Source organism: Scardinius erythrophthalmus, assembly GCF_964197995.2.
Source record: "Scardinius erythrophthalmus genome assembly, chromosome: 22".
Taxonomy (NCBI): domain Eukaryota; kingdom Metazoa; phylum Chordata; class Actinopteri; order Cypriniformes; family Leuciscidae; genus Scardinius; species Scardinius erythrophthalmus.
Window position 1 is genome coordinate 22167872 of NC_138242.1, and position 144179 is coordinate 22312050.

Below are 144179 nucleotides of genomic sequence, written 5' to 3' on the forward strand. Positions count from 1 at the left end.
GGTGTATTTAACAGTGGCATTCAAGAAAGAAATGAAATGAACAAATATAAAAATAAAACACTATATAGACATCACTGTATACATTATACATTGATTCTTATTAAAGCTACTATTAAAGTTCTCAGTCAAGAGCAATGAGTGATTTTCTCTTTGTGTTTTGTTGTTTTATTAACATTAAAGGATTAGTTTCCCCCAAAATGAAAATTGTCATCATTTACTCTCTCAAACTGTTTTAAACCTGAATAAGTTTCTTTCTTCTGTTAAAAATAAAAGTTATTTTAAAGAATGTGGGTAACCATCCAGTTGCTGGTCCCCAGTTAGGAGTAGGATATTTTTTCCTATGGAAGTCAATGAGGACCAGCAACTGTTTGGATAGCCACATTCTTCAAAATATATTCTTCTTTTTTTTCAGCACAAGAAAGAAATGAATACAGGTTTGGAACAACATTAGAATGAGTAAATAATAACAGAATTAAAATTTTTGGGTAAAACTATCCCTTTAAGGACAAGCGGCAGCAATGTGTACTATTGGGCTACTGTCACTTTAAGACCGGCACATCTAATGGACATGCACCCTATTTTCTCTCAAATGTGTGCTTTCACTTTAGACAACCAACTGTGTTTATGTAAACCGTGTGTGTATTTGACAGTATTAGCGCAATAAGACTTGAAAGATAACTTAGTCCAGTAATCAGGCGCTGTTTGACATTTTAGTGTATGCTTTGGGTGTATGAAAGCTTTAATACACAGGAAAATAATTAACTTTTATGAACTGCAGTGTCCCGTGAGTGTAACTCTACCACTGCGTTAACGTGATGTGTGAATGTATGTCGTGTTGTACACTACAGTAGCCTATGTTGAGACGGAGGCACCAGAACTGAACTGATAGAATGCACTGCAGCACGATACTATATTTCTTAAAAAGTAGATCGTGGAGGCATTTTAATTGTCCGCGATTAAAAAACGTGATATTGCACACCCCTAATGTACGCTAGCCTATATTGTGCAGCAGCAGCATGTCTTACTTGCTCACAGCAGCGTGTCATGTATGTATTGGCAGTAGCAAGTCCTGTACTTACTCTGCAGCAGCAATAACAGCAGCAGTGTAGCAAATCTGTTCCGCCAAGACCAAATATAGGCCTATCAACATTGTCATACCCATTACCATGGGAAACACTCTGAGAAAAAAAAATGACACTCAGAGTTGTCATGAAAAAAAATGGATGCTGCCTTAATTGCATTAAATATTTTTTAATGCGTTATACTGAAAAAAAATATTTGCATGCATTAACGCGTTAATTTTGACAGCATATACAGTATAGTATATTAATTGTGATTAGTTATTTTTTATGTAAATATGCTATATTATATTATATTATATTATATATATATATATATATATATATATATATATATATATATATATATATATATATATATATATATATATATATTAGGGCTGTCAAAAGATTAATCGCGATTAATCGCATCCAAAATAAAAGTTTGTGTTTAAATAATATATGTGTGTGTACTGTGTATAATGAATTTTTTATATATAAATACACACACATGCTTGTATATATTTAAGAAAAATGTGTAATTTATATATAAAAAAATTATATTTATATATAATATAACTTAAATATAAATATATACAGTATATGTATGCAAATATTTCTTAAATATATACATGCATGTGTGTGTATTTATATATACAAAATAATGATACAGAGTACACACACATATATTATGTAAACACAAACTTTTATTTTGGATGCGATTAATCGCGATTAAATCTTTTGACAGCCCTAATATATATATATATATATATATATATATATATATATATATATATATATATATATATATATATATATATATATATATACACACACACACACACTTTCCAGGTAAAAAGGTATTTCAGTAAATAAAGAAAATAGACGTCCCCTCTTTGCTGTTCATACATTAGGCTACATTACGAAAATTAAAAACGTGCGGAGAGCATTTAACAAAACAGTTGCTACGATGTTTTATCAAGCAAAACAGAACGTAAAAACTAAAGGAAATGCTTTACATTCATGTAAACCCTTGTTATTATGGCGTATGAATGCTCATGTATCTTCGCTTCCTCCCTTATCCCTCTGTTCAGTTGCAAACAGTCTCTCCGTGCCAGAATGCCTGCTGCTCAACAGAGCCCGCCCCTGCTTGATAGCGATTGGTTAAAACCAACTGTAGACAAACGCTATCGATTTTGATTGGATGGGTTGTTGTCAGACGCAAACGCCTGAAGACTTGCGTGAAGCTACGCCTCTCCCACATGCATAGCACGATGCGATTCATGTTTGCCTCGCTCAATCAGATATTACGATTGGATGCATGTGATCAAGGGTGCAGAGAAAATGCAATTTGCAATTGGCTCATGTCCCTCAAGGAGGGGTTAATCGAGATAACCCGGAAAAGAAGGAAGAACAGCGCCTCTCAGTTCCGAGTCCGACAGTAGACTGTCAGTCTTATCATGGGTAATTATACTAAATTTATTTGCTCTAGTCAAATCTCACTTAACCAGACATTGTGACAACACATTCTATATCAAGTTGCATTTAGTTTTGTGAAGAACAGGGGCATTGTTTCCTCTCCTGTCAGTCTAATATTAGATTCGTGCGTGTTATCAATGCATAAAACATGCATTAAGTGTGCACGGTCGACAAAACAACCGATACTATACTATTTTAGTGTTATTATGTTGACGTACTTAACCAAGTTGCATCACGTTTATGTTTTAAGCATTTTAAATGGCTTCATAACAACAACAACAACAACTACTACTACTACTACTACCATAATAATAATAATACAGTAACAACATTGCTGTATTTAATTATTTATTATGACAAACAGTGATGTTATAATTAATAGTTACTTTTTTAGATCATTATTTATTAAATCCTCAAACACCACAACATCACAGATCATTTCGTGTTTCTAGTAATTTCCAGTTCATTTATATTTGGGACTGGACCAGATGTGTTGATGTCAGACTAGGGATCTCTACTTTGTAATTACTTTGTGCATTTTCACCAATTTGACAAATTCAGCTCTATTTGCGCACCTGGACATTATCTTGTTGATTTTATGTTTACTTCTTTCTTTTTCAAAAATTAAGGTTTCCGTTTTCAGTTTTCAAGGTAACCTAACAAACCAGTATTGGTTACTTGGCACCACTGTCATGGATAATAATAATAATAATTAATCAGCAACCTTTAAATGATTAAATGATTTAAATTATTTTTTTTTAATAACAATAACTTTAATTAGAGTGTATAATATGAAATTATGGTTCTCATACAAGTTTTGTATGAACAGAAATGCCGTCATGCACAGAATTAGGACAGCTGATTGCTGTGGATTTGATTGAGCTGTAAGTGGCCCATAGCACACTTAACATAATGAATGGAGTTAAAGTCAGACTACCGTATGATCTCAGCCCAGGTCAAAAGGTTGCCTATAGATTTGTGCCAGTGTTGCATTTAAATGGATTAAGTTTTAAAATGCAGACTATATTGTTGGGTTGTTTTGCAGATGTGTTTGCAACTGAGCTTAAGTCTTTCTTCCATTTGTGGGTAAAATGTTTTCCATATTGCTGCTTCCATGTAAACAGGGGAGGCTTTTAATATTACATTACATGACCATGCTAAGCCAAATCTGGATGAGGTGAGAGGAAAAACAATTCTGGTGCATAAACATGATTTTGAGGCAGGGTTTCATGACGTGGTGTCATGGAATAAGGATGGTGTGTTTGCTGTAGCTGCTTCTATGTTTTTTTTTGTTTTTTTTTAAATAGAAGACAAAATGTTTATGCAAATACATCATCTCATAAAGGTGTTGAAAAATTGCAGGACGAATGTATTGAAGCCAAGATCTTTTATGTGGACACAGCAAAGCCTGACTGCCCTCTGTACACCATAATATGCATCTTCACAATTTTCTCATTTATTAACTGTTCTCTTCAGTCGTTCCTGCTGCCTCAGCCTTTAAATGTTTCATGAGTTTTTAAGCGTTTTTTTCTGCCTAACTCTATACTTAAAGCTTTAAATCTTCCACCTTCATGCTCACAAAATCGATTAATTCTTTTAAATAATTTACATTCTGTGCAAACAAGATTTAGCAAAAGCACATCTTTGTGTCAGACGTATAGCTGCTTTAAAAGACATTTCTTAGACGTTAAGTTGTGTTAGATTGTGGCTCTTGCGATTCATTGGTAATTAGAGAAATGGGTCAGTCTGATGAGACATTAGGAACAGTCCTTGAACCCCAAGTGCTTTTGCAGACATTCATATTTTATGATACAGACGTAGAACAATTAGAACAGTCACAGGATGGGTATTTTAGCAGTCCTGTAATCCCATTTCAGGATGACATCACCTTTAAAATTCAGAAACTGACATACCCATCAGTGTTCATAATAAAACGGATACTTCTGGGACGGAGTTAAAAGTTGAATGCTAAACAAGGAGACTGGCTAATTCTTCTGCCAGCTGAAAATAGCACCAGAGCTCTGTAACCTTAATCGCGCAAATGATTATACAAAGGAAGTGTAGGTTTAAGACAGGGGTTTTAACTGAGTGACACCTCATCTGCCACTGGAAATACAAAGTGGCGGCTAGCTTTTTGTAAGTTAAAACGTTAAGTGAAGGATAATAAAACCCCTCTGACATGTGATTTAATTTTTAAAAAGGAACTGAAATATTATACATACAGGGTATGTATGTATATCATCAAATATATGTAAAAGTTTGTGGTCTGTAATATTTTTGTACTTTTACTAAGCGAAATGCATTAAATTGATCGAAAGTGGAAGTAAAAAGACATTTATAATGCTACAAAAGACCTTAGAGAAAAAGTAATGTATCATGGTTTCCACAAAAAATATTTAACAGCACAACGGTTTTCAACATTTTTTCAACATTGTGAGAATATCTGAAATTCGGCTTTGCCATCACATTTTAAAATACATTGAAATAAAAAAAGTTATTTTAAATTGTAGTAACATTTCACAATATTACAGTTTTTACTGAATTTTGATCAAATAAATGCCGACTTTGGTGAGCATAAGAGAGCAAAAAAAATCTTACAGACAGTAATATAATGTAATATAATATTATGTAAAGTAAAAGTGTGTTGCTTTTTGTTAATTCTCTGACTTGCCGCAAAGGCAGACAGAATGCCAAAGCAAGGTCAAGTAACCACAGGCCTCATAAAAATCTTCAGATTCCAAATTGTCCCGTCGCTGCAGGAATCTCATGGCCTACCGCGTTGTAATGCTAAGCCCAAGGTGACTCTGTGACCCAGCTTATCAGTTGCAGAACTGCAGGCCTGAGCCTCCAGTGGGCTGCCTCAGGAGAACATGTTTTATAGCCCGTGCCGGTGTCAGGCATTTGTCATTTAAGGATGCTTGTCAGGACCTTGACTTGGCTGATATAACCTTATATGCGTGTTCTCCATCCATTTTGCAGCTTGAAGATGGGCTCCATTTCCTAGACAATTCAACTTATTTGTTGGAGTATAGGGTTGATTGCGGGTCATAAATAACAAAGTGGTCCTATTGATTATAATATATAACTAATGAGAAAATCAGTTTACTTATTGTGTCCTATTGTTCATTCAGACTGATATTGTTTTAGTTAGGCCACGTTCTCATTGGCTATTTGTCACGGATGTGTTTTTTTCTATCGCACTGAAACGTGTATGAATCACTGCGCTCCATGTAGGCCAGGTCTTCTGATTACAACAGAGGTAAACACAGACATTGATTACGAATTTGGCCGATTACATAAGAAGCATAGATTTTCAGCTCTCCGGTTAAAGCCCTGTACATTCAAATGCTTAATTTTTATAGGCAGTGCACATTGACAAAAGTGTCTAGTTGTTATATATTTGGCAAGTACTGTGAGTCTGAGAGAACATGTCAATAGTAATCCTGATATTGATAGCAGTCCTATAAGAGATGTTACTTGCCCGAGCTAACATCTATGTGATCCTCTAAATCATAATTACATTACTATTGACAGGCCCTTGACAATAGTCACATTACTATTGATAGGTTGCTGTCAATATTATGTTCTCAAATAAAACATATTCATTCATAACTTGTAAACTGTTCAATAAAAGCCTATGACGAGAACATGGAAAAGCAGTATCCCCAGAGTGGCCTGCCGCAATGATTTGTCTCACCTGGGCGAGTGCCGTCGTGCTGTGAAGGTTTTTTTTTTTTCCTTAGCTGAGAAACTGTTGAGCTGGTCTGTAAACCTACAGTAGACACATTTGAAACATAATCAGTGGCCCAAAAGTGGAAGTTTCTTTATTATACAATAAACGTAACTACAGTTTCCAACATCTGTTTAAAGCAGATAATTTTTCAACTGATTCATGAACATCTTGCATCTTTTTTTATTGTCCATTTCAGTTTGATTCCTAAATGGGTGAAGGTTTTAGGCACAGATGAACCTAAAGTATTGAAAAAAAGAGTTGGACATGTTTTCAACAATTTTTATAAGCCAATTTATTGCAGATATTGTCCAAATCCAGTCCTAAGCTAAGAGGTGGTCACCGCAGCCCCTGGCTCTCATTTTTTAACCATTGCGTTTAAAGAGATAAACTCAGCCCGATACAAACGCATTCCATGAAAAATTGCCAAACGTCACAGTTCTTAGATCCCTTATAAAAAGCCGTCAAAGTAAAGTAGTTCCACATAGCGGATGTTTACTGCCTTTCCAAGCCTGTGCTGTTGGGATAATCTCCTGTGATGTGATTTGTCCTCAGACTGAATCTCGAGAGGGAACGGCGTAAGACCTCCTGTGCCTCTGCCCTGCACAGCTAAAAGGGAATTTAGGATGGGTTTTACATGTGAAAAGTGATTTCAACTGAAATGCAAAAATGCATAACCATTTGCTTCTTCTGCTTGTAGCTGGAGCTGGAGGTGACAAGCCTTTCGCCAAGGCCAGCCCAAGCCCTTTATCTCGGGTTTTGAGAATCAGTCAGCTGGATGCTTTTGAACTGGATGGTGCACTGGAACAGCTTGTTTGGTCACAGTTCACCCAATGTTTCCAGCATTTCAAGCCTGGGCTTTTAACTCCTGTGGAACCAGAACTCAAGGCCCTTCTCCAGCTCCTCCTGTGGAGGTTCACAGTCTACTCCAACAGCGCCACCGTGGGCCAGTCACTGCTCAACATCCGGTATAAGAACACTCTGATCCCGGGAGAGAAGTACCGGCCCATGAGCCGACCGCAGAAGTTTTGGTTCGCTCTGCTGACGGTAGGTGAAAAGTGGTTGAGGGAACGCTCCAATAGCTTGTTCCTCAACCACCCTGCAGAGTCCAATGCACGCAAGGCCCGCAAGATACTCACCATCTTGACGGGCCTCACCAAAGTGGCCAGCCTGGTCAACTTCCTGCTTTTCCTCCAAAGAGGAACCTGTCCGACCCTTACCGAAAGGTTGCTGGGAGTGCAGCCCGTCTTCAGTCGACCCCAGGGCCCACGAGACATCAACTTCCAGTTCTTGAACCGGGAGCTATTGTGGCACGGCTTTGCAGAGTTCCTCATCTTCATGCTGCCCCTCGTAAATGTGTGGAAGCTGAAGGCCGGCGTCACCGCTCTGTTCTCCCCTCTGAATGACCTGAGGGGAACGAAGGGTTCGGATGACACTTACTGCACAGAGTGCGCCGTCTGCGGGGAGTGGCCCACAATGCCCCATTCCATCGGCTGCAACCACGTGTTCTGCTACTACTGCCTCAAGAGCCACACAATCGCTGATGTCTGCTTTACCTGCCCCAAATGTGCCACCAAGGCGGGAACTATAGAGCCAGTCAGGATTCACATAGGAACGGAGCTGCATCAGAGTTGAGACTGTTCCTCAAACAGCCTGCTGATTGACTTGAGATACACAGACTGCAGTTTGAGTTTATCACAGAGATTGGTTGATGAAAGCTTATGCTTTTTTTTCCTGAAACGAGAGCATTTGTTGCCATGAATCATGCAGAATTTTGTACAAAGAGACAAACTTAATGATGTAAAATTCTAAAACAACATCATTTCATTTGTGTCTAATTTATTCGGCCTCATTAAAGTTTGATAGAGATTGTGTATCAGAGGTCCACTTTTCTGCATTCTTGGATTGAGCGCCGAGCAAATGAATAAACATCAAAACAAGCCTTTGCTCAACTGCCTGCACGATCCAATTCCCCTCATCCCCTATGAAGAGAGAAATTTGCACAAGATCAAGGAGAGGCCATGATAGCACCAGGGGGTAGTTGACTTGGATGCAGATTGACAGACATCCCATCATAATCTCCATGGCCCTTCTTAATACGCCAGTAAACTGTAACAAACCAGAGTAGGACCGATGCAAGTTTTCGGGCATATTATGCTTTAAGCCTAATAATGACTGCAAAGATGGGTATTTATTCAGCTGTTAACTTTCTCCAGTGAGCCATGCCTCAGGCCAAAACACATCCAAATGGACTCAGACCTGCTGGAAACTCGCACTTTTTTCCCCCAGACCACATTGCCTTAATTGCCCATTGTGAAGGCAATCTGTCACTTCTCTGGGCACGAGGGGTCTTAGTGGTTTGCAAGATTTTGTCTTTTTTTTTTGTAAATCTCTGCTCTCAAGTTTGCTGTGACAAAGAATTGAAAATTGGGACATGGCACACCGGTCTGCCCTCATGTGGGTTCATTGACATTATTATGCGTATAGACGAATACACAGGACCACCAAGAAGTACAGCTCTCACTATAAGCAGAACTATCCAAGTTTACTTGTGCACTGGGTTAGCAATGTTAAAAAATATGTTTAATGTGCAACAGCGAATGTTTATACCCTTTGTTTTGTTTCAGAGGATTAAAGGAATTTGCCGCCACTGTTCTGGAAATGTTCAGTAATGGTTGCCAATTTACAATATACACAACATATGGTTCTGGTGTTTTTCACATAGATCGGGTCCAGAGAACATCTGTCCTTCAAAATACATTTGTATAATGACTTCAAAAGCATCCAAATATAATCTCGTAAAACACTTCATACCAGACATGATAGATTATTGTATTGTATATTGATGAAGTTGCAACAAATGAGATTAGATTGTTGTTAAACTTAATATATTTGCTGTATAGATATTTTTTCCAAGCAATATCATATATATATATATATATATATATATATATATGTTTATATATATATTATTATTTTTTTAGGGCTGTGCAACGATTAATTAAAGCAAATTTTTGCTTTTAACTCGCTGTGAAGATCTGTTTGAAAAACTTTGTAAAATACACTATATTTAAAAAATTTGGGCTGTGCAACGATTAATTGCATCCAAAATAAAAGTTTGTGTACATAATATATGTGTGTGTACTGTGTATAATATATATATATATATATATATTGTATACACGTACATAAAATATATATAATATAAATTATGTATAAATATATATACAGTATATACATGCAAATATTTTTTATACATATGTATTTATATATACAAAATAATTACACACAGTACACATATGTAAACAAACTTTTATTTTGGATGCGATTAATCGTTGCACAGCCCAAATTTTTATATATATAGTGTATTTTACAAAGTTTTGCAAAGAAATGCAAAAAACAACATTAAAAAGTCGGCCCTCATTTTGCCCTTTATCTTCTCCAAATCTCATTTACACTCAGGGTTACACTGTCTCCAATCAGCAATAAAATGCAGGCTTTGACACCATTTACTTTGGCAATTGCCCACTTTTTTTTTTTTTACACACATGTTGGGTGTTACAGTAGACAAGGCCAGTTTCACACTTTGATGAGTGATCCTGCTCATTACAATCAACACATTCTTGATCCTTTGATGTCGGGCATTGAGTTCTCTGATTAACAGGTTTGAATTTAAAGAGCTCCATTTTAGACCGTAATGCTTGTACTTACCCTTTGCTGCTATTCTTTGCCTAATTAAATAGTAGTATATAGCATACCAACAGACATATTCTATTTTATATATGGGTTTAAATACAGCGACTTTTTGGGAGTTTGTTTTTGTGTGTGCTAGTCTGTGAAAGGCAAAAGTCATTAAAACAAATAAAACATCTGAGATAAAATACTTCAAGCAGTTCATTGCCATGTGTTGCTATCCGCTCTAGACTCCTAACTAAATGTTATCACCTAAAGTTCATGGTTAAAAAGCAAATCTAGCACAGCTACCGGACAAACTTGTCAACGGTGGCCAATTATCTGTGTTTCTTCACTGTAGGAAGGGCATTTGCACTCTAAACCGGGAATATGGGGAATCAATGAGACTAAAAAAAAAAAAGATAGATTTCTTGACACCCACTGATTTCTCAACATAAACGGTTCGCTTCGGACCAGCGGAACAAACAGAGATCGGTAGCTCTTACTATAATTGACCCAGTTTCTCGCTACAGTCAAACTTCCAAACACATTGCTGGATACATTTATACATAATTGCTTAAAATGCATTGATTTATTACCATAAAGCCTGCATATGGACAGTGTTTTTGGCACTTTTGGCCTTATGGACCATGAGAAATGAAAATATATACTTTTTAAACTATGATAAAATGGTAACACTTTACAATATGGTACATTAGTTAAAGGAACACTCCGACTTTTTAGGACTTAAGCTTATTCACAGTATCCCCCAGAGTTAGATAAGTCCATACATACCTTTTTCATTTCTGTGCGTTCTGTAAGTGTTATTTGACGCACCCACCGCTAGCCTAGCTTAGCACAAAGACTGGATGTAAATGGATAAGGTAGCATACTAATCCCAATAAGTGACAAAATAATGCAAACATTTTCCTATTTACATGTTGTGATCTGTATAGTCACAGCGTGTACAAATAACAAGGCTATATGAGACAGAGACCATTTTTAATCGTATAAATACTGGGAACTATATTCTCACTAGGCGTAGGAGCACAGCTACTTGGGCGGAGTGATTAGCGCAGCACACGAGACGCCCTGTGGTGAGGAGCAGAGAGTTCGCTCAGAGTTGGAGTAATAGAGTCAGCAATTACTAGATAGTAAATTTATAGTTTACAATCATGGGTGTTCGCTGTATCTTGTCTTACAGCTTCCAAAGTTTGTAACTCCTCGTCTGTGTATTCTGGCTCAAAACTATATGGTTCTGGATCTTGGTTTGATACCCAGTAAAATTCCTCTGACAATTCCTCAAAGTCAGCCATGATCACGAGTCACGTTCGCTACTAGCTAGTTAGTCACGTTTGTTTTGTTTACGGAACCATCAACAGGGCGTCTCGTGTGCTGCGCTAATCACTCCGCCCAAGTAGCTGTGCTCCTACGCCTAGTGAGAATATAGTTCCCAGTATTTATACGATTAAAAATGGTCTCTGTCTCATATAGCCTTGTTATTTGTACACGCTGTGACTATACAGATCACAACATGTAAATGGGAAAATGTTTGCATTATTTTGTCACTTATTGGGATTAGTGTGCTACCTTATCCATTTACATCCAGTCTTTGTGCTAAGCTAGGCTAGCGGTGGGTGCGTCAAATAACACTTACAGAACGCACAGAAATGAAAAAGGTATGTATGGACTTATCTAACTCTGGGGGATACTGTGAATAAGCTAAAACCCCAAAAAGTCAGAGTGTTCCTTTAACATGAACTAATAATGAACTACAGCATTTATAAGTTAATTTCAACATTTACTAATACATTATTAAAATCAAAAGTTGTATTTGTTAACATTAGTTAATGCACTGTGAACTACTATGAACAAACAATGAACAGCTGGATTTTTATTAACTAACGTTGAGTAAGGGAGAATGTACAACCAGCCGGTTGTTATCTCAGAATAAACCCTGACAGGGTGATCAGGGCGCTCAGAGCATTTGCGAGCGCAGCAAGTTCAAACTAGCCGGACATTTAAGGGATACGGTACAGTCACTCCACTAATTACACACCATTTCGCTACATAAATAATTATAGGGGTAAGAGATATTGGTTTGAGATGAAACTGTTTTAAAATCATACCTGTTTGTTATCTTATAATCCAACAATAGTCACAAAATGGCAGCAGATGCGTTTGTATGAAACAAGAGAGAGTAAGTCCACGATACTGGATGACATCATTAAATAACTGTACACAAAAGAGTTTTAATATTGTATTAGCTCACCAAACACAAAACTTCCACACAGAAAAAACATTCCTAACAAGCATATGAGCCGGTGTTATCGGGGAATAACATACCGCTGGATGGCACGATCGACCAATCAGAATCAGAATAACAAAGATTAACAAATACAGTAACAAAAGTTTTGCTCATGGTTAGTTCATAGCTAATACATTTACTAATGTTAACAAATAAAACCTTATTGTAAAGTGTTACCGAACAAATAATACGTTCCCAATTTTCCCAAATGAAATAACAATTTTCCTATTGATCATTTTGACAAAAAATTTTAAATTAATCTTTTTTTAGATTAGATTTTTTTAGATTGTAAATATATTTTCTATGATTTTTTTTTTTTATGACCGAAAGCCTCGTACAGGGGTAGGAGGGCAACAAAGTTTATATATATAAGGTATGTAAAAACCAGCAGACCAGCAATTAAATAATAAAATAAAGTCATGGTTTCCAATATAAAAGAAAAAGTTGTGAGTTTTTATAAAACATGAAAGTGCGTATAGCCCTTTAACGGACAAGCTCAACGGCATGTCTTCTCCATCTTTCTCACAGGGCCACTCAATTCCAGGTTGATGCTAATGAATGCAAGTCTGCCACTGACATTATCTGCTGGTAACGTCTGAGGTGCAGGGAATGAGTTTGGCACGGTAAGTGATAGCCTCGCTGACTCCTGTGGAGAACTACAAAGACAGACTGCATGCCTGGAAGGAAAAGCCAATACCTGTGTGCCTCCACAGGCTCTCCGTTCATTGGCTGTGCCGGACTAGTGTGGCTTAAAGAGAGAATGAACGACAACGAGGAATTAAGGGGGATTATGGGCCAGTCTGCGCTGTAATGAGCCTGAGGTGAGGTGGGTTCTAGCCAAAGTCTGAGCAGGCCTCTCATTGATGTCTACTACACACAAAATTGCAAATAATCTGCAGACATCCTTCCAGATGTCCCCTTGAATTTCCTGCGGCTTAAGACAAATCGAAAGTGCTTTGAAAGTTTTGATAATCAAATAGCAAGTTTGATTGAAACCTTGCACATGGAAGAATGTAGCGTGCGGCCATCTAAAGATGTTTAACTTGTGCCCTAGTGACAGTCATCCCATCTCAAGGGAATTTTTCAGGGATTCAGGGTAGAATGATACCTTCTCTTTCCAGACAGTTATCTGGTAATATAGAAGACTGAATTTCAGCATATTGGAACATAGCAATATTATTATTATTATTTTTTCTTTTTTTTTATGTAGTGTATTTTCAAAACAGTAAAACTTTAATATTGTGAAATATTATTGCAATTTAAAATAACTTTTCTATTTTAATTTATTTTAAAATATAATTAATACCCGTGATGGCAAAGCTGAATTTTCAGCATCATTACTCCAGTCTTAAGGGTCACATGATCCTTCAGAAATCATTCTAATAAACTGATTTGATGCTCACGAAACATTTATAATTATTATCATTGTTGAAGAGTTTCTTAGTGGGAACCGTTATAGGTTTTTTTTTCTCCTCTCAGGTATCTTTGTGAATAGAAAGTTAAAAATAACAGCATTTATTTTGGGGATATATACATATAGTATATACATGCATACAGAATAAAGCATATTCAGATGCAATGTGACAGTGGCAGAGAAGAGGAGCGCAAATTATAGTTTTGATGCTTGCTGAAAATAGGCTGAAACCTCTAATGTGCAAATCAAAGGTGATGCAAACATACAGCATACAGATGTTCATTTCAATACAGCTGGCCAAGAAAATCATCGCCCCCCCCCCCCGTTCCCATGGAAACCATACTGCAAAAGGTGTCTGTCTGTGAACTCCAGCTGGAAATCACAGAACCAGACGTGTCTGTGAAGATTAACCTCAGCGACAGAATATGTTCTGTTTGCAAATTCCCCACGAAACAAGGAAATACTGATCAGCAGGAGTAGAAGGGAAATTGATTTTCATGCATGTTATCATTTCTTTTTACAGCAGTAGAGATAGGCAGTGTGAACTTTCTCCTGCTTTGCTGTCGCTGTATACAGTTTGCCTGCATTATTTACTGAACTTTTTTTTTTTTAAGCTTTTGTGAAACAAAACTCGTATACATGATTAGAAAATTCCACACATTTTCGTGTTGAAAAGACATACCTTTCCATGCTTTTCTCTTCACCAAAGAGGTCATTGTCAACCCACCCAAATGAAAGTCAACTCTAAGATATCTTTCAATCTGAAAGCAGGGACTTGTTCTTAAAAGACTGGTGACACTGTACTTGTATGAGGACGGACTGCCCTCTATATGCCCCGGCTGATTGCTTTGCATTCACAACAGCTGTGGCTCCGCAGCAATTTCCAATCGTGCATTATCTTTTCTACTCAAACATTTGAAAAGGCAAAAATATTCTTTTGTTAAAAACAGATGCTGGATCTTTTAGGAATCTGTGTGTTATTTGTTCAGTTTGAATAAACATCATACACTAATTTACAACAGAACCTCATCATCATGAACAAATTATAAATATGTAGATTTTAAATAATAGAATTTTTTTGAATAATCTTTCATCATGAAACTATTGGTATATATATATATATATATATATATATATATATATATATATATATATATATATATATATATATATATATATATATATATTAGGGCTGTCAAAAGATTAATCGCGATTAATCGCATCCAAAATAAAAGTTTGTGTTTAAATAATATATGTGTGTGTACTGTGTATAATGAAATTTGTATATATAAATACACACACATGCTTGTATATATTTAAGAAATGTGTGTGTATTTATATATACAAAATAATTATACACAGTACACACACATATATTATGTAAACACAAACTTTTATTTTGGATGCGATTAATCGCGATTAATATTTTGACAGCCCTAATATATATATATATATATATATATATATATATATATATATATATATATATATATATATATATATATATATATATATATATATATATATTAAGAATATTACATCCATCCATCCATCCATCCATCCATCCATCCATCCATCCATCCATCCATCCATCCATCCATCCATCTCTATCTATCTATCTATCTATCTATCTATCTATCTATCTATCTATCTATCTATCTATCTATCTATCTATCTATCTATCTATCTATCTATCTATCTATCTATCTAATCATGAACAAATTATAAATATGTAGATTTGAAATGAATGGACATTTTTGTAATAAGCTTTCATCATGAAACTACTGGTATATATATATATATATATATATGTAACTTTATGCAAGAATATTACAAACATCTATCTATCTATCATCTTTTTATCCATCTTATCAAGATGAATAAATTATAAATGTATTATATAATTAAATAAATTATATATATATATATATATATATATATATATATATATATATATATATATATACAATATAAATGATAATTTACAAATATATACATATAAAAATAATGCTTTCTATCTTCCAGCACAAAGCATCTGATGTTGATGGTTGCTCAAAAATCTTACTGAAACATATTTTTGTGCATGTATTTCTATCTCACAGCGGTGTTAGTGTTGCATCGCTGCATGTATTTATGTATTTATCCATTGAGAGGCACACAGCATGACCTACAGCCCCGCTCAGAGCATCTTGGGGGCTGGTATTCCCCCCGGGCCTCTCATCTTTTACTGTGCTGTGACAGAAAATGGAGGCAGCGAGCGCAGAGTGCTGCATTAAAAACCCTTTACCCATTGGTGATTTATAAGCGTCCACCCACCCAAGCCCACAACGCCACACCATCTTTCCTCCAAGAGGCCATTTGTGAATCTCAGCTCCGGGGGGGTCGGGTGCTTCATCACAAAGACCCAACTTCACCGTGAGACGGTTGGACGTCTAATTTAGCATTTTAATAGTTATTCTCACCTATTCAATGGTGATGCAGCGCTGGTGAAGTAGCTGAGCAAGACGAAGTAGTACAATTATATGATATCCTCTCGTTGACACCAGGTAGTCCTGACAATGAATATTTGAATATGGCAATAGCAGAGATGAGGAAAGAACCAGGTATGTTTTTTATGGAACAACTGCACCAGGTAGAGTCTCAGGTCACCAGAAAAAAAAGAGAAAAAAAGTAACTCTCCAGAGATGGACTGGGCTCTGTGTCCTTGAGATGGGCCAAAATAAAGGAAAAATGTATTCATACTAATTCTGAATCAATGGAGTTTGTTTCCCAAAAGCATTGTTGGCCAACTATGGTCGCAAGTTCTGTTGAACTCTGTTGGTAATGACGTATGCAGCAAATCAGCATATTAGAATGATTTCTGAAGGATCATGTGACACTGAAGTAATGATGCTGAAAATGACCATCTCAGTAATAAATTATATTTTTAAATAAATATGTAATCAATTCCTATAAAAAAAAAAAATAGGATCCAGACTTTTTTCAAAAACAAAGAATATTTGCCGAATTTGATTTATTTGTGTATTAATTTTATATATTTTAATACACACATACACAAAATCTATATATATCAAGTCTGACATTTGATTAAACAAACGAGGAATGTTGTTTGCTTATGTAAGATGTGCAGTTGTGTCATCTAAAGTGTGCATTGTGCTGGAGCTGTAACACACACACACACACACAGAGAGAGAGAGAAGAAAATAATGAAGATGATGCAAACTGGAAAAGATTTTAGGGTTTTGTGAAGGGTTGTTATGGCGATCAGTGGCGAATGTGCTGGCTTGATGTCTACATGATCAGGCCGGGCCACAGACAGGCTAACGAGTGTATGACGTTACACGTGATTCTCTGAATAGACACAGCAAACACAGCAAAAGTGTTACAAGCATCCGTTTCATCATGAATCGACTTCCATATAATGATTAAGGATGTGTTTCAAGGGTAAATGTCAACAAATGACCATGAACAAAATTGGACAAAATAATGACTCATAAACATACACACAGATCAAGAGTCCTATTACCTTACATTCATTCAGTGGACAGTCTGAGATCAATAATAAATGAACAGCAAACTTAAAGCCCCCCTGCAGTTAATAATTGTATCCCTTAAAACTAATCTTTTATCACCAAAATTACATTTTAAATTTAAAAGTTTTTTCCTTGAAATTCCTTCTTTTTTTTCATGCTTTAAAATAGCTTGAATGTAACTCTTCACCCTTGCTTCATTTAGTATACGCAGTTCTATGAATATGCAAATTAGCCCCGCCTCCACTCACCTCCACCAACTCAGGGATCCACTCGTTGACGATCACAGGTTGACCTGATTGGTTACAAGGTAGTTTGTGACGTCAGAAACACCAGCGACTTCAAACCGCGTTTTTGAGACTGTCTTTGGTTCACTGCAGGAGAAAATACTCAGCAATGGAGTTGACTGAATTTTCACATGGTTTGTCTTAAAGCATATTTAAAACACCACATGTGCATATAAACAACATAAAAACTTGATTTTCACCCTAGGGGGACTTCACCGATTGACCAATTCCAGGACAAACTATTTGTGGTTATAACAGATTTTTTTTTTATATTAAAGTAACACCAATTAATGAAAGTTTAATTGTTAATGTTTGACAAAAATTGTGACAATAACCAAATATACATATTATGGGGAAAATGCAAATACTGTCTGCATTAATGCTTGAATTAAGGTCCTTAATGTCATCATTTGAGCTCTGACCTGTGATTTCCCCTTCTCAGATCTGATAAACCTTTTGAGTGGTAAACAGGTTAGAGGGCAAAATGCATGTAATCCAAGTCCCATGTTTGGAAATGAGAGGGTCTCTTGTGTAGCACAGGCGTGCGATGCACTGCTTTTGTAATTTACATATGGCTGTGCTCTTTGTAAGTATGCAGGGAGGACTCAGACAGGCACTGCCAAAACACACAACCGCTCTCTGAGAATACAATGGCTGGCCTCTTGTTCAACATCTTTGCAATGAATAAATGAATAATGTTGCACCAGAAGAAATCTGCAACAGGCATGCAGGACTCTGATATTCAGAGTTCGAATATGCATAACACGGAAATGTTTTGTGTTGTACAATGAATGGCGGAGATAGAATGTTGGCTTCAGACTATCTACCGTAAACATCTTTTAGTAAGTCATTTAAATGATTCAAACAAACAAGCAATCATAAATATATAGTTGACCTGTGACATTGACAGACTAACAACATAATGTATACTTTAAATTATATGTGTATTTATTTTATTTATACATGTGTAATTATTTATTTTATATATTTATGCCAATTTACAACATAACCATCTGTCAGCTGCATCACCATAAACAAATATGTAGATTCTAAATGATGGACATTTTTGTAATAAGCTTTCATTTCATATTTAAAATAACTTTTTTCTATTTGAATATACTTTAAAATAATTTATTTCTGTGATGCAAAGCTGCATTTTCAGCATCATTACTCCAGTCTTCAGTGTCACATGATCCTTCAGGAATATTTTTTTCTAATATGCTGATTTGATACTTCGTTATTATCAATGTTGGAAACAGTTGTGCAGCTTAATATTTTTGTGGAACCTGTGATACTTTTTCAGGATTCATTGAGGTATAAAACATAACTGATTCAAAATACAAATCATTTCTAACAATATAAATCTTTACTATCACTTTTTTTTTAACACATCCTTGCTGAATAAAAGTATTCATTTCTTTCAAAAAAAAAAATAAAAATGACTGACCCCAAACTTTTGAACGGTATATTGTTATAAAAGATTTCTATTTATAAATATTGTTCTTTTTTTTTTTCTTTTTTTTAATCAAAGAATCCTGAAAACAGTATCACAGGTTATAAAATATATATATATTAAGTAGCACAACTGTTTCCAACATTGATAATAAATCAGCATATTAGAATGATTTCTGAAGGCTGGAGTAACATCTGATGAAAATTCAGCTTTGCATCACAGAAATAAATTATATTTTAAAGTATATTAATATAGACAACCATTATTTTAAATTAATATTTTACAATTTTACTGTTTTGTCTGTATTTTTTAATCAAATAAATACTGGTACTGTATATATTTATATACAGTATATATATAATCACCAAGATTCTGAAACAACTGAAATGTTTAATGAATAAATGATATATACTTTCTGTTTAATAGAACAAAGACAGACTGGCTGCGGTTAAAAAAGAACCCCTGATCACCTTTACATCATTCACTCATAATGTCAGCTCTATTTCTGAAAGCGTCCAAGCGCTCATAAAAGTCCAGGCCTCTGCTTAAATTCTTTTTAAATTGTATTTAACGAGTAATGAAACATGACATGTTTACTGCGGTTGCCATAGTGTTGTTTCCCGTGTAAGAAACAATTAAATATGAATATTGTATAATGCAGAGTCTCAACCTCAATTCATGGCGGTCCCAGCGGAACATGCGCTGGAAGTAAATTAAGAGAAGGATTTAGGTTTTGGCCTTGCTGCTTCCCTCGAGCAGACATTGTGAAGAAAAGCAAATCCAAACTGCTTTACATTAATATTTACAGTAATGCTCTTAGCAGACACTCTCTGACCAAAAGAGACTTTCAAGAAGTTTCTCCAATCCCCTAGAAGTAAAGACAGATTTCAAAAGTCAATAAATCAGTGACAAAAGTGACATTTGAATGAATTAACTCTCAAAAACTGTTCACTACTACTTGACACTTGCTTTTACTTCAAATAAGCTTCATGTTTATGCATTTGCTTAATTAGGCTACATGCGATTTTCTGAAATTTACACTCGCGACTGACACCTGTGGCCAAAAAACGGAACTGCTCGCTCTCGTACGTGCACACTTCATAAATCATCCGCTGCAAAGAAGTCAACATTATGTTTACAGAGGTAAGAACAGTCAAATACATATATTGTTTGAGAAACTAAGTTTGTTTGCTGACTAGCGGTGGTGGCAGAGTGATCTGAAACGTTTAACATGAACGCGCTTGACGTCACATCCGCAGACAGCGCGCGAAAAATCCGACCCGACAGAAAATAGGAAAAATAGGATACAGGCTTATAGAGCTGGTAAGTCCCGCCCATCCGTAAAACCCCAAGTGGACCTCTAGGTTGAAAAATCGTCAATGCAAGTGAATGGGAGAAAATAATTATTTTCTGGTCCCGTTTGAATTGTGCTATGAATGTGAACATATGTTGTCTGTGAATTTTTTATATAACTTTTCATGTTACGAGTTTGACAGTATATGGTATGATTCTCTGGCTAGCAGTTGTGGAAAAGACATAACCAGAAAGACTACATGTCGCCTATGTGACGTCACCCCATAAAGTTGACTTACCCGTGGTTTTCGCCAACCTCAACGATTTTGTCCTCTCCCTGAAAGAAGGCGGTGAAGTGCACCAAAGACACAGCCATGTTTAGCGGGATCCGTGAGCTAGTGTCCGTGTGCTAGTGGTGGTGACGTTTCAAACGCGTCGAAAGCAGCGAAGAGTTGTAGTCCACAAAGTGCTCTCACACAAAGTCTAACCGTATCAAACTTCTACCCGCTAAATTGTAGCATTCTTTACACAAAAAGTCATATAAAAAATTCACAGACAACATATGTTCACATTCATGGCAAAATTCAAACGGGACCAGAAAATAATTATTTTCTCCCATTCACTTGCATTGACGATTTTTCAACCTAGAGGTCCAGGGGGGTTAGCGGAAGGGGCGGGACTTACCAGCTCTATAGGTGCACCCACTGTGAGCTGACAAGGTGTCAGTATGCTCATCAGGAGATGTTTGAGTCATAAATGGTCAAATAAAAAGGCTATTGTTACGTTTATTTTGGGGAAAAAGTTGCATATAGCCTCTGTGTGCATACAAATGTGCATATATCAATTTTCAACTTTTATCTGTCCGTTTAAATCATAGTGAGCAGGACAAAGTTCATGTAATATTTCACTTTAGTCACCACCCAGAACTTTATGACATCACAAAAAAACAAAAAAAACAAAAAGATTAGCAAATATTCATCTCTAGTGGATGTTTACATTGTTGTCCTCGTGATTATATAAAAACGGACATTTGTTTTTGCATCTCGAACAGATTTTGCGTAATTCAAACAGACTTAAGGTTTGACGGGTTTGACAAAGCATCTGCTATTTCAGCCTGCCCTCCCTTACACAGCTGAAATATCCACGACAGTTTGTTGATTTAAGGAACATAAAAGCTGAAAGTCAGAAAAGCCGCTTTCCTATTCAGCAATCTGAAGAGTGAACTTTGAGGAAGAAAATACATGCAGTCTGAGGCATAACAGGCACTTTATATAACAAAACCTGGAACTTTATGCACAATTCAGAAAGCTAACAAAAAGAAAAGATGTGTCTTTTGTAATATCAAATCTAAAAAAACGCCTTGCTGTTCTTTAAACATCGTCAATGCCTCAGGTGTTCAACAATTCACGGTGTTTCTTTAGATGTATGGCCTCAACTAAAATGCATTGAACATCAGCAGAGAAGTATTGTTTTGTTTGGGAGAAGGAAATAAGACATTTCTCTGTGAGGGATGGTATCATACAACTAGTTTTATCTGTCTTAAGCAATAGTGTCTCCCAACCTTCATCTCAAGCCATCTGGGAGGTGTGGTTTTCTGAGCATATCAGAAAACATAACAGAACAATCTGCCTGGGAAGTCCCAGCGGGTTCCATACAGCATCTTTTTTGCGAGCATTTGTTTCAGAGGTGTAGCTCTCTGGCTTATTTAGGCATCTCCCAGGTCTCCTTACTCTCCCATTCCTTAGATACTCGTGTTTGTTGAGCACATCGCCTACATGGATGGATATTGGCAATGTTAGGAGCTTATTTCACTCTCAGGATGGAATAATTCTTTTATCTCTTCAGCTTTCCTCCATATTTGTCCGCTGTGTGCTGTTGGGGGGATATTATATATAGTTTGAAGTCTCAATGAGTTCTCTCTTATCAGCTTTAATCCTGTTTTTATCTGGCCTTTTTTGCATTAATACAAGAGGACAATATAAAGTGAAAACAACGTATTTGAAGAGGTTTGGATGTTTTCTGGAAACCGGGACTAACTAGAGAAAGTAAAATGAGATTTGGACTCAAACTTGCGAGAACACCATAACATGTTGCGAACACTAATTTCGCTATGTGATTCTTCTTCTAAAAAAGAAAAGGTTAAACTTATGGTTAACTTTTAGCTTCTTTGTGACTTAATAACTAAAAATTTATTAGAAATTTAACATCTTACAGCTGCTTAAGTCAGCCACAAATGCACTTCTGATGAATGCAAATTGGAATTAGAGAACTGATCCATCTCTGTGTCGCAAATGCAGAAATGTTCTATTAATACAAGGCCTCTAGTCAGGCCAGCATAAATTATTAGCAATTTTGTTCCTCGAATGTGAACACACACATCTGGTGAGACTGCTCAGGTGCACATGGTAAATGAAGCACAGGTGTAGGGAACTGAGCTAGTTTATGAATCAAAGAACAAACTAAAATAGCTCTTGTGATCACTGCTGAGAGCAGGAGATTAAAAAAGAGGAAAGATTAAAGGAGGACATAATGAAAAAACAAGCATGCAAGAAAACAAATAGAGGACAAAAAAGGATTGATGGACGGATGGATAGGGTGGACTTGATTTCACCAAGTACAACATGTTCCTGAATCAACTTCATTGACCCTGGAACAGCATTCCAATCAACCAATCAGATTTGAGGGACAAGTTATGGGTAGGGTTAGATTTTCGGACAGGAATGTTTTTCCAGAATCAATAAAATATGTTGATCAAGGAACATGTCTGTCTTGGAAAAATGACGATAGATAATGTAGATAGATAGATAGATAGACAGATAGATTCTTGATAAGTAGATAGATGATAGACAATGTAGATGATAGATAGATAGATAGATAGATAGATAGATAGATAGATAGATAGATAGATAGATAGATAGATAGATAGATAGATAGATAGATAGATAGATAGATAGATAGATAGATAGATAGATAGATAGATAGATAGATAGATAGATAGATAGATTGATCACCAATTCTGGGATGATGCATGTTCTTGGGATAATATAATATTTGCTACAGTAAATTAGGAATCGTGCAGGAATGATTCATTCCCATGTGCAGAATTTAATTATAATTGAATCAGTTTAATATGAAAGACCTGAGTTCAGGGACTAAATACAGGAATTAGTATTCTACACTTGGGATTTCATTGGCAAGAGAGACAAAGATCCAATCACTTTTTATTCAGTTTACTGTCCCCAGACCCAACAAATGGCTTGAGAAAATATCAACCATAAATGTGTCAATAAACATTAGCATGCGACACATCAGCTGCATATCATCTCTTCGACTGTATAAGAAATACCAGGCATCCCGTATGGAAAGATTTAATTGTCTGTTTAGCTGATGTGATAACTATTTGAAGAAACATCAATGATATAAACATTTGAATAAATTAAATACTATTCATTAGTCATCTTAAACACTTTCAGATGTCTAACAATACAGTATTTTAGTGTTTTCAATTATTTGCTCTGAATAGCTTTTACGAGGACAAGTGGACTCAAATATGTGGATTAACATCAGATGTCCTCTCTCACTCCAGAGCAAAACAATGGAACAATTCAAAAAGATCACAATGCTCAGGATACACACAGAGCTACTGGGATCGGTCCCTGAGTCTTAAATGTCAGCAAACAACTGTGGAAAGATAGAGAGAAGGTGTGGGGAGAGGGCAGAACCGAAATGCCTTCTGCTATTGTTCTTCCAAAGGTCAAACCCTATCCAATCACAGAATAGTGTGACCCTGGCTGTACGCAGCAGCAAGATACAGGAAAAAGAATAGGAATGACATCCAAGTGTCCTCAACACAGGTTAGTGGGAATTAACGATACATATGCAGGCAAAATATGCAAATAATGATTCGGATGTGCTGAGTAAGTTTTAAGCTATTCATAGGTTGATCAAAGATGCCCAAACTAGGATAAATGCCTTCACTAATGGGTTAACACTTTATTTTGATGGTCTCTTTTAAACATTCTGTTGACTACATATAACTTTTAGAGTATTAGTAGACTCTGCTTAATATCTGCTAACTCACTAGACATTCTACTGACTATAGACATAGACAGTAAAAGAAAGACTATAGACCTTATGCGCCAGAGAAACAAGGGCGCCGCCATCTTTAGAATATTGTCTTTTAACTTCCGTTATGGCGGGCGCTCTGTACATTTCTATGGCATTGCTGTTCAGGAGTAATTCGCTTTTGAAGTGGATTTACTTAATGTAAAGTTAACGAAAGTTATCATGAGGACTGTGATGTTTAAAGCAGATGTCTTAACAAATGTCAGTCGACCGGGAATATTTTAAAACGAGCCGTTCATTAATAAACATGCAGAATCGCTGTGAAAATACAGACCGGAAGTCAAAAGACAACGAGCGCAGCGCTGAAAAGGGGCGGGGCTACATAAGGTCTATAAGTAACTTTGCAAACATGTCAGCTTATTCTAACTAACCCTACCAGTCTACCAACACTCTAATGAGAGTTAGTAGACATGTAGGTGCAACATTACTTATAGTCAACAGAATGTGATAAAGGGATCATCAAAATAAAGTGAAACCACTAATGGGAATGGGAAAAGTTAGTTAGACTGTGTAGAGGAACTGCTTGATGAGAGATTGAGTGTGACTGCAGGAAAAACTGCAGTCCGGTTTGTTTTAAAAACAAGTTAATATGCAATTTACTACTATCATCCAAACCTTTTTGTGTGCGAGCTTTAAAAATGACTAGTGATTATAACAAAAGTATGCAAAGTCCTTTTTTTTCTCTGCTAGATGATCTGCTTGGTAGATTGATGAATAATCCATTATCTCTTCCAGGGGAGAAGCTTAGACAAATACCTGCAGAAAGGCTCTTGAGATTGACACTTCTAGAGATAATCCATTGCATCTGGATAAAGCCAGATTACAACCAAATAACATGTAAAGGCATACCATGTGAAATTAAAAATGTTCTCAGTGTGGATTTAGGGATAATGTGACCTCTTTCCTAGCTCATTGGCAGCATGAGCTCAGTGTAAGAATGGAGTGGCTTCTCGATTTTACGTCTTTTACTTGTGATGTTATGCAATAATACTGACGGCTAAAACGTAAAGTTTTAACAGATGTCAGTGAAAATGGAAAGGAAACAAGGACAGTGACGCCAGGCACAGAAGTGGTTTGCAGATACAGTTTTTAATGTATCACAACAATGAGCAACAAACATACTTGATGAACTATTTCCAGAAGAAGTTGTTCAAATACCATCTACAATAAACGTCATTTCAACTATGACAACAGGTCTGTGACAAAATAAAAAAAGTTTCAAAACCATGTTATTACCGTAATACGGTACAGCTGAGACCTCAAACATTACAGTAACAAAAACTAATGAGACTACTCTCTATATATAAAACATCAATAACATTTTTGGTTTAGTTTATTTAAAGTTTTCGCCATAGGGGCATCTTTTTTTATTAAAACCTTGGGGTGCATTTTCTATGTTACCCAGGCGTTGAAAGTACGTATTGTGTAGAATATGATTACGCCTTGATCATCCCTTTGATATCCAGAAGAACAATCCTAAAATCAACCTTTAAAAGGTTGTCCTCCTATGCTTGACACTATCCATCCGTAGAAAGGTTTTTTGGCTGCTGTGCAGTTGCAACATTTATGTACAATTACATTTTTGGACCATCCTTTGTTTTTTTTTGTGTTTTTTTTTTTGTGTGTTTTTTTTTATTTTTTTGTGTTTTTTTATTTTTATTTTTTTGTATTTTTTTATTTTTTTTTGCTTTACCAGTCCTTTGTGTGGGAAGCATTCTGGTCCAGGCTAACACCTTAGCGCACGGTGCTAGCTGACAGCTCAGTCTCTAAATGCTGTTCCACATTCAGGGAAAGGCAAAAGCAGAGTTCTAAAAGCCTTTGGAATCAGGACAGTCGCTCATATTTTGGACAGAGGCAGGATTGCACCTTAGGAGGCCAAGATGTCTCTTGTGAAACACAATCAAAAAGTGTCTTCAGGATTAAAATAAGCGTTAAAATATTAAAATTCCAAATAAGAACATTAAAAAGTCCACAAAAAAGAGAATTAAAAACTGTGACATTTTACCTTTAACAGAAAAAAACCACCTGTACAGCAATAAAAAGTAAAATGAAATGTTACTTAATTTCATCGTTTGAAACAATTTTTAAGCATGATTTGATTTAACCTGTCAAACAGTTGCATTACATGCTACTTGTTCATCTCAGAATAGGAATACCAAAAGCAATACATTTTTGCATTTCTTCATATTAATAAATTTGTACCATGCACAGCCAACTACGAATATGTACAACAGCTTAGCTTTCTTTGTTCACGAGCCTTTTACTTTCATACATTAAGCCTTCTGTTACTTTGGAATGAATCACATTGTCCAACTGTATCAAACCAGAAAGTGAATCGTAAAAATTAAACACCCTTGACAGCATTCACATTCTTTAAGTTACACAGCCAAAAACAAAAGAAAACAAAAGAAAAACAATGTAATTCATGATGAATCAGTATTCTGTCTAGTAGGAAGCTGAAATTTATGGCAAGCGATAAAAAACGTAAAACAAAAACATTACACAGTAGCAGCATAACGTCATAAGATAATACTTTGTAATCCAAGTATCACTAAATATGATGGGAAATGGTCTATGTTCATGACATTAACAGAAGTGCCCAGAGTAGAATGGAAGAAACAGCCTATCCACTATATGGCAGTGTATAGGGGTAACACTGTGTTCAGTCCTACAGAAGTACAAGAAGAAATATTTTCATTTTATAAAACAAATGCTTTGTCCCCCTTTTTAAAAGCAGCTTTCTTGTTTAAAAGAAGCAAATGTTCATACCATTTTTTCCAACACATTTTGTCCAACTTGCACTTTTTCAGTTTCAAGTATACAGTACTACTTTCATGGATGCACCAATTGTTAAATGTCTCTGGATTGTTAGGTGTGAAACGTCTAACAAATGTGGACCAATCTGCTGCTGAACTACACACAAATAATAATTAAAACAAACAAACAAACAAACAAACACTGAAAAATGATATCTATTAAATTAAGAAATGGCCTACCTCAAATAATAATAAAAAAAAAAAAAAAAAATGAAATCAAATCAAATAAGTGCACTATAGTCCAGACACAAGCAAGTACCGTAACAGTATAGCAATTCACAAATGAAAAAATTTCCTATTCACATAATCTTTGAAGAGTCTATCAAAACTAGAATTATTACCTCTTCAGAAAAGGGTGTGATGAGAGGTAAAAGAAAGAAGGTAAGAGTTGGCACAGATTATTAGTATATTCTACAAGAAAAAAGGGTGTTGTATATAAATACAGCTTGTGGCAATACAAACTGGCAAACACAGGGGCATACACATGACTTCATTCTAAATTCCCTCAGTGGTAAAAGCATACTCTCTCGTAGGGCAAACTAAAAGGATATGCGCGTTGTCCAGTAACAGTTATATTGTCTCTTGGTACACTACACACATCAAGGAAATGCCTCCAATAAAGCTTGACATGTTTTGGTAAAAGCCATTTATAAGCAGGCTTCGTTGCTGTTTCAACAAATGAGAAATGTTATGTTCTGACCTGAGAATTTAAAGCTACTGAATTACACCTAACTAAACTAAGAGAAATTCTCTTTGAAAGTTCTGGATCATTATCCCATACAGTACATGCTAGCATTTGGAAATCAATCCAGCTGAGGTGCAATTTGCTATCGTGAGAATTTTTGGCTTGAATCAAGCTCCAAAAGAACTTGTGAGAGTTTTCCTATTCCATGTTTTTGTATACAATATAAGCTCAGTCAAGCATCTGCAACAGTTCTGTCCATAACAAAAATCAATCATTTTCTTGCCAGCATATCAATATGGGAAAAACAATCCTGAGTCAATCTTTTGGTACTGTAATTTTTTGGGTTAGAGAAACTTTGGAACTGCAGTTAAAAGTCTTTTTTTTCGTTTAAGCAAGGGATCCGTTTTCACACCTACACACTGAACATATCCATTCTGATACTACTGAAATTGCCATCTAGGCCGGACGCTGCCTTAGCCTTGACTTCCAACGTGTTATCTAAGTCATCCAGCTTCTGGCTTAACTCACTGTCAGACTCGTCTGAACAGCTTTCGGTGGGTAGTGAGGTTTGAACCCCTGAGGTGCTGCACGAAGTTGAGGTAACCGTTGAAGGCAAGGAAAGGGGAGGAGGAGAAGCAGATGGGCAGGAAGCAGCTTTCCTGGCTGAGGCCTGGAAAAGAATATTTGGCCAGGACTTCATGGACAAGTGAGAGAGATGAGGCAAGGTGTTATTAGAAGAAGCTGCAGACTGCGAGGTAGATGTGGTGTTAGGACAAGGGGAGCAGACTGAGTGAGGTAATAATCTAGCATGCTCTTTGGCATTTCTCATTGCTTGTTTGATTGTTTTCTCTTTGTGCAAGCTCGACTGAAGGTGTTGGCCAAGTGCTTCGTTCCCACTGACGGACACATTGCAGGCTATGCAATTGTACTTGCTTACGGCCTTGCGAAGCACTGTCTCTTGTGGATCAATAAAAGGGTGTCCAAAGTAACAGAAGGACTTCTGGTGGCGAGCTGCTGAGTCTTCATCAGCAAAAATCATCTGGCACTTTCTGCATATAAACTCGTGTTTGATGGACGGAACGATAAACGCATCTGGAAAGCTTGAACTTTTGGTATTCGTTTGGGGTTCTTCATTTGTGCTTTCTGTTGAAGAGCCTTTATCATCCTTAGTTCCAATAGCCTCTTTTGGTTTGAGAGAGTTGCTCTGTGCACTTGTTGACTTAGTAGTGGGCGTTTTCTGCTGTGTTTCAATTTGCTTCTGCTGCTGCTTCTGTAAGGAATCCTGGAGGGACTGCTGGTACTGTTGGTACTGCTGCAACAGGGCAGTTGGTGAAAGCCCAGCGATAGCCTGCGGCATTGCAGGGCCGTAGGGGAATAAGTTCTCCATTCCACACAGAGGAGGGAAGTATCCCCCCTGTACTCCACCAGGGAGCTGGGGCGAGAAGCAAGATGCAAAGCCAGGGATGAAATAAGGCAAGAACTGTCCCCCTAAGAAGGAGCCTGGGTCACCAGCAATGGCATTCTGAAGTGCTTGCAGTTGTGCTGGGTCCATCTGAGCCTCACTTCCCAATTTTCCTAGCACTGAAAGTGTCGGCGAGGGCTTTTCTCTTCTCTTCACAATTGGGGTCTCGGGACGGGCAGTGTCGGCTTCTCTTTCTTTCACCTTGGTCTTCTCTAGCTTCTTGTCTTTCTCTGATTCTTTTATGTGCTGCTCAGTCTGATTTGCTGCCAAAGGAGTGGGAGGAAGAGGAAGTGCAGGGGGCTGAGGAGGAGGAGGGGGAGGTGTCTGAAGAAGAGTCTTGGTTGGGGTACTGCTGAGAGACATGGCAGGAGAAGGGGTGGCTGGAGTAGGGAACCCAAGCATGCCAGCACCAGGAGACGCTAAAGCTGAAATACAGTAGTATAGATAATATTGAAATATTTGACTGCAGAATCACTCCTTAACTTAGCAAGACATTATTTTGGGGCTCTCCCTCTGATATACTGTTATGGATCAAAACTGTTACAAGCACTGTATCAAAAAAATTATACAATAAAAAGAAGGAAATAAAAATAAGCATAAGCATTACAGCAACTGAACTTTAGGGGTCACAGCCAAACTCAAAGTATAGTGTTTCACATTGTTACAGTAAATACATGCATTAAATGTCTTTATGAATCAGTGACGTCAAAGTCCTTCAAAGGAGGCAAATGGGGCAGTAGCACTAAGTGCATTTAATGCATTAACTGTTCTTTAAGATACTGCACTGTGTTTTTGTCATACTGACTCACCAGGTGTATTTGGTGGAAAACCAGGAAGGGAGGATGGCCCATTGACACCAGGGAGAAGCACTGGTGGGAGACCAGATATTCCTGGGTAGGCAGTTGGCAGGCTAAGGCCATGAAGTGCATTACTGTCCACTGCAGGTTGCTGCTGGGCTGGCAAGTTGAGTACATCGGTTACCTTCTTCAAACGGTCAAGCTCTTGTTGAGCCATAAGCTGGCGGACAGTGGTAGGTGCAAGATAGTCTTTTTCTCGATCAACCTGGTTGCCCAGGGTTTCCTGCACTTTTGCAATGTGTTGTTTCGAGAAGATATGATCACGAATTGAAAGTCTAGCTGTATACTTCACACCGCATAACATACACTCAGGCCTCGGTCCATCTGGAGAGCCTTGGCTTATCATGAATGGCTTTCCAATGTTTATTTTAAACTTCTTTTCTTTTGCACGGGCATTTTGGAACCAGACTTGCACAACACGTTTCGGGAGTCCTATTTCATTGCCCAGCATTTCACACTCTTGCATAGTAGGTGTGCGGTAGTCACTGAAGCAAGCCTTTAGGACTTTAAGCTGTAGATTGCTCATTTGGGTTCTAAAACGTTTGTGGGCATGTCTATCTCCACCAGCTTTTGCAGACTTGAAAGGATTAGCACCTCCAAATGGACTCGGTGAACTTGGATCAGCCAAACTTGAAGTCTCGCTCCTGTCAGCACTGTCATCTAGGTCATCATCTCTGGAATTGAAGTAGTCACTGTCTCTGCCAGAGAAACTTGATGGGCTAACCATGCTGAAAGGAAATCTATCCTCACTTACATCAGAAGATTGTGCTATGTTTTTGTTCTCAATCATTTTCTCACTTCCATTTATTGTAAGATTCTCAACCTCATTATTGGTCTCATCTCCAGTTGTAGCATCACTCAAAGCTGTGTTAATTGAGGAGGTCTCATCACAGTCAATTTTGTTATCAAAAGAGGCTTCTGCAGAGCACATGTTAAACCCCTCAAGTTCATCACTATGTTCTGCTTTTACAGATGATAAGCTCAATAAGTTTTTTAGTGGCATCTCGGAAGGTTTAACTGGAGTGGAAGAAGCAGTTGGAGGCTCACTTTCATTCATCTCAATCTTTGTGGGTATTTGTAGGTAGTCAGCAAAAGTGTATTTATGGGGACTTTGACAGCCATCATCTTGAGGCATCATTGGACTTGGGGGCAAACTAAAGCCTGCCTGTTTTGCCTCATGCCAGTGTCTTGAGCGAATGTGACTATCAAGAGCTGACTTGGCCTTGAACAATGCCCTGCAGAATGGACACTTTTTATGACTTTGGGAGGGCCCAACTGCTCTAAATTGTCCTTTCCTTTCTCTGGCTCGGGTGTTCTGAAACCATACTTGGACAACTCTTTTCTTCAGGCCAACTTCCCGTGCAATGTGATCTAACATCTTTCTTGTTGGGTTTGAATCAAGTAAGTATTTATCGTAAAGGATCTCAAGTTGCTCTGGAGTAATGGTAGTCCTAAGACGTTTATCTCTGTGATGATCTTCTGCACTGTTATCTTTTTCATGAGATCCATCCTCTTTTTCATCTAATTTACGTTTCATAGAGTTAGAGTTCACAGCAAGGCCAGAGTTGCTTGGAGTTGGCATCTGGGATAGGGCTCCAGAAAGAAGTTGACCAGTCATAAGAGGGTTATTTGGATCAAAGATCATATAGGGCATATCCAGTGGCCTTTCTAAAAACTGTGAGTGTAGAAATTGGTTTTGGGCGGCCAGAAAATGCATGTGCTGGTGCTCCTGCCACAGCTCTACTGTTGGGAAAGCGATTTTGCACTGATCGCAGTGGTACTGTAACATGTGTTGCGGTAGGCTATTGTTCAGAGAAGACAGTGCAATTGAAAGAGGACTTGACGAGACAGCTGTAGACTGGGGCTGGGAATGGGGTCTTGACATTTGTGGTTGAGGTACTTTTTGTGGTGGAGGCTGTGGGGTTGAAGCCTTAGAAGTTTTTAACTCACTTAGGTTCTTGGGTGCTTGTAAAGGGGCAATCTCTCCCGATTTTGTTTTTTCAAGGAGGAGCTCAGGTTTGGGTGAGGTTTTCCCTACATCAGGTCGAGGTGAAGGCATTAAGGGAGAGCTGGAACCAGAGCTACTTGCTGTTACAAGAGAGGGTTTGGCAGTCTCTGCTGGCTTTGCTGAACTCTGCTCATTAAACTCTGCAAATTCTTCTAAGTGGTTTTCATCTCCAATTTCATCGTCCTCATCTTTGTAGCATTGCTTCTTCTGGTGAGTAATGAGGTCGAATATTCGGGGGAATATGACACTGCATTTCTTACATTGGTACTGCATGTTGTTGGTCCTGATGTATCGTTCATTTGTTAATTCTTTCTTTTCACTGTCTTTTGTATCTGTTTGGTTCTCATAACTCTTGCGGGCCTTCTGACGAGCATTTTGGAACCACACCACAATCACTCGTGTTGGCAGGTTGAGCACCGTGGAGAGCTGCTCAATTTCATCATCCTTGGGGTAAGCATTGGTATCAAAGAAATCTTGGAGTACTCGCAGTTGATAATCTGTGAAACGTGTTCTTGATGACCTTTTGTTTGCCGTAGCATCAGTTCTGTAGTACTCTAGCATGTTCACTTGGGATTCAAGTCTGATGTCTTCCAGTGTGGTCATGGGTGGAATGTTGAAATTGTAAGGGGAATCTTTGCTTCTTTGACGTTCTTTGAAGAGTGTATTGCGGAACCAGTGCTTTATGACTTTCTGTGGAAGGCCAGATTTGTCTGCCATTTCTTGAATCTGTTCTTCGTTGGGAGAATTATTGATGTCAAAATGAGCACGGAGGATTTTTAGCTGATCGTCTGTGATTCTGGTGCGAGGACGCTTGAACTGAGACTGCCGCAGGAAGTTTGGATCCAGTCCCAGTTGTTGTTGACACAACTGTGTGAGGTCAGAAGATAAAGAGTCCATTGTTGGAAGCTGCAGTGCAAGCTGTGGGGGTAGCCCAGGGTGCTGCACTGATTGCATCATCAGTGGTGGGAAAATTGGCAAGTCAAGAGAAACAGGGAGCTGCACTTGAGGAGGTGCAGTTGGTGGTGGAGGTGGTGGTGGTGGAGGAGGTGGTGCTTGCTGGGAAGTTTGTAGAGGTGATGGAGATGGTGTCTGCGATTTTCCTACAGATGTAGTGGTAGGGACAGCTGTCACTGGGGCAGGAGGGGGAGGAGGTGGTGGAGGGGGAGGTGGTGGGGGAGTTTCTGGAGATCCTGGGTTTATGGGGTACAGCTTGTCATAGGTCTCCCTGTACTGCTGTGCAAACTTCTCCAGCTCCACATATGGAAAGAACTGCCCATGCACATGTTCCTGATGGCTTTTGAGAATAAGCATGTTCGAGAAGAACTTTCCACAAAGACCACACTCTAGTTTGTCAGTCAACTCTTCCTCTCTGTTCTTTTTCTGGCTTTTCTGTCTATTTTCATTGTACTGAATTACCAATTCAAAGCCAAAGTTCTCTAGTAATGCTTTAGCAGCATTACCTCTAGCTCCTGAGATAATGCGTGGCGGAGGAATAAGAGGTTCTGAAAATTTAGGCTTTCTGGAATCTTTTGTATCTTTTGTACTGTCAATATCATTAGCTATATCATGCTTTGCTTTGCTCTCCTGCTTTTCTAGGTGCTCTTCAGCATCTCTGGACATTTGAATCTCAGACAGATTAAAGTGGTTGGACTCAGTTTTAGTCTTGTGACTCTGCTGCTGTGCTTTCTGCTGCTGCATTTGAGACTGAGAGGCCTGCTGTTGAGCTTGCTGCTGAGAGAGCTGAAGCTGTTGTTGTTGGCCCAGCTGATGTTGTTGCTGCATCTGCTGCTTCAGATCTTCTAGGAATGATCCCGTCATACCAGGCATCCCAAACGCAGCTGAATGCAATGCAAGCTCAGGGCTGATGTTAAATTCAGCACCAGGGATATAGAATGGGAAGAGGAACTGGGGCTGCTGGAATTGCAGTAGAGCTTCTGGTGTCATTGGGAAATGCGGGAAGAAAGCTGGGTTCAGAAACTGTGGCTGAAAGAATGCAGCTTGCTGCTGGAGCTCATGCTGCAGTTGCATCTGAAGCTGTGCTGGTGACTGGGTTAGTGGGTAGGTGGGCTGCACAGGGATGTGATCAGTAGTTTGTTTTATGGTAACTTCTTTGGTATCTACAGCGTTTTCTTTGTTAGAGGATACTGGTGCACTTGCAGAATCAGTGTTTCCCTGATTAAGAGGAACAGGGCTTTTAGATGAAGTACTTCCGCTGCTACCACCCCCAGTACTGGTACTAGTCTCCATTTTGGCGGTACGTGCTTTTGTCTGATGAAGTACAGACCTCATGTGAATCTCCAGGGTTGAGCTTTGGCTATAAGCAACGTTACAGATATTGCATTTGTATGGTTTGTTGTCAACATTGTTGCTGGTCTCCTGGGGAACTGGGCTTGAGGCCTCTTGGATAACTTTCTTAAGCTTATGCAAATGTGAGACAGAATTGTAGTGAACAAGGAGAATGTTCTTTTGGGTGAAAGACTCTTTGCATACTGTGCATTTGTATGGACGTGAGGGGTCTAGAAATTTTTCCATGGTGAAATTTGGACCTTTCCTAAAAGGCAAGGTCCGCTTTGGCTCGGAGCCCATATCATCAAGCAAGGAGCTGCTGTCACTTCCAGTCGGACTGGCCTTCCCTTCTTGGTCAAGTTCCTCATCTTTGTCTAGCTCATGCTCAAAGGCTTGTGCCTCTTCTAGAGCCCGCATTTCACTCTCAGCTATGTCACCATTTAGGGGCAGGTTCCCACAGAGTTGCTGCACTTCGGCTTCACTCAGCTCAGGGTGACCAGTCTCCAAATGCTTTCGAAGGGCAAGGAATGTCCTGAAGCTGCGCTGGCACAGACTGCACATGGTGGCTGCACGGATGGCGTGGTACTGGGAATGTATTTCAAGCTTCTGCATAGTCTTGAAAGCCAGACTGCAATGGTTGCAGCGGTATTTGTAGACGTGGCGATCAGAGACAGAGAGCTGCTGGCGCTTCTGAAGATCACCAAGATGCTCCTGCATGGAGTCTGGGCTCTTCCTGTCTTGCCCACTCGCTTTCTTCCAGTCAGGGGCCTCAGCAGCCTCCTTTGGTGGTTTGAGTTCCTCATTAGAAAGTTCAACCTCAGTTTTTTCTTGGCCTGTGCAGCTTTTCAAATCTTTAGAGCTGTTTCCTGTTGAAATTCAGAAAAAAAAAAAATATTTAAAAATTCTTCCAAAGAATTTTCATTATATTGGATTATTGTTATGACTTTTCTAAGGAATCCTCTGTAATGCTGTTCATACATTTCAGATGACACTGTGGCAGCATAAATGTGCTTACCCATGGGTTTTCCAGATCCCTCAGGGATAACAGCTGAAGAATCCATCAGAGATGGGACTTGGTCTTGTAATGATACAGACAGCAAGGAATTGGGCACTGTAACATCTGGACCTGCAACCTGAAGAAAGAAAATATATAAATAATGTTATATCACAGCCTTAACCACAATCAAACCAACATACGATAAGCAAAAAACATAAATAATAGATTTATAAATAATACATTTATTCAAAATGTTAAGCTTGAAAACACATAGAGATACAGGGACTTCTAAAAGATAGATTTCAAAACTGCTGTTTTGTGAATTAATAAGCGGAGAATTTTCCAGTTCAAAACATATTCTTTGGAGAATACGCTAGGCCTGGGAAATGCTTATTCAAGTTATTCCCTGCCAACACTGTCAGAGTATGATCTAGATAGTAAGGCTGACAGCTTCAGTATTTCTTTTTTTTCTTCTTTTTTTTTTAAAGAAATAAATGAATGCTGCACATACCGTCATAAGTAACTTCTCCACACAGTCTGGAGCCACGCTATGGAGGTGGGTGAGATGCAGCTGCAAGTGAATCTTGTTGCTGAGAACATCCTGACACAAGGGGCAACTGATAACTGGCTGCATGGAATGCTGGGACATGATGTGCAGCTGTAAACGGTTTGCATCTTTGTTACTGTAATTACAGTATGGGCACTGCTGCACCTGAAAAGACAAAGTTTATCATACCATTGCCATACATTATAGCACTGCTCCGAACAACTACAGTACTGCTGCAACATGATGCTTCAAGAAAATCAAATTCCAAACAAAACAAGTACAACTGCAAATGTCTATAAAATTAAATTTCCTCTAATTCACTGAAGTTTTCATTTCACGTAACTTAATTAAAAAACCTAATCAAGTAAGTAAGTAAATGAACTAGCATGAATGTCTGGAATTTCTAATCAGAAGATTACAAAGAATGTTGACATGAACCATTTCAGACTATGCCTGGTTCTCATTACATGAAGTACGTTTAAACTGCAACTTCTCACTACCTGTTTTAATGTAGCCCTTTCAGAAATGGTTCAGCAAGTCCTGTACCATTCAGACAGGGTAATGCTTTTTAATATAATTTTTTTTTTTTTTAAAGTGAATGAATACAATCTAACCCAGAAATTAAATTTATACACAAGGATGGCTCAGTCTTGTTATTAAGCCCTATTTTTGCAACCAGATCAGAGTAACTAACCTGCTCATTAGACAGCGTCTTCTCTTCAGCTGATTTAGCTCTCTTGGTTGGAGTGTCATTTTCTTTCTCCTGCTGAAGCGACCGCTTCCCTGCTGCAGCAGTCCCCAGGGTTTCTTTAGACAGTGTATTAATTCCTGTGAATAAACAGATAGGATATCTTCTGTCACAAGATTATTCTGGACTCCTGATGCTAAAAATCTCCTGACAGATGACAATGACCCTTACTTTTATAAGACGCCACATTTGGGTAACATTATCTTATTGTTAGGAATGTAGATCTGATAAAAGGTTATTGGGCGTCTCACATTATGTGAGACTCAGATTATTTTATTAATAATAATAAAAAAAAATCTTCAAAAAGCATTTAAATTAAATTATACCACAGACAAATTGTGTATTGATTTTGAGCATGAATACTAGAGAATCCAGGAAAAATCTATATTCACAAAAGCAACCGAATGAAGATATTCACAAATAAATAGAGGTTCGAATTCATTGTTATTGCATTGCAGGTCAGGGTACCATTATGCAGTTCATTTGGGGGATATAGACAGCCAAATCACCATTTCCAACATCCCCCTGAATATCCCATGCCTCACACTCTGTATTAGAGGGGGTTGCCATGTTATTTCCATTTTAGCTGAGCTCAATTCAGCAAATCAGCCCCCAGTTGTATTTAGAGTATGCTGCGCAGAGTGATAAATCTTTCATTACCCCTGTATCCTCAGATACAGACAGTGTCCCAGCCTCCTCAGTCAATGCAATTTATCCTCTCGCTGCATATGCAGTGAACAAAGAAAGCCCTGCTCGCTGTTCTTCACTCTAATCTGGTCACTCTAGGCTAAATGTGTGTATTACTCTTTTGAATCAAAGCTTAGCAAAGCAGTCATCGAAAATGGATGGCAAAAAGATGTTGGAAAAAAGAGAGTATTTTTTCTGCTCTATATTTATTTAAGTATATTTCAATATCTTCTGCGTGTTCATGCATTTTAATTCTTGGCATTACAAGGCATTCTGTTTATGTTATTGTGGTCTTATATATCAGGAGCCTGACATATTAGCCTGCCAGAAAAAGTGACACAAGAGGAGGGGAAAAACCACAAGGGCGCAATACAAATTTCCAAGAGTATCAAGAGTATGGTCTGCAGTCTCGAATAGCTAGGTAATCTTTTTTCTCTCTCCGGCTTGATATCCCTGCCCCGCTGCGTTTGGGGGGGGGGGGGGGATGTCACATGCATTTCATAACAAACAGAAAACCTCATTTGCTAGTCTCCCCAATCTCATTGCTGTACCGCGTCATCTGAGCTTTTTTCTCCCCCTTCTGTTTATAACAAGGATTTCTAATTTTAACTTTCAATTTTCACCATCTTCCAGTCAATCTGCAACTAAATTATTTCCCGGGTGAGGAGGTGACTCCTGGACAACTGGGTGCAAACACATTTCACAATGCAGTGAGGCCCCTTCCATTGATTGCCATCATATTGAATGTAAATGTATGGTCTGGGGGCTAATCTGCTCTACATGAGGATCCATCTATATGATTTATTTTCTTAATCAACACTCTGCTTTCATAAACATTTAAAGTGCATTGCAGATGGACACACTAGGCTGTCAGAAATGAAACCAGGAGAGACAATGAGGAAAGAAATAGTAAGAAAAGCCATTGCAGCATTTAATACAGCACATGCTCCATTTCTGTTGTGCATAAGGCTTTGTTAAACTGTAAGCTAAATAAATGATTAAAATATTCTAAAGATGATTTTATACACACACACGTATGTATTTATGTATGTATGTATGTAATAATTATTTAATAATAACTAGTAATAAAATGTGTCAGGACTCAATGGCTAGGCTCTTTGTGCAATCTGTACCTCACACTAAATGAGAATGCCCTTTTTCTTTGTCTACAGACACACACACAGTGCAATGAAGCAATAGAGAAAATAATTGTGACACCACAGCCCCCCTTCACATCCGAATGACAAATGTCTTTGAGAAGCAGGACCTAGCTTGATTAGATAAATCAAACTGTGATTTATGATAGTCAAGCTGTTTGCATTACAGGGACCAGTGCCGTAGACAGGACACCCATCTTTATTTACAACTGTCAATGGGATTTTTAAAATCATGCAACCTATGCATGGCTTCTTTAAAGATCTCTGTTTAAAGAAGAGAAACAAGAAGAGAAATTGGCCCTTCTAAGTGAAGGGCCATTTTAAGTCCTGTTAATTTTCTCCATTTAAATTCATATCTCATAGCACCATCTAACATGAAAAAAATGTTACATGAACAAAAACTAGAGTAGTACGCCCTCACTTTGAAATCTTTGCAAAATAGTACTGTGCTTTCGTAAGACAAGCTATTTTATTTCAAGATTTCTTTCCCCTGCAAACGCCAATTACACAGGTCTTGCTTGATAAAGGCATCATAAATTTACTATTCAATTTACTGGTCTTCAGTCCAGCCAGTCTGGCTGAGGTGACAGGGTAATAAATAAAGCAGGACCCTGGGACGCTCCGAGAACTTTAGTGATTTACAAGGACAAGAGGTTAAGGTTACGCATTAGTGTGACCTACAGTTCAGCAGATAACATTTGAATACCACACTCTAAATTCTCAGCTTGCACAGGGCAGCCCTGCTTTCTCATCGCTCTCGCAAAAAATAAATAAAAATAAAAATAAAAATATGCATCTGAGTCCATCAGCTTTACCATCGCACTTCAGACGAGGCGTAAACCGACGGATGTCATATTTGGCAAATCCTACAGGACTCTCTGAATTGTTTAAGTCAGCAACAGAAATCATAGCTGTAGGCTTCAATGAAATATGCAAATACTTTTAATTTATTTTAATCTAATATCTAGAAAGACAGAAATTAAATAAAATGCAAGACAGATCCAATTCTGCATATTTACAACAAGCATTTGCATGTTTCCAGCTCGAAAATGAGCACTTATTTAATTCAGCTGCATTATTTTAAATTTCATAAGCATCTGATTTGAAAACAATATTTAATTCCCCTGCTAATTTACAGCAGGTATGCAGAAAATGTTCTTAGCAATAATGACAGCTAATTTTCATCTTTGCTTGTGTTTGCTGAATTATATCTTTACCCTAAAGCCAACGCACTGACATCCTTCCATGCTACTATCTAAACAGAGCACAAAGTAATCTGGAGTTGATCCAGATTAAGACATTTGCATGGAAAATGCAATTTGGATTATAATTAATCCACAGTGACACTAGATTAAAATGAAAAAGTAAATGGGCTGTTTTGAGAGATGCTGCCTATGAAGATGAATATTGTGAATATCTCTACAATATATAATCTTTAATATGCAGGAGCCTGGTGTTTTATATTCCAACCAACATCAGGGATTTATTCATTTAGACCAAAAAAACATTTAACATATGGGTTCAACAGAGCAACCCCTAAAACCCATTTTGACTGCTCCTCAAAGTAATGGATTAAAAAAAAATCAAAACAACAGCCATTTGAGGACAGATATTTTCTAATTTCAATTTAAATACTCTAAAAAAAGGAAAAGAAATTGTCGCAATGCAAAAGTTTGCAAGCATATAGTCCCATTAAGGTTTGAGATCGCTAGTTTAAATGGGACCTGCATCTCAACCGCAGCGTTAAATGACGCTGCATGTAATAGGTCATGTAAATGCATTGAGTACGAAGTGCCTCAGACAAGCCTGTCATGGCTGTATGGATAAAAGATAAACGACTGGCTAAACTAATAGGCTCTGTCCTGTTTCAGCATTTCCTCTGCTCCATTGAACCCAACATTATGTAGCTAGGTATGGTGTGCATGAAAAGACGCCTAATGTAATATTCATTTCGACCATATATTTCCATCTCATACATAAAAAAGCACATATGAATTCTTATTTGGCAAATCAAATATAACAGAGCCTTAGGTAGTGATGCCAGATGCAAGCTCCAGGGGCTGTTTCCTGATCTCAACACAACACTGTTTTGTAAAGATTGTTGCCTTTGCTAATGTGCTACCAGTCAGACGTGTACGTAGATCTACAGTTCGAGGACAGTGAGCTCTAATAGGTGGTGCGTTGCTTGAATTCTTTTTAAAAAAAGGAAAAAGGGTTACAAAACTATACACTTGAGCACTGTCTAATCCTATGCTTATACAAAATTAATATGTCATCAGAGGAATCGCAAGAACAGCAAAGATTAATGAAAGGCGCTTAAAAATTACAAGCGTACAAACTGATTTGATTAAAAAAAATAATCTCGGTGGTCACTGTGGAATATTCTTTGCCTTTATCCACATCTCTGCCATCAGATGGCTATGATTAAAATGGGTCAGCGGGAGGCTACTGATAGCATTCACATGCAACACACACATGCAGCTGCTATTAGCAGGAAAAGCCCTATTGGAAGAGAACAGTAGATCAGAAAAGGTAGGAGTAGTGTATGTTAGTGACTAAGCGACATTGAAGAGAGGGTACTGGGGTGGGGGGGACCGGGGGTGTGGGGGGGGGGGAGAAGACCAAAACTAAAGGTCTTACTGGAGTCCTTCTCTGTTGTCTTGCCTTCTATGGCGTCCCTCTTGCTCGAGTCTTTGTCCTCGGCCGCGGCCAATGAGGAAGCTCGTGGGGATTCCTCGCTGTCTTCACCTGGTTCTTCTACAATTGAACACAGGAAGGGCATTTGGTTACCCACTAGCAGTTACAGTGACTGGTTTTGAATCGTCTCTGAACACACCAAACACTGCCGTGTGTGTGTGTGTGTGTGTGTGTGTGTGTGTGTGTGTGTGTGTGTGTGTGTGTGTGGGTGTGTGTGTACACAAAATATACCACAAGACACTGGTGCGGGGGATCCGTCTGGTTTCATTAACCCTGGGACACTGAAATATGAATGTTCTTCACACACCTCTCCAGATTGTTAGCACTGGGCAGATTACATGGACATTTTTCCGTAGGCTCAACCACCCTCGCCTCCCCCCTCGTGTTTAATAATTCTGTGTATCTTTGCAGCACTGCCAGTGGATTAATCTGTTTATGCTGTTAGGTGATAGGTCGAGGCCGTGCGCCTCTAATCCCTGAAAGGCCTACTGTTCCCTTTCATCCAGAGAGCATTTGTCTCTCACTGCGCTGATGTCACATTTTAATGAATTTTTAGCAGGCTGAGTAATGCCAGATAACCACTCCTGTCTTTCCCCCTCCACCCCATGCAGCTTCCATCACACGGCACACGACGGGGGAAGAAAGAAAGAGAGAGAGAGACAGAAAGCGAGAGTGGAGCGAGGGGGAGAAATAAACATATTTTGGAAGACCCAGCGAGAAATGAAATAAATTAGGACAACATGAGGCAGGAAAATGGCGTTCAAAGTGCTGCGCTCATCCATTTTATAAAACCTTAATAACCATATAAATTGACCACGGGGAGGCAAAAAGGTCATCGGTATATTTGCATACAATCACTCAAGTCATTGTTTGGTAAGCAGAGGGGCCCCGACTGCAGATACATGATATAATTAACCCTTTAAAACTCCCCACACGGTGCTGGCACCGACGTTTTAAGTGCAATACATTAAGTGGAAATTATATACAGCATGAAATTTTCATGGCAGATGCTGGGAGTGATTGAAAGGAAAAATTGTGCTGCACTCTAGTCCTGATGTTTTATTAATAATATTCTGACAACAGGATGAAATATCTCCTGTCACTGCTGGCAGCCGGCTGCAAAAATTGCTATTTCGGCGCACATGCGGTGACGGTGTGCTCTAACACATCCTGCAACAAAGACACTGTCTGTGTGTGTGTGTGTGTGTGTGTGTGTGTGTGTGTGTGTGTGTGTGTGTGTGTGTTTGTGTGCCGTGTGTGTGTATGTAAGACAGCTGGGGGTATCTTTAGACGTACATGCCGCATTTATACAAAAATAAATGGCATAAATTGCAGCGTTTGTGCTTAAGGAAACAAAAAGCTGTGGTGTCGTTTCCATTCATATTCAGAATTTTAAAATAAAAATATAAAATAAATGGAATATAAACTAAAATATTAATAATAAATGATAAATATAATTGTATACACATTTCTGCATAGTAATTAGGGGTGGGTGATATACCAGTAGACAAGATTACTGGTAGATATTTGTCAACCAGTAGAGATTTTGGCCTATCGTCTCCATCATGGGTACACTTATTTGATGTTGCAGTGCTGTGCCGTCTTGAAAGTTTATCATTTGAATGCATTTTTAAGCCTTGTGGTTTAAAAACAATTGATTTTAAACCGTTCAAGTGCAATAAGCAGTGAATGAGGACTGCTCATACAGTGCATGAGTACCAAATTTGGCACCTAGAGTTCTTTATAGTGCCTTACTGGGCTTGAACAGTCAAATACACACACTTATATGTCAAAATGCCCACCTTTGTAAGTATCCTCATAAAGAGTCGTTTATGTCTTAAGTGAATGTAAAAGGCTGATAAAAAAACGCATGTGTATCAGTATATTAGATTAGTGCATCCGCTCTTAAAGAGACAGCAGCCTAATAAACCTGCTTTGTTCTGTTTTGTATCTGATTAAAAAAAATTTAGGGTAGGTCTGTTTCATTTTTTTTTTTTTTCTATTGTAGTTTTTATCCTATTGTTTGTAATTATTTTATCACTGACTACTTGTCTTCAGTGGGCTTTTTTTTATGTGTTTTTTATTTTTTTTTATTTTTTTTACTTGTTTTAGGCTAATAAGGCCATACCTGTGTGGGCCAGTTAAACATCAAGACTTTCTGGGTTTAAAAATATAGTCACTAAAATACTATTAAAAAATATTTTAAAATGAAAGTACTGGTAGGCTACACTTCAAATGTACAAATGTCGTTGCATACAGTATGTACATAACATACAACGTGTATCTCGCTCTCTGTGCCTCATTTCCTTCCTGTCACAGAGGCAGTTGAAGCAGGACTGGGGATGACTGTTGTGGGGGAGGGCGGTATTAGGGGGCAAAGGGGCTCTGGACAGAGGTAGTGTTGAGCTTAAGCCAGTGTCAGGACAGAGGGCTAATCAGAGAGAAAGAGAGAGAGTGCATTGCCTCAATAGGCAGATGGGGGTTAGGACCAGCTGGATGTCTGTGATCATGACCAGATTCCAGGTCAGTTAATAAAAGAGACACACAATCACAATCACACACACACACACACACACGCTCTTACACAAACACCACAGCACAATGTCACACCCTAAGGGTACAGGGGCCAGGCTGTGGCACCTCCCCCTTCACTCACCCCCTCTCTTCCTCCACGTCCTAAGCGTGAGGCGCTCTCTTCAGTCGGCTAGATTTACTGACCCAGTCCCCCTAGCTGGGAAATGAAGTGTCAAAGTGCTAGTGAGCGTCTCTACCTCGAGGGGGCATCAAATTTTTAAGGCGATCGTGGAATGCATTAATAAAACATGGAGTGTCACGAAAAAGAAAAGGGCAAATTATGAAGGTAGTAACAGAAGGAATAAGGGAAGAAAAGGATGGGTTGCTATCATCTGGGTCTCATCAGACAGCATTTTTTCTCTCTTTCCTTCCCCTGTCCTCTCTCTCTCTCTCTCTCTCTCTCTCTCTCTCTCTCCTTTTAGCAGGGTGTTCTGCAGTTTTTCTGGTCTGCATTTCAAGAGCGAGAGAAACTCCCAGACATGCTTTCCTATACATCATAGCGGTGTCTGCCCTGCGCCTGACCCTGGCAACAGTTTGAGTAATCTGAATGCTTTACAGAGGCAGCATGTCAGCAGCATTGAAGGGGTGCAAGGGGGGTTCGGCAGACTCTCTGCCCATCAAACTTAATCGCAAACAGCAGAGCCATAGACAACTTTTACTGCCCCCGCCATCCCTTTCAAGCAAAACCCGCAAACACATCAACCACACATCACCGACGGTTCTCTGTTCGCCAGTCTCCCGTGAGACCTGCTCTGATGTGGGTTGATCGGCACGCTGGAGGGAGACTGGGGTCAAAAAGGCGTCACAATTAATGCAATCCTGTGTTTTTTCCTCATCAAAATACACCAGTCCCCCTTGCACAACCACAATACCTAAAAAAATAAAAATAAAAAAAAAATAAAAAAAAATAAAAGAAAAAAAGAAGAGGAGGCATCCATGGAAATTTACAAATATGATGACAGACACTTTCTTTTCATTAAAGCACCAGGCCTGTCCAGTATAGAGAAAGCATAATGACAGATGTGGAGGGCAGGAATCACACTCTCTCTCCTCTTGGGGGCTATAACACCTCAGTGCGGTCATTATCCGGCCAGTAAAAGAGACACCTACCATACACAGCCGTGGATACCCCCAAAAAATGACTCATTAAAATGTGTCCCCCACCTTCACCTTAGACTGATGGTTTATTTATGGTTCTTAAAAAAGAATAACAAAGAACTTATTGAAGTTAGGCTATCCTAAATGGTATAATTGTTAAAAATACAATATCTAAAACAAATTACAACCAGACCGCATTTTTGCAAACAATGAAATCAGTAAAAATATAAGTAGTAACAAACACATACTCTACATACTGTACTATATTGTTAATTTAACAATAATAAAATTAACTACTATTCATTTTAAACTATTAAGCTATTATTAATAATAATAATGGTCATTTCTAATATTTTTTATTTAATAAAAAAACTAACTATTGTTATTATCATCATCATCATCATCATCATCATCAATAATAACAATAATAATATAAAAATTTTGCATGATTGTCATTTCTTATAATTTTCCTGAACTCAGCATTTGTGAAAATGCAATGTGGTTGTAATTATGATTTCTGGACTGTCTCTTCTTGTTGAGGTGTAAGGAACACTAATTTCCCAGCACACCACAGGTTGGCTCTGAGCTGCCCAGGGTTTTCATGATGTCACATTCTTTCCCCCCATGGTTTTCATTTGAGCCGCTCCATTTTAAAGGAAACTTTGAAACTCGAAACCCTGTACTACTTTGTTAAGGGCCAGTTGTAATACTTTCAGGATAATAAGCTTTACTGACTTGTTGATCCCCCACCACCACCACCCCCCACCCTACCCAAATCTCTCTTCTTCTTCTTCTTTTGCTCCCTTCTTTTTCCAAATTTCAGTGTATTTAACAAGCATTTAGATCTTAACCAGATGCTGTTAATGTACCATGTCTAAAATACTAAACATCCACGTGGAGAGCGGGCCCGTTTCCCTTCACGGCTCTGCTGCTGCTGCTGCTAGGAGACACAAGAAAGCTGCTCTTTCTCTAAGGCAAGCACACTTCTACTGCAGTACACCTTGTGCATCAGCAATCAGAAAATGTCTTTTGTTGCTGTCAGTTACTTTCATCCAAGGAAGTTTTCCTATGCTTCTAGCTCTTCTGTGATGTATGATGCACTTCAAAACATTAATCACCTCCATCAAATGAATAAACATGATGAAGATTAAAGCTTCTTCTTTTGCTGCACCAACACAAATTTTCCTCTCATTTCTGCAGACTTCTGTTCCTGCGCTCACCCGCATAAGGGATATTAATGGTTCCAAATAACTAGCATTAAATCTAGCATCTTCAAAGGTTTCCGCAGACAAACCCCAAACACCTGCATCGTACACAAAAAGGCTTTTTGTGTCCGTGCCATTCAGATCACCTGAGGCATCCGGAGAAAGAAGGCACTGCAGCCAGGCTTACTTTAGTATTCGAAAATAATATAAAAAGATTCCTCCTCGTTTCGTTCTCCCCCCTCCCTCCTCGCTCCTTTCTCTCTCTCCTTTTTATTATACTCCATCCAATATTTATTCAAGACATGATTATAAACATCTGCCCGGGTAGCCGTTTCATCTACACAGGAGCCAAAGGGGCTGGAAATTTCACACACGGCCGCCAACATGACCTCGGCTCAGACGGAGCATGGAGTTTTTTTTTTTTCTCAGCGCACCGCACGGCTTCCTGTCTGTGACGTCTGAAAAGCACTGGGGGCCAGGGTTAATGGCCTTTCCAATCTCTGTGATAAGAATTCATTTTGTTCTATTACCAGCAGTTATCAGAGGAGGCTGCAGCATCACTTCAGCAGGAGGTTCAATCAATGAGAGAACCTAATGAAGTAACCAGCTCTAGATCTATTTTCTTGCTCAACTCTATCAGACAAATAAGACCTATCTGTCACCCTTGTGCAGGTCTGCTCTGGAAACCCAGAAAGCCTCAGCCAAACCCCGACCGCAAAGCGAGGAGAAACAGACAGCTGAAAAGGTGGTCTGGCGCGCATGCAGATTTGTCAAATATACACAGAGAGCTGCATCATCCTTCAAAAGAAAGGGGAAAACGTGGACTGGAAAGTACCAAAACTGACTACAATAACAAATTCCACAAGCACGTTATTATGATCGATCAAAACACTGACCCAATTTACGGGTTACAGTGGTCATGTTAACATTCTGCAAATTCTTGCAGGACAGAAAAGAAGACCTCAGTGGCTACATCTAATTAGACAGAATCACGGCCAAATTTCTGAATGGAAACGGGGCTGACAATAGCTGTGCAGCTCTATCTGTGGCGATGGCTAGGAAATGGCATCCAGCGAGGAAAATGAATGAGTCCGTGCGCTTCTTCCAACTCCATAAAAACATGCAAAAAATGTCCATTTCATTACTTGCTAAACAATGTCATATGGGCTGCACTGCCCCCTAATAGACCCTGACAAAGGAGTACCAGCAGACATATGCTTTAAATAAATAAGATTACCCTGATAGACAGAGGCCTCTGACAATGTTCCCTGTTCTCTCTCTCCCTATTTTTTTCCCCCTTCCAGCGCCTGCCGTTCTTGCCTTCATTTGTCTGATACAGAGAAAATCAGAAGTACAGCAGATGCCCTGCTTTCGAGGGCCCATAAGTCTCTTTAATGGTCTTGAACCTGTAATGGAAGGACAGGAGGGCATTCAAACATGAAGTTTGTCATGTGTTCTTGCATTAGAGAGATCTTTTGTTTGATTTTACTGTGACCTAATACAATTAAAACACCATAAACATACTTTGTAATTAAGGACATGCTGTATCTGTGCCAGAAAAGACAATGAAATCGCCTGTGGGCCTTTAGGAGGTGTCAATGGCAGTTTCACAACATACTAATTGTGGCTTATTGATTCAATTTGAACAAAGTTGTTTTTGGTTTCTTTTTAAAGGAGCAATGGGCAAATTATGTTGGGCTGGGACGGTCAGCGTACAATTTGAGTCAAAAGAGCGTGATCAATATTTAAATGACTCTCTGCATTGATTTAAAATTAACTTTCAATTAAGACATCTGTTGGATTTTTAACTACAACACTTAGCCATTGAGGAGGAAATAAGGGAACATTTATTGATACTCTTAAACAGCAGTGGCCATTCCGCCATCGATTCAGTCATTTGCGCTGGCATTGGTATGCAGGAGGTTCTAACTCTTTTCTCCCAGGCACCACGCTAACAGCCCCTGGCCCTGGCCTTAGCGGAGGATAAATAAATAAATATATAAAGCCCAAACCCATCTCGCCGGACAGACAGAGGGAGATTAACCTTTATCCGGAGCTAAGTCAAAGGCATGTTATCTGCGGAACTGTTTGGAGCTGTAATTACATGGGCTCCATGTTTGTAGCCGATCGAATAGAACTCCTTGTGCTGCGTCGGCAGTCCGGAGGGGGAGAGACTTTCTAGCCGGCCTAATCAGGTAACAGACACCTTTTGTTTTGGGAGCTCATTGATGGATGAAATCTTTATCTGTAATATTGATCAGCCGGGACTCTAAACTGTCTATCTTGGCTACTGGAAGCTTTAACAAGATTGCCAACTGGAGTATATCAGTTAACATTTAATCAATGACAGTTTAAGACACAGATGCTTTAAAAAGGCTGTGTGTTTTCCTCCTGCTCTGAACGATTAGGGGAGGGATTGCTCAGAATTTATCATCCACATTCAAAGACGAAGGCCTACGTCCTTGAATGTCGGAATGTCAAAAAGGTAAAGGATATATGAATAATGAAAAAGAAACAAAATGTTGAAAACGGTACCAGCATCCATTTCTATTACGCAAACACGCACTTACGCCAACCGTCCGATTTCGTTGCCATACATCAAACAATGGGGTGGCTAACCACAACCCGCACCCTGTCTGAGAGAAAAATACATGCATGCGTCATCTTAGTAAATGTATAATTTTTGCTACCCTTGCAAAATATAGCGATGTTAGGTGCAATGAGGTGTCAGCAAGCCGAGCATGCAATCCATTAGAATTCCTGTTTGGCTTGTCTGCTGTTTGCGCAGTTCACCCCCCAGTCCCTCCCTTCCAGATTCTTCCACTTTCCTTCTTCTGCAGACTCCGGCCCAATTAGGGTCTGAGTTCGTCACAATGGCTACGGCGGCTGTCACTCATGCTCGGACCTCACCGCCCCTGGCCTATGCGATCATTAACTATTCATTTGCTTTCCTTGGCTGTCCCTTAAACGTAAAATGTGAGTGGGCTAATTATGTAAAACATTGGTGTCGGTGTCAAACAAATGTTTGCTTGGAAAATTACAAACAAGCATGTAATGCTTATATAGAGCATAAAACACACATATTTTTAAATCTGACACCAACGTGTGCATGTTTACAGTTCTAATAATTCCTGTGATCAAAGCCCATAACCTTCTATGATATTAACGAAATGCAGCAATGCATCGTGGTTACTTCTGATTTGCATCTGACAAGGTGCTTTCGAGTGACGAATAGAGGGATGTCCTTCCTAGGCCTCAGATCAAAGGCACTTCAGTGTGAATGTGGCACCAGAGATCTTTGCTTCCCTCCATGTCGAGTCAGGAAACACAATCGTCAGGCACATATTATGACAGCTGCAATTACACAGAGGTGCATGACACTATTATTGCCATTTGCCGGAGAGTGATTATGCTAATGGAGAGATGTATAGCAGGTGGCACACATGCTGGCAGCTGCCAGCCAGAGACGCGCACACACACGTGGAGCCCTCCCTTTACACACGCTCTCGCCCATCTTTCTAACAGTATGAACAATGCTTTACAACCAGCCAGTCCCAAGATATGTAATTAGGCCTCACTTTGATTTAACACTTCCTTATCACATCAAAGGCACAGGAATTAGTAGTGAAGGAGAGGGAGAATGAGACAAAAAGAGAGAGAGAGAACAAGGGAGAATGAAGGAAATTATGGAAGCCTGTTTCCACCTCAGATTAAAAAAATAAAAAAGGTACAGGTAATTGTGAGATAAAGTTTAAAATGAGAAATAATAAAGTCAAAACAACTTTTTTTTAGATACAGGCTTAAGTGCAAAAGTGAGATATAAGGTTGCAATTTGAGAAAAAAAAGTCACAATTGTGAAATATTAGGGCATTGTGATAAATAATGAAATAATAAACCAGATTGTGAGATTTACATTTAAATTGTGAGATATAAAGTTAAATTGAGATATATAAATTCAAACTGTGATATATTAAGACAGATTAAGATATACAGTTTAACTGAGAAATGTCACAATTGTGATACACAAAGTCACAATTATGAGATTAAGACATATTGTGAGATAGAAAGTCATATTGTGAGACATTAAGCCCAGTTTTTACTCTGAGGTGGAAAAAGACAAATCTGCTTAGATGTTAACAGGAAGTGGAAACGTGGCCTTGCATGTCCAAATTCAGGTATACAGCACAGTTTTTTTTTTTTTTTCTTTTGCTCCTCAATCTTGCAACCTACTTGAGTAGTTGCACTCTATATAGTATATTTAGATATAAAAGTGCACGTAAGGGTGTTTAAGCGTGCGTGTTTTAGAGGCTTTAGCATAACAGTGAGCTGCGGCTCTAGCAGCCCTGTGTGTTTCTAATTCCTTCGGCCGGGTTATTGAAACGGAATCCCCCAGCTCTGCCGGCACACTCTGGCGAAGGGGGAAGCCCTCTCCTCATCCCTGCATGGATCCTGCCTCTACATGAAAGCCCCGGAGATCCCCGCCAACAAAAATCAATGTATGGATGTTCAGAGCAGTTTTCAAGGTTTTGTAAGACAAATCTTCGGAGCATGAGCTGGTTTAGTGCTATCGAGCCGAGCTTCGATCAGCCTGCCCCGGTGAATAATACGAGAGGGCCTTGCTCACTTTACCAGCCTGTGAAATGAAGACAGGGTGCCAGCCACTTCCCTTAAAGGAATGTAACCTGAGTAACTCCCCCTCCACAAATAACCTCCCTTAATCTAATGTCAGATACCGCCTCCCTAAAGACGATCCCAGATCAGGCTGCGGCGAGGCACGGTAGTTATCGCTTGCTCGGGGCTGCATCCTCACAGAGCCCTTTGTATCTAGTGCACATTCTTCTCCTAATTAGAAGAGATGGGTGATTATACCTTTAAAAGGAGGCTACTGTTTGCAATTGTCATTTGAGGCAGGAAGTCGGTCGTCACATGGCTTGCTTGACGAGAAAATAAATTAGATTAATAATGAGCACCCATACAACAAATTATAACCTGGGGTAAAAGAAGAAGAATAAAACCATGTTTAAGCAAAATTACACTGACATGCAGTAATTAAAATAATACAACATGACATACTTCATAAGGGCTTCTTTTAGCGGCTTTGTTGACATGGCTACAGGGAAGAAGGCACAGCATATGTTTGTCTTTTCTTCTCATTTTTTAAAGGTAATTAACTCTGCCATTGCCAATTAACCAAACATCAGTTTGTCTTTAAATTTTGCTCTCAAAAAGAGTATATAGTGTGCACTAACCTAGAATAGGTTGTATAATATTGTGAACTGAGAAGCTGGACAAACCCTTTACTACACTGGGGGAAAAAAACTGGTGTACAAACAATTTTCAATCAGAAATTGCTAATAGATTTCACAAATAATTTAAAAAAATGGCAAGTAACACATATAATTAATTTTGAAGTAGAAAGACTGAAAAAGTTGTGTGGATGTTATAAAGTGCTTTTTATTGACAGTCACATATAACTGAAAAGGCAGACGGGTTTGAGATGTGTGTGTGGTGTTGAAGTAAAGGACGGCTATTGCTAGTTGACAGGTTTCAATTTCACATCCTCGATTATCTCACCCCCAATTCCATGCATGCCTAAATCTAAAAAATCTTATCCAGTGACTCCAAACAAACTCCCTTCCTCTCCAAACGCCTCTGCACACACACACACACACACGATTCCCAAGGAGCACCATCTCTCCAAGCTTAAATAGCAGAAAATTGCTCTGCTTTTCCGTGGTCTACCTCCTCATTCCTATCAGCCCAAGTGGGAACAAAAGGCTCGGATTCACTGGCGTGTGAGACCTGCTGATGGGCCGGGAGATGGGTTGCAGTTTGGTGCCGTTGATGCCCTGCTGACGGACAAGCAGGCTGATGGAAGACGGGGATTTGCGAGCCTACCAGGTCGCCATTTTGTCCCCAACGAACGAATCAGAGACACCAGGCTCGCACCCGCTATGGCTATTAGGCTCAAAATAACATGCGAGGCAGGAAACAATGCTTGATTTCATTATGGAAAACAGAACAATATCTATAAATGTCTTGGTGGAATATTTCTGGGTTTAAGTCCAGGCTAAAGACAAGACCGCTAATATAAAAGGAACTGCTCCAGTGACAGCAAAAGGGCCTTGTGTAAATTTACAGTGATGGCAGAGAAAGAACAGACCTCTCTTAGCCTCTTATTCTTCCAATCTCCCTCACGTTTTTTGCAGGAGAGTTATTATAGGATGATAAAAGCAACAACAATGTTGTGACATGAAACCGTTAGCATTAGGGTGGAAGAATGGAAGATGAAAGAATGTTCTTGGGAATTGATGATTGCTCACAAGGCCCTGATTTCAGCCTTTAATCTCATAGCGCACTCAAATTTCCCTCTGTACGCTGCTGGTTTTGGCAGCGGGGAGGGGAATAAGTGAGGCTAGAGAGAAATTAGAGGTGTAGTATATACTATAGTAACGGTATATAGCACATTCGGCTGTAATACACACTAGGTGGTAGTATACACCCGGCAGTAAAATACATTCACGTGCAATGTACTTTCAGCTGTACCACAAGCTCTGCTGTAGTACATATACATAATGCAACATACATTAAAATTGTAATCATAGTTTATGTTAGGGATACACAATATATCAGTAATCATTTTTTTTCTATTTAGTAAAATTGTAAGCTATTGGATATTTATTTGTGTATGCTCATTTCCCATAATTATTTTAGATTGAGATTTCCTTAATTTTAAACTTTGTTATTAGCAAATTATGTTAAAAGCAAATCTCAAAATATTTTTCATACTTTTCATACAAAAGTGCTGCCTAAATTCACTTTCAAAAATGCATTTATCTAATTGCATTTATTTTTTTAACATGTTTAGACACAATAGCAATGGTTTTTAATATTGGCTATTTATCAGTTATCGACAATGACATTAAAACAATGACAGGCTTATTGTATTGGCCAGAATTTTAATATTGGTGATTCACTAGTATAGGAGTAATGTTATCTTGACAACTGACGATACCCAGTCCATTTTCATCTTTCTCTAATGGATAACCGTCAAGTGGAGAGTTCTTGTGTGTGCTTTGTAAACAATGCACTCCATTTTTATAAATTGGGTCCATTTTATTAAGCATGAAGTCCTCCGATGCCCAAGTTATTCATAACATGGCCTGGGCTGATGAAGATTGGCCTATTAAGAACCTCCAGAAGCAATTAAAGTGACAAGAAGGCAAGGCCCTGATGTGTACATTTACTATGACGAGCGCTCTCCAAAGTGAATGCCCTTATTAAGAGCCACTGTTCACCTCTACAGCCTGCCACGATGAGACAGAGAGGGGTGGGGGGTGGAGGGGGAGAAGAACAACATGTCAGAGGCAAACGCCTAGAGAAATACCTATTCCTGGAGTGAGGGTGATTTGGTAATGAACCTTTCAATTCACTCCTGAGGTAATACATTCTGACTAGTGCATTAATTACTCGATAACATCCCATCAAAATGCAAATGCAGCACTTGACCCACAAGAGTGTCTCATTGGCTCTGCACTTGCCGGAGTTTCAGCGCAAATCGTCTGTTTTCCTTTATCAAACAGAGTGGCGGTGTCGTATTGGGGAGTGTAGGGTTGCTCGCTTCTAGCCATGTGTGTGTTCGGTCACACGGACCTGACGACCCCCCCGTCCCCTCACAGTCAGACAGGACCATGGCCGCATGCTGACACTCTTAATTGCAGCAATTGAAGACAGTGTGCCGCTCAGATGGAATATTTCCCCTCTGCCTGGCCATGATCTGACAAGCTTGAGACAACGCCTTAATGGCTTTTCCAGAAGGGTGGGGCCAGAGGAGAGGAGGAAGAAAGAAACATGGAGGAAATGAGAAAGATGGTCAGAATCTTTTAAAGAGCTCATGAATTTTTTTTTTCTAGTTTTGTGTCTTTAAAGGGATAGTTCACCAAAAAATGAAAAATCTGTGATCATTTACTCACCCTCCATGCCATTCCTAATCTGCATGACTTTTTCTTCTGCAGAACTATGAAATTTTAATATTCTTTTTCTCTCCATACAATGAAAGTCAATGGAGTCCCATGTTGTTTGGACCAGAATTTCATAAAGGTTTGAACGACATGAGGTTAATGATCACAGAATTTTCATTTTTGAGTAAACTATCCCTTTAAGTCCATGTCTATTAAGATATCTGTATGTTAATATTCATAACCTTTTGCAGACATTGCTACAAATGCTGTTGAATGAGCTGAAGTCTAAGTTGTTAATCTTTTGCACAAATATAGTTATGCATGTTAAAAAAAAAAACAAAAAAAAAAAAACGTCCTATTTCAACAGGAAATACCTTAATACATTTCAAGCGATTTCATGAGACCTTTGGGCAGTTTGCTTCTCGAACATGGCCAGGGGGTCCGAGAGATGTCTTTCTATCAACAGGGTTGGATTACGAGCTTCAGCTGTTAGATGATCCTTTCACACAGGAATGTCAGACAGTCTCATGCCACATCAATCCATTCATTTTCTCATCTCTCCATCTCCTTTCTCAACCCTATCACCTGACCCCTTGTTCATTCAAAATTATGACTAATTAAGTCATAAGCGAATAATTCTGGGAAGAATGGTGAGATTCTGAGAGCGAAGTTGAGGCTGTAAGCAGTGGCAGTGGAGAGGAAGCCCTGATGAAGTGAGTGTATTGTGCCAATCTCTAGAGCAGGTCATGGGAAAGTGAGCTGACAGAGGCATGAGGTGTATTATAGCGGAGAGAATCACTGTGAACGGTATGTGGCATTATCAGAAATACAAGCATGTGACAATGAGAAAGAGATGAAAATGACCTTCTGTGGCAAGGATCCTTCATGCATACCAAAGGTTTGGAGGTGTCTGCTCTGTCCTACATCGCACACATACTGGGATCTGGATCTTATTATCAGTTTGTTCCTTTTTGGACCACAGTCGCCACTGAATGATGAATTATTCAGAACGAGTTAATTGGTTTGTGTGAGGGTATCCACAGATAAAGATATTCCTTAGCAGTGGCTAATGAAAGAAAAATACCCACATTTTTCTGCCATTTTAACCCCTACACTTACACACAAAGAAGGTGGTCGAGCCCTGTAGGGGATGCTTGTTTCAGTTATCCTTGGTTGTAATTGTGAGGGGTGAAGAGCTATAAATGAGCTTCAAATCATCAGGGTTTTGGATCCATGTATTATGCAAATGCCACAGAAGCACTCCAGCAAACCTAGACACAGTCAATGAACAATCAACAGGCCTTCGCCCAATGACAGTACTTAACGCTACCTATTGTTGAGTCTCCTAAGAGTATGTGCAGCATTAAATTCCCAGCAGTAATAAAAGCTGCTCCTATTTAAAAGTAAACTCCACCACTGATACGTTCGCTGACAGGTGCGTGCATAAAGTTTATGCGTCGTAAAACATAATGGGGAACGCACACGCTTATACACACCTGCCCTGGATGCCCCCCTTCACACAAACAAATTAAATGAAAATCTGGCATGACCGCGGAGTGGAGCACTCTACTTAAGCAAGCCCACTGTCTTCTGATTAAGGAAAAAAGCCTTTGCCCTAGAGAGCGAAATTTCATAAAATACTAGTGCCTGTGTTTGATGAATCATGTCTCTTTAATGCAGTGCAGTATGATGGAAGAGAGAGATACAGGCGAGGAATCATCAACCGCTGCTCCAGCTCCCTCTGATAACACCCCATCTACAGATTGCCTTGATCAGATTCTCGTTTTATTTAAAACAGGACCAATCCCGAGGCCCGACTTCTTTTAATTTGCATATATTAACAGGGTTCAAATGCAGCAATAGCTAGGAGCACTTCCCAGTCAACTTCCCAATCTGCCTGCATAATGGCAGCCTATTAAATAGAGTTACTCATCAGTGCAGGAAGCAGACATGGGGAAAAAAAGATGGAAAAAAGCAGGCTAATGTGAGCGTTTGCTTTTATGCAATTGGACTGAAACAGACATGAATATTCCTGTTGTGTTGCTGAGAACATATTAACAAATAACATTCAAGACAATGAGAAATATTGAGCCTATTTACGTTCTTAACGTCCCTGACATATTGCACATAATTCATTGTATTATTTTAAAGAAAAAATATTTCTCTAACTTTTCTTTTTCTGCCAATGCAACCAAAGCTATGCAGGGAAACAAGTATTAACCAATAACATCAACCAATAATCACTAGTCAATCAAGTAAATCAAGTCCTAACATTTCCCACATGTATGTTCAGGAAATGTGTCAGATTACAAAGAGTTAAATGCATTGCGAATGGCATTTCAAGTTGTCCTTAAGTCATTTCCTTGGTCCAGAGGGGACGCTGTCTAACACACGGTGGTCAGTCGCTGTAAGAGAACATGATGACAGCATTAAGTCTAAATTCCCATCTGCATTATCACTGGCCCTCGTCTGATGCCGGCTAAACCTGCAAAGCTTCCTACAGTTAGCCACGATTAGGCACTGCTATGGATAATCAATACTGGCTATCAATTCCATACTTTGTTGTGATGGATGAGGTGGATGGGGAAAAGGAAAGGGGGAAACAAGGAAAGCAGTCTCTATCACAGAAAGAGACAGAAAGCAGAGGAGAGTGAGAGATGATGATAAACAGACCCATGCACCATGTACGCTGAACCCAAGAGACTGAAAATTAATCTGTTAATAAGACAAGAGTGCAAGTATACATATGCACATTAGATAATGCATTAGGTACCATGACCTAAAAATGATCATTTATAAATAAAAACATTCAGAGTTAATGTTCGTTCATAATACATTAATTTTTTTTTTATTAAATACATTTAATATAATGAACTTGTTTTAAAAAATCAGTCCCTCCAGGATTTCACGATTTTTTTGTGTGATTTTTGCGATCAAAATGACAGAAATTTGTGAATTTTTTTTTAATTTTTATATTTTATAATTAGGACATCACATTTACCATAATAGTATTATGTCAGATGCACAATAGTCATACATGACACAAATCACAAACAAAATGCATAAAGCTTGTTTATTTTGGTCTAATCAAATTCTCATCAAATTAACTTTTAAAACAACCTATGGGCAATTTTTCTACCTGACCTAAGTAAATATTAACAGCAGGTGTAGTAATTTATACTGTAGAACTGTGTGTAAATCCTGAGTAGAGGGGTCCTGAGCTGCAGAAGGCAACCACTTACTTATAGTGCGCGTTTTGCATGGCGTCCCCACTGCGTATAGCTACGCAATACGAAGTGACTGTTCGAAAGGGAACTCAGTTACTATAGTCACCTCAGTTCCCTGAGAGGGAACGAGTATTGCGTAGCTGGCCACACTATAGTAACCTGGCAAGTTGTCACTTCAGTCATTAAACCTGCTAAAATGGCGTTTTTCAGGGACTAATATCATAAACAGTCAAATAATAATATAGGCTAAGGCCGCGCCCCCTTGGCGGGCTCTGACGTGTAATGGCGTGATGCTAGCTCATTGGCGCACACGAGAGGCGCCCGCGCCATTGGATGTGCAGTTGCCGCAGCACAGCCAATGAGTGAGCCAGACACTCACTGTGCCACTGTGCAGCTGCAAAATGCGTTTTACATAATAGGCCTCAGTAACTCGAGGAAAAGGAGTTTCCCCTTTTCGCGCAACATCTATATCCACGTAAAAAAGCATTGAAACTTTAATTAAACTAGAGATATTTCAATTGGGTGATTATAATTTAATGTTTTGTGAGGTCATTTTCATCTTTGTGATTATTTTGCAGTTAAATTAGGAATTATGCATGATCGCAAAAAAATGCGACATTTTGTTGATTTAGCATTTTATTCAGCGATCGCGGAATCGCGAAAAACTGGTGGGACTGGAAAATGTAAACAAATATATATATGAGTGTATTTAGAAAACAACTAACTAAAAATAAATACTTTATTATTTTTAGTTTAATATATTCATAATTATTTATACTACCGTTTAAAAGTTGGCAGTGAGTACGTTTTTAAAAGAAATTAATTACTTTCCATTCATTAAAGAATCCTGGAAAAATATATATACATGTATCAGTTTCCACAAAAAATTAAGGAGCACAACTGTTTTCAACATTGATAATGACGAGAAATATTTCTTGAGCACCACGTCAGCATATTAGAATGATTTCTGAAAGGTCATGTGACATTGAAGAGTAATGATGTAATGAGTAATGGCTGGATTCCATCACAGGAATAAATTACACTTGCAAATATATTATATTAAAATAAAAAAAAAACATTTATTTTAAATTATAATAATATTTCAGAATATTACTGGTTTTACTGTATTTTTAAATGCAGCCTTGGTGAGACTACTTTCACAAAAACATTTTAAAAACCTTATCGACCTAAGTGATATATGTATATGTTTCTCATTTTTTACAAAGATCCCACACACATGATCTTATCTTAGATGAATGAGAGAAAGGATGCAAGGTCAGAGAGACAGTGAGAGAGAGAGGGAGAGAGAGAGAGAGAGAGAGAGAGAGAGAGAGAGAGAGAGAGAGAGAGAGAGAGAGAGAGAGAGAGAGAGAGAGAGAGAGAGAGAGAGAGAGAGATGGGGGGGTTGGTGGTTGGAGGGGTGATGGTAGGAGTCAGGATTAATTACTTGCAGGCGAGATGCACTGGGGAGGATGGGGTCACTAACTTTACCCTGTCACCTGGACGCCCCAGTCATCAATGGACTGCCGTCTAATCAGAAGTGAAGGGATTCAGGGCCCAGCGCTTTCCCAGAGATGATAGCTAATGACAAGGGTGTTGGACACGAAGCCACACACGTCACACTATTGCAGTCTCATCACAAGTGTAACCCAGTGGAAGTATCTGTGTGTGAGAGATCCATCCATATTATCACACATTAATAATAACACTAGTCTGCTGTTGTACTGCTTGAGGCAATTAGTTAATTGCTGCTTTATCAGAGCTCTATGCTGCCTGTCTTTGTGACGTCCTCCAAGCTTTGACAATGCCTTGTTTCCCTTAATGCCCTGTGACAGAGAGCATTGTACTATCTCCTATGGTTAGTGTCAGAGGAGTCACCACACAATGAAGAGTCCGCGGAGCAATTTTCCTCTCCCTGTTCGAATTAAGACCAGATCAAGTCTCTGCAGGCTGTCAGCTCACACCTTTAGCAGTCATGTGTACTGTACATTCACTAAAGCACGGCCCCTTCAGTTGCCTGCTCACTATGCAGGTTTATTAGCATTGTTCGGCATGAACAAAAGAGGACCTACTTTTTCAAGCGTATGTAAATCGAAACTGTCACGCTTTACTAAAGGTATCTCATTCCTGGATGTTTACTACCTGTCACGGACAGTAAAGAAATAAATAAAATAGTCCTTATGGTGTAAAATAATTCACAGTAGTATGCAAGGAAAATGTCCCTCAGACTTTAAATAAGCATAATGGTTTAAAGTCAGGTATGTTAATGCAAATAATCATTGCAATTTCTGCTAATTTTAACTGTCAGTGGCCACAACAGCCTGTGAAAACATGAGGTAACAATTTAGCTTTTGTATCACTCCTCTCTGAAGGAGGATCTCGTTGAAAGAAAAACAACCAGGGACGCCGGTCCTAAAGCATGTCTTTTCGAAAGCACTAACTGACTATTTTCAAAAATAATTTTGGACATTCTGCACGCAGAAACCGCAGAATAATTATGATAGCATTGGACGGAATTATTTAGAAATGACTCAATCTTGAGTGCCTGCCATCTGAAAAATGGTTTTGAGCTTTTCTGGTAAAATCACTGCTCTTTGCAAAAATAATAACACGCATACGCATAAATGACTTATTATGAAATGAAAAAAAATATTCACGAATTGAGTATTGTCTCCATTTAATGATACAGCAATATAAACTCAGGGTCCGGCTGTGGATCTCCTGAGACAATTTCCATTAACAAAAAGCCTCTCATGGTGAAGATCGTGTTTCACAAGGGATGGCCTATTTTCTGTGAAAAAGTGAGCTTTGGTTACTTTACGATCATTGTAATGGCATTGCTTACACCAAAAACTTGGCGATTTTTACAAACATGACTGATAATCTTGGCGATTTACTATTGCTCAATCTTTTTGGAGATTTTAAGACAACTTTGCTCAGGTACGATAGCAGGAGAGTGAAAAAACACTGCAAGCCTGTGTTCCTGCAGCCTGGCCTGTCTCCGTCTAATCACAGTGGAATGTGGCCGCCTCTGCGCCTCCTGCTTTGTGTAAGGAATCAAAGGGAAAATGGATGGCCTTGCATTAGTACATCACCCATGGCTAACAAAATGATGAGACCGATTTGGCTGTATGTCATATCTTTCACTTCACTGCTTTCCCATTTCAGTTTATGTAATGGCTACAAATTATGGCCACAAACCCTGGAAACACTGTCTAGGGAGGCGATCTCAAAAAGTAACTGTTATAATTGCTTGTGTGCCCTCCAAGTAAAAAAAAAAAAAAAAAAAACCCGCTAAAATATCTTGTCAAGGCTCTGAAATGCTGGCGGATGAGAATACGACCACAGGGAAAACAAAGAGCAGCTTTGAGGATCGCATTCGGAGGGTAACTGAACAAAGCATGCAGTCCTCTTCATATACACGCTTGCATCAGGCTAAAACAAAACGCGTCTTTCTTTCTTTTTTTAATGGCAATCTATAACAGAAAAAAAGAGAACATGTCCATTAGTGTATGTTGTTGGCCTACAGCTGCCATGAAAATGGTTCTCGCTGCATTGGTGGTAATTTGGCCCTGGTTGCAAACCTCCTGAAGCATTATCACTCAGAAGAAACAAAAGAGCGGGACATGCGGGGCTCTCTCAGCTCCCATCCGGCCGCAGCATTTAAAGACGTGTTCATCTCTAAAGTCAGATAGACCTTTTGTTTAAGCCCTGCCAGACAAAGGTCTCCTCTTCTTGCCTAGTTTTAATACACATGGAGGGAGGGGGGTAAGTGTGGCGAGGGAGACTCTCAGAAATAATTACCTCCATAAGATCCCATCTCCTCTCTGAGAGCCACGACAAAATGGAGAAGCAACCCAAGGATGCAAAAAAGCCCTTTATGCATCAAGCAGCCCATCAGGCATTTTTCAGGCCAAGCTACAAGCCAGGGAAATGTGTCCCACTCCACACGAACACAATTATAGTGCTTTCTTCTTTGGTCTTTTATTAAAGAGGACTAAAATACAAGCAAATGCATACAAATGCATCGTCGCTGTTATTTAACCTTTTTATCACAAATATCAGTGTGTTAAATATTTATATAGAAATATGACACAATATAAGGCAATAGAGAGTCATGCAACAGATTAAAAATTAATACAAACATCTTATTTAAGCTATCGATTTGGCTTTATGAGAAAAGCGCCAGCTGTGTTATTTCAGAACGGAAATAATCAACATAAATATAATTTAGAAGTTAATGCACATTCTTATCGCACATCTGCATAAAATATGAGTTTGCAGGGGCAACATACACTCCGCGGATCAGATCACTGTGATTTACAAATGAGGGGCGCCACTTCAAAAACATGCTTAACCACACAACCCCACTGCCTTTCCAAATTCTCAGCTTCACGATGTTTACCTTGTGTAAATGATGAGCCTTCTGGGTCCCGAGCGCAGGGAATTACAGTCGCCCTGGGAGACTTGGCAGTCTGATTCTCAGGGAGGATGGGCTCATATAGTCTCTTTAGGAGGCTATATTGCTGTTAGTGCACTGCGAGAGCTCTGCCATACTTGGTCTCATTTGGCTAATTTAGCACGTTGGGCCCATAGAGGTCGGATTCATTATCACGCACCACAGCAATCGTGCTGCTAAGACCGGAATATACGACTTCTTGTCTTCCTGATGTACATAGTCTAAGTCTAAACTGTGGGAAGGGCCATGTCTTAAAGCTTTGCGTTTATCAACAAAAATAACGCTGGCAAATTTTTGCAGCGCAAACCCTTTTCGGCATGCTTTTGTAGTCTAATTAAACAATAAGCAGTCGGATATATGGCCCTCGTGCTACAGCATGGCTGTAGTTTGCTGAGTGTGGCTTTTGGCACTAATGCATTTCTCCTTTATTTAACCACTGTAAGCGCCACAAAATCTCCCCTTAATTATGTCTTAAAAATGGCATCAAAATTGTTTAACGAAATCCATTCACATGTACATGAAGTCAATGGCATTCTAACCTTTATTCCCAAATGGTTTTATAATTATTTGGTGCGTTTCCACAGAGTTGCTTTTAAAAGAAAGATACAGGTCAGCAGTTAAATAAATCTCTTTTTTTTCTTCTCTCCCTCTCTTCATGAAACTGACTAATGACCAGAAAATGCTAAACTAAGGAGTTATACCCACGAAAACCTACCGGCCCCCTTTAACATAGAGCTGTAATTCAGCGAGGGCTGAAATGTTGCTTACTCCAGGACCTTTTCTCTGGAGCAGAGACACAAATTATTACCATCACATACTCACAGGCACCCGGCCCGGTCCTGAGAACGCAGTGGGCAGTGTCACAGGGAGGGCAGACTCCCCCCCGACCCTGCCAATTCATCCTCCCCTCCCTCCTGCGCTGGCATTTGGATAACTTTTTATATATTTATTTACCGCTTATACTTTCCAGTTGGAACAATTAACAAAAACAAGCTGTGATTTATCTGGTGCCAGTGATCCATTTCCTTAAACTTGCCAGTGTTGGGCCTGTTTGAAAGCACTTCAAACATTAGGATTACGGGGTTAAACTACCTGAATAATCTTTTTCCTACTAAGATCTGGAGCTGTAAAAAAAGTTAAACGCCACCCTCTAAACCTCCCTATTCACTACACTCGAGGCTCTAACCTATTAAAGCTAGTTACTCTTCAAGTGAACCAAGCGTAGTTGTGTATAATCAAAACAATAGCGGTTCTAGAGTCCACCTAGAGCACAGAAAGACAACGACAACTGGTTTATCTTTTCCGTAATGTACTCTGTCTGCAGTCCGCCCACTCAGTCTGATGCTAGAACAAGTGAAAAACGTATGGTCATTACACGACAAGTATAAATTCAGAATGAGTCTGTTAGTTTATACACATTAGCACCATTCTGAAGGACTGGGGTAAATATAAAAGGCATGAGCTATAGCTGGAAACACTAGGGGAGAAAAGGTGACACTTGGGAATAACATTTGAATTTGAAAATTCTGTAAAGATATACACATGATATGGTGTTTACTAGTGGCTCATTGAAGAAAGCTGTTAAAAAATAATGCAGTCTGTGGGAAACAAAAGATTGTTTCTGGTACTTAAAGCACACATAATGCTAGTAAGACATAAGGTTAGAGAAGGGAGGTTATGTATGTGTGTGTGTGTGTGTGTGTGTGTGTGTGTGTCTTTGTGTGTGCAACAGAGGTAGGCTGTCTTTCTAAAAGCAAAATAATGATTTATCTAACTGGTCCTTTAGTGCACCCAGACTCCGAAGCACCTTTGATCCAGATATAATTAATGCCAAATGTAAAACACACTCGTTTATTTCCAATATGGGTAGTTTTGGAGCTGGAGTTTCACATATGGTTCTCCGTTTAATCCCATCTGGTTCTGGAGTTCATATATAAACAGGACACTTTGGGGAACAGAGATTAATTCAGCTTTGGAATGCCATTGAAAACGTGTAAGTCGTTTCCCTCGGCCAGGTCAGGCAAAGCAAAAACAAGTTAAGCGTTCATTTGGTCGTGCGGCATTAGCGTGGGCATTATTATATAATGGACCCTGACTCACTCTTATGTTTTAAATTACAGGTCCCTCTCAAATAAAACTATTAATCTTTTTTTCCTCCTCTTTTTTTTTTTTTTTTTTTTGTGTGCGTCTCTGAATGTTTTACAGTCCTGTTACACTTATTAGCTTCTGGCAGCTCCAAAACTTTTAAATGAAAGCCAAATTGCTTTGGTCATGAGAAAGGAAATTAAAGCTCACTCCAGGGGGAAGAATTTCACTGTGAGATCCTCCCAAGGTAGAGTTTCATAACCTTCTGCATGCCTGCTAAAGATGTCACTGCGCACAGGGCCGAGTGTGGTACTGATATAAAAAGACGGTCCGTAATGGGAACAACATGTTCATTTTAGGGAGATTAGGCACCTGGCATGTTTTACATCGGGAGAAGAGGTGCTCCAGGTTTGGGTTTGAGGGAGGAGGTATGCGGTATGGGAGTGGGCTAAATGGTGCACTCACCCGATTCGTTTGAAGGGCAGTCCTTGACGAAGAAAATATCGGCGAGGTTGTCTTCATCTGGAGAAAGGCCCTGCTGGTGCAGCTGCAGCTTGCGGAGACCTTCGGTCTGCTGGTGCTTGACCGAGCGGAGGTGCTGCAGCAGGTTCAGTTTGGCTCGGCTGGAGTAGTCACACAACGCGCAGTAGTAGTAGCAGGACTCTGAGTTACACGCACTCTCTTGTTTTTGCAAGTGCTGCAGGAGGGGAGGAGGTGCGAGCACAGAGAGAGAGAGAGAGAGAGAGAGAGAGAGAGAAAAGGGGAAAAAGTCATTAGGGGCTATACGCTTCACATTAAATTACAGCCGTCGTTTGTTTCACGGGCTGAGACAGCACCTACATGAAACAGATACTTCCTTTCCACCGTAATAATCTCCCGACATGAAATGCATTCCTTCCAGCTTTGTCCCAAACATAAATACTGATAACAAAGAGAGATTGTCAAAGCCAAGTGCTTTAGAGGGGCTGCCCGATGAGGAAAGACAGACGAGGGAGAGCGAGCGAGGTGAAGAGGGGGAGACGAGCCAACGTGTCTCCGCCTGGCATCGCGTAATCTGGGACATATGAGTAATTTACCGCGACAAAAAGTCCAGCTTAACTTAAGTCTGGACTGTGCAACTTTAGAAAGGGATAAGGGGGTGATAGAAGATGGGATCTGGTGGGAGTAATTTACTATCTGTGCAGTGATAAAGATAAGAAAACAAATCTACCAGGGCCTTGCTATAAAACTACCACAGGTCTGCAGGATCATTCGGTAGGAGAGGGGCACCTCGGCTTCCATTCCGCTAATAACGGCCTATGGAGGGTTGTGAAACAGTTTAAACTTAACTGACACACACACATTCAGGTTTTATGTAGTCTAAATATTCACATGCAGCTTTGTGTGTGTATAGAGAGGCGTATGAAGGCCTGTGGCGCATTAGCAGAGGAGAGTGGAAGCTAAACCCCCACGTGGCCTCTTTCTCTCTCTCTCTCTTCTCCGTTGACACAAAAACCCGTTACTCAGACCCCACTCTATGTATGTATGTGTGTGTGTGTGAATCTAACAGTGGTTTTAGTGCAACCATGTTGCTGATGTTTTGAAAGCTTTTTCTAACATTTTTAAACTTCAGCTGTAAAAAAATTATTTTTGAGTGAAGTTTAATTCATTCATGAATCAGTTCAAATGGTAAATCAATTCAAAACAACAATTTGTTTGCCTCATCACTCCTCACTCACTCACTGTATTCCTAACAGAATTTTACCATTTTACATGCTTTAAAATGTTTTAGAAAAATTATATTATATCTCTATATTTTTTCTATTTATTAAATATAAATATTACATATATATATACTGTATACACACAGACAATTATAAAAAATGAAAGTCAATTTAGAGTAATAATAGAATATTTTTTTAATCTATAATACTTGGCTCTAATGTGCATACAGACAAAAGTGTATTAAACTTTTCCTAAAGCTTAAGAGGAAATCCTGGCTACTTTCTCATGCTAATTCCAGCACTATTTACAGCTATTAAACTGCCCCTAAACGCTTTATTTCTCTTGCCATTCCGGCTTCCAGTGGGTCAACTGGTGCGAAAAAGGTGAACAGCCTCCTTCCTCCTCTGCCTCTAACAAAACCCAAACTGGATTGGTCTTTTTAGGGACAAGCACGCACACAAGCACTGAGCTGGTGGGGCTTCCTAAGCTTGTTAATTCTGACAAGAGACTCCAAGCGGAGGCTAGACACAGAAGGAGAGAGAAAGTATTTAAAACAGAGCTTTGTAGGCGAAATCCAAACTGTCCAGCTTTGCATATTGTTCTATTCAGCTCTAATGTGTTTCAAACAGCAGGGCTCCCACATTCAGCCCTGCCTGACAATTATGCACTTTAATTTGGGCTAAAGTTTTGCATTAAAATTGTGCAGTAGTGCACCATGCAAGGCCATAGCAGGCTTCCCCTCCACCTAACACACATACAAAGCCCTCAATCCAACAAACAGTCCCTACTCCCTCCCCATTCCCCAGGCAAGCCAAGCATATCAAGTGTGCCTACATTACTCCCAGACTAATGAACAATGTGTAAAAACAAAAAGCCGAGTGAGGCCTCCATTATCTGATCTTCCGCTAAAACACAAAACCGTCCCTCTCCGAGGCTGAAGGAAGTACCGGTGTGCCTGCAGGTGTGAGCCAGCTAAAAGAAAACCCTTTTGACAAAACAGATTCTTGGACTGTCAGGGATTAGAGTCATGGCACCAGTAGTAACACACATCTTTTCTTTCATAAACTCGGCAGAATTTTCTCACGAGTCTGCAGGGCCGCGCTCCGTAAGGGGCTCTCTGTGGCCATTGAAACGTCTTAAGCTTTAATTAAGTTGAAGTTGTCAGAGGAAAGCCTTTTTGGCACAGATTCAGGGTCATTAATTACAGCTATCTTTGTTTCTTTCCAAAGGGAAGCCCTTCGAAGACATGTGGGGCTACTTGTATGAACTGCCTCCCTGTAAACAGACTCAAACCTGGCTGAACTGGCATATAAACCTCTGGAAGGGTCCTGCCACTTCAGGATAACCGCTACACGTTATGGTTCAGGCCTCTTCTGTCTGTAAATTAAGAGGAGAATGTGCTTAATCTTTCTCGACTCTCCCAAAAACCAAAATGAGATCAATCTCATTCCTAATTGAGAACCAGATGTCTATGGAACCCTTGCATCATAAATTCATCTTAGGTAGTCGTACCGTTAGTGGAAAAAAACCAAACACGAAATTCCATTTAGACTCAAGATGGTTTCTGGGAAAAACAGCAATATAATTTGTTTTCTCTGCATGATGACTAAACCTCATTAGGATGAATAACTATCGCTAATAAACAAGCATTTGCTCAAGGGCTATTGGCTAGCTATTGTCGCATTCATATCCTCATATTGCATTTATGCGTATGTAGCCACTTTTAGAAGCCTCCATTACTATTTTCATACTAATATGAAATAGATTTGTGATGTGTTTGTGAACAAGTCTTAAATTAGTCTGAATCATAATCGCAGCTGTGCATCCATTTTTATGGTCCTAATAAAAAACAATGCAAGCAGACATGTCTAACGTTTAAAGGCCGAAAGAGTGCATAACTCTAGAAAATATTAATTTATTCACTATCAGCATTCCTGCTTTGTTTGCTCAAGACCTATATTGAAATCGAGTATTTTTCTTCCTTCTTTTATAGACCCCTGTGGCACTGGTGCAAGCTGTTCAGAGACTTGAGCCTGGGGTTTCTGATTTATGAGGTTTAAGCTTACCATTTTTAGTACTGCCAGACTCACAAAGCAGTTATATACTACCTGCAAAGTTCAAAATGTTTGTGGCATCCCGTAGCAGATTCTGCCCACCGAAAAGTCAGGATGCTGCTAGCAAAGAAAAGAAGCCCTATTTATTACTAAAATAAATAAATAAATAAGAAGAATAAGACTCCAGTTTCTCTCACCTGAACTTGGTTTTGCAGAAAGCTGGAGGATAAATTGCGCAGTGATTCTGTCAAGTGCTAAGAAAATCTCTGAAACTGCTCCAAGTGCTGTTGTTGTGGGTGGCAAAGAGGCTATCTATGACAATATAGCGGAGCGCTCTTGCCTTTGATGGGTAATTGTTCTAGATTAGCATTTGGCAAACAACCAAGAGTCTAAAACCCCATGGGGTCCAATCATTTTAGCTAACTTGTCGTCCCTGGGTGCCCCTTGGCATGCCAAAGAGCACATCCAGTCGACCGGGATCGTGGGCAAGGGGGTCTGAGGAGGAACACCCACCCCTCACTCTCTCTGGGCTCTCAGGACCTAATCAGGCATAAGTTGGGCGACTCTAAAGCAAAGACGCCATCGTACTGTGCTGCCAAAACAATGCAAATCAAAGCACCAGGGACTCCCCATCACCTGTCAACCTAGGCCCCAATTCCCAGGGAGCGTGTTTTTTCCCTAACCTGACGCGACTTATTTATTTATACTGACTTCAATGATTACAAAACACCTCTCGTTGCCTTCTCCTCTGCCCGTCTGCTGTTGGCAGTAGGAGGCTGGTTTCATTTGTACTGCCTGCAGTGACAAAACAGACTCATTAGTGGCATTCAGAATAAGGATAAGGGCTGTTTGAGACTGGATGTTTATTCACTCCGTTCTGCTAGGATGACAAGACTTCTTCAGACAAGAAAAGAAAAATACGAAGGGTTAAAAATTTTGTTTCTAAACGAAAACAAATTAGGGCATTCAAATGTTTGTTTTTTAGGTCATTAGTGGGGCAAAAATCTAACAAAAAGAAAACATGCAATAATAAGTTTCTTGAGCATTTTTAATAAATCCTATCAGCAAGAAAAAAAAAAAATCTGTTTCTTCCCACCTTTTTTTTTTTAAATACTTGTTTTTATGCTTTCGAAGAGGCACCGGTTTCCGGTCTGACTCTGGGGACCCCGAGAACGAAACAAAAGAAAATAAACAAAAGCTTGTTTTGTTCCTCAAAGCATTTTAAACACATTCCAGCCTTACTTGGAGGCCAGCCAGGTATACGATTCCATCAATGCTGACACCGTCCAAACACATGTTACCAGTAACCACTATTGAGCCTGGAGACATAAATGTAATGTTATATCATGGGTACCGCAGAAGTTGGCAACCTGAGCGAAATTCTTGTGCGAGAGGTATGCCCCCTACATTCCATTCAGAGATTGTGCACAAGGCCACCGTCTTTTCCGCTACAGGCACAAAACGAGCAAAAAAACATCTCTTTTTAACTTTCCCTCTCCCCTACCTCAACAAAACCAAAGGAATGCATCAAAGAGCCCCAAATTACCTCCCCTATTTATTTTTTTCCTCCGAATCCGTCTGGTTCATCATATGTAATTATGGCTTAGGACATTCTGCCAGTGCATGGCTGTATGGTTTGCTGCTTAGGTCATATAATAATAATAATCATCCTTGCAAATGGATGCCAAGTTAAATAAGTGAATTAGCACAATGTGTCTTTCAGCAGCACACTCTCGTCTGAGGTGGCTTGTGGAGACGCAGTAAAGAGAGCGGGACACACCCCCGGGGTCCCTCCAAAACGACTAGAACCCACAACTGCTGCAGCGTCCATCCACAGCCTCTCATTTACTGTAATCGCGCTCAGACCGGCAGGACCGGTCTGAGGTGACATACGCCCCATTTTCCCAAGGACACTGGTTCTGTGGAGCTACAACGCACTGTGGATATTGCCGTTCGCAATGAGGCCTTCAATATGTCAATGCAGTCTGCACTATGACTTTGGAACAGTTCATGTAAATGTTGGCCAGCCAAGCATGGTCTAAACAGAAATCCACCAAAAACACATAAATCTACGAATTGACAGCCGGTTTGCGGAAAGTCTTAAGAGAACTTCTGTGTGTTTCTTTGGAAATATTGCTTTTTCTCTCATGTATATTTACATTCACATTAATCATGTCGAAGTCTGAGTGTGTGTGTTTTACCAGCATTTTAATATGTGGATTGATCCGCAACGTAATATTTCATTGATCGCTGTAAGCGCCAATTCCTGTCGAATCACTATTAAAGCAAACAGTGCACAAGTCTTTGGGAACCAATCATTCCATGCCTTCATACGTTTCTCGCCGAACGGTAAACAGATGAAGAGGGAAACGTGGAGAAAAATATTTCCATGTGGCGCTAATGTTGTTGATCTGGCATATATCATTGGGCCTGCAATAATGTTCTTATGACAGAAGGAAATGAACGAAAACTTAAGACACTACAGGGTTCATGCAATGGTATTCCAAATTCACATGCTCTTCCCACTGGTCCACTGGACTCTCTGACTCTGTTGAAGGTCATATTTTAAAGGAGCCTACTGTAATGAAGATCTTTGCTTATCTAAATATCACATAAAAGATAGAAAAACACAGAGGTGCCTAGACAATATTTTTGGAAACCTTTTGAACTGTGATTGTTAACATTTTTTGGAGCACAATAGGCATGTTTAAATGTTAAACCAAACATTTTGAATGTTTTCACCAGTTTGTTGTCTATGTAGACAGGATTAAACATTTATAATGCCCTAAATGCTGTCTAGGTAGTTTTAGAAACAAAGCCAAAAAACTCTGGTGATGACATCCAGTTGTTGCTGATTGGTAACCAGATAAATTAACCTCGTCTATATAATAGAATCACTGGACTTAAACATGAAGCAGCAGTATTTGAAAATTCCATTTGCATATCACCTCTCACCTCTGTAGTTGATATGGAAGATTAAGAACTAGTCCTTAATCTTCACTCCTCTAATCCTTTCCACCACTAAGACAGACACGAGTGTTCGTCTACTCCTCAAATTGCCTTAAAAGAAAGCAAACTCCCTATGAAAATGGAGGTGTATTTATATTATGGTGATTTAAAATCTGTCGCCTGGACACTTCTCTCCCATTAAATCCACTGACCTTACCATTACCCTTAAAAGCTTTGCCTGTCTCCATCAGAAGGTGAAAAAGACCAGAGGCTCCACCACCATCTTCATGCCACACTATCACACTATCATAATTGTTCATCATCAAAAGTCTAAAATCAGGTTCTCAAGATGTTTGAGACAAAAATAATAATAACAACAACAACAATAATACTACCGGTAATAATAATTATTATAATTATATAACATTTAATAATGAATGGATAATCTTTAATCAAATAATTGATATGGTTTTATATATTTATACATTGCATTCATTTATAAAAAGTAAATGCTGGTCAAATGTCAAATGTATAAAACCATTTGAAAATAAAGAAAAATGTGTCATGTTTTATGTTAAACTGTGCCAGTGGCTCAGCTAATACTGATAGTAAGCTTTGCCTTCAAACACAGAAAATACTATTACAAAAAATGTTGAAACGTTCAAACTACATTAAAATATTCTGAGTATTAAACCGTTTCAAGGTTGTTTGAAAATTATGAATAATGTACAGCAGAATTCAAAAAAAAAATAATAATAATAATACTACTAATAATATATATATATATATATATATATATATATATATATATATATATATATATATATATATATATATATATATATATATATATATATATATATATATATATATATAGCAGATCTTGTATCATACCATCCCCTCACATCTCAGCACATGTTTTAATGCAAACAAAGAGTTATGAGCTCATAGTCTCAGGTGGGAAGCACAGGAAAGGATGATCCATGCGTGTGACCCTCAGCCAGTACAGTACGAGACAGTGGCATTCCGACTAATTATGATGCATGGTATACGGGCTGAAATCTTTCCTTTAAAAAGAGCCCATGCAACGATGAGACAATCTCCCACCTTGTGAATCTGATAAGAGTGGAATGAGCCCCGACTCACCGCTGTGTGCTTTCCCTATTCATACTTTTAAACATTAAACCCTTTCATGTTCCATCTGCCTTCTCCCCTTCCACAACAACATAGAGGAGGGTCCCTGATTTGCATCCTATTATAAGAGGGAGGGGAAGAGGGAGGGAGGAAGAGAGCAGAGGGATCATGGAGAGGAGCTTGTTTAAAGAGCCCTGCCTCTTGCTTTGCTGCTCTCACTCCTCAATGGGAGCACTTCTTAGCCGAACGCTTTGCATATTGCCTACGAAGATCTTCAAGAGTCGAGCCTGTAGGGGTGAACGCTTTTAACCTGTGCTGTATCAAAAGAGTCTAAGTAAATAACACCTTACCCACCCACTAACCCACACATCAAGAGCCGGCGGGGATATATTAAGAATGTTAAATACATACAGACAAATATAAATGTTCTAGTCCTTCTAATGCATATAAACACATCAATTCAAACTGCGGTATTGTAAGTCGATACAACTGATAGAGCTAATGTCTCAACCACAGTTTATGCAGTTACAACCCGTAAAAGGAAAGCCATTGTTTTTTCGCTGAAAAGCCCTAGCCATAGCTTGCATTCCACGGTCCACTCGACATACCACTGGCCACTTTGAAGATTACTGAAATGTTTGCCTTTGTTCTCTGGAGAATCACAAAAACTAGGCAGCCTTCTTTTCAAATACATTGCATCTTTGGGTGAACCATTAGGCTTGGTGACATGCAGACATGTGATCGTGCAGTAAAGCATGATATCAAGGGGAGACCTAAGGTGAGCATTTGAATGTTGGAAAAATTGTAATTAAAGTTCACTGCATTAAACAAAAAGGCCATCTGGATCTCACGGAAATGCTTTTAACAATTATAAAAATGATAATTCAACGGGTTAATTTAACTAAATGTGGAAAAAATCATGGGTGTAATCCCAAACAAGTGAGGGGGACTTCTATCAGATCTATTTCAAAGCATTAAGGATTACTAGTAGCAGTCTAATCCTGCTGAACCTAAGGGGAGGTAAATCGTATTGTGTTGGAAATCCTGGCCAGGAAAGAACAGGAGGTTAAATGAGTTCTTTGCTCTGTAATCGAATATCACACTCTACTTATCTATTCAGTGAGCACCTAATGTTTAAAATCAATTACTTGAGGAATGCTTTCTTGCATTCAGGTCTGTTAATGTGAGCAAAAACTGCCACCCATGACTGCTGCTCTGTCTTCACTAGGGCATCCGTTCTGGGCCTGGCTCTTATTAAACGACACACGTCAATATTGATCTTAATTCCAATCTTTTCTGCAAACTCTCTCTCTCTCTTTGCCATTAATTGTGGACCGACCTAATAATCTTTGGGATGACTCTTCTTTTTTTAAACATGCAGCCTTGAGTGTAGCTACTTAAAATAACTGGGAGAATAAAGGTTAACACTGAAAGAAAAATCTCAGCTGAGTTACAGGGGAGACCTCAGGGGAACGTGTGATGTTCAGGCATACATTTATTGTTCAATAATGCTTTCCAGACAAAGTCATATGTTTGCTCTCCGTCTGTGTCTGGAGAGTTAAAACAAAGCTAATTACCTTCAGCCAGCTATTTCACCAAGAATATCATATTATTGCAATTCAAGTCCTTCCACGGCTGGCCTTATCAGAGAACTGTGAGTCATCCTTTGTTAAGCTGGGCCCAAATCCCACGAGAAATGGAGGGGTGGAGAGGGGAGTGAAAAAGAGAGGAAAAAAAAAAAAAGAATGAGGAAAAGAAAGGAAAGGGGTAAAAATGACAAACTCCTGCCACTCTTTGTTCCTGGGAGTGCCACGCTCCCCTTCAGGGCTCGGTAAGTCTTATTTCCCCTGCTATGGTTCCCATACCTGTCAGACTCAATAGCCTTCACAGTGCCTGCACAGAGACAAATGGGCTGACCTGGCCGGCCTCTCTGACCCAGGGCCAACAGGAAGATCACATCTGGTTATTAATATCAGAGCATCCTCATATGGCGGCCCCCCACCCATCTCACAAGATAGAAAGAAAAGAAAACAGCAAAACAGGAAATAACCAAACAGAGAGGGGTGTCGGGGGCACCACACTTTATCACAATGCTTTAAGTTGTCCGTCAGCAAACGTTAGTCCTGTGGGGCCGGTGTGGAGATGACCATCTGCTTATGAGCGGGGAGGGCATGATGGGAGAAATACCTATTAATATCTATGAGGATTAATGACAGCAGGGCCTAGCTGAAGCCTGGGCTTTGTGTTTGCACCCACACTCGTCTGTCTGTATGCTTTAATTATACCCCCTCCCCCTCGCGCCCTCCCCTGAAAGATTCCCATTGTAATCCGCGTGCAGGTGAAAGACGAGAGCGTCTGAATAATCTGGCCTCGCTGTTGGGTCAGAGCGGGAGGCAGAGAGAGTGCTGACATACTTTTATGCCTGCAGAGAGTAAGTGGATAAACGGACGCGTTTGTGAGCCTGTGGTTTTGTTTGCATTCGGAAAGTAAAGCGCAGGCTTGCATAAGGTCGTTTGGACCTGTTCAAAAAGTCCTATGCCACTGTGGGGACCAGCTCTTATTGGCAAACAGCTGAGACTGGGCCACATCCGCTTTTCTTTTTGGGCCATTCTCTCTCATCTCCTCCCAGGTTTGGATGCTTTCTATGAGGTAGTGTCTAATTTTGCAGATAGCATGAGAATAAATGCAACAAACAGGGTTAAACCAACCAAATCTATCGAAAACAACATATTTTGATGCACTTCAGGGAGGTTATAAGCAATAAATCACCCAAACTTTTTACAGGACACAAAAGAAGATAATTTGCGGAGCACAAAAGAAGATATTTTGAAGGTATTTTTTTGAAGGATATTGGTTTCAAAAGTCATTGGGGTCCAATGCTATTTACTTTCATTATATGGACAAAAACAGTTAATACATTATTCAAAATATTTTCTATGTTCTGCAGAAGTCAGTCATACAGGTTTGAAATGATACGAGAATGAATAATTGTCAGAATTACATTTTTTGGTGCCCACGTTGGAGATGCTGGTTTGAGTCCGGCCTGTATTTATTAAAACATTTTTGGAAAAAAGCCCCAAAATAAAATACAATGTGTATTTTCAAGGGACAACAACAATGATGATGATGCTATATGAAGGGTCATGCAAAATAGATCCTCCTCGTTCTTCTATAGCACAATGGCTTTTTATGCAAATACCCTCAACTCAATCTCCTGTCCATTTTACCATCAGATCGGGGGAAATGACAGACAATAATTTGAGCTGCATATATATGGGGCATTTGATTTTCAAATGAGAAGGAGTGAGGCTGACCTTCAGTAATGAATGTGCTGTAATATAATATGCCCATCAACCAGCAGCCATCTTGGTATAGAAAGATAGAGGAAAAGAGTGAGAGAAAAAAAGGGGAAAATGAGAAGGAAATACTGACCTTCTGGATGAGAATAAAAGGAGAAAAACATAAAAAAGGGTTGGGAAAAGTCTTTTGATAAATCTGAAATTCCAGTCTCCTCACTCTCGCATTCTCTCCTCCTCCCTCTTTTCTCTGCTCCCCTCTTTTAATTTCCCCTCTCATTTCCCTGCCCCGACCAATGGTGTTGCCATCCGTATCATGGATAATGAGATGGGCTATCTGCCTCTCCCTGGGGACAAGGCCACGGAAAGCCAGTCGCTGCAGCTCCATCTCCCCGCCTGCCTCCGCCAGAAAGAGGCGCATTATGTGTGCTACGGCCCCTGTGGCTCAAAACGGGGAGAAAGGAGACAAGGAAGGAAAAAAAATAGAGGAGGAAAATACAAATATGGAAATGGTGCCTTGCACTCCAGACAGACAAAAAATTCTGCTTGACTGATGACGGATGCTCTGGGAGGGGGGTGGCTGCTGTAATTAAGTAGTCCATAGCCCCTGACGCGCAACTGGGGGATACACGCTGGACATCCTTATGTGCTGCACACAAGCCTCCAGAGAGGAGAAGTACAGAGAGAGAAGGGAATGCAAACAGAGGGGGAGGAAAAATGAGAGTCAGAGTGGGAGATAGAAGAGAAGAGCACAGCGAGGACCACCTGGTGAACAGGTGTGGGTCGTATATGCCTTCCCCCCCCCCGCTTCCAACATACTGACCATGAACATTCTTGGCTTCAAATGACCCAAGTGCCCAGCGCAAATCGGCTCTTTGGAGCAACACACATTTCTCACCGTTTCTTAATCAAGCGTTACACCGCCTTTGAATGGCCTTGACAGATTTACACTCGACTACATCTGCGTTTATTTGAGTGCTTATTAACGAAAATTGTATAACGATAATATATCATTACTGTAGGCTAAAGCAAAACACTAACAGGTCAAGAATATGTAGGCTATTGTATTTATTTTAATAGCTGAATTACGTCATAATAGTAAAAAAAAAAGTCCAAGGCTGTTTTAGGTGTGGGCTTGGGAGCTTTAAAACCACGTATGAGAAGCCGTAGTCTTTCACAAAAAGGAAACATTGCACTGCTAATGTAATTTAGGTCTTTTTTTAATGTCTGGAAAATCTGAACTCTACATAAAAAAAAAAAAAAAAAAAAATGTAGGTACAAAGCTGCAATAAAAATACTGAATATGCTTTTTGTTTGTATCCTCAATCATTTTGGGCCATAATGATACTTTATGTTCCGGGGCTCATATGGAAAGGTCATCAATACTTTGTTCTTTAGTGCGCTACCCTTTCACCTTTGAACATAAAAGACGAGGTGTTTTTCTAGTCAAATAAAGAAACCTCTTTTTCTTTTTTCCCAACATTTACTACCAAATATACAAGAGCGAAACGGTCCGGTTTCTGCCAAAAGCATTAGAATCCGCATCTGTAGAACAGATTTCCCTCTCTCTGGGTAAAGGTGGGGGCGCGAGGAGATGAGAGAGCCAGAGCGAACCCCCTCACCCCCTCTGTGTCAAATGGACACCCTTATCTCTCCATCAAAATTCAGCCCCCATCACCTGTTTTAATATTTCTTAAAATGTGAGCCAATAAAACTCAAACGAGTAGAAATCCATTTGAGTGTTAATATTTTTTTTCACCTCAGCAAGTATTTAAACTCTTAATAAAAACTATACGAACTACAGCTTACATTAGATTATATGTCTCTCTGTTAGACTACATCACTAATTTCAAAGCTTCAAAAGGAAAAACACAACTGTTGTGCCGGTTTAGGATTAAACCCAAAAGATAGGGACCATTTTAATTCTACATATTCTGCATAGCCATGTGCTGTTCTAAAAAAGAAAGTGTAAGTGTTAGTGCCTAAAAAAAAAAAAAAAAAAATCAGGTAAACTAATTAGATATTTCAGAATGAAAGCAAACAATCATGTCAATAATCAGGCAGTGACCCAACTACACATGCACGTGAAGAAACAAATCTACTGCGAGACTTACTAAGATCATAGCTAAGCTATGCCTTTCTCTTCTTCTAATCTCCAATCTATTTGTCTTTCGATGTGATCCCAAATGCTCTCTGTTGCCATGGAGCCTTTTTATTTGCTTAGAGAATTAGCCAAGCCCCCTGACCCCCCCACCCCTTTCTAAACTGCTGAGGATTTCAAAACATTCCCATGGACTGTGTCTTTAATGCCAGGCCTCCAAATACCACATGCGATTCTTTCAGCCCTTTATTTGCCTCATGCTGACTTCACCCATTGGAGGATTTGCCCTTTGTTGTTTAGTTACTTGCTCTGTATTTCTAACACTGTCTGAATACATTAATAACACGAAGCAGCTCAAAGTCTCATTTCTGTTATAAAAAATAAAAAAAGGAAAACCAGACCATTTGTTATTCTCGGAAGGCCTTTTGAGCATTTGGTTCTGAACTAAATCTTTTTCAGGAGGTTCTCGGTGTGAAAGTGACAGTAGTTATACCTTCCTCTTAAAAAGCCCTTTTTGGATGACCATATGCGTAATTTTGTCAAAGAAATTAATTGTTCGCATTATTGCTATCATCACAAGGCTGCCAATTTCTTATGTAGTCTAGCCATTGTCAGCTGCTAAATTCACTTTTCTAAATATACAGCCCAGTACGGCTTACGAGCACACAAGTCAAAAGTGACTAATGCTGGTCAATAGATCCTCATTAAGTTAATACAGTTTATCCAGAGGAGTCCACTAATGTGTCTGGGATGTGATGCTGGTCTATGATTTCAGGATGTTAGTATTATTGTTTCAGGCAATCACACAAGTCCAGTAAGTCAACACCCAAATGCACTTAAGAACAGGATGAGGCTGCAGTGGCCTCTGTTCAACCCCCACCACTGTGGATCAGTTATCTGCCTTAGGCCTGGCAGTAAATTATGACCCGCAAATCAAAAAAAGAAGGTACATTAAAACGTGATTTGTACATGTCAAATAACTGGTATAAAGCAGGAAGATCTAAAAAAATAATCATGACATTTTCCCTTTCTTATGAATGCATGTGGACAAACACACGGTCACACGTTCAAAATTCGTCAGCTGTTCACATGACGCTGTTATACGCTGGCTGATGAGGCAGCTTTTTACAGAGGTGAAAATTCAGTGAAGTGCTATAGTATTGGCCAACTGTTAAACATATTGATATTTCTGGCAGAAATTCAATTAGGTTTGATTTCTGAAATGCATCATGTAAACAGGCTGACTGGCATATTCCTGTCTTTACAGGAAAGAGAGCAGAGGAAACTGGGAAAAGGGTGAGCATGGAAGGCCAAATCAAATTTACAGCAGGACTAATGACATTTGACATCATAAAAAAACAAGGTGCTAGAAAATAACTGTGCACCTTTTGTGTTCTTTTGACCATGACCACTGAATTAACTGTCCGCCGTCAAGTGCAGTGACAAAATACGTATAATGCAATACAAGTTAAATAAAACAAAGTAAATATTAACCTATGTGACACAGAGAACATACAGAACTAGGACAGTGTGTCATGACACAGTTCAACACAAAGTAAACATAACTGACCTTGTAGACCTTCAGCGCCGCTTCGTGCCTCTGGTTGGTTGCATGCAGTCTCAGCTTCTCCACACTGTTGCTGTAGTAGTCACAGGCATTGCACTTCAGGTGCACAGGGTTGCCGATGGCAATGCACTTGAGACGCCACTGGTTGGCTTTGCCACCTTCCTTGATGTGGGCCACCAGCTGATACTTCTGCATGTGCTTGTCGGTCTTGCAGTGTAGCTGGAAATTGGCCTTGAGCTGCGTGTTGTAGTTGCACAGCTTGCACTGGTAGACGTCTCCCATCACGGCTCTCCACTCCTCTTCCGGAAGCGATCTCTCTGCCGCCACGTGCCCGCTGAGGGCCTCCAGGCTGTCAGAGCTGAATTTGTTGCACACCGCACACTGGAAGAGTTTCAGCAGCGGGTCGTTGATGCAAGGTGACAGCTCCCCAGCAGAGAGGACGGACAGGTCATCACCCATTAGCTGACCACTCACAAGACGCAACTCCGCAGGCAGCTCATTATTTACTGCAGGGAGAGGGAAGGGAGAGAGAGAGGGAGAGAGAGAGAGAGAGAGAGAGAGAGAGAGAGAGAGAGAGAGAGAGAGAGAGAGAGAGAGAGAGAGAGAGAAGAGAGAGAGAGAGAGAGAGAGAAGGAGAGAGGGAGAGAGAGAGCGAAGGAGAGAGGGAGAGAGAGAGCGAAGGGAAGAGGTGGGGCACAGTCACAGGGAGGAGAGAAAGAGAAAAGGTTTTTTTTTTATTAAACAAAATTTAAAAAAGAGCTGAGAGACTGGTGTAGGGCACCCATACAAAGGGATTTGATAAAATAAAGCCCCAGTAAGGAGTATGGCTTTTATAAAGCCTTAACTATAAAAAGCTATAATAGGATTGAATCAGGATCAATTACAATCATCCCTTTCAAGTTCTAAACTCCCTCATCAGATAGCTTTAATTACTCCTACCAGGCATTCCTGAGTTTGTACTCAGGCACGTTTCTCTCTCTCTCCCTCTCTCTCTTTAAAGACATGAAACTGATCAATATAAAATGAGCCAGCTTCAATGGTAGTCCTAAAAATTTAAATAATAAAAAACAGATCAGCTTACATCTAATTGTAATTTAGTCTTTGATCTCTGCACTTTTAGAAGCAAACTGGATCATTTTCCTTACCCTCAACCCCCTGGAAAAAAAGCTTTAAATTTAATAATTACACAAGATCAAGACAAGGTACAAATATAGCATTTTGTCCGACAGAGAGTTTCTGAGTTGCTAGATAAAAGTACTCAGTGGAAACAATATTTCTTGACAGGCTAGTGTATGTGTCAGTCTATACTAAGTTTGGAGGTAAAGATCCATGAGATGAATACACAGGCTTACAGAAACAGATTCAGAAATGCTGTGTTTGGTCTTCATCGACAAAGTGAAAGAACAAAAACTGCTACTGCTAGTGTTGTGTGCAATCTGTTCCCTACAATCCGTGTTAAGATGAGGTTTTTCTGGGTGGAGCAAAGGACTAAGTTTAAAAAAATGAAGAAGCAGATTCTCACATGGCAGCTCAAAACACAGAACAGACTGAGAGCAGGATACAATAATGACAGGAGTAATAAGACCAGAGTCAGTGAAGGAAAGAGAGAACAAAAGAAAGTGAGTGACAAGCATATCCAAGGGAAAACTACTTACCGTGACCAGGAGCCAGAGCTGCGGCAGTGTTAGGGTCAAGCTGGAAGGGGTTGATCATCATCTGTGGGTCTGAAGGGTTATCCAGTTTCATCCCGGTGAGGCCGATGTTCTGGGCCAGGTAGTACTGGTAGAGCTCCGCCTCAGCTGGCGCCAAGCCTAGATGCAGGTTGTGCTGGATCTGCTTCATGTTCTGCTGAAGAAGCATCATGTTGTGCATGTGTTTCTCACTTGTCATATGAATGCGCAAGTTGCGAGCCACGTTGGTCTCATAGTCGCAGACCTCACATCGCCACGTGGGCTTCTGTTTGGGCTTGGAGGGCGAGGGTGTGCCACATCCGCTCAAGCCGGCGTTTGACACAGGAGCAGGGTGGTTGTAGATGGCTTCCGTTCCTCCGTTCTGCAGCGTCTGCACATTGTTGAGGTGCTTGTCTGACTGCATGTGTATGCTAAGGTTGCCTTTGGTGGTTGTGGAGTAGTTGCACACCTCGCAGCGGAAAGGTTTGTAGCCACAGGTATAGCTCTCGCCCCGGGCTAGTCGAGGATGAGGCTGGCCCGTGCGGCAATAGGCACAAGAGCCTCCAGACTCTGGGTGTTTCTCCTTCATGTGAGCATCCAGGGTCTGCTGGTATTTGTAGTGCCAATTGCATTTGGGGCATTTCAGCGTCTTGCAGGAGTTCCGTGAGTGCATCATAGTCATGTGACCACCAAGTGAACGGGACGAACCTAAGACAGTGTCGCATTTGGGGCATTCAATTCCACTTCCAGGAGAGCCCTCTCCTGGGCCAGGGGTGCCAGGGGTGCTGGGCGTGGCAGCATGCTGGTGCAGTGGGCCTGGGCTCTCGTCGTCTCGTCGCATCAGGTCAAGAGGAAGAGATGGTGGACTGCCATCCCTGCCGCTGTTGGAGTCGCAGCCTCCACTCGTAGAGTCATTGCTGTAGTCCAAGCTGGCAGCAGCTTGCTTTGTCTTCTCTAGGTCATTGGCAAAAGTCACAGAGGAAGTAGTACCCCTTTCACTAAATTTTAGCACACTGGACGAAAAAGGAGAAATGCTTTGGTTTAAGAGAGAGAAATCTTTGCTACTGGTACTATCTCCAAGTTCACAAACACCATCATCGTCGAGCTCGTTCGAATACATGTCTTCATCCTCCTCAGCATCAGCCACATCTCTGGGCTCGCATTTGATGAGGAGCTCACCATTCGCATGCAAAGTGCTAACGTCCTTCTGCCGTTCACAGTTGCTCTCCTGATCCCTGCACCCAGCCCCTGGTGACGAGCGCTGGAGAAACGCAGAGCAGACGGGGGACTTGAGCGCCGAGGTGGCCGCAACCCCGAGGTTCAGTTCAGCCTTTGGCATCTGGGCACTCCTGGGCGACTGGTCTGCAGAAGATGCCAAACTGGCACTTCCTTTCAGGAAGGCGAAACCAGCCTGCAGGGAATCACCGTTATCCATGTGAATGGTGTTCCACAGGCTGTGAATGCCTGGATCAGGGCCCATGAAGTTTGCAGTAGAAAAATGTGGTAACACAGAATTGTTTTTTTTTGGTTCCAGAAAGCTTATAAGAGGTTCTTTGTCTTTACCAATGCCCTGTATGATGGCAGAGACATATTTATTACTAAGGAGCTTCTGCTCCTGCTCATTGAGGGTCATCCGATGATCATGCACAGCATGGGTTACAAATGACCTACTATAACCAAAAGACAACTTGCACAAGAAACACATCAGAATAGGTTTCCTTTTCCCATCACTAATGCAACCATCAAATTTAGACAAGTCCACATTGTTTGGAACATCTTTGGACACACAGGAGTTTTTGGCTGCACCATCAATGGTAAGATAGTCTTTATCACTCTTGTGTCGGAGATCGTAGACACGGAAACTGTGCAACACAGGACCATCTCCTGCTAATGCTGAGGTATTTGGGAAAGCCTGATCGGCCATAAATGGTTTCCCGAGGGATGAAGCGATGTGAAAGGTATTGATCACTTGTGGATAAAAGGACATGGGGGCTGTGGCCGACTGCTCAGTCTTGTCCCCAGCAGCAGTTTGGGAGTTTGAAAACAGTGCTGGGGAGAAGAGGCTTTTGGCCCCTGACTGGGCATCCTGGCCACCTTCTTTGGAGTCCTCAAGAATAAAAGCTGAGCCATCTGGCTGGTAAACTATCTCTCCTGTCAGGTTCTCTACATCGCTGTCCTCAAGGTCACTGACCTCGCTCTCGTTCTCGTCCTTCAGAAGGGGAAGGCGAGCGTTCGGGCAGTGGTGCTCCATGTATTTTTGTAAACTAGAGAAGGAAGTGGCACATTCGTTGCAGGGGATCTCTTTAGTGGCCACGCCTATCGCATTCTCCACGTTCAATCCTGATGCAGTCTCTCGACGGCTCTCCTCCTTCCTCAGGTTGTCATCCGCAGGGCTGTTTTCCTTGTCAGGCTCCATCCCAGGGACTTTCTCTGGCACCTCATTATCAAGATGTGTCGTCTCACGTAGCTTTGATATCTGCTGCCCATTTTCCTGCCTTGAGAGAGAAGGGGAGTCACAAGTTTCCATGGTAATCGCTACATGGGGATCTCATTTCATCCAGCCTGTCAGGGACCTGTATAAATAAAAAAACAAAAGAGAGCAAAGGCATATTAGAATGTGTATAATGATGGCGTACCTGATCTTCAGAAAGTGCTGTCCTTGATAATACAGAGAACATTCCTGCTCTGCAATTACTCGTGAATTAGCTCAAAAATGAGCAGCAGAGATCTATCTAGAAAAAAAGCTGTATAATTTTAAAAATGCACAGACACACACTTAGCAGATTTTAGCAAAAGTTATCAAGAGATTTCAAGTTATAAAAAAGGTTTAAGTATGAGACTTTTTCAATAACCAGTGCAGCACTCCCCTTAAAATCAATCCACTCCCACACAAAAGTTTCAGTGAGCCCCCTTTATCACTGCAACATAATTACAATAAGCAAAGAAAAGGGGGATGAACCACCACATTCAAATCATGACCACTTTGGCAGAGAGAGGCGGTATCTCTTTGGTTCCTATGTTATTCAGTAAATCAGCTTACTCCAAATCTTCCCTCAGAGAGATCCCCCAGCAGGTATCTAACAAGCCCTGAGTAAGCAGCCATCCAAATTCTAACCCACGCTTTTGCCTCTCTGACAATCACCCCAAACTCAAATTAATATTTACCACACCCAGTCCAGTCACCCCGGGAGGGCCGTCTCGCAATTTCTTTTCACTTTTTTGTTTTTCATTTTTCATCCTTGGCAGCTCAAAAATCCAAGCACATAAAGCACACCATTTGAAATACCATTGTGATGTTATCTATCCTGGATAGCTGCCCATCTCCCAACTGTCACTGCCTCAATCAGGGTCTCTCCTGGCTTTCACAAATCATACGTGCACCTTGCTGATGAAAACCCTTCAATCATTTTTTTTTTTTCTTGGACCACAGACAATTTATTCTCAAGGCTCGCAATGCAGATTCAAAGACTTGGACTCGGCACACAAGTTTGGACGCTGAATGGAGTTGGATCCAAAGAGTATGTGCCTACCATGCCCAGGCTCTGCGAATGAGGCCCGGAGAGCGAAGAGAAACCCAGCTGCTCCAAATTTTCAGGGTGATATCAGTGTGTGCAGAAGAGGTAGAGATTTGTGGTGAAAGCCAACAATGACGGGCTTGCAACTGCTGTGCTTTCAATTAAAATGAAATACACTCAAGACAGTCTAAGTATTTTAAAACGGCAGCACTGTCTCCTGTGCCAGGCTTTATTTTCTAATCATTCTCAAGAATATAGGAAATCTGATAATAGCTTAATGAACACGAGGCAATTTGGAAAAGCACTTTTTTTTCAAATGGGAATGAAGTTGAAAGATGATGCAAAATAAAACAACAACTACAGCCACGCCCTCTCCACCTAGCTGTGTGAAAATGTTTTCTTTCTTTTTTTCTTTTCTTTTTTTTTTGTAGATAGCCTACCTATTTTGATACAAAGCAATTTGGGGATTAATTTATAATATGCCTTGGCTAAATATGTTGAGGATATAATATGAATATTGCACCCAGAATTTAAATATTTTTAGTATAATCTCATCAGCTACCACAAGGAAACACAGACATAAAAAATAATGGAGATAAGCTATTACATTAATGAAATGAACATTAAATTGTATAATAAATAAGATGGTGAGGGTGATCTGCACAATGCACTGCTGTGAAAATAAAGACCTGAGATTGCTCCCAAATGCCCTGAGAGCAAAACTGTGCAGCAATTAGTGCAAAATTAGCACCTATTAAAATTAGCTTCACACAAGAAAAGAAAAAGGTGTGCCTATGTATGTGTGCAGTGGGGGTCATTTATGTAAGCCGAGAGGAATACGTCTCCAAAAACACACGTTTGGCAGGGAAGAGAGGGCTAGATTACAGTGTTCTCCTGTGATAATTTCTGCATCTCCCGGTGTAAGATCACAGAGCCAGCAGCTGTGCCTCCAGGGCCTGTGGGCGCTGGGTGAGTGTGTGAGCCGCACACAACATTCCAGCGACGTTAACAAAACCCACTGCACATCATAAAACAAGCAACCTTCACAAAACACACACTCTCCCTCATGTGTCTACCTTGTCAGAGGCTGCCTGTGATTTGTTTCTGTTGAATTCAGACTTTAAAAGGTATCAAATACAATATGGAAGCTGTAATTACACACCTGGTTTCCTCTTTCTCTTTTTTCTTTCTTTCAGCTGGCAGAAAGACTGAATTTATGCAGAGATTTTGTGTGCAACTATGTATGTTTGTTGCTTTCCTTCCAATCCGAAGCACACAACATCGCTTAATGCGGGTCCGGACATAAAACGCGCAGTTTGAGATGAATTATGCATATCTTGACACTTGAAGTGCTGAGAGAGATGCATCCTCTGGATTTGCCTGTGTCTCTACATTTTTGGCTATGCATGTGAATCATTACATGGCTATGAATTATAAAGCAAGGCACAAAAGAGCTAAACAGCTCAGAGCTGCACTTGTTTTGATACAAAGCAAGTATCCGGGGATGCTGAGAGCACCTCTAGCTTTCATATTGATATTTTGCATCAGAAGACGTTTCATTGACAATCCGCCTGGTAACTTAACTGTGCCCATCAATTTGTTCTCACAATAAATAAATAAATAAATAAATAAATCACTGTTTGCTACAGCAAGTTACTGAATATTATCCAGACGTTCTCAAGTGCTCAATATGCCTAACAAGAACGACTTTAAAAGAATCACATGCAGGCATCTTTCTTCAAACCAGCTACAGAAAAGAAAATCTCAATAGTTAACACGCTCTCTTTTCCATCCAAAAGACAGAAAGTAGTCTTAAGTACGTACTTTGCTATTAAAAGGGGCTCTATGTTCTTTTTGACTGCTTTTCCACGTTAACACCTTTTTCTATACACCGTTCTACAATTCCTCCAACGTGTTGTAACTTAACTGTGAAACTATTTTTCTCTCGTCTTGCTTTCCCTCCCTTCTATTCGGTCTAAAAAGCAAAGGCTACAAAAAGAAAAAAGAAAAAAAAAAACAAATACTAAGCTCTTTTTCTTGGAACCAAAAGAGCGCTCTCTCAAAACAATAAGGACAGATCTCGTTGCATGGAAATGGCTCCCGTTCCCATTAGAAGAAAAAGATGGCAAACAGTGTTTCTACCTCTGTTTTTTTAATTAAGACTGTCTCAGCTTCTTTCTCGGTGCTCTGTGGAGACGCTGCCTGTGAAGTGATTAAAAAGAATGTGATCTGATCAAGAGACAGGAATAATGGAGTAGGAATGCTAGGTTTACCCGAGTGCTAAGACTCCCCTGATCCAACCCACCCGCCTCCCAAAGAAAAAGGATTTCACTCACCCTTTCTTCCCTAAATAGTTTTTCAGGTCGTCCTTTTTCTCTCTTTTTTTGGAGTCGTAGACAAACGTTAAACGTTAGCGTGCACATGTGTGTCGTGCGTTACTCAAGTGGAACTGCAGTGCGAGTGTGAAAGAAACAAACTGGAAAAATAGGTAAAACGCCTTCGAATTATATCCGATTTAAGAAAGGTCACCCCAGCCTCTGCTGGGGTTTTTCTCAACACTAAATCCTCTATCAAAATGTCATAGTGAGTTAGGGAAAGACAAAGGAGAGTCACAGCATGCAAACTGCACATATATCTAATCCTAACAAAGCCATGAATGGGCCTTCACAAGTCTAATTATACTTGTTTATTTGTTGCCATGCAGAAAGAACTGATGAAAAATCCATCAAAGTGGTATTATCCAAACATCAAGAGCTTCTCTAGCCTCCAAGGACACCGGGAGGCTTAATTCTTTCTTGTTTAAGTCCAAAAAAAGAGAGAGAAAGAATTGCAAAGGGGAGAGGAGTGAGGGGGGAAAAACGGTTTTGCATGACCCTTTTTTCACAAAGGCTTTTCCCGACCCTGTCGATGCCCAGAGGTGTAACAGTAGAAGCAGGATATCTCCCCTGTGCCATAACCACATTTAAGGGCCTCATTTTCAATACACAACATATCATTACTGTCGGGTGTGGCAAATCCACATCAGCAAAAAGATGTCTATTTAGCTGTTGTACAAATTACCTTTCTGTTGGTGGCGTTTCACAAAAGAGTCAAACAATTTGAGGAACAAAACAAGTTCTAAGTACGAGAAGTTGAAAAAAAAAAAAGTTATTATATTAAAACATCATCACATGACTTGAGTTTTACATTCAAGATTTCTTCAAAAAGACCCTTTAAACGAGGGGAACAAAAAGGACTGCCCGGGTTTATACGACTCCCTCGCCCATTCGAAAACTTTTAACAGGAGAGGCCGGTATCAAAGGGAAACATAATCTACATAGCTAATGTCTTTTCTCAATTCAAAGCAGAGAAGGCTGCAATTTCTCCTCGCTGGCAATCTGGAAACACTCTGGAGTTAATTACGCTTGATTCGAAATGAACCGCACAAACAAAGGCCAGTCTATGTCCAGACTATTATACTGCATTAACCGGCTTTAAGCTTCCTGCGGATCATTCCGAGGCTCTTCCATTACCCTCCCCTACCGTCCCAACACGGAGAGAAAATGCCTGCACACCCTGGATTAATGAAAAGGAGCGTAAAAAGAATGTGTGACGACCTCTCCCGACACAGTGCAAACTTTCAGTCCAAGTCACAGAAAAAAGGGGAGAAGGTAATTAAGTTTGAAAGAAAAGGTCCTCACGACAAACAATGAGGCTGTGTCTCTGGAGGAGCGCAGGGGGGTGAAAAAAATCATTAACATTCTTTTTCAACTGAGAAAAAGAGAAGGAGGGGAAAGGGGAACGTATGCTGGCAGGTTCCCCACTAGTCTTCCTCTTTAGCCTTTTTTTCACCCCACATCTGGTTTCACATCTTCTCTGGTGCCCGTGTCCACGTGACGGCAGATCATCCCTTTAACCCCACCTCTTTCTCTCTTGCTTCAGCTTTGCAAAGTTAACTTTGACAGTTAACTTAGAGAGCATCGCAGAGACAACCACGCACGTTTGCCCACCTGAGACCCATCAGGCGTATTTTGCTAAGAGAAATAAGCCACATGCAAATCAGTGCGTTTCCCCGGTGAGTCTTATAGCTTAATTAGTAAAGCAGATATGCTGTTTTCTCTTTATAGTAATGACACACAAACAAATACAAACATGCACAGGCACTGACAGAGAATATGACTAAACACACACCGACTCACTAGAAAAGAACATTTCTCAAAGGAGGCACTGACTAAAATTAGAGTTGTTTTCTCTGATTCACAGGCTTGATGCGAATTCATCTCGTGATCTTTCTGCTGTCCGCGCAAGCACGAGTGATGAATATGTTTGCTTTCTGCTTTTTTTTCCTCTTTGCAGGAGGGAGAAAAAGGTTCAGAGCTTTATCCCTTTGTGTGCGTGTTGTGTGCGAGTGTTTTCCCCCCCAATCTCGACAAGAAAAGCAGAGAATCTAATTGTAGCTTTGTCAGTCCATGTTTAGTAATCACCCTCTTTGTCTAGTTTTTGCAGAGCAGGATTAGAGTTAAAATGATGACTGACTAATCCCTTGATTTCCCTGTGCTAAATAAATATTAATCTACTGGTCAAACATGTTCTTGTGGAGTACAATACATACAATATGAAAGCGCTTACCAGTTACATAAATCGTAGTTTTACGCACATCTGTTTGAAAGCACTGCCCCCTTCCAATACATAAAAATAAATAAAGCAGAATTTAAAAAAAGGTTTATCCCGCAATCGAAGTTGACGGAATGAGTTATGCTCACGCAATCGTGCTTAAAACAAACCAAATACATGCTATGGCCTACAAACACTTGTATTGCAAAGACAGAGGTGAGAACCAAACACGCACAAAGTTAAAAACAGGCCACATATTTCAACTCCAAAAAAAAAAAAAACACATAGGAGGGGGCAAATTCACAGTTTAACAAGCCATTTAAATATATACCATGTTAAGCCTGTTGGACAGGTGTTATATTCCTACGGTCGCCTCTGTTAACTAACTTTAACCAGGAGAATGTTTTGACACGCTATCGCGTGGGCCGGGAGCAGTAAGCAGACGCCATTTGGAACAAGAGCCCGTTTTTCATTCACAGATTCTGACCTTTCTGTGCTGTCATTTTCCCCGAGAAACAATAAAAGTTTAAAGTTCAAGCTGCTCAGTAAAGACGGAGCATCCAGCCTGCCGGTCCTGTAATTATCTAGTATTATAAACATAATCACAGGCCAGGTATCCCTGCATGCATTCCAGAGCCGCTAGCTATGTGCTAACCCGAGTGTTCTTCATGCAGGAATTTCACAAAACATGTCAAACAATCTATTAAAGCATGAATTACTGCTAACTAAGTTCTCCCATACAGGCCTTAATGCCTTTATATGGCAGCACGAGAGATTGTGCTCCAGATCTCTCTAATTTCTGGAGCCAGAGAATTACTAATTAACTTAAGGTTCGGGCCTATATTTAATTAGAGAGCTCTCCAAATGAACTTTAGACCAAAGGCATTTGCTTTTTAAACAAACTCTGTTCTGACAGCTGTTGCGAGTTTACCCTTGTATGCCCACAAAAAAAAAAACATTTATTTTCAGAGCCATCATGGGGTCATTATTTCTTTAAGAAGGAACCGCTTGAAAAGTGTACACTTTAATTGGATTTCAATCCAAACAAACAACTGTCAGATGTAATTAGAATGAGTTGAAATTAGGGCCGCAATATTCCATTATCAAATAAACGGAATGTCACGCAAACTACCGATTCAATTTTCAAAGTTAATTTCGACGAATCTTTCAGTCACGTCGCTCCGTCTGCTTCCTACAATCACCAGACAAAATGACGCACATAGTAAAATGATTAATCCTTTTTTTGACTCATTAAAAAAAAAAAAATTAATGGCATGATATAAGAGAGCAGAAAATTGTTTCTTTCTCAGATGAAAAGGGCAAGAGACCGAAAAAATATCCGTGAGCAGTGCTAATGAAGAGAAACATTAAAAGAGTCTGTGGTTATTGCCACTTATGCCATTTGAAAGCCTATATGGGCCGCTTTGGCCCAGCTGTAACATTATCAGCGTGCTGCAGTGGGGAAGGCCACATTGTGTTATGCTTTTCAGATCGCTAAGGCCTCAACAAGACACTGGGGGTATTTTAAGGTCAACGACAACCTAGAAGAGAAAACAAGCTCTGGATCAGCATAACCGCCAACTAATTAAAGCAAAGAAAACACATTATACCTACAGCTCAGAATGGTAATAGTCAGGGGGAAGAATGATTTGTTTTGCTATCAAATGCCATGCAGTAATAAGCATAAAGCTGCGGTGAGGGAGTGTTTTGAAATGCAAAGCCAAGATGCGAGCACATGAAATGGCACATATACATTTGTTTCAACAAATCTCACAGACTCGCAGGCATTAAATGGAAAATAATCTGTGCTTTCTCAAATATTCTTCTAGCCCCATCCATCGTCAGATTTAACAGCCCTCCGGTTCGCCATTCGTATGCATCGCTTGATCTTCGCAAAGGCCTCTGATTTGATTTTATATGAAACACCCCAAAGGACCTCAATTTTCCTTAATGTTTTTTTCATACACTTTCCATAGGTCTTTTTTATTACACTTTCTTTGATTGCCCATAACTTATATGGTTATAGGCATGCCGGTCACCCTATTGTCTCCATATAAAGCTAAAAGAAATCTTCCAAAAATGAGGACAAGGTGAGGCAGAAAATCGTTGTTTCTTCAAAAGCCCAAAATACAGACGACACCATTATCTTTTTTCTCTCGGCTCAATGTGATACTTTGTTCTTTTCATTTCATGACCACGATTCTCTAACGTGAGCTCCACGAACCGCACATTCAATCTCGTTCTAAAAAGACGGTGACCACGCTGGGACTCCGAGCGCCCACACAAAACCAGCCTTCAGTCCGTGCCACTCATCTGGACTGATGGAAAGTCTAACCCCCTTTAAAGCAAATAATTAAAGATGATTCCAGCGCACATGCCAGACCAGAGCGAGACAGGATATGAGAAGTCTAGCATTAACCAAATTCTTCTCCGGGGACTTCTCCTGCTCAGCCCCTGGACAAATGCAAACAGTGGGCCAATGTCATGTCTGGAAAACTGCTCCTTTTCTTCATACACATTAGGGATGTCAATATACATAAATTCCCATAATCAATCATTGTTTAATTAATCGATTAATCATTAACCTCTTAAATCCAAAGCGAGGGGTGCTACCAAGTTATCACGATACTTAACCAAAAATAGGTCTCGCTTTAAAGCACGGCTTTACAGTGAATATAGGGAATATGACCATCACTTAGCAAGAGCTTTTAAATCTCCTGACATATTAGAAGTGCTCCTTTTCATAGCGTGCAAAAAATAACTGCTTTACATGAAAATGTGATTTGTAAAATCACTGCACATAACAGATAGATTGTGTCATATTTCGTTGAAAAGGTCTCAACCAGCAAGCATATTTGTTTCAGTTAGAGACCAAACTATACCAAGTATTTGTATGAAGAAAAAAAATAATGAACTTCACGAAACATTAGTGAACCACAGTAGATCACATATCTTTATTTAGAGCAGGTGGTCTCGAGCGAGCCCAAAAACAACATAACAAAAAACATAAGACGATGCGTAGATCACGAAGTGACACGGCACGCTGTTTGGCTAAAGCTACAGGACTTCCGGGATCAGAGCCCATCGCGATCATGATGCAGTGTTTTTCAACATCGTTTGAGAGTTCAACCGACGGAAACTGGATCTTGAGTGTGGTGGGGTGGGTAAAGTGGGTAGGGACGATGTGTAGAGACCGATCGGACACTGTTTTAGATTGACAGGTCTTGATTTACCATGCACCATAGATTAGGAGAGCATAGCTGAAACAGTGCTGGAAGATCAATTCTCAACCAGGATCTTATTACTTGTAGCTTATTCTATATACTTTTATCGTGCCGTTTATACAAGTAGATCTTATGGTCCATAAAATAACTTTGGACCCTTGGTTAATTATGTTTTGAAATAAACGGCTAGCCTACATAATCCATTGCATGGCTTGAAGACATAAATACATTTAGAATATAACTACGGCGCGCTCGCTTAGTTTTTCCTAGTGTGTCTGTGGCATATGTTTTGCACATGAACCATGCGCCTCAAAACTACGCACTCTAATGATAACCTTGCTTAATGGACCATCAATAAGTTTTAATGATTAAATTATTATTGACAATTAATCGATCGTCAACTAATCGTTAGCATCCCTAATACACAACACATATACACAAAGGTGGACCAGCCGTGTTAATATCCTCATCATAGGGCCAGATGAACCAACCAGCATGAATATTCATGAGGGCAGGCTCTCATTTATCTGTTTACATAAGGCACTACCGGTCATACATATTCAATTATGGTCTCATCCCTCTCTTGACGACTAATAAATGGGCTTGTTATCCAGTTGAGATCGGCAATGAGGGTGCATGCGATTTTTGAGTGTACATCTGTCTAAATGAAGCTCACATAAAGTTTTATCTACAGCACATATGGAGGGAGAAACAGCAACAAGACGAGAGTGTTAAGCTCAACCTTTGCCCGTATAACTGTACTTGGACATGAAATAAAGTGCTTCACAATAGCTGTGGCTATATGGCAATCCCTCTGCATGATACTTTGTCAATGAAGAGGTTACCTTTAATGCACACTCGGTTGCTGTTAGCGATGCTGTGATCTACAGAGACATAAATATTCTCATGAGATTATCTTATTGCATGGTATGAAAAAAGATTTCCAGCATAAAATCTCAACTGCTTTAAAACGTGAGACAGACGTAATGTCAAATGCTAATATGTGTACGAAATATTACAATAAATTAAAATATTTTTAAATCCTCTAACCTATCCTAAAACTTAAATCCTCACAGAGAAGATTAGCTTATTTTTACACATCACATGGTGAAAAAATATCATACTGAGGGGACATTTTGACCTTTAGCTGCTAATAGCCTCAGCGACGATGACTACATGTGTACTCGAAAACTTGTGATTCTCTGGATTTTATACACAATAGTTTGGTCTTTTCTGTTCATTTCCATACATGACTGCTTTTTTTCCAATGAGATGCCTAAATGCCCCCCCTTTTAATATCCTGTAGAGAAGGCGTCACAAAAAACCAAGGAAGGCCTGAGAATATGAAGGGGAAAAATCCCCTTCTCCAATGAGACGCAAGCTGACAGTAAAAGTAATGTAATCCTGACTGGCAAAGGACCAAGAGCAACAAAAACATTTAGATAACTGCGCTCAAAAATGAAAGTTCTCAATGAGGACAAAAATTACATTTCCTCACGATAACACGTCCTTCTCATAACAACCCTTGCGATTGTTTGAAATGTCCATGTCCTCATCAGTCAGTGTTCTCACACATCGTGGGGAATGGAGTGCAAGTCGCGGAAGAGGAAGAGACGTTCTTAACATCCAAGCTGTGGAGTAAGGAGAGCACATCTCGAGGGCCGGTGGGGGCGGAAAGGGGGACACAATCCACAGCATACAAGTTTCACTTGGCAACCGGGCCCACATCAACATCTGGTTGAGCTTGTCAGTACACGCCTGATTCAACCAGACACTAAAGCATGACTTGTCTAACTGAGAGCTTTGTTTGAAATGCACAGACGTGAACCGTCATCTATGGTGTATCCTTTTCTTTAGCGCCAGAGTTAAAAAGACTGACATAGCCACCTTTCACAATCGACTCAAAGCTACTTGCTTTTCACCCCTGGAACGGTTGGAATAAGAGACAGAAGAGAATAGAAGAATAATAGTTTTGTTCGTGATAACCTGTGAGCACTTATCCTGGCTACAATTCCTTTCCCTTAATCATTTGCATATGAAAGGACAGCTCTAGTCTATAAAAGGTCAGTGAAAGATGATCAAGGCTTCACAGAACACAACAAAACACAGGGAAAATGTCTCTGGCAACAGCTCGCGTTCATTTAATAGATCGCGATGTCAGTGACGCTGAAATCACGGAAGTGGTGCTCACGTCACACCGGCACCTTCCCCCAAATACAAAAACCAGCGCTAGAATCAGGCCGTCCCATCTATAATATATGAATGCTGTGTTAATCGTTTTATTTTTAACACACGCACATGCACACATAAAAATTCACGCTTGGAATGTTTTTCTCTGAATATCAAAAGGATTCCAAGCATATTCCTTGGGTTCTCATTCCTGTTTGTGTTTAAGAGTGTAAAAGAACGAAAAGAAATCAAAATTAAGTACACACATATCTATCGTACAATCAAAACCTTTTCTGTTTAAATTGAGGACACTGGAGGAAGAAAGAAATCCCATCTCTGCAGAATCAACTCGCTAGCTCTGCTGTTGTGCCTGAACGCTACTGAATAAAGCATACGGGCTGCTATTTACCAGTTGAGAGGGAGACCATTATCATACATATTACTTCACATGATGACAAAATCTGCAGGCATCTTGGGAGGCTTCAGGAATATGAAGCCTGCGCCTGTTGTCTCAAGTCCTCGACAAACATCTTTGGGGACAAGCGGGGCCTGGAAAGAAAGGACGAGAAGGCACCGTTTCCATCTTGCTTTCATCTAAGTCACTCAGTCAACCATTCAGTGCCCTATTCAAAGCCGCTGTGCATTATGCAAAAAAATGCTAATCCTTTTCCGATGCTTTTTACACTTGTACAAACCCAGCATTCCCTTTCCTGAAAAGCAATTATATCAGTTTACATTTCTGTCAAAAAACAGGATTACTTCAGGAGAACTAGCACTGCACAAGGCTTCCCCCCAACTATAGCTGAAGGAAACTAGAGATTATCTGAGACAGTATTTTTTTTCCGCTCCTTCATTCTCCTCAAAAAAGTGGAGAGGCCTTAAGAATGTGATTTAATTAGCCAAAGGGAAAAGAATAGATCTTTAGTTGCTGTGGAAACTCTTTCTGACCTGACCTTCTCTTTGCAAAAAGCCCCGAACAGAACGAGCCTCAGTCTTGGTCTATTAATCAGAAACAAATTATGAAAGAATGTTGTCGGCCTGAATAATGCTGGCCATTCTGTGGTGAGATCAGCAACAGCCTTCGCTCTCGCTTTCATTGTCTTTCTGTGTGTTTGACAGCCCGACATGACGAATGAGATCAGGAAGACCCCGGATTTGCATATGCAAATACCCACATGAGAGAAACGTGTCTAAACAAGTGTTATCGTGAGGCAGATTAAGTAAGCCGTCGTGCTTTTTGCTGTTTTTTGGGGGGGCCGCCGCCATAGTCAGGGCCATTAGTCAGCACAATTAACCCATCTCCATGGCTACTAATGAAATTTCGCCATGGTACGACTTAAATTAGATAGCTGGTTATGCGTTGCCACCGTCCGACTCCAAATCCATTATTTGCCCCAGGAACAATGAGCCGTTTGTGCTCAGATGATCTCCACCAGCTGAACAAACCTCAGAGTTAACAATTTGCATATGTTAATAAAATTAAGTCCTAATTACATGAAACTTGTACATATTCAAATGCACTTTCCCTAGGCGCTATGGAGCTTGAACCCCATCCAAGTGTTTAACCCTTCAGAAAGCCTCTAAGCAGGGGAGGCTCTTTCTGCCTCAGAAATGCCTCGGGGCTGACACTAAAAGGCCCCCCTTAATACATTAAGCCAGCTCCTGACTTCTCAGCTTTCCACCCACTGCTCTGCGGACCGGGGCAAGTACTGCATCCTCCGAACCAAATTCAATTGGGCCCACAACAAAAGCCCTATAGTTCCTCTTAAAACAATGTGAAATGTTTTCTCAATGCTATCTATGAGGAGTACACATCAACACACACACACACACACACACACACACACACACACACACACACACACACACACACACACACACGAGTTTATTAAATGGTTAATGTGCTTGGGAAACCACAACAACCACTAACAAATGAGAACCTAATAAACAGAGCTAAAATAAATCGTTCTGGTTATAAAATTTAAGTCTTGAGTTGAGACACTTTTAAGATGTATTCAAAAAATGACAGCGGAAAAAAAAAGGACAATATCTTATCACAACGACATTCAGCTTTTGAAATCATAACAGACAGGGAATCTTAAAGGAAACCATACAGTCGCAGCCAGATTAAAAAGGTCTTTGTCCTCCACCATGTACATTTTTTCCTTCTGTGCCGGCGAAATTAAATTGGTCTGTTCAAAGGTTTAAAATGAGACCAAATGAAAAAAAAAAAAAAAAAATTTATCACATATGAAATTCATGCCGCTCCGTGAAGCGTAGCCCAGATGGTGCGAGATGAATAAAAAACAAACACCTAATGATAGACAGCAGAAAGCTCAGAGGACTATTATAATGTCAGGGTTAAAGAAAAAAAAAATCCTGCTTCTTCTGACCAACAATGAATTTCCACAACTGCAATGAAATAAGCCGTGCTCCATGATGCTTTAAATGGTTCATATCACCACATTTGAAAATAGAAACTGTATTTCCCTGTCTATTTCTCGAACAAGGCCTTTTTATATTGTGGCGTTTTGGGGAGAAACTGATACTAGTGATGATGGTTGGTCATAGGATTTTTAAAGATGGATGCTGTCAAATTTGTGCATATATTGTATGTGTGTGTGTGTGTGTGTGAGTCTGAATGCATGTGTATGCAAACATCAGCGAGTGTGTGTTTAAACGGGGCTTCTCTTTTACAACTATCAGTGCTGGGATAACCACGTATTAGCATTCAACCGAACACGCAGTCATCTCTCAGCCTTTTAGCCAAATTGGGTGTCTTAATGTCACAAAGCAGTGGCAGTCAAGCCCTGCGCGTTGCCATAGGAGTTTCGGTACTGAACAGCAGAACGCTGTGATAGGCTTGTAGCAAGCCACTCCGCAGAGGCGGATTTTAAATCATCCAGCCTCTTCTATTAGACTTGAGACTTATTGAGGTAGAAACCATAAAAAATGAAGAAGGGAAATTTAATCCCTGAAATATTGATTTGCACATTAATATCATATAGGCAGTGGGCAATTTGGCTTCATGGAAATGACACATTGTCGACCCTAGGAGAAGCCTCAGCCAATCTTACTGCAGAACATGTCTCAAGAGTTATTAAAGGCTCCTCGCGTTGGCTTCACGATTTTCCGAGCTGCTTCGAATCAATCTGTACACTGTATGAAATTATGTGGACAAAAACGCAAAACACATCTGAAAATGAATCAAAGCAGGCTTATTAGATCCAGATGCCTTGCGTATCTGCAGGTCTCAGAGAAAGCGTTTTTGAAATAAATGTTTTACATCTAACTGTTGTTGTCACACAGCAACAGAACTATTGAATGAAAAAAACATTTTATTCATTAATATAAATACAAATAATTCAAGCTAAAAATTAAAAAGTTTAATACAAAAAAGAAAGCACTACCTCTACATGCAAGACATATAAATATGCATATAATAATAATAATGTTGTTGTTGTTGTTATTACTGAATTATTACTAAATTAATTAAAAAAAAACGATATATAGGCTATATGAAAAAACGAATCCAATAAAAAAGATGCACAGATGTCCGGTTCAAATCCAATTTGCAAACAAATCCAGGTATCCATAAATGATCGTATTAATGTAACAAAAAAAGCGTACAAATCCACAATGTCTAATGAAGAAAAATCAAACGCAGCTCAATTAATACACAAACAAGCAAACATGCTGCCAACAGTAAAGAGCAAACTCAAAACAACGTGAAAATCCTACAAATACGGTGATCCGGGTAGTGAAAATCTGGTGTTTTAGAGAGCAGAGAGCGCAGACACACAGCGATACACACCGCGGCTCTGTGCTCTGCCTCCCCACTGCCTGTGTTTTTTCTGTGCTCTCAATGGAAGCGATCGATGCCCTTGTCACTGTCGCGTTCCAATCGGAGCCAAGACTCTGTCTCACACTCACCATCAACCCAAAAGCAAAGCGCTCACACACATGCCACGGTCTTCGATGCCAATGTTAACGTTTTTCCACACAAAAAAACGAAAACTCTGAACTTTAAGAATCTACCGACCTTACTATAAACTCGGGGACAATTATCTCAGGAAAAACGTAAAGGGAATGAAGGGAGAAGAAAAGGAAACTTACGGGCAAGACAGAAGACAGAAGTAGTTTAAACACGGAATGGGCTTTCTGATGAAAATAGGAATGCTTTCGGTCCTTTTTATTCCGTTGTTTTTTTTTTTTTTTTACGTCTGCCACAGACACGAAGGAGTCCGGGATATTGCAGAAGAGACCCTCGGCTGCTGTTAGAGTTCAATCCCTCCTATCGTTTACCATCAACCGGAGGGACTGTTTTATACGTTGCAGGTAACAGAAATGTACGAAGAAGCATCTTTTAGTTATCAGAGGTGAACTGTGCCGCTTTTGAGTTTATCTCAAGATGCATGACTGAAAACACCGGTCCGGAGCGCCTTGCGACGTCGTGTCAAAAACGTAGCCTTCGCGTTTCTTACTACCACAGGATATGTTTGCCCGTTGCCTTTTCGAACATATGTTATTAAAAAATGTACGACTTATGTTGTTTGAGATAAACGATTGATAATTTGTTCAAATGTAGCTGTTTAGCGTTTGCTGTGACGAGGCGAGTCCAACTCCTGAGGCGAACACAACAGCCGCGAGCGTCCAAATCTGTCCACTTTTACTCTGTATCAGCGAAGAACGCTATCAAATAGAGCTAAACATAACATTTGTAAAGGTTTGCTTGCAAAAGAAACGAAATGGAGTCGGGAAATGTGTATGGTAGATACGGTAGGGCAACATCTCCTGACAGTTCGGCAAAACGACTGTTTTATAAACTGAGAGAAAAATATTTAGGCTGACATTTGTCGAAATTATATCACATAAAGCCGTAATCCGACAGCGGAATAGCGCATATTCGGCAAGACTAGTCGCGAAAGAAAATCAATACTCGACCTAAATTTAACACCAACTACTCAATAAAAGTTGAAGGAAAAAAAAACTTACTTTCTTCCCCCGCGGTTCCCTCCGCTTCTTCTCTTGATATTTGCTTTTTCTGAAAAAAAAATCACATCCAATGGTACCGCAAGTAGGTAACAAAAAAGGATAAAAAAGAAAAAAATGTAACAGTAATCCTCCAACTTTATTGGAAAAAACGTAAATACTACAGTAAGAGTCGATCCTTTTGGGTCCGGTTGTGTAAAAGATGTGTCGACGACTGCCTAGCAGTTTCGGTTGTGGAGGGGTAAGGGAAAGGAGGTAAGGAAATGAAAATCCGATATGTCTTTATTCTGCTAATTATTATCGTTTTAGCCCTGTTTAAAAAAATGGCTGATTAAGTTGAGTGCGCATGTCTTTGTGTGTCTATTCTCGATATGCACTCTGGGAATGAGAGAGAGAGGGGGAGTGAGCGCGCGAGGGAGGGAGAGAGAGAGCGCGCGAGGCAGAAAGAGAGAGACGTAATTAGTGAGGTGATCAACAGTCTCCACATTGCAAATGACGCGCTGTTTCAACTTGGAGAGCCGAAGGGCTGTACGAGCCAGATTCCTAAAATGATCTAATAGGGGGGAAATCTGTTTTCGGTGGGCAAGACGTCCTGTAACGGCCTGGAATATTTGGTGGGACAATAGGACATGTTTCTTTTTTTCTTTTTTTTAGTCATACCTGTGATCAAAGCCGTATATTTTAAAAATAAATAAAAATAAAATAAATTTAGAAATATTAAAGACATGGCACTCTTAAAATGTTAGTCTGCTGTTATTAAAAAATATATATGGCAATTTCAGATTTTGTTTTTAATGCAGTCGGCCTAAATATCATGTGTAGCAGCAATGCTTCCTAAATTATTATTATTATTTTTCGAGAGAGATAGAAATAATTAATCTCCCCTTACACTTCGATGCATTAACATTTACAGATTTTAATCGGCATACATGCATTATTTGGACACTATTGTTGCAATAACATCCGTCTTCAATGTATGGAATAGTTTAAAGTGTAAATCCAAAGATTTCAAAATGTAATGTTATAAAATGACTTAAGAACAACACAATTGAAATTGACATTTTTGTTATTTAGCTACAGTAGCCTAGGCTAGTCTCAAAAGAAAGAATGAAATGCGATGTAAATAAATGAAGAAAAAAACATAACATGAATACTATATCGCTGATTAAGGATCCGCTTGACACGTAAAATGAAGGCTACAATAGCTGATCAGATTAAATGGACACATCGCCCCATAGGCTATAATGATTTTCAGTTATTATAGGCTATTGTAGCCTATAAGAGAACGTGCAGCATGCGAATATTATTTTGCTTTTCTAAAAGATATTAAGGCACTTGATGACACCTATAGCCTAATGTATTGCATTTGGTTAGCAAACAAAACGGTCAATTCGATAGCCTTTAAATTTGCAGAATATTTATCAGTAAGACAGTGTTCAAAATAAATCTTCAAAGTAGGCTACTTGGCAGTAAATGGGCCTCGGAACTAAAGCTCACAGTAGCCTGTAAAAGAGCCTTTATGGCTTATGAACTTTACATCCTTTTATTTGACTCACCAGGCGTTTAGCTCATATTCATACTCGCATAGGCTACTAAATGCTCCGATTGATTAGCTAGTTTGGATCTCCTAAAATGTCGCCATTGAAAGAAGACCCTACAAGATGTTAATCGTGAAGAAAATCAAAAGATCGGCTCTCCTTTATGAAAAAATCGAAGGGGTTGAATTGAGCGAGGCTCTGTTTCCGGAACGCACGATAAAGATGCTATACCCAATACCAGAGCTGTGTTTGCAGTAAAACACGAGCCCTTGGATTGGCATGTCTACTGTGGGTCTGTGGATGGGCGAGAGGTGGTCAACAGAGGCGTTACTTCTTCACCCCTGATCCACTGTTTCTAGTCCTCGGGGGACTCGTGCCTGCCAGACCCAAGTGGTGTTTCGCCAGGATGAACGAGAGCGAACAGAAACAAGCCCGAGACGAGCTTGCAATAGGACACGGAGAGCTTCAGATTTTTCCTTCATTTAAACGCAAAGCAAATGCGGCGGAGTAAAGGTTATTTATTTGCCACTGACGACTGTATTTCTGCTGCTCATCGCGGAGGACTTTAAAACTATTGATTTAAAGGTCTCACCTCTTATGCAAGTATACTTTGACGGATACATTTAGCGTTTTTATAAGAGTTTGCTGTCTTTTGAACTGTTTTAGGCTGTAAAAAGTGGAAGCTGCGTGGCTGACAGTGCTTTAGCACTTTCAAATATGCTCGTGTCCACCCTCGTACTTTCTGCTCTTCTTTCTCTCAGGCAATCTGACGAAAATCGCTTTATTAGCGTATTATTTAATCTTAAATGAATTAAAGATTGGCATTTTGTTGCGGTATGTTTTTGTGATGTTGGCTACAAGTAACCAATAGAGATTTTTCTTTTATTTTTTGTTGTTTGGTAAAAGCTAGCGTGTAATGTACAATGACTAGCATTTATCATCGGTGATTAGCCTATTTGTTTATTGTCTTATTTCAATGTATTTTCTTCATTTTCAGCTATATGGATATGCAAACAATATCAAAAGCTTTGTTCGCTTTTTATGACATTCTGAAATGCTGTCTGTGAGACGTATCAAAAACTGCATGAATATTGATTTAAGTCAAATGTCAATAAAGCAATCATCATACCATTCGCGACCTGTGATTTCTTATAATTGTCTTTCTTAAATGTACGATGTCTAACAATGACTCCAGGGTTTCTTTTTCTGTTCTTTAGTCGTAGGCTACTGAAGGAGTGAATGTTTGTCCTGCCCCACAAACGAAAGGTTTGTCCAAACCGCCTGGCGCCCTCTGGGGTCTGAGAGGTCAGGTTTTGACAGTAACTGACCCTTTGTAGCCGCATAAAGCACTGTCCAAAATGTTTCGCTAACAGAGAATTAAGTTCCTTCAAAATGCTCAATTCTCTCTCTCTCACACACTTCAAGAAAGTTTTCACTATTTGTGGAAGACGGGAAATCTCCGTGCAATAGGCTATAACAAAAGTAGCCAAACATGCGTTATCATAACGAAAATATCTAACTGATTAGCTATAAAATCACTTTTCATGACATTATAATTGGCAAAGTCGACATGGCAAAGTATTCACAAAACTGATCACACTGAGTAAACAACAACAACAAAGCCACAAAAGTAACCTATTAATAACTACCACAACAAAAAATGTATAAAATCCAAAAGATATTTGATTTCCCCAAAAAAAACAAATCGTTTCAAAACTGTCCCACAGTGGAATCTCACAGTTCTCTCATAAAAACAAAATGCTTAACATCCACCACAAATAAAAAAATAAAAAAAAAATCTCCGCCATCTGTAGGCTATACGATCAGCTCTCTTTTCTCTTTTAAAAATTTAATTTACACTAAACCGACATATTTCACGTGCAGTCTGTTTAAAACATTATAGCCTATTCCTTTTAGTATTATTCCCATCTCTTGTTTATAAACGCCAGCAAAAAGAAAATAAATCGCTTGTACCTTTGGTATAAAAGGGCATCCCGGTGTCCTGTCTCTCTGATGCTCCGCTTATAGCATATGGAAACTCTTTTGAAAATGCCTAGATTTGGCACATTGTCATTGAAAAGAGCGGCGCGCGGTGATGCTGGAACACAAAATGGGAAATAAGTTGGGGATTGGGTGCAGCCTCCCTCAATGCGGACTTATCTAACTTTAATTTCATATACCGCAACGACATGTCATTCAGAATGATTTGAACAATTAGAACGTTCTTGCTACTTTCGAACCGAATAAGAAGTGCACCGCACAATGCTTTCGTGCATTCGAATAGGATTTTTTTATTATTATGTTTTTTATTAATTTGCTTTTACGTTTAATACAAACAAATACAAGATTGCGTGAACAATCTGTGAACAGCGTCGTGGCAAAATCACTTCCAACGTAAAATCGAGATTCACAAATGCTTGTTTGTAAAACACTGGACTTTCGATCAATGTATTGGGACATTTCGATCGATTATATAAACGAAAATCCATATACGACATGAGACTGGTATCAGACACGACTTTCACCTTTCATGAGAAACAAAATGAAGAAGCAGAGAGCAGTGAGGGCATTAATAAGCGATGGAATTATATTTATTATATATTAGAAAAAAAAAACACTTTTACAGACACAGAACAATGAAAATTTGCTAACAATGCAAATATTGCAAATAAAAGGCTTAAGTGTTAAAAAAATAAATTGGAATATTTTCGCATTATATTTCAGTGTTAAATAAAGATATTAAATAATTAATTGATTTACAGGCTGCAGTACTGAAACTACAGAGTTTTAATGACATCCATCAATATGATAATTCTATGTTTTAATGTGGTAAATTCACACGAGCTCCCAGCTGCTGCATGCGTCCCGGGATCACGGATGAGGGAGGCGGCCAGGCACGCGGTGCCATTCTGTTTATTTGATAAAGAAAATCAATGAGAGTGACTGTGGACTATTTAGCGAGACGTTTGAGAGGGGAAAATGGTTGTTTGAAAAGTGACTTCAGTTGGCTGGTCGATCTCATCGGGAAATGTACACTAAACTACACTCTCAGAGACACACTTGGTCCTCTCTTTGAGTCCATTCACCCCCACTGCCCCCTCCCACTTGGCCCTTTGCTCCTCATGGTGCGGAGGTTTTCATTGTTGATCCCTCTTTAATAGACAAACGGGCAGGAGTTGCATCTCCGGCCATCCATCCTAAAGCCAGAGACTCTCCATCTGCTGAATGTATAGCCGCCTGTTTTGCTTATTAATTAACTAAATCATTTGAATAAGTATATCATTTTTGGTGTAAAACAAACAAATAAATAATTAACAATGTAACTGATCATTTAAAATGTCTTATTGTTTAGCAATTATTATTGTTGATTATTATTATTATTCACATTCATTTAAATCTAAGTATTTTGCTGTAATTTTGTTTTAAACTGAGGATTGCTAATAAATATGACGGAGCATGCAAAATCATTACAATCAATGAAACAATCAATAATCAGCTAATCAACTATAAGTACAAATGAGCCTGCTGTTTGTAGCTGAAAAGATACCGAGACCCTCCTATTACATGAGTTTAAGCCCCCATGACCAGAACACCTACTGAGCGGGCTGCACTTAAACACACACTAAAACCAGAATCATACAGAACACATATCGGTTCAAGCCATCGCCCCTGTTCAGGAGAGTGTATATTTCACTGGGTTATGGCTAATGCTCTAAAGCAGAGAAGAAACTGTGCTTTTCTTCCTATGAACTTTATTAAATTATTTGTCTTTTTGTGTGCTAGATAATTGCATTTCCAGCTTTCCCTGTTCAAATGAGTCTTTAACATGGCTAGATGTTTTCTTGTGCCTCTCCCGGGGGGTTAGAAGCTGCCCTCTCCCCCCATACGTAGTGGTGCATTCTATTTAGCGGATTACCTGGTTACCATTGGTCAGCACAGGAAAGGCAAGAGAGCAAAACCATGGCAACATGACAGATTCTAAACCCATCAGCCAAACTGGATGATAACAGTCAACTTGGTCAAGCGGCTTGGATTTTGCCTATAAGAAACAGGACAAACTCGCTATCTATCGTTTCATTATAGAATAGTGTGTACATTGCGCGCGGGAAATAAAATATTACCGACTACACTTTTATCAGTTACTGTACATTTTGGGGAATGAACATGATGTAAAATCACTTTCACTCCTTGCATTTTTAAACAAAATACAAAATGATGTCATCAAGAGGCACAAAATAAATTGAAATAATTAAAGCATCAAGCCGCATGCAACAATTATTGATATTTGTATGTGATATTTTCATCCTGGGGGAAAGATCAGAGAATGTGTGTATTAAATCTACATAATTAATCTATAAACACAGCATTCTTAAATGAATTACATTCCAATTAGCCAAACAAATGAACTAATCAGTCAAAACACTGACTCATTTGAATAGTCAGACACAACTGAATCCAATGTTTTTGATTGTTGTGTAACATCCATATCACACCCTCAAAATGTCAGGACGCATCACACATTAGAGGCTAAATGGCTCTTTTCACAATTTTTTGTATTCTCATATAAATATACCTAAGATCAACATCAAATTGTTAAGCAAGAGGAGAGCGATTCAAACGCATTTGAAAAATAACAATACAAAAACAGGTCAGTGAAAATATTGCATATGCATATGTGCATATGTCTAAGTGTCAGATAAACTGATTAGCCAGACAGATTGCTTATTGATTACAATAATCAGTTAGGTTTGCTGATTGACTGTCTTATTTACCAGGCCTGAAGCTTGTCCCATCAGAAAAAAAAACACATCAAATAACCAAATTATTTGTATGGTTAAATCTTTGCTATGTAAGGTAGTTATGGCAGGATCGTGTGTAGCGATGCTGGTTTGTGGACAGTCAGCTGGCGGCTCTGAATCCCACAGACGAGAATCTCAGGCTTTTTCACATTTAAAATGCACCCGTGGGCCAGACAGCTGAGAACGATTCCTTGGTGTCTCAGAAAAAGGCTGGAGTCTGTTTGCACTGATATTTCACTAGTGGCAGCACTAAGGACACTTGGAAAAAGGGGTGGAGGGGGGTTAATAAAATCTGCGTGTCTCCTCTTCACGCTGGAGGTGTATGAAGGTGATTGTGGATTGGTTAAAGGGAGTCGATGGATTGTCATGCATAAGGTAAGCGCCCGTCCGTGAGCTTTGTTTGAAAGCGCTGATGTTGAGGAGGTGCTGACAGCCCATCGCTGGGGTTTCTAAAGCGAGCAATTTCTGTGCTTTGATTTCTTCCTATGATATGTCAGATGCACAAAACACATTGTGCGATTTGAATTCATTTGCGATATGTCTCTCCTGCCAGTGCTGTCTTTCATGCGCATGTTTTTAGAATCATTTTTCTTGCAACGCATTTATTAGCCGAGTTGCACCTAGCTTGTAGAGTGAATGAAGTTAAGCGATAAAATTACTAATTATAAAATAATTCATCTTTTTGAACAGTTCCCTTTTTATGTCAAAACATATCAGAATTAAAATATATTTTAAGAACATTAATGCACTGAATAACAGAAAAGACATTTAAATAGCGAGCGTCGGTTTTGTATCACCCTGCTCATCGGCCATAAGATTACATTCGTACTCCATATGCATGCAAGCAGTCATACGTGCACTGCGAGGGGTTTCTCTCACACAGCCAGGGCTGCAGAGGAGATCATTTGAGTCTAATCTGCTGGTGCAGAAGTGTGAGGAGTGAGACCGGACAATGAGACTCCCTCTCCTCTCACCTGAGAGAGGTTTCCGCTTAAATCACGCCTGTCTCTCTGGCCACAGACCCAGATCCCCAACTTTAATGGGAAGACAGTTAATAACCTTCTTCTTCTCCTTCTCCTCCTCCTCCTCCTCTTTTTTTATCCCCTGTGCACTATCAATCTGACCTGTCAGGGCACTGCTGAATCAAAGCAAAAGTCCTCTTCACAGATGACTGATTAGAAACGCAAAATCACAAAATCCATCTTCATGGTCACTTTTATTACAGTCATTTTTAAACTGACAGCAACCTGCTCAGGCTCAGAACAGAGCTTGTGGTGCAGATTGTGTCTCTGAGAGAGAGAGAGAGAGAGAGAGATGAGAGGATGCAGAGAGGTGGAGAGAAAGCCTAATGTCTGTGGGGATTGGGGTGCATCATTTACATCACACATATACACTTAAATGCTTACATGAATGCACACGCATGCATTTTTGCATGCACACCCGCGAATGGAATTTACATGTACACATATCCCTCATGTTCAGCTGAATTGAGTCTGAATTTTACTGTTGGTATGTATGAGGTCTCAGAGACCCCAGTGATGTAGGTGTAAAAACAATAACAGTAACTCAAACAATTAACTTAATTTCATTCAAATAATTGAATATGTTCCTCAGACCAAATAAAACCCAGTAAGCAGATTATACACTATTACAATTATCCAAAATAGTGATGTTGCTGTAGAATTATTATTTTTTTAAACGACTGGCATGTATCTGATCAATCAGAATATCATGGCATATGAACAATTATTGTATTCATGTCTCAAAACATAAGTATTTTTATGGAGGATGCTTGCTGCATTTGATAAAGTTGCATTTTTATATACATTTTTCATAAGACTAGAAAAAATCATGACGTATCAACCAGTCAAGTGTTTTTTAATCAATCTATTAAAATGTCCAAGAATATGAGAGATATAAATACATCTATTTGCATTGGGCCTACACAATACGCAAACTAATAAATACAAATAATATAAAACTTGACACCTGGAAAATAGCATTCTAGTTTAGAAAATTAGCTATAATAGCTATTTATGTCTGCAAAAAAAGTAGGTTACAACCTACAACACGCATGGACAGTATTTTGGACTAATACGTACCGTATGTTTTATATTATTATAATTCTTTGTAAGAATGCAGCGGTGGAAAAAGAAGTCGTTTTGTCGAATAGGCGACTTTTACTGTTCCATGAGCATGTCTGTCAGGGCCCGGTCCTGGTCTAATCCTTCTCGACATCATTCAGGAGGGGTTACGTGTGTCTTGGTTACGTTCGTACACAGAACAAAGGAAAATGGGTCACGAAAGACAGAAAACACACCATTTCACAGAAACCTGGGGAACAGACAGCCTGCCACATTTAATGTTCTTAAAACATCTGATTGAACAGCTTGTCAAAATATTAAAGCTCACTTATGAAGGCCTAAGAGTTATCTCTGAAGGGCGGGGGGATTATTCTATTTAACAAATGATTTTTTTTGCATTTTGCATGTTGTATGGATTTGAAAAGCCACTGGTAATTTTTTTTTTTTTGTGTGTGTGTGTGTATGTGCGCTTTCATTTTAACATCTTTGTTTATTGTTGATTCATTTATTTAATACATGTCCTGTAAGATGCATTTAGACAAATAAATAAAAAAAAAGCCATCTGTCAGATCATAAACTTCATAACGTCACACAGTCCGACCTAGCCTAAAAATATATGCACCACATTAAAATATGTTTGGACAAGGCTTTAAAGACGTAGGGTTTGGACTAACACAGTCGTGTCAGACTGTGGAAGCAGCTGCGCTCTTGAAATGAATGCCTCTGACTGTACGCCTGTCAGTGGACTGAGACCCGACTGACCTGATGGGTTTGATTACTTCCCTGACATTCAATGGCAATAAAAAACAAGGCATAAAGAGACCTGAGGAAATTTCTGCAGAAATTCCACCGTGCACATCCGTACGTCCACACATACACCCACGCACAATGAATGCACATGTAAACAACACTCACCAACGCACGCTAACACATATGGTCTGAATAAACATAACAGATACAAGGCACAAAAGCCTTAAAATCTTTAGTTTCAAGTCTCCCACAAGAGCCCAAGCGGGTTGCGTTAATCGCACACCGTTCGGAAACAGGTCAAAATTTGGCCTTGGATATGTCTGAACACTCAAACGACCAATACAGAACTGCACCAGTATTTTACATCTGACTTCATCGATGACAAGCACTAACTGCCATGAAATTCCCTAAAGATTAAATGTCCCGGGACCGTATTCCGTCTGCTCTGCCTTTCCTCGACAGGAGGGAACAGAGGAAAGGCAGATAAATCCAAAAGAACCACCCCACAACACTCAGCGAGAGGCAAACCAAGACAAACAGCACATCAAACCTTAGTCTGCAAAGCCTCCTTTTTATCCTGCTGGCATTAAACCCCAGACACACACACACACACACACACACACACTCGGTGGGAGACTGTACGGAGAGAGAGAGAGAGAGAGAGAGAGAGAGGAGAGAGAGAGAGAGAGAGAGAGAGAGAGAGAGAGAGACTCACATACACACACCCCCACGGTACAGGGACTGAGAAACCCAGACAAACAGAAACGGCACAGAAAGCAAACCGCAGTATTCGAACACAAACACACGAGCCGTTCGCCTACCACACCTGCCTTTGTGTGTCTGCAGCGTCGACTGGCAGTCCTGTCTTTTCTGCAGGGCAACGCAGAGTCCTTTCAAGAACGGGGGAGGCGGATCAGGACAGGTTTTACTGGGGGTAAATCAGCAGGTCAAGGGTTCTCAGGTGGGCTCCGGCAGGAACGCCGTTTGAGAAGGCCGGAGAGGCTAACTTTCACCAAGTCTGTGATTCCTGGGGTTCATATCCTGACTCCCCCATTTGGTTTCTTCAAAAGAGAAAAAAATAAGAGAGAGAGAGAGAGAGAGAGAGAGAGAGAGAGAGAGAGAGAGAGAGAGAGAGAGAGAGAGAGAGAGAGAGAGAGAGAGAGAGAGAGAGAGAGAGAGAGAGAGAGAGAGATAGGAATAGGAAGCACAGGTCATGTAAAATGTATAAGCTGCATTTAAAAATAATTTAATTCTGGAAGCGAGCAGCTCATCTCCTGCCACCGAGGATCCGGGTGAGGGGATACTTCTCTCTTTTTTTTTTTTTTTTTAATGAATGCACCTTTTGTGACAGTCTACATTTCAGCTCAGAGGAAAGCAAGAAATAAGAAAGTTGTTTATGAGCACTAGAGCAAATATTTTTTAGCAAAAAAATCTCTTAAGGTAGTCCAGCCGAGCGTACGACAGTTATCACTGGCATTCGTGAATTACAAGTCGTCCTTCGCTATTTGTTTGCGGTTTTTCCGCTCATTTCGGTCATGTCACACGGGTTGATTTTAGATTCGCCATAGACAGAGGTATTTAAGCTGGTTGAACTACAGCATTTAGTCGTCGTGTAAGGCGTAGGCTGGTCCTCACAGGTGGGCTTGTGTGTTTTGCACTGGCTGACTCACTTGTAAGCAAAACTCTCTTCAGGAGGCAGCTCAAACAAACCCAAATTACAGGGTTAATGAAAGCGGAGTAAATTAAACAAACTCTCAGCTGCTTATTTGACGTCCATTTAACAAGATATACATTTATTTTTTCCATAAAAACTGCTTTGGCCCCCAAAAAAGAAAAAGAAAACTGCACAGCTTTGCTGCTGCTGAAGGCGGTGTGTTTCCTAAAGCTCTGTTATGCTGTATAATTATGTTATACTTTTGACCTTTGTCAGAAGAAAAAAAATTCTTTGAACATTTTAATGTGAACCATTTCAAACCCCAAACAGAAGAAAAAGAAAAAAACGCAAATGCCATATTTGGTATGTTAAACGTTATACTGTGCCAGCCGAAATGTTTTCTGCCTTCTATTTACACTTCATATTCTTAAAATGAAAGTTTCTTTGTTGTCTGTCGCCTGATTGAGCATAATCGAAAACATTCCACGCCGCGGAACATTTTTTGCTCACGGATTACTTCGGGAACCTTGTTCGGATTATATTTAGCACATCACGAACGATCCTTTTGCACACGTACACACAGAAATGTCTTATGTAAACAGACCACAACAGTGCTCTGTTATAATAACATGTAAGAGGTACAGGCTGTCTGCGCCACCATCATTTTATGAGAGACATATTGCTGAAATGTCGATTTCTGTTGCTTTTAATAACAAGCACATGACAGGGCACAAAACACAGCATTGTGGGATATTGACCTGGTCGGGGGAAGGAGGGGGCAACGATTTGGTTTGAGGATAATATTCTCTTTAAAGCGCCCTGTGTAAATTGTGCGTATAAAGTCATTGGAAGTGATTCCTCAGGACAGCCTGAGAGGACAGTTACCTGCTGGCTTGAAGAAGCCAATCAATAGCAGGAAATAGAGCCGTGCATGAGGCTGGGAGGCTAGCAAACGGTTAGCGCTAATAAAAACGGCCGATGTCAATATTTGGGAATAACAGACGAGAAGGATAATAGACAAAAGACAGCGTATGCCGCGGCGTACTCAAACAGGGGCTCCGAATTAATGCACAAAGTCCAGCTGCTCCCGAAGGGTAGACCCCCGCGCATTAGTTACCGCAGGTAATGCCAAACTATAGTAAAATCAATGTGCTCAGAAGCGCTATAAAGAGGGACAACACTTCACAGGAGGCATGACTGAGTGTGTTTCTTTTTCTCTCTTCCTCTTGCTCTCGCTCCATCGCAGGGTCACAGAGCTGTTGAATGTGTAGTGCCTTAACAGACGCCCTCAAAAAAGACTAAATAAATGATGTAGCCTATCGCAAGGTGTGCGCTTCACACACACAGAAGAAATGACAACCGATCCAATTTCATCTGTGCTACCTTAATGACAATTTAATATTTCTAGAATGGCCATGAACAAACCGACAGTTCGCTTGCTGTGCCGCTCTTAAAATTACACTAATTTTGAGGTTGTTTGGTAAAATAGGACATTATCCATGAGAAATTAGTGTCATCATATTTATATTTTCCTTTTATGGGACCTTTAAATGCTATTGCTTGACCTTCATAAACCCAGTTTTCAAAAAAAAAAAACACAAGAGACAACTACCTCAAAAATGATTTTCGTAGAGAAAAGTTTGGTTTTTTATTACATCTAATCATGACATTACCCAAAGAAATATCTATATATATATATATGAATATGAAAGAGTCAAATTCAGCAGTCATAGTGCTTCATGAACAATGGAATTGTAGAAATAATAGTAGGATGAAATTGTCTCAGTCTTTCTCAGACGCACTGAACGTACTTGTACAAAATAGCATGTAAGAACAGAACGGCATACGAGACGCTGCTATTTAGAAACTCTCACCGCATTTTGGCCATTTCCTCTCACCCATTTGGACTAGATGGATCCTGAACAATTGAGTTTGAAGGATTAGTTCACTCACAATCAAAATTCTGTCATCTTTGCTCACTCTCATGGCATTCCAAATCATATGACTTTCTTTGTGCACGAAACACAGAAAGAATTACGAATAATGTCCTGGTTGCTCTTTTCCATGAAATCACAATGAATTGCGGTTAGAGCTTTTAAGCTTTGAGAAGGATGCAAAAGCAGCATTAAAGTACCATAAAATCATGAATGCAGGCCATACATCTTATGAGCTATATTCCAAGTCATTAAGACATTTTAAGACATTAAGGGGGAAAAAAACCTGATGTCCAGTTTATAAACAAAACATTATTTTGAATCAGGTCTTTTCAATGAATCAGTTGATCCAGTTTGCAAATCCACTTTGAATGATTCATTAAATTAAGTGACTCAATGATCCTATCGCAGCTCACTGGAGGGGACAATAATCAGTAAACAACAGCTTAAATTTCAGTCTGTTTCTTACACAAAGCTATCGTATGACTCCAAAAGTCTTGACATTTGTATGGACTACCTTAAAAGTTGTGTAGGCAATTTCAGAGAGGCTAGCAATAGCAAGCTAGCTTTAAAAGCATTAGATCCCACCCTCCCTTCAGAACGTCTATAAAGTCACGCCTCCTTCAAAACACAAGTCATGCACAGCCAGAACAGATTCAGCAAAGCTTCATAAGAGACGGCATTAAATTACCTCATGTCTCAAAGCACATAACATAGTAATGATGAACGTAAACAACTTGCAGAGCTCTTACTTGTACCATCTGACTGCTGCAGATTCATTTCGCATTGATAGTGTTGACATAGAAACGCATAAATCAGAGTCTGAGGACGTGAATAGCTCTGGGTAGAACTTCACGGTTACGTCATGAAGTGAACGCAGCATAAGCTCGTTGTTTTGGTTCAGCAGGAACGGTAAAAGGAATTGCTGTTTTTTTGAGGCACTCAATGACTATCCACATCTCTGCATAGCCTTACGGAACATGCTGATGACGTGTGATGTCTGAGCGAGCAGGGTGAGCGGAGGAACGGATATATATATGACATATGTATATCACATATTGACAGGCAGGTAGGACATCGTATCATTGCATTCGGACCGAATGCAATGATTGGACGAACATTTTTTGATCCTGAGATTTCCACAGTCGATATAAATTTGTTTAATATTTAGACCACTTTTATCGTTGATTGCTACCAGGATGTGGAGAGAGTTTTTAACCAGAATAACAAAGTGTTTATGAAAATGCCTACCTTACCTTTAATTGTATATTATAGTGTTTATTATTTCTAAAGTTTGAATGCTTCAGTCACTAGTCATTGTGTTTGCATGGAAAAGGAAGACATTATTACAAAATTCTCCTGTAAGAAAAAAAGTCATCCAGATTTGGAATGATATGAGGGTGAATAAATGAGAACAGAAATACTATGTTTGGTTCTGTTGACTTTTTAGGCTACTTTGACAGCAGCTGAAACAAGGTCAGATATACACTTTTCTTTGGCGCATGTCATAGGCACACTTCTGGTACCTGTCCAGTTCCAACATGCCATTGTACAGATTGATGTTGCACATGGGCGACATGCTGTCTATATACATAAGCACATATTCATCATTGGTGTGAGAGGTGGACACGTACCTGGGGCTGAAGGGGGCAGGACGACCTCCTCATCATCCGGTGACCTGATCTAAAGCACTCGCACAAACCGACACTGGACAGGAAACAGGAGAACGGCCACTGAATGCAGGTAGAAGCCGGACGACACATTACTTGGACTGGAGGAAACAAAAAAAGTCCAAAAGAATTTATTGGACAAGTTATATCAAAATATTGAAATTATATCCATTATATACAAATCTTTGTGACTAAAACCCAAACAGAAAATATGCTTTAGGCTTACAACCGAGGTGTGTGAAATGCATTTGGGCGTCTATAATGACTGGCTTCAGACCCAACACAATGCACAGCTGAGAAGTGCAGAAGTCTGTCATGTGAATTTTCCATCCACTCTTCAACACACTGTAATTTGGGCTGCATTCAAAATGGCCACCACTTTTTTTTTTTTTTTTTTTTGCTGCGCGTCCATCCATTACCTCCTCATGATGCCCAGAAAACATTTCAATTGGATTGTGATGGCCTGTTTGGGGCCTTTGATCCTTCTCCCTTTTAAGACCTCCATTGTTCAAGATTCACCATCCTGTGCTACCGAGAGGCTGACCCTAGGCAAATCTTCATAATGAGCTTCTTGTCTGATCCATTATAGATTCTTGGATGTGCCCACATCACACATGCCTCTGGTACATATTTCTGTTTCCCCCATCCTCAAAATGCTCATAAATGTATAAAGGAGGATCAAAATCCAGCAAAACACACTCATCAAAGTCCTCAAGGCAGCGATTGATTTAGCTCATATGAATGTAGACATTGCACAGCCCTAATGAAAGATTAAAGACTAGTTGAGAGCATTACAATTTAAAACAAATTACTCAAGATGGATTTCATCTCTTCCCATACACAATTGAACAATATGCTGTTCTTTGCCTACATCAACTAGTCTGGTAATATAGTTTGAGTTCTGCTTTTGAAGTTTTACAGCATGTGTGGGTGCACATATATAGGGGAGACCAGGGATTGCTGTAGCATGGGTAAGACCATCACTTTAACCACTTAGGTACAGGGATGTAATCTTTGATGAAATCACAGGCAACAGCCAAAGTCTAGAGGTAAAAAATAAAAAAAATAAAAAAACCTTTTGAGGCAAAAAAGTAACAATTCGCTTCTGTCTATTAATTGAATAAATGAATGGATGTTAAATGACAAAACTGTTTGTTGTAAACTGGATGATCAACGAATGCTTATATGCTTTGTGATAGTTGCTCATGAGTCCCTTGATTGTTAAAGCAAAGTCCCTTTTAAGGCAAGTCATTTCACTCAGCGGCCATCTTTGAAACACCTCTCGGGCAGCTATTTCAGTCATGCAAGTACAGCTCATATCTCTTTGAATGGGGAACATAAAATTTTCCAAAGCTGTTCAACCAAGCTTACGATTAAATTTCAAATTTAAAATCATAAATTAAATCTGACAACATCTCAAATTTTGTTTCTAAATGCTCAAATCATGTCAAAAACTTGCAGTCCTAAGCACGCGTCTCTGAATACTGACTGTTTCTATAGCCCTTCAGAAACTACCTCTAAGATCATCCAATTAAAAAAGTCAACACCCCAAACTTATATTAAATATATAGTGAAGTAGTTTGTAACAAAAGTGCTTTATATCTTGACAATCATTTACACAGTTTAAGTTGTACAATTTTGAAACAATATAACATCTGTAGCAGATAAATATGGTAACATCAAAGTTTGAGATACACACCACTAAAAACAACACTGAGTTACAGATATTAAAGTAAAACATATTACAATCATCCTGACCTTTCCCTACAGTTTATACTTTGCATGTGTTCAAAGCTTCATTGCAATACTATAGACACATGTGAAATAACACCTTCAGGGTTAAATTGATAAATCAGTAAACCTGCTTTACGAGACCAAAGAAAAGTGGCATAGAAGAGCAAAAAAAAAGACTTCTGTTTGTTTAAGACAAATGCATGTCAATGAATTGATATAAGAAAGGCCTACACAAGGCTCTGAGGGCAAGGCACTTATTTATATTTATGTATGTACAAACAAATACAAAATGTGGTTCAAGTATGAAAAGCATGCTAGCTCATATCCTGCATGTTATTATTCAGTATTAGACAAATAGATTTCCACATTGTTTTCTGAAGTATAGTACGGCAAGAGCTGAGAACCATCTAAACGCTTTTTTACGATTGCCTCGAGAGGAAACTTTCCAGAAAAAAAAGTCAGAAAACAAACAACAGATAGACAGAAAAAAGGAAGGGGAGGAAGAAAAGGAAAACATCAATTGTCCTTCTTGAGAACGACATGCTTTGTAGCTCTTCTGTCATATCTCATGGAGTCGAATGGACAGCAGGATTGCTGGCTTGACTGACTTTCTGACATCCCCAGAGACAGCGTTCTCTTTCCGGCACCTCTCAGGAGACGGCTGGACTTTATGAATTAGTTACAAGCTTTGTCCTTTTCTTATTGCATGGCAGATGAAACCCACACCAGATAAGACAGAGGTGCAGGAAAAGAAAGCAAGAACATCAATTGGAGTGAATTGGAAGTAACAGCAAATGAGAGAAAAAGTTTTGCTCGCATTTGCAAATGAAATGCAGCTGCGTGTCATTTTTGGCCTCCACCCGTTCTAAGATTGGAAAGATGGAGTGCGTGTGTGTGACGGTGGAAGAGTTCTGTCTCCTTTGTGACCATTTGCTTTGACCTAAAACGTGGCTGGGGGGAAACAGCACTTTTTACAGTGTGTGGCTCAATGTCGAACTTATATTTAATATATGACATTTCACACAAATCATCCGACCAAAGACATGACCCTGGGGTATTTTTGCAGATTGCTTTTTCAGTACCTCAGCAACTGTGGAATTACTCTTCCTCAAGAAAGCCTTTGAGTTGGACGAGGTGATCACCTCGGATGGCTGTGGCCATCCTGATCTGGAACAGCTCAGAGAAAGTGATATCATGATCGTAGAGCCATGCTAAATTGAAAACATCTTGGAGGCTGGAGGCTGTACAAAATACCCATATATTACATATTGTATAACACTCAATTGGCCGGTCAGACAATTATTCTGTTGTGGCATCTCAGATGGTCTGTTTTTAAGCTTACCTTCATATCTGCAAGCGTTCATTTATAATAGGGCAAATGTTTTCGGGCTGAAGAATGTTGTTGTCTTTTCTGCGGCTCCAAAAGGAATTCCAGTTCACCTAAAAATGAGAATTCTGTCATTGTTTACTCACCCTCATGTCGCTGCAAATATGAATAGCTTCTTTCTTCAGAAGAACACAGAACATGTTTAGAATGTTAACTGAAATATCGAACCTATATTTGCTTAAATATAATGCACACAACACAACCAAATCCTACCATCCCAAAAAGAAAGGCAAAAGAGCGTTCCACATTCTCAAGGTTAGTGTCAGGCCTGGGCTGTATTAAATCCACAGAGCCTCTTCCACAGTTCCAGGTTTCTCCTCAGAGACAGCAGCATCCCCATTCTGTCTCTACCCACTTACTCTAATTAAGCAATTATTTTGTGCTAACACTATTAAAATTGAATAAAGAACACAAAAGATGAAAGCGTACTGTATATTAGCTGTGTACAGCTAATATACCCCCCTCCGCCACAACAGAATAATTAGCCGTTCTCCCTCAGGGCAGAGGAAAACCTGTTTTTAATTGGAATCCAGCCGGGACTTTACCAGTATTAAAATACATGAGGCTTCAGCAACAATAAAATACACAGAATTTGATATGTTTGCTGAACTTGTTTATCTTGAATCTGCCGGGTAGTTGTATTAAGAAACGTGGGTGGTAGCTAAACTCAGTCACAATTACAAACATATTTTGGCCTCATTTTGTACTTATTCTGGCTTTTTTAAATAATGGATACAAGTGTGACTAAGGGGATCCTATCAAATTCAGGGCAGATGCTTTTCTGCCAATTTGCAACAAACCTTTGGTTTTCTTATATGGGCAATTAGCCGCTGGTCTGACTGTCTTTTTCTGAGGCTATTAAAAGCAAATTCGGCTCGGCTGGTCTGGTCCGGACGGGTGGGTGTGTTTTGGTCAGGAGGCCTTACATAGCCCTCCCTCCCACCGCCTGATTAAACCAACGAGATTCCCCAGCCTATGGTCGTTTCCCGCGGGACTCGCCCCGACCCTGCGCAGGGAGGCTGATGCTGAGGCTGTGGGTATCGGCCCGGTCGCCTTTGTTTTCTTCCAGCCCTGTCATTTCCCTCCCTCTCTCTGCCTCAGTCAAGTTCAAGGATATCCTCAATTGGCTGACTGCAGGTCATTTCCTAGGACCTTTGAGCGCTGTGATGCTAGTTCACCCACAAAACCTCCACTCCGCCAACCGGCCTATAAACATTTGGTAAAGGGATTAAGTCACGTGCGCACCTTATGAAAATACATCCCAAGCATTACATTTGGTTATAGAAGGGGGTTCTGCCGTGTTGCAAATTTCTCCTTCGCCTAAATGGAGAAAAGGTGATTTTTTTTTTACGCATCCTGCTGACGGAGGGCAAAAAAGATCCCAAACGTTTTCTGTCGGCCGTACTGTTGATGGATCAACATCATGTGTCTTACTTGAGTGGAAATGGGGGACAGACAATTGGCTAGCTGTGACTCACAACCAGAATCAGTATGCTTGGAAATGAAAAACAACCGGGGGGAAAAAATTATAAATAAAAAAAAATAAAAACAGAAAATATTTCCCACCCCAAGCAAAAATATTAAATTAAACTAGTTTATTCTAGATGTGTCTGGAATGAACACAAAGCTAGAGGACGGCAAGAACATGCAAGGAAGAAAATATTATCTTTTTGATCCTGTTTTTTTTCAAAAGGCATATTCAAAAACATGCCATTTCTCAAAAACATTTTTTTAAGACAACAGCTTTGAATGAATAAAGGCAGAATTGATTTGACCATTTTAAAGCGATCCTTCAACACATTATCACATAAAACAGACCTACTATGATTTCAGATTGTTAATTTTGGATGTTAATGCAATATTACTTTCTCAATAATTCCCAATTAATTCACTGGAAACATATTTCTGGTTTCAGCCGGCAAACAATATTTGCAATTTATGCCAATATCTGCATAAAATCAAATATACATGTTTGATCTCTGAATTTCCCTAATGGTTGAATGGATTTTAATTACAAATCCCAAATTAACTTTCCACAAATCATTAGCATTCTAATGATTTCCCTACTCATTTCTTATTTATAAAGAAAAAATAAACCATCAGACACTTAAAATAGGATCTTTGTCCACACTTGGAGAAATGCTTATTTTACATATATATAATGAAAATAAGCATGCATATATATATATATATATATATATATATATATATGCAGGCCTTTATACTCTTTATCTCTGAGGCACAGAGCATCAGAATTATGTAAAACTATGGAATATGTTAAAGGTTGATAGGGATACTGAAGGAAGGCAGGGGGCTCTATAGGGGATGTATGTGGGTTGCTGTCTGTTTGTCTCTATATGTACATGTCCATCTATCATGCCATCTGCGGGTCTATCAGTTCCTTCTTGGATGTGTAGGAGGAAATAAATTTAGCCCCCCTGCTTTAAAAATGCACATACATTTCCATACATTGGGGGTGAGTTAAAGGGGCTTAAACCTATTTCCCCAACAAACCCAAAACACCAACAGAGGGAAGATAAATGCATCTGTCCCTTTTTCCAGCCGCTGCTGAAAATCCCCCCATCACAATATTTATCTTAATAAGGGGGCGCAGTGACAGGGAGCGCTATTGCACACGGCCTCACCTGCACATTTTTTAATCCCAGTCTGCGTTATCATACAGGGTGGGAAACCCAAATGAAGCGGAGTCGTCACCCTTTTAGGACACAGAGTCTTGCGTCTAACATCTATTCACGATTCGCTCAGCTGTCACAACATGTTACCTCATTTGCAGATATTTTACCTGTACACACTCTCTCCCTTCTCTTTCTATACGCCTGCCTTTGTGTATTTGTTTTGTTCCAAAAAAAAAAAAAAAAAAAAAAAGTATCGTCACATCTCTTCACCTAGAAAATTCAGATAAAAGACGACTAGTTCGAATAAATGATGAGACTCACTTTCCGGATTCAGAAAGCTGTTATAAAAATCTACAGATTAAAGAAAGGTTTACTCACCAATTTAGAAAGTTCCATTTCGTTCTCCTCAGACACCAGGCCGTTTGCGCTCTTTCTAGTTATGTTTATTGTATTGTTTTGTTTTTTAAAGGTGAAACACTATGGGTTGGCTGTCACAGAGCAGGCTGGTGTGTGTCCCTCTCACATTTGAAATGCGGGGACGGGTGAGGAGAGATATGCACATACAAAAAACAGGGTTTATATCTTTCACCAGCATCTCTTCTACAGGCCAAAGCAGAGAGAGAGAGATAGAGAGAGAGAGCGAGCAGAGAAATCAGAGGGGGAGAGAGCATGACAGAGTAGGTTGCCATTCTGTCACCTCGACCTCTAAACACGGAGTGTATCAAGCTCCACTGCCTTACTTTCACACATTCACACACACAAACACACTCACAGACAGCGACTACTGCATCTACATAACCACTGAAGCATTTCACATATTAAACTTCAGTTTCACATTCAAGTCTATTCCTATTCAAAGTTTTGTTAGGCTCACTTTTTTTGTCACATTTGTGTAATTCTAAAACTTATTGGCTGTTACCCAGCAAATGTAAGGGTGGCGAGTTTATTCGAGTCGTATGGAGATGACAGAATGAGGGATGTATAAAGAAATCACACAGAGACTCTAGTGTTCTTTCAGCTTTATGCAAAAAATGCATTATATTCTCAGTCGAAGATATTATAATAAAGATATTACTGCAATGTTTTTTTCAAATATTCAGTTAATTTAAAAAAATAACTATTTCACAAGCTAAATGTTTAGAAATATAATACACCAATTATTTACACATATAAAAAAATAAAAGAAGAATTACACAAGAATCAAACTATCATTTAAAGGAATACTAAAAACTAAAATTAACTAACAATAAGTAATTAATTTTTTACAGCATTTATTCATCCTTTGTTAGTTAATAAAAATACAACTGTTCATGTTAGTTCACAGCGCATTAAATAATGTTAACAGAAATGACTTGACTGACTTGCAAAAATAACATTAAGTAAGATTAATAAATGATGTAGAAGTTTTGTTCATCGTTAGTTAATGTTATCTAATTAAACATTATTGTAAAGTGTTACCGGAATACTTTTGTATTGTAAAAACACACTAATATAATAAATGTAATAATATATTAATAACTAATAATAATTAATATAATATTGTGGTCGCGGTTCCAGGAAAAAATATCGTAATAACTCTGTTTGAAAGCATCATCTAACATAATAGCAATTTATGAGTTAGCATTCCACACACAAATATGCAACACAATCAACACTTGTTGTGAACACAACACTCCATCAAAAATAAAAGATGACACTTGTGAACCGGTGCAGAAACTCAATCGGACCTTGTAAGATGATCGTGGCCCAGTTGTCCTTGAATTAAGAGTGAGAAAAAAAAAAAACATAACCAGCCTCCCGAGGGTGTCCACATGCAAACTCATCCTTTCTTTTCCCACCATCATCGGCTTCTTTTTCTCTCACGCTTTGCCTCTCAATCCCTCTCTCTCTCTCTCTCTCTCTGATTTCCCACAAGCCTCGGGCAGACGGAATGTCAATCAGCACCATGTGCTGATAAATTAGCACAAGTGTTTCTCTGATACACTGTACCTCATCCCGACACATCGGATAGAAATCTGCACAACGCTGACAGTTGACTGTCTCTCAGGCCAAGCCGAACACAAACACACATACTATTAGAGGAGAGAGAACAGCGGCAGATCCAGGAAAATTCTCAAGATTTCATTCCACTGAGAAGCTAAGAGCAAAAATAGAAATTGCTTCCCCCTTTCTTTTTGTTTGGGGGAGCACTTTTATGGTGGTGTTTGTGTGCGTGTGTGTGGATGGTACAGGGTCCTTTCATTACAAGTGGAGGCAGATCTTATTACCTGAAGTAGTATACAGACATATGTTTCTCATGAAGGGCCTTAGCGAGTCAAATGAATTCTCTGAAGTTACATGGCGACTGCTACTCTTCTCTTTGAAATTGGGCACACCGTGCTCCATAATCAATAAGTCAAGCTATCACACACACACACACACACACACACACACACACACACACACAACAGACCCCGTGGCATTTTAGATGAAAAACTTCAATTTACTTTATAATAAATTCAGATTCACTTTGTAAATTGGAGACAAACCGAAAAGCATTAAACTATGCAAAATCGAAAAGTTTCCACACTGGACTTGTGGCGAAAGAAGAAAGGAAGTACACGAGGTCCCCGATATTTACATGTTCGGTGCTTTAGTGGAGGCGGCAGACGGACATGCTCGATGAATCTTTGCTTCGGTCTGAAAATAATTACTTACATCATGGTTGGGTGCCAAACTGTGCCACATCCCTTCTGAAATTTCAAAGCAATGGTTGTTACTTTAAAAGTAAACTAGTTTTTAAGCCAAACTAGATGTGAGGCCTGCTGGTTTTGTACAAGAAAAAGTTAATTTGTGGGTAGGAATAATAAATATTAATTAAAATATTACTACTGCAGACAAATTTTCTAAACACATTCATTGTTATGGACATTATTCGATTTTGAATTATTTTACAAGCAGTTAGATCAAATAATATATTTATAATATAATAAACAACTTATTAAAATAAACAATAAAAAGTAAAGATTGATTAAAAGATCAATGTATTATTATTAATATTTATTCAATTCTGAAGCCATTATATAAAATAGTATATTTATAACATAACAAACAAAAAAAAAGGATTTGAAAAAAAGGATCAAATAAGAATTAGTAGAAATTAGTAGTAAGAACCAGTTACTTAAAAGAATACTTAAAAAGAATAAAAATAAAAATAATTTTAACAGTAACAGTAGCAATATTGTGGTTCAGGGGACAAAATGTCCCCACAAAGATGGCAATATCTGAAATCATTGTCCTTGTGGGGAAATTTGTTGGTCCCCATGGGGAAAACAGCGTATAAATCATACTGAGTGATGCTTTTTGAAAATCTAAAAGTGCAGAAAGTTTTCTGTGAGGGTTGTGTTTAGGGGATAGAATTTACAGTTTGTACAGAATAAAAATCATTATGTCCCCATAAAATGGAAACCCAACAGGTGCTCTTGGTTGCAGGAAACAATATAGTGTGAATCAAAAGCGGACTGACACCTGGTCTAAAAATGGCCAGGCCATTGAGCTGAGTCCAGGGCCAGTGTTATATAATATTATATAAAAATAATAATCATAATAAATCCTACTTATGATCATCAGTAGAAGCAGCAGCACAAAGATAATTCGCTGTAATAATACTTGTGAGAACTGTGACACTTCCAGGACAGGTGTGTGCGTGTGTGAGTGTGCGCGTGTTGTGCTATTTATGGTGGTTGTTGAAACTCGTGCTGAACATGGCAGTGCGGATACCATCCGATACAAACTCCTGGCAGCAGAGACTTTGAATCGCAAATCGTCTCTTTTTTTGCATGACATTTATATGCTCTCCATGAAAACTGACACATGTTGCCAAGACAACTGTGATGGCTCAGCACCATGACAACAAAGCAAAACACTGACGGTGCCAAAGAAGAGTGGGAAAACCCCCCCAAAAATGCCAGAAATTTCAGCAAAACATTCAATGCGTGTCAGCGAGAGACTAGAAGTGAAAAGACATGGTAGGATAAGGCTGAAGATTCATTAATTCTCAACCTGTTAGCTACGTTTAAGGGAAGAACCTTCCGGGTGCAATAATCTATAAGATCAAGCTAAGTGCTGCATCTGTGAGGGAACCCGATCTCCCGGATCAAATAGCAGCAATTAAGATGTCAAAATGGTGGGCTAATTGTGTTCAGACTCATTAACAGATCTGAAACGCAGGGTAACAGGATACAAAAGAGGAGAAAATAGTTCAAAGAAAGCCTTAAGTGTTGCCATGAAGTCAAATCTCTCATTATACCAGATTGTAATTAACTGTGGAATAAAGAAAGCTCAGTTAAGGAGGACCACCGCCAGGACATGGTAAACAATTTAGTCTTGAAAAAATGTGCAATTGATTTCGCACAGTCTCAGAATTGTGTATGTGAATTCAATTTCGTCCAGTCATTTACAAAAACAAATGCCTCACCTTCTATATTCATACATCCCGACTACATCCCAGAAACAAGAGAAGACGGTTTATCCTGCGAAAAGTCCTTTTAGGAAGTCTCTAACAATACAAAAGCACATGCTCTGGCTACAAGGCAATGTCATTTTTTGTCACCTTGTAAATACTGACATATTTCAGAGCTTTTTTGCCATATATGAGGTGGAGAAAGCGCAGATGTATCTAAAGGAAAGACCAGAGGAGAAGTGTGAGCTGTCTGCCGGTGCCACTAATGCTACACAAAACTGTCTGCTTTTCAGTTCAGGGTTCCCATTTCAACTTGAAAGCAGTGCAGATTGTGCCTTAAAGTTAATGCCGCCATCGGAATGCTAATGGCGCTGAATTTTCGGAGCGTCAGAATCATTTCCTCGTCTGAACCGGTGCACAATCCTGTTGATTTAGTAGAGTTTTTCAAGGGCGTGCCAGATCCAGCGAAACAGGACTGTGCATCAGTCAGTGCTTCTTTAATTCACATAAAACAAAGATTTACTTCCACTGCTTCAGGACATGTTGCTGATAAATACATTAAACACTTCTGAGAAAAATCTAAGGAACCTGCTTGTAATGAAAAAGTAAAGTGGCACCTGTAAGGTGAAGAGGTTTGATTGTCTACACTGTAAAAAAAAAAAAAAAAATTAAAAAAAATAAGTTGCTGCCTTAAATTTTTAAGTACAATCAACTTGGATGTTTAAGTGATTTCAACTTAAATGACATTAAGCTGACTTGAATCTTGTATAACTTATTTAAAAAAAGTAGAAAATTGTAAAAATATACGTTGTCATAACTTTTTGATCATTTTTTTTTTACAGTGTACATAAAGCTCAGATCAAATAAGCTTAATGTAGATGGGTCCATAAAACATGTTCACATATGACATATTTCTTTCTCTCCATCTCACATTCTCCTGCTGTTTTGTCTCCCATTTTATTTTTCTTCAAACACTTTATTGCCTTCCAGCAAAGGCAGCTTTAAAGGGATAGTTTTAATAATATATATTTTTTAATCTGTTCCTCATACTAAAAAATTATGACTTTTCATGAATATATCACGTGTCGTGTTATTTTTATGATGTTTTATGGCAATTTTTCACAAAATTGTGAAGCTTGACTGACCCAGCCCCCATTTTCTTATATCATATTAAAAATATTGTTAGCTAAAATAACACTAAATCACTTTTAGTTAAATGTTGAAATAAAATAATAAAAAGTAGATGAAAAACTTTAGTAAAAGTACTAAAATTACAAAAACTGAAATTAAAAAGCTAAATTAAAAACTTGAAAAAAACGAATAAAAATAACAAACGCTCATAACAATATTATTATATAACTTAAACAAAAATGAAAAAAAAAAAAGCTAATTTATGTAATAGTACATAAATGATACTAAAAGAACACTATGCAAACAACAAGCAGAATATTCTTTGGCGTTTCACATGTGCACTGTAAAAAAAAAAAATGATTAGAAGTTATGACAACACATGTTTTTACATTGCTTTAACTCATTAAAATGACAAGTTAAGCAATAGATTATAATTCTATTTTAAGTCTCATTTTAAGTCTGTTTAATGTAATTTAAGTTGAAATGACTTAAATATCCAGGTTGATTGTACTAAATGACATAATCAAAATTAAAAGATGATAAAATAAAAAAATAAAATGTGTGTTTGAGGGGGGGGGGGGCTATCCCTTGTGTTCTGAGTTCTTAGTCTGGGAAGTTCATGAGTCATGTGTGAAAGATAAACTCCACTGAACTCTCAAAACAATCAAATGCACACATAAACACCCAATGCGGTAAACGTACTGCTGAATTAAAACAATTATGCCTCCTGGTTCTCGTAGCCTGACTCCTGATCAGACGAATCCCCTGCAATCGCTAGCAGATGTTGAAGTAGCCACACAGATACATCCAGCTCCAAATTAAGCTCATTTAGCTCATTTCATTTCCATGCAGGACTCACAGACACTGATGCGCGGCGAGGGTTTGGGGAAACCCATGTTAAGCCCGTCATTAAGAGTGTTTAAGGTGGACTAAGTAAGGTGGAACAGCAATGACTAGTGTGACAGCTGACATGAGAAATAATAATAATGTCCAGGTGCTTGAGGAGGTTACACTGATCAAAGTGTGCATGTGACATGAGGAAGGGAATAAGTTGGAACATATCTTATATGTGAGTTCAGCTCAGACCAGGGCAATCAGCAATTACAGGGAAGGTTTTAGTGATGGCAAATTGCATTACCATTTAAGAGCAGAGCGAGGAAAATATCCAGCCAGAAGAGTTTCCAACGAGACTCAGATTAGGTTTCAGTTATTGATTTTTGTTTTAAACTGATACATTAGTGAACCTAATGCTTTAATAATTTCAAATAAACTGTCCTTCCCCAAAGTCTTAATGAGCACCACTGACTAAACGCCAAAGTTATGAGTAACATGTACGTGTGTGTTTTAAAAGACACTTAAATGGATTGATGATGAAAGAAAGAAAGAAAGAAAGAAAGAAAGAAAGAAAGAAAGAAAGAAAGAAAGAAAGAAAGAAAGAAAGAAAGAAAGAAAGAAAGAAAGAAAGAAAGAAAGAAAGAAAGAAAGAAAGAAAGAAAGAAAGAAAGAAAGAAAGGTGACGTACTTTGTATAATTTAAATTAAAAATGTCTGGATTTTTTAAAACCAAATATATCCAACAAAATCTGTTGGAAAAGTGTCTTTTAGTCATAAAATAATATAAAACAATTGCATCATTGTGTTTTTCCTTCTCTTTTGTATTGCATTATAACAAAGAAAAATATTTTTTAACACAAAACTTCTAAACATCTGTCTAATAGAGTTCCTAGTGTAATGCAAATAAAACAAAACTATTTTATGTGCTTATTTATTGATTTTCTAAATGTTCTGAATCAAAAATATCCAAAAAAAGATTTTCCCTCATAAAAGAATTTTAGGAAACTATATAAAGTGATTTTATCATTGTGTTTTTCCACTTTCTTTTGAACTCTATTGTTCATTTCATCTTTGCTTAAGTGGTACAAAATGGCAGATTTGTATAACAGACCGGAAAAAAAAAAGAACGCGAAAAAATGAAATGAGTTAAAAGAGGAAAAAACATTGACCATGAGCATTTCAAATGAGACAAAGTATGGACTCCTCTCTCGTTCTCTGCCTCTCTTTCTCTCCGTCTGTCTCTCACCACAAACCGCAGGCTGTTCAAGGCAACTTAGAAATCTCTTACATCTGGAAGAGTCATAATTCATGGGATTTCTCCTGACAGCCATGACAGGCATAGGGGCAGCCAGAAACAACTGTCTCCTATGTTGTGCTATTTGCACAGAGGCAGGAGAGGAGGAGCAGGCACAGGACCACATCCTTCTCCAGCAGATGCGAGCAGCGGAAGCCCTTTTATTCTTTGCCAGTTACTCCATGAATAGGCCTTAAATATTATATAGACAGTAGCTATTGCTTCCAAACAGAAATTCCGGACTGTCTGCTAAGCTGGAAAGCACATGAGGGTCCATTGTTCTAATGCAGAGGTCACGCCGTGCTCTCTGCCCGGTTATTCATCTCTAGGATTTCTCACATGTTGGACGGAGATTAATGATTGGAGCTGCACCCCACCGTGCATGAATACGATATCATCCTTTGGCCAAGGATTGGCTTTTTTTTTTTCTCTCTCTTTTTGGGGGGTGAAATTTATACTGAGATCAGGCTGTGTTCGTTTTAAAAATTGCCAGGCAGGGAATGGTAGGAGAACTGCTGAAATCACAACAGTTGGTGGTGAAGTCCAAACCAGATCCCAACAAGGTGCTACTACCTCTGAAATCATTTATAAACCCTTATGAAATCATTTATAAACCCTTATGGCATTTTAATGACATTTTTATTCTTCCACTGAACACAAAATAAGCCGTTTTCTTTTCCATACAGTGTAGGGACTACAACCAGGCAGTTTCTGGGTCCCATTGACTTCCATAATAGGAAAAAATATACTATGGAAGTCAATGGGACCCAGAAACTGCCTGGTTACTGACATTCTTCTAAATATCTTCCTTTGTGTTCAGCAGAAGAAAGAAATTCATATAGGTTTGAAACAACATGAGGGTGAGTATATGATGACAGAATTTTCATTTTAAAGTGAACTATTCCTTTAATGCTTTTTTTAAAAGACCCATAGAAGTAATCCATACAAATCTTACATTAGTTGGGTTAGTTCACCATAATTTACTCTTATCCGTGTATGACTTTCTTCTTTCTTCAAGAGTAGTTTCCTCTTGCGGCACAAATAAATAGGGCTGGGCAACAAACTCAAGCTCCTCTTCTCCTATATCGAAATCTTCCGACATTTCTCATTTTAGACTTCTAATTCGTGACAGGTGTTTTGTTTTGCTCTATCCTCTGTGCTTCCGCTTTCGTCAATACGTCATGCGTCAGGAACTCGACTCGCATACGGCCGTTACCGGAAGCCAGTGATTATAGTTTAAATAGTTAAAAATAATTAAGAGCCTCTAGAGCCGTATGGATTACTTTTATGATGGATACACTTTTTGGGGGCTTCAACTTCGAAGGTACCATTCAATCCCATTATAAAGCTGGGAAGAGCCAAAATATTTTTCAATATAACTCTTGATTGTGTTTGGCTGGAAGAACAAAGTCATATACACCTATGGCTTGAGGGTGAGTCAATTACGGGATAATTTCCATTTTTGGGCGAACTAACCCTTTAAATATTAGTCACATATACAGAATATATTCTCTAAAAAAAACATTCTGAAGTCCTTTCAACATAAAAGTAGTCCATTCTAACGGTTCAAATGAATAAAATACCTTAGTGCGGTGTACAGACTAATATTTAAGTCAGTATTTGCTGAAAAAATGCAATGGAATGATGGAAAGCAGACACTCTCCCTAACATCTCCTTTTGTGTTTCACAGAAGAAAGAACACGAGGGCGAGTAAATTATTTTTTTGTGACTTTATGAACTCTATTCACGAGAAGGGGCAATTACAAGTAAGGATCCCACATGGGGAAGCCCTGGCTTAGAGTTTCCATGTTGGCCTGGCTGGTTGATGTGGAGCATATACTCCCTCATGGATGATCTTTTGGTAGTGGAGTATTCTTTCCAAAAAACAACTACTCTCTCTCTCCCCCTTTCTCTACTCTCCCTCTTTCTCTCCTTCCAGACAACCCAGCATCTGACCCTCAGGGTTTAACGAAAATCCAGAGCTGCACTGGGAGAAGCAAAGACAAAAAAGCAGAATCATGCCACTAAAGAGAGCGAGAGAGCATCTGTGAGTACCTGTAAAATGTGTGTAGTATAGCAGGAGGAAAAACGTATAAGGGAGAATGTGGTAAGTTGTCTCATCCCCTAGCAAACTACATTTTGTCACATGACCACATATTTAAAAAGGGCCAGTCATTTACAGTTGCTTTAGTCTGAGAGCATATTTGTATGCTACCAACATCTGTCCAAACTAATTTATCCGGCCACAAAAGTATATAATCATAGATTCATAATTCAAAAGTTTGGGGTCAGGGATTTTATTTTATTTTTTAAAGAACACTCACCAAGACCAATTTATTTGATCAAAAATACAGTAAAAACATTAATTTGTTACAATTTAAATAACGTTTTCCATATATGAAATTATAACTTAATCCTGTGTTAATAAAGCTGAATTTTTAGCAGCCATTTCTCCAGTCTTCAGTGTCACATGCTCCTTCAAAAATCATTCTAATATGCTTATTTGCAGCTCAAAAAAACATCTTATTTCTTCATAATGTCACTATTGAAAACAGTTGTGCTGTGCAATATTTTGTGTGGAAACAGTGATGCATTTTTGATGAATAGAAAGTTCAAAAGAACAGCATTTCTTTGAAATAGAATTGTTTTGTAACAGTATCAAAGTCTCTACTGTCACTTTTGAGCAATTTAATGAACTCGGCTGAATAAAAGTATTCATTTCCTTTATTAAAAAGACCCCAAACTTTTGAACAGTATTGTAAATGCTATGGATGGCCAAAGTTTAAATCATTTAAAATGATTAATAAAAAGATACATTTAGCTAAAGACCCATGAAACATGTTAAATTAACATTTGGGATGTTTTGTGGTAAGTTTGCCTGTAAATGTACGAAATACGTGTCATACGAACACATCCAATGAACAGACCAACCGCAAAGCTAAAGAAACAAAATGGATTGTGAAAAGCACTATACAAATACAAAATACTTGACTTAAAGAAAAAAAGGCAGCAAAATTCAAAAATGTTGCCTGTTCTTCATTTTACATGAAATAAACAGTGCAAATGCAAAGCTCATTGCTATGGTTGTTTGTTTACTTTTCAGTTTTTCTCAGTATGGTTTTGATGATACACTTTCGGAAAAAAATGCTAGGCTTTTTCCATCCACCTGTTGACAAATGACAGATTTTGTCTCGCCAGGCTCTAAAAAGGTCAAAAAAAGTCTTGTAAAAGTAGTCCATACGGGTCATTTAGTAATGTCAGAGCCTTGACCTCGGTTAGCGATAGTTCCATTCATGTTGAGCCATGATGCTCACTAGAAGACACAGGTTTTCACAGATTCTGGCATTTATCCTATTCCCATTTCTCCTCTCTCCACATCATTTCCTGTCTCATCTTCACAATATCCATCCAATAAAAAAGTGACAAATGTCCAAGTTGTGCATATCTTTTGTGACAATTATTGATGGCAGCCTGCTGACTGTGCATTCTGTAGATTGCACCAATTTCAGTTTGCTTATGATTAAATGTTGATGTGCTGTTGGGAAAAACACTTTGGTACTCATTATTTGAAGTATGGTGTAGAATGGTGTAGAAACAATTTTACTCCAAAATTGCTAGTAAGCTTCACAAATAATAATTACAAAGAAATGGCAAGTAACACTTAAATAAAACATGAAAATTGAAATAAGAAAAACTAAAAAAGTATTTGCATACTATTATTTCCAATAATCTTTATTTACATTATATATATATATATACACACACATATACATATATATATATATATATATATATACACACACACATATATACATATACATACATATATATATATATATATATATATATATATATATACATATATACATATATACATATATACATATATACACACACACATATATATATATATATATATATATATATATACATACATATATATATACATATATATATATATACACAGCACGCCCGTGCTGTGTATATATACAGTGTATATATATAGCCCGTGCTATATAGACGGTGATATGCATTTAAACATAACAGAATTGCACAAAACAATAATTTAAACAAAAACATGAATTTATGCATCTGCTCAGTAAACAAAGAATGTTCCCCTAATGTTAGTACAAAGTTCATACTTAGTTATTTTTAAAGAACTAATTCCTAACCTACAAGAAACAATTTCTTTTTTTAGGATTTCTTTTTTTTTAACCATAAACTAACATTTCCAGAACTTTTCAAACCTAAAGCAATCGGTCTATTTCATTCATTCATAAATAAATAAGATGGATGGAGTTAGAAGCACAACTATGCAAGGACTGATCATTGATCATGACTGAAAGAATTTTTTGAACAGATTCTTTTAAACTGTCCGAACTAAATTAGAAATTGTGATTAACACCTCAGTTTGCTCAACTATAAAACTGTTTACGTGATATCATGTGATATAAAAACAACATAGTGTTCCCTACTATTAGAAAAAATGAAAAAATATTTTTACATTTTTGTCACGCTATTGGAAAAGTTGGTAATGTTGCTACTTTTAGTTAATTTCGCACCAACAATTCTCCACCTCACACCAGTTAGCCGCATCATTACCAATCATTCTTTTGTATTTGGAAAGAAAAAGAGAAGGAATGAATTACATAAGCTGAGTTTGCACCTTTCATTTCAGTGTTCTGGTGAGACAATGCTTTGCTGCACTGTAAGGAACTGCAGGCAAATTCGTGAAGACACATCTATTTCGAGATCAAGCACAAAACCAAATAATAAGAATGACGGCAAATTGACAAACACGCTCCCCTTCGAACGTTACCTATTGACTTCTGTTTTAAAAAACAAAAGCGAGCAAGCCGTAAAATACGAGCCCACTTTTAAGATATATGACAGATTCAAAAACGGGCGTGCTGTGTTTTGTAGAAAGATGACATTACATTTGCTGAAAAAAATGTGAAGGATCTTTTCATGGGAGAAGAAAAAAAGAATGAAAACAAAACAAAACGGAAAGCCTGTGATCACTGTGTGTTTGACATCGCTGAAGGTGTTTTTTCTTGACATAAGAAAAGGGAAATGAATATGTATTCAACATATACACACACAGAAGGGCTCAGGGAAAATAGTGAAAACTAATGCTGTAATGTTGGTTTCAGTATAAATATCTGCTTTAATTTTGCATCAGATATGGAGGCGATGACGGGTTCAGGCTACGGAGTCTGCTGCTGATTTGTATGTTTAATGCGCCGCATATCTCTTCCTTAGATGCACTGCCTGTGTCATGCTTAAAACAGCTGTAGGTGAGCAAGGCAAATGAAAGAGGAAAAAAGGTATTTCCTCTGCAGATATACACAGCTACTTTAGCGCTCTCTCTCTCTCTCCCCTTCTCTGTCTGAGCCCGTTTTCTCCTGTGAGTTTAATGTGTTGGCTCACATCACACAAATGCACTGTGTACGCCATAACTCTGCCTGGGCCTCTCGATCTCGCGCCCCACGCCAGGAAATTAGCTGTGGCATTTCCAAGAAAAATTCCTTCTAATAAAACGGCTCGAATAAATAAATAAACAAATCAGTGAAATATTTATGCAGCACGCTACGTTTAAAAACTGTGCCAGGCAGGCAAAAGTTGATCCACGGTTATTTGCCTTATCGGGGAATATCTCAACAATCTCCTGAGGATATTAACCAAAATACCGAGATGCTTTGCTTTCCCAGCTGCTTCGATACGTGATGTCTGGATATTTGTCATGTAGTTTATATGTTATATCTTAAAAGAAGAATGAAATTAAGTCTGCAAATCATACCGCGAATGCGCCAAAGCTGGAGTCGGCGTTGGCAGAGCGGTGAAAAGTCGAGTTTTGAGCGCGTTTAATTCTCAGATGTAGGTGTGATTCAGTGCGAGGGGTCGACAGCAGAATGTACCCCTGTGGGAACGCACACACACACACACACACACACACACACACACACACACACACAAACCATTACTGGCACCACAAGGACAAAATCACACAGATGAAAATAGCAGATTCGGCATAAACATCTCCATTCTCGCTGCTATATGCAGCGACTATTCCTAGCCATCAAATTGATATGCATTAAAATAAGGCAGAGTGCTTCTCTGCCCGTCTGTTTTGATTGGCAAATTTATTTGTTGAATCATTTTGATTACTGTGAGCGCCCGGTAGCGAAACCAAGAAAAACGGCCGAGTGCCGTATTAACGCGAAAGCAAAGTGGCCATGGTAATGTTATGGCGTTCCTATGTATAGAATCGCATGCATTATGAAACCTATGACAGGGTCATGCCAGTCACAGGCAAGATGGGGAAAGGTCATAAAATAAAGCATCACACGGTCTCGCTTTATTTTCAGCTCTCTTTTTTAGTAATACTGCAGTTCCACTGCATACAAATAATGAATGATTTTCTCTTTTGTAACTAAATAAAAGGACAAGAGGAAGTAGGTCTAACGCCCCAACTTCTATTCACTTACATGTGTTTCTTCAACTATGAGCTCTATGTCTCACAAATAGTTTTTATTAAACAGATTTTTTTTACGTTTTGTTATATAAAGATCAAATCAAAACAGTCATGGGATCATTTATTTTTGCTACTTTTTACCATGTCCCAGCAATATTAGAATAAGAAAATCCATCATAAAAGTATCATCAGTTTCAAATGTGCAAGTGTGAACAAACACACTTTCAACATTGACTTTTTTTTAAAACTCTTAATTTCTTTTACTAAACATTGAGGAAAAAAAATTGAAGCACACTTTGCTTACATTATCATACTTTTAAACATAATAATTGAGATTATTAAGAAATGTTTTACACAAATGAATAAAGTTGTGTTATAATTTCCTTCATAAACAATTTCCCCCTAATAATTTTTTTTTCTCCTCTCAAAAGTTAATGTACTAGTTTACCATGGACACGGGAAAAGAAAATATTAAAAATAAGGTACATATCAATTGAAACCAGAATATTTTGTACGGTGCATCATTAAGCTGCAATTACACAAAAGTATGCAAAAATTGTGAAAATGGTATGAATGGTACATAAAATTCTAACCAAAAATAAGCCTTAACAGTCATTTTATTCCAAAAATGCTTAAGATGTTTCCATCACATAATACAATACACTTAAAGAGGCTATATGTAGAATTCAGAAACCCTTTTTATTAGCGACACCAGTGGCTGTCAAATGAACTGCAGCCAGCAACTTATTAACGTGTTGGTGAAAGTTATTTTTAAAAGTAATGCATTATAATATTGCGTTACTCCCTAAAAAAGTAACTAATTGTGTTGCTTAGTTACTTTTTATGAAAAGTAATGTGTTACATTACTTTTTCTCACCTGAGCTTGCTTGTTTGGTTTAATAATAATACAAATAAAAAAGAAGTTAAAAATTCCAGAGCAAATTACCTACTGTTTTTCGCCAAACTCTGCGGTCCTCAGAGAAACCTAATCCCGTCCGAATGCGAATGTCTGTGATTGCCGAAAATGTTTTTATCCAAAACGCTTTTTCTTGTGTGTTTTGGTCAACGTGAACTACCGTACAATCTCTCGCTATCACGCTGGTATTCAAGTTTCTGCTTTTTGCGCACCGATAATGGATGTGTTCGGTACACTGCGAAGAAATAAAAAAAATGAAATCAACAAGAAGAGCCAAATCACTTAAACTGTTAAGACTGGCTACTGTAATATCAGTTTCAAGTAAGATTACTTTCATTTCTGCACTTAATTACATAACGTGTAAATTATATAAGTTAAAACTTTTTATTCCAGTGGGTTTGTTATAAGAACCCAGTTCTATAAAATCATGATGATAAATCTATGTTTAGTTTTTTTATACTACAATTCTTATAAAATGTTTACAAAACACTAAATACATTAGGACGTTTTACTTTATATTTCAAAGTGCTTCATTTTAAAAGTACTTAATTTCAAAATACATTTGATCAAATTTCATAAATTGTGTTCAATGGCAGTTTTTAAGTTATATTCCTGAAATGTACTTGTATATTCTGAACACGTGATCTTCTGCAATGCCCACAGGTAAAACACAGACACTCCTACCTCGGTAATAAACACGGAGATGTTAATCCCGTCCGAATCCGTACATGAAATCACAGACGTAGGTTGATAAGAATTGTAACTCAAACGTCGTTTGGAAAACTTGATTTACTACATTTACTACTACATTTACTACAACTACATTTCTTGATTCAGAAAAATTACAAATAACAAAATAATCTAGTGATACCATTATTAGACTAATTAAATAAACTTAATATAATATAATAGAGTTTATTTTCGAAATGTCCAAGGAGGCAAAAGTGCTTAACTCTTTCCCAGCCAGCATTTCTTTTCTTTTTTAAAGTTGGCTGTTCCACGTCAGCGTTTTTGATCATTTTAACAAAAATTTCATGGCCCCCAGAATATTTTGTTCATCTGAACATGCAATATATATATATAAAAAAAAAAACAGTTTTATTCTAGCTCCATGCATTCTTTTTTTATCAACACTAGAATATGGGTAAGTTTCATTAAAAAAAGCAACATTTTAAACAAAAATCTGAGAAAATCATGTTTCAGTATCAAATAATACATCTGGATCAGATTGAGAACGATAATCAAAACATAGATGGAGTAGATCGAGTCCATCAACACCCCCTAAGGTTGCACACTCTCATTCAGTAACTTTAGGCAGTTTTGATTTAATAATTTCGCATTATTTTACATATGCATATGATTACATATGCTATCGCTTGTTTCTGCATCGTCTTTGCCTGTTTTGATCAGGAGATTCAATACTCTGTCAGAAGATGCATAATAGCACCCCCTACCTAATAACAGTGAAAACACAGAAAGCCGTAAAAACTCGTATTTGGCAGGGAAGCGCTTTCTCATGAAAGACGAGATAACTTGTCAATGGCATGGAAAGGGTTAAGAGCAGGGTGATAAGTCTGAAGACCAGCACTGTTTTAAGTCTGTGACCTAAAGACCTGCTCTCCTTTTGCCTCATCTATAGGGAGTCTAAAGCATTTCTACAGTGTGCCATGGAGCTTAAGGCCAACGCTGGTACGCAATATAGGGAAAGAGTCAGATTAAGGCACTCCGTGATCTCACTCGCTCTCGTTCGTTCTTACTCTATCTTTCTCGCTCTCATCATTTGGCTCTACTGTGTCAAGATCCATGCGGAATGGCCAGAATCTCTCTATCTCTAATTCCGTCCATCAGATGCAGAAGTGAGCGAGCATGAAGAGATCAAAGATGAGGGAGAGAGAGAGAGGAGGCAAGGCTCTGAGAGAGGGCTAATGAAGGCTGGATTGACAGTGCACAGGCACCTTAAAGGCCGTGATCTCAGCATGGAGCTCATGCTGAAGACCCAGAGGGTCACTATACAGATATATAAGATTTCTATAGATATATAGAGTCCCTTAACACCCACTGTAACAGACTTTTACGATGAAAATGGAAACTTTGTTTTTATTCCATCTTTAATCACTGACTCTTGTTCATTTATATCAATGACCGTTCAAAAGTTTGGGATCGTCAAGATTTCATAATGTCATGCTTATTTATTTGATCAGCACAATAAAAAATAGTAAGATTGTGAAATAGTATTAAAATTTGTTTGGAATGTATTCTTGTGATGGCAAAGCTAGTTTTTCAGCAGTCAGTCTTCAGTACTGTACTGACACAATTTCAAACTGCATACATATACACACACATTTTAAAACAATCATTCTTTCTTCCCTATGCAAACACTTCATTTTCTCTCAGCTTCTACCCCATGATCAATTAATAATGCCTGAGGGAAGTAGTATGCTGTTTATTCCACAGTATTTTGTCCTCATTAATGATTTTGGTTGCTAGTTCATTAATAATTTTGACTGAGGTGATTCTTCAAGGCAATCAATACCTTGATCATACCTGACTTCAGCTTTTCCTTCAAAACTTCAGCCTTGCCTTCAAAAGCGCTTTGAGCGAGGTCATCCATACTCCAGTCCTGTCCCAGAACCAACAACATCCTGGAGCCAATGGAAGTGCCAAGGCAACTAATAATGGAGTCTCTTATCAAGCATGCACTATAACAAACAAAAATGTCAGCTTATTTAATTATTTAATTAATTATCAATAATTAAAATACAGAAAGGGATGTTGTTAGCTTACTTAAAGCATGACGTTTAAACAACCATTTTGGTTCGCATATTATGGGGCGGTACATGAGAGCTATTTGTTTTAGACATTAATAGTCTCAATTACCCATCAAGTTGTTATGACCTCAACTTACATTCCAAATAAACTGCAGCACAGTGGTGGTTACAGGTCCATGGGACTGTAAATTAAATAAAGGAATCCTAAATCGGCACTATAATTTTCAAAAATCTTCTTTGCACAGACACCTCGAGAATAGCACTGAAATGATACATGGCTGTGCATTGGAGGAGTTTTTGGGAAACATGGAATTTTCCTTCAATACATTAAGAGGCCTGATCATTAAGGGTGGCGTGTACACATATTTTGGTGATGTGTTGCCTTCAGTAAAATGTAACATTCAAGACGTGTTTAGAAACCACTCATAAATCCTTTCTTTTGGTCAAGGCCCTGCGGAAAACTTCAATAGTCTGGTCAGGCCACGAGCTGCTTTGTGGAGTCTTTTACACCGCGGCACTTTCTAATCTCTTCAGATCCGACTTGTGAGAACATAAATTACAGACTGAAAATAAATAAATACATGGAAGCATATCTATTATGTCCTAAAGCAAACGTGGGTTTGATATATAGAGGAGCGTTCATGAATAGTACAGATGAGACACTTAAGGCAAGACAAAAGCATAATAGATCGTGGCAAGAGTTGAATCAATAGACCTTATAAACGGAACGAGACTCCCACAAGATATTTTAACGGAGCCATCAAAGGAGGAGGGAAACAAATGAGCCACTAACGGAAGAGGCCATGGACCCGTGTCACAGAGCGGCCATTATTAAGATCCGCCAGTGGAAAGACGGAAAGGTGGAACGAAAAAGAGACACGAGCTGTCATACCGAAGATACTTCCAAGACGTCCTCTGCAGAAGCTTGTACGGGTGCTGAGAAGAGGAGTTGCATGTTTATAGATTTCTTTTATCTTCTCTCTCCTGCTATAATCTCCCCGAGGATATCAGAGGGGAGCATCATCTCTACCAGCAACACGGCACCCAAATCCTGCCAGACAGCCTGGGCTTTGTAGGTGGCTCTCCCCTTCATCCATGGCCTTTGTCACATACACACACCCGCCCTTTCGCTGAGCCCCCTACACGGCCAAGCCGCGAGCCCCGGCTCCTGGCTTTCAGCTCTCTCCCTGAAGTTAGCTTCAGCTACTTGATCCGGCCTCGTGTTCTTCACAGGCCCCGACATTTGCCGGGGCCTATTATCCTGGCGGGGGCCTTATCATATTCTCCCATCAGAAGCTGCAGGAGATGGCAAGAGATGGAAGTGCTTTAGACTCCCCCGTGGACACCGCCAGTGTCACCCTTCCCTCCCTCCTGTTAAGGCGCTCCCCGCTGGCCTCTTTCTTCCTGGAGATCTCTCCAGACGCACCAATCGCACCTTCCCTCTCATCCTTCGGCCCTCCAGATCTCTTTAAACGGCTCCACCATCTGTGGAGGCTAACCCCACAAAGGCGGGCCCATGATTAGGTTGTCAGGATTTATTAAGTTAAGAAGTAGCTAAGTTTTTCCTGACGACCTCTGAACTCTTTCTCCGAGCCTCTTCCACTCGCTTGGTTGCGATAGCTGGCCCTGACCCAGGGCTGCACACACCCAACGCTAATGAATTTGGCCCAATTCATCAAAACCTGGTAGATTTAATCAAACCGACATGAGGGATGAAGACTCTTGCGTTATTTCACACACACATTGCTTGCGTTTGTCAGAATTAGGGTAGCCCTAAGAGGAAACCAATAAAACACTTGGAGAAAATACGTAAAATAAGAACATTCATACCAAGGATGATAACTATAATGGATAAAGTCCACACCACAAATATAACGATAACTGTAAAGTCACTGAAGAAATCATTCTAATTCTATGAGAATAGGGAAGGCCATAACACAACTACAACATCAATGGCACAAAAGGAATTATATTATTGGAATCGTTTTCAAAACAATTTTTTTTCCAGCTGATGAATGATTAAAACATTAACAGCCAATCAGAATCCACCTGACATTAAAGCGCTTGAGCATTTAAAGTGGCAGATGAGATAGCACGCAGTTAGAATAAACAGACCGTTATCGTCTGTTGGTGTGGACGCTAATATAGTTATTAACATGCTTGGTGTGGTTGGGTCTTTAAAATTAGAGTAATTATGAGCTATAATTCTGGAGAAAAACATGCACTTGGCTTGGACGTTATGAAATATTCTGGACACAATAATACTGTTCATACAGCAAAGCAAAGCAAATCTTTACGTTTAATGACAGAGCGCTGTGCCGTGGTAAATCCAATGCATTTGGTATTGATTTTTCCAACCATCTGTATTCCTCATATCTTCAGTGTTCATTATGTCACGTTAGACATCCCCCCCCCCCTTCCCCGAGAGGGTCTTAGTGAGTTCTCCCCCCTCTCCTTTCTTGGCTGGTGGAGACGGTGATATCTGCTCATCGCTCAGACACCTGCTTCGCGGACTCTGTGATCTCTGCCCTTCATTTCATACTGGGGATATAATTTAGTGCCAATTAGTGCCAGATGTTTGAACACTAATCACAGCAGGAATAAAAAAATATATATCTCATGATACAAATTCGTGCACGCTATGAGGAAGGTGATGTGTGATCTAAATATGAAAAAAGTGCATTTTGTCTTACTGCACTGGCAGATTTTTCACTTTTCATTTTAAAGTGATAGTTCATCTGAAAATGAACATTCTGACACCATATGCTCACCATCATGTTGTTACAAACTGACTGACTGGAACAGAAAAGAAGATATTCTGAGAAATGTCACAGTGTTTTCTGTCCATACAATGAAAGTAAATGGGGTCCAGTGTTGCTTTGTTTTAGAACCATTTTACTTTCATTTTTTTAAACATCACGCACTTACATTCAGCTGTAAGATGTATTACTCAAAAATAAATCTTTATACCTCAAAAAACATTTCATATTATTGAATATTGATTTGATCGATTGATAACATCTGATATTCCCAAAGGTTCCCAGAGCTCATTATCAGACTCATCTCACTTATCAGAGCGCATCTCAGAAAATCCACTGCAGTATATACTTTATATCTTATGTTTATTCAGTGCTTCTACTCACCATGTGAATTATTGAAGGAACCAGCATATGAGTGTGAGGAATGGAAACATGACCTCCAAGACCAGTAGTCCACCACAAACCAGCACTAGTACATCACTAAAGATGAGTAAAAATAAAATAATTACCATTTAAAACCACATGTAGTCAGCAAATCTGTTAAGCACTTTTTCTTCTTTTGATAGCACAATGTAAATGTAATAATAACAAGAATAACCTTTTTCCAAATTCTTTAATATGTTCCTCAACCTAATGTTCAAATGTATTTTTTTGTAATAAAGACACATTAAAGGAGAACTCGGCAACTCTAGCGAACTCTAGTCACTTCTTCGCTGATTTTCCCTTTTGTTGTCGCATGTTTTCCCCACGAGCTCCCCCTACAGCTGTGGTGGGGCGTATATTTCACAACACAGTCGTAAAAAACTCACTTGCGGCGGCCTCCTCCCCTTCTCTACCGCTGCTCATGTGCGTTTGTTTTGATCGGAGCAAGCCAACTGTATCGCGTGGAGCTATGTCTATCGAGGTGGGTAATCTGGTAATACATCATACATGCGTGTGTGTTTATGTCGAATTGCCGTAAAGCGATTTGTGTTTCGCGCTCGTTCTCGTTCTCGCTTTCGCTTCTCACGAGACTTCCAATTTCTATCTTGCCGGGACGGTAGTGAACAAGTTGCAAGGTTGGTTTTCCGCCTGGGAACGCTGGGGGGAGCGGGGAAAGTCACCAATATCACCAGAACAGGTTGTTTAACCATCCAAATGATTTCTAGACAGTTTTATTAAGTTAAAAAAGCTACCAAGTTCTCCTTTAAATTGATTAAAAGTGACAAGACATTAATAATTTTATAAAAAGTTTATTTTTCAAATATATACCGGGCTTCTTTTGAACTTTTCCAGATTCCAGGATCCAGAAAAAAAAGTATCACCGTTTACACAAAAAATATTAAGCAGTAAAAGGTTTTAAACTGATAATAATAAGAAATGTTACTTGAGCAACAAATCAGCATATTATGATTTCTGAAGGATCATGTGACACTGAAGACTGGTGTAATGGATGTTGAAAATTCAGCTTTGCCAACTCACGAATGAATGACCTTTTAAAATATCTTAAAATAGAAAACAATTATGTTAAATTGTACCAATATTTCACAATATTACTGTTTTTACTGTATTTTTGATTAAATAAATGCAGCCTTGGTGAGAATAAGAGACATCTTTCCAAAAAGAAATAAAAAATCTTACTGACTCTAGAATTTAGAACGGTAATGCATATTATTGAAGCTTTAACCTCCTTCTTTAAGCAGGGACAGACTTTTCAGAAACATGACTTATCCAATACAGCAGTTACCCAGCAAAAGCACATTGTAAAAAAAAAAATCAATCAAAAATCCATAAAATAAGAAACTGAATGAAGTTAACATTTTATTAATCATAAGATTTTTTGAGATTTCAGACCTAAAGGGGCTTATTTGCAAATCCTAAACAAACTAATCTTCTAAAACAACCACTGAAACTGAGCATCCCTATAACAGTAACGATGAAAACTGTCCATTAAAAATAAGTGACATGATAGCAGACGCAGTCACGTTTAATTACAAATATTGTATTATCTGCACCAAACTGGGGGCTGGATTAGACTCAGATGAAGATGGAGATAGGCAGTTGTCTTTGAGAGTATGACAGGTCAGTGACTGAGCTTCTTATTAAAGGCGAAGGGGTTTAAGAAAGATGAACGAATGAGCCCTTACTGAAAAAAAGAGCAGGTGCACTTGATCTCACCATATACACCTTACAAATGAAGGAGAAAGCCATCCACTTTCAAAGCCGCCCTTATTTCATGTTTGTGTTTGCTTAATCTATCGTGATGGAAGGAACATTAGCATAGAAACTAGCACTGGTTAAGGCAGGACGGAGGTCTGGATTGAGTCTCATAACTCCCCACATGTAAAATCCCTTGTCACTACACCAGGGATGAGATCTATTTTATAACCCAATTAGACTGCTAGACTGGGATGGGAAATGTCCTCTGGAAAAGAAAAAGGGTGTAGAAATGGAAGATGAGGAAAAGCACAAGAGGCCAAAAGAGAGAGAACAAGCTCCGATATTTAAAAAAAAAAATGCAGAAAAGTCGTGGACAACAATCTCAGCCGCGCTGGCCGCCGCTGTCCACTCCGCAGTGAGATTGATGTGCTCAATCGCGAGATTTATCCCGTAATGTTTGCAATAAGATTCCAGCGCCGAGGCCCAGTTGGCCGCATCAGGCTGCCCAGAAAAAGGCAGCCTGGTCTGCCAGGGTAATTTGTCCTGATGTAGTAAATAACAGGGTATAATGAAAATACCCCTGATGCATTCAGGAGCCCTGATTGATGCGGGATGAAGGAGGCCTGTGGAGGAGAACTCCCTATCTTCACATTTACATACTCAGACCCTCTGCACAGCCACCCTGACAGCTGCTGCCAGTGCTCCACACAATTTTAAAGCAGTTATGAATTACCGCTGACCCTCCCTGCCCCCACTCAGTAGTGCAGGAGACGGAGGCATATTGAAAGTCATCAGTCTGTGGCAGTCATTCTTTTTAGCATGATGTGGTGGGCTTGGGGGCTGAAGAGAGGGGGGGGGGTGGATTGGTTTCAATCACACACACAAAAAAATTGGGGGAAGAGATGGATGCGGGTTACAACAACAACAAAATCCTTCTTGTGAACCAGCATATTTGCGAGTCTTTTAAATGGCAAAAAAGGGGCTGAAAAAATGCTTCTATTTTCTATTGTTTATTCTTTGGGAAGATTTAATATTCAGCATATGGAAGCTATTTCCGCCACGGAATATAATAAAAAAATGCAATTGTGACATCTCACAATTCTGACTTTTCAGAATTCAGAATTTTAAATCACGCTATTTTGACTTATAGTTTACACCTCGTAATACACTTGTTTTTCCACAGAATTCTGAATTTATATCTCGCAATTTGGACTTTTCACTGAATTATTTGACTTTTTCCCCTCAGAATTCAGTTAAAATATTGCATATTGCATATTCCTAACCTGACCGCATCCACATGCAGAATATTGAGGGGGGAAAAAACTCTAAGTAATACAATATACTTCTATATCAGCAAGAATTGAAACTGTTTTTTCCTCCGCTTCCAGGCTGACTTCTGCATGCTGTACTGGTGTTGCTGTATCAATTGCTGTATCAAGCTAAAGCAAGACCGGTATTCACATTTTAAAACATACATTCACCCTTATAGTCACTCAAAGAGCGATAGGACGTTCAGGTTCATTTTTTGCTAATGCACGTTCCTTACAATTATGTTTAATTGTGTGTATTTGCCGCCCTAAAAGAAATCTCGCATAAAACATCAAAAGGCGACGTCTGAGATAAAAGGTTTTCCAAAAAGCTGCACATTTACGGTGCGGCTATAAAAAAAATTAAGGCAAGGAATATTTGCTGATTTTTTTCCAATCAACACCACTGTTTGACACTGTCTGAAAATGTATGTAAAGTTAAGGGTGGTTAGGCTCTCTAATCAGGCCTATTCATTACAGCCCTGGCTTTCAGAGCCCTTTTTATTAGCCACAGCGACAAGGCGATGCGAGAGGAGAAGACGACAATGAAAGGTTGCAGTGATGAAATCTTGAATGCTCCTCACTCATGTATCCTTTCGACATCTCCTCAATAATTAACCGTGGGGGTGAAGGGTACGGGGGTGAAGGGTTTTCACTTTTGGCCTTTTTAGACCTTTGAAATGCATATCAAACACAGGCCTGCTTCCATTCCTGACAATATCGTTTTAGTTTCCTGCACTTATGTGTTCATATCTCTTTCAGCCAAGAGTGAATACGAGGAAACAGAAATTAAGCAAGCACCAAGTGCAAGTAATATTGGCCATTGACAAGTAAATAAAACTGTTACTGATTGGTGACTTTATTAGGTTTCAACTGCAAGATAGTCATCACCATTTTTTTTCTGACGTAGACAACATGAACGAATCAAATCACACTTACTCTATCGTTCAAAAGATAGGGGTCAGTAGGATTTTTTTGTGTTTTAAGTCTCTTATATGACAAAAATGCAATATTAGCAATAATATTTTCTTATTTTAATACAGTTTAAAATGTAATT

General features: G+C 39.2%; 2 protein-coding genes across 3 annotated transcripts; one reads left to right on the forward strand and one right to left on the reverse strand.

Moving 5' to 3' along the window:
• Window positions 1-2275: 2275 nt before the first annotated feature.
• pex2 (peroxisomal biogenesis factor 2) lies at window positions 2276-9077 on the forward strand. The gene is made up of 2 exons (XM_081352294.1): window positions 2276-2522; window positions 6968-9077. The coding sequence occupies exons 1-2, from the start codon at window positions 2519-2521 to the stop codon at window positions 7900-7902; spliced, it is 939 nt and encodes a 312-aa protein (XP_081208420.1). The 5' UTR covers window positions 2276-2518; the 3' UTR covers window positions 7903-9077.
• A 16349-nt stretch (window positions 9078-25426) lies between these two features.
• Window positions 25427-99231, reverse strand: zfhx4 (zinc finger homeobox 4). 2 transcript variants are annotated; one of them, XM_081353046.1, is made up of 10 exons: window positions 98877-99231; window positions 80366-82953; window positions 78714-79216; window positions 64371-64602; window positions 41240-41356; window positions 36702-36835; window positions 35972-36172; window positions 35479-35596; window positions 30122-35329; window positions 25427-29737 (listed from the first exon to the last, which is right to left on the reverse strand). In XM_081353046.1, the coding sequence occupies exons 2-10, from the start codon at window positions 82905-82907 to the stop codon at window positions 28263-28265; spliced, it is 10530 nt and encodes a 3509-aa protein (XP_081209172.1). In that variant the 5' UTR covers window positions 82908-82953; window positions 98877-99231; the 3' UTR covers window positions 25427-28262. The 2 variants fall into 2 exon arrangements, with proteins under 2 accessions (XP_081209172.1, XP_081209173.1); XM_081353047.1 differs by lacking the exon at window positions 41240-41356.
• Window positions 99232-144179: the final 44948 nt, after the last annotated feature.

Bases quoted from the DNA above. Each gene is read 5' to 3' on its own strand.
- zfhx4 (XM_081353046.1), bottom strand. From the start codon at position 82,907: ATGGAAACTTGTGACTCCCCTTCTCTCTCAAGGCAGGAAAATGGGCAG. The intron at 79,217-80,365 runs GTAAGTAGTTTT...CTCTCCCTGCAG, and splicing joins AGCTCTGGCTCCTGGTCACG to TAAATAATGAGCTGCCTGCG. The intron at 36,173-36,701 runs GTTAGTTACTCT...TTGTCTTTTCAG, and splicing joins AGACGCTGTCTAATGAGCAG to GTGCAGCAGTGCCCATACTG.